Raw genomic sequence first — 144179 nt, forward strand, 5'->3', positions numbered from 1 at the left:
AGAGTACTGGGGATTATTTTAGTAATAAACACATATATTTTTATAGTATATACTTGTGTGGTGTCCTTTCATTTGATATTACAGGATTGTGATTGGTAAAACAGCTCGCTTAACACGACCTCTTGAGTTTAGCCTTTAAGGCTGCTTAGTCCATGCTACCACTAAGATAGCTTGTCTATAAGGTTGACTTACAACCAGACACCATAAGGGATTATTTGGACTGATACAAGGTGGTTCCAGAATTGGAATCATCATATATCAAGCCAACTTCTCACATTGATGTGCAGCGTTGCGGATTTGAGCTTGCTGTTGTTTTACCATTGCAATCTTTTTATCAAATTGAAAAATCACATCAAGCACCTTAGGTACATATAAATCAAAAGCTTAGCATATTTAAGTTCTACTGAACTTTTAGTTGTAGATTAAAGGGATTAGCACACCCTGACTACAACTCACTAGCAAGGTAAAGTAGGAAAACACTTAGTGTAGGTAAGTGCACCACTTGCACCTCACTAGCAGTCATGTCTGGCACAGGAGGAGCTTCAGGCTCTTCACCTGTGAGGGTTGACCTTACCAAGGCACCCTCCAGCTATGACAAACTTAGCTATAAAGACTTGGTTGCCTTATGCATTGCAAGAGGGCTAAAAAGGGGTAGAAACCCAACCCTGCCTTCCCTGATAGTCATCCTGGAAAAGGATGACTTAGATAAGGCGAGTGCAGCTCCCTTAGATACAGGAGATGGAGTGAACACCCCTGAGAATGAGAACACTCCAGAGGAGGAAGAAGAAGAGGAGGAAGAGGAGGAGGAAGGCTCAGAAGTAGATGAGCCTGATCAAGATCAGAGGGGTAACCAGGTTGTAGTTGGCAGGCTTAACCAGACCAACTTAGACCTACATGGGAATGGAGAGGGCCAGCACCTCCCCAGATCCTATAACATAATTCCCACAGGCAACAGAAGGGTGAGATCTCCCTCAGGGGACTCTCATATTTCTAGTGTCTCAAGGGAATCTCAAAGGGGAATGACTTCCCCCCAGAGGAAAGAGCATAGGGCCAGGATGAGGGCTGTCCAACTCCAGATAGAGAGGGAAGAGATAGCCTTGGCTCAAGCTAAAGCAAGAGAACAGAAGTTGTGTGGCTTAGATGCCCCTGGTGGCCGCAATATTCCTAGAGAGAAAGACAGGGGCTATGACAATAGAAACCTGACAAAAATTGTGCCCCCCTACAAGGAAGGGGATGACATCCACAAATGGATGACTGCTCTTGAGAGAGCCTGCATGGTACAGCAGGTTCCTCAGGATCAGTGGGCTGCAATTTTATGGTACTCCTTTTCTGAGAAAGGGAGAGATAGGCTCCTCACAGTTAGACCTGAGGATGCCAAAAACTACTCTGTCCTGAAGAGTGCTCTTATTGAAGGGTTTGGCCTAACCACTGAGCAATACAGGTTGTTGTTCAGAGACACCCAAAAAGCACAGACACAGGACTGGACTGATTTTGTAGATTGTGCTACTAAGGCTCTGGAGGGTTGGCTACATGGCAGCAAAGTACATGACTTCACAGGATTGTATAATTTGATTATGAGGGAGCAGATCCTAAGTAATTGTCAGAACCAGCTCTTAGACCAGCACCTGGTGGACTCAGATTTGACCCCTCCCCAAGAATTGGGAAAGAGGGCAGATAAATGGGTCAGAACCAGGATTAGGCCTAAGAATCAGGACCATAACCAGAAGAAAGAGTCTACCAAGCCTCAAGATAAGGGTGGGGATAAAAGTAAAGAAAAGACTTCCCCAGGGCCCCAAAACTCCAAGGATGGGGGTGGGTCCCAAGACACTTAATCTACCCAGAAAAAGCCATACTGTCATGTCTGTAAACAGACTGCCCATTGGAAATCAGACAGCTGTTGTCCAAAGAATGGCAATAAAGAAAATATACCTCCAAAGCCAGCTCCAACACCTCCTGTTACTGTCAGCAGTAATCTCTCAGGAAGTGGGAGCACACACAGGAATCTGGGTGGGTTTACTTTTGGAGCACAGGTGGACCCTGGCCTATCCAGGTCCCCATCACCAAATGATCTTGTTTATGAGACTGGCATGGGGTTTGCCAACTTCTCTGATTGCCCAAATACCTTGAGCAAATATAGACAAGAACCCATCATCAATGGTTTGAAAGTTGAAGCCTTTAGAGACACAGGGGCTAGCATCACCATGGTGGCTGACTGTATAGTCCCCTCTAAGCAACCTTTACCTGGTGCCACATACCAGGTAACAAACATTGATGGAATACAAACCAATCATCCCATGGCAGTAGTAAGTCTCAGCTGGGGAGGTGTCACTGGCCCAAAGAGAGTGGCAGTGTCACCAAACTTGCCTGTAGACTGCCTACTAGGAAATGATTTGGAAATCTCAGCCTGGGCTGAGGTTGAACAGGAAACCCATTCTAGAATGGTAAATGCCAATGGAAAGGTTAGTGGGGCTGTACTGGCTACAGCCACAACCCAAGATGTCCTTCCTGAAAAGGTTGGTAGGGCTGTGCAAGACTCAGCCCCATCTTTAGCAGAAGCTCTTCCTAAACAGAATAGCAAAGCTGTTATGATAACAGCAGAAACCCAAACTGAGTCTCCTCCTGAAAAGGTTGGTGGGGCTGTGATGGCAACAGCCCAAACTCAAACAGATATGTGTGTTGTGAAGCCTGAAATGATGGATCACTCCACCAAACCGAGAGCATAGAGGAGGAAGAGAAATCTCCCACTCACCAGACATTAGGACAGGATCAGCCTGCTCAGGGAACTGATATTACCCCTGATGAAGGAACTGTCCCAGAGGTTGTTAGGCCTGGCCTGACAGAGCCTCTGATGGCAGTGGACCCTTCTCAGGTGGGACCCAGTCTGGAGCAGGTAACCTGCCCCTCTCTACCTTGCCTTAGTCAGCCCAGGGCTGCAGAGGACAAGAAGGACAGTGAGACCCCACAGGGCCCCTGTCAAATAAAGCACCCCCATCAACAGATTAGGGGCACCAAAACTAGTAGCCCTAGTAAGGTGAAAACTTTAAAAACTCCTGAGGGAGCCCCCTTAAAAGTAGTTAGGGACCTCTCACAGGTGGATTCTGTTGGGCACAGCCAAACCTGGGACCCAAAGGGCCAAAACCTGAACTGTCCCTCCAGCAAGCCAAACAGAGGGACCCAGCCTCCAGCCCAGCTTTAGGTAGCCAGAGGTTGACCCTGAGAGCACAGTGCAACTCAGTTGAAGAAAGAAAGGCACACATGGTGGAAGATAATTGGAGGAAGCTGAGCCCTAAATTAGTGGAGCCTCACTTCAATACTCCATATCCAAACCAGCCTTTAACTTTGCATAAACACTCCCAAGGTAGTGATTCCCTATGGTGGAGACCCTCTAATACCCCAAGGGTGAGGGACTGCTTAGTGGACCATGAGACAGGGGGTACCCATGCTAGTGCAGGTACTTCCTTATATGACCACTCAGGCAATATAGGCTTACCTGGACATGGATAGCCTTATCTCCTATCGTTTGGGGGGGGGGGGGGTGTTATGTAGGAAGGTGGCTACCTGACTATGGTTACCCCAGATTTTTTGCCTTGTGTTTAGCTGGTTTTCGACTTAGTTGGCCGGGTTCCCTGCTAATCAGGGCCCCAGGCTATCTGCTCTCTCTGTAAAATGGATTCCATGTACCCTAGGTGCATAACTAGATTGGCTTGGGTCACCTTATCAGCCCCTGTACAGAGCACTATAGGTGCCCAGGGCATAGGTGCATCCAAGGCCTACCAGGGGCTGCAGCATAACTTTTGCCACCCCTGGCTGGCTATCTAAAATTGACACAACTGGATGATCACTCAGCTGGGGCAAGGTGGTGTAATCACCCCTTGCTTAGGTATAGTATGCATATATCTAAACCTATCTGGACACATATATACCTATCCGTCATTCCTATGGCAGGCCTTAACTATCCTGGTGGCAGAGTGCTTGGTTTTATGTGAGATGGTGCTCTAGCATGAGCTGAGCCTGTCTGCAGCTGTCGGGACCAATTCCCTAAGCTGTTCCGGGATAATGCCATACCATATACTCTTAAGTGCATTATAATCCTCGCGGTTATATGTTAACTTTGGTTTGGCTTTATCAAAACATGTCGTGTAAGGTGTCATAGGATTTGGAATACTACCCCCTCGCCAGTCCTGGCGACGGGGTAGCATTCCACCCCTCTAGAGGGAGACGACATGTTACTTTGCTAAAACGCGGTTGATTTTAAATGAGCCTCAGATCCACAAAATGGATGCTTCTGCCACAGACACAAGTCTGACCTCCTGCTGCTGACCGAAACTCAGCACAGGAGGCCTGGACAAAGGTTTTCCTGTCACAGGGAGGTGTCACACCACCACCGACAGGAGATAGTGGATTGTAGCAGGGAGGTTTGTATGAAACCAGACACTGCCTGGGGCGCACAAGGCTGCCCCTTGCATAATCTGGCCAAACAGGTTCTGGGGCACACCAGCCCCAGTCCCAGCACGGCCTAGATCAAAGGAAAGGGGTGTATCCACCCCCTTCCTGGGTCCCACCCATAGGAGGGGATCTAGCAGGTAATCCAGCCCCCTAGATTGGTATAAGAATGGGAGCAGTGCCAACGCACTCAGATTATCCTGACGAAACATTTGAAACAAAACTCTGGACCCTTCGACATCCTACTCGACGTAGAAGACTGAAGAATCTCCCTTGTGGTCAAGGAGTGACCACCCTGTGCAAAAAGGCACCACACAGCACCTCGACGTCTGCTTTGTTGCAGTTCCCGCTGGAACTCGAGCAACAGAGATCAAAGAGATCAAGCTTGCCTGCCTTCTTACAGCCCGATCCACAGTCCCTGCAGAGCTGAGACCTGTGGAGGTGACCGGAAGCGTGGGGCACACCATCTTGAAAAGACCACGAGACGCTGACTGTGCAGCCCCCGGGTGACCCTCAAAGCTGTACACAGGGGTTTGAAAAGCCCCAGCCCTGGGCCACTTTTGCACTGAAGCTCACCTCTCCACACTTGACGAGTACTGCGTGGGTCCCTTCTGCTTTCTTTGGCTCAACGCGTTGGCTCGGTCACTTGCCAGCTGGCTTGTGGCCCCTGTGCCGGCGAAAACCTAAAAACGACTTGTGATTCTGATTGCTACAGACTTGCACCCACTCCTCTGAAAAGGAGCACCAGCTCTGACCCTCCTGGTCTGAGTGAGAAGCCATCTTCCAATCCCGCGTGGATTGCTCTTGCCAAGTGTTGTTTGCTCCGATCTTGAAGCCGACAGCGCCGACGGTGAGAGACTGCGTGGGACAGCTCGTGACCCACTCCAGGACGTCACAGATGCCGCAGAGCCCACGTGGCAGTGGACAGAAGCTCCTCAACAACCACCTGATTGCGCCCAACATTGCCTGGTTCCGTCCTGGTTCCATCCTGGTCACTGCTAAGTGACCCAGACTCTGTCCCCTCTGCTTTCAGGTACTTTACTACTCTGATCCACCCTTGGATCACACCGGACACTTCTCCTTCACATCGCCTGCAGCATCTTCAGCTTCAAGCACCAACAACCTTCGTAACGAAACCCGACGCCACTTCGACCCTATGCACCCGCTTCCTGTGGGTGAGGTAACGCAGCAACGCCAGTGTTCCCACACTGGTACACACCTCTAGGGCCTGTGTCTAAAGTTTTGTCCTTCTAGGTTCAGTGGAAGTATCCTTAAACTCTATTTTGTGTAACTTTTACGCACCATTCACTTTGCATTGGTGCGTGCGTGTACTTTAAGCACTGCACCCGAATCCCGCGGGCTTTTCCCGACTTCAGCATTGCTTGTCCCGACTGCTCCCAGCGATTCCCTAGGCCCTAGGACTAACCAATGTTCGATTGGTATCTCTTATACCACTTTCTCGATATATGGTTTGAGTGGCCACCCGCCTTATCCATAATTGTGCAACTTTCATATGTTATACTGTGCTTTTGATTTAACGCTTGTGCCCCTTTGCTCATAAAGAGTAATGGGATTAGTTTTGTAATAAACACATATATTTTTATAATATATACTTGTGTGGTGTCCTTTCATTTGATATTACAGGATTGTGATTGGTAAAACAGCTCGCTTAACACGACCTCTTGAGTTTAGCCTTTAAGGCTGCTTATTCCATGCTACCACTAGGATAGCTTGTCTATAAGGCTGACTTACAACCAGACACCATAAGGGATTGTTTGGACTGATACAAGGTGGTTCCAGAATTGGAAACATCATATATCAAGCCAACTTCTCACATTGGTGTGCAGCGTTGCGGATTTGAGCTTGCTGTTGTTTTACCATTGCAATCTTTTTATCAAATTTCTCACATTCCTGGTGGGCTAGTTGGCCCCCAGGGACCCCCAGTATGCAAGGGGACTTAATCCCCCAACTTAGAACACACTACAGGGTGAGTTTTCACAGTTGTGAAGGTAGGGGCGGGGCTTGAGGTCATGTGAGTGCAAACATGCCCTGTGGCGCGTTTTAAGTTGGGGAATAATTCCTCTTCAATCCAGAGGTCCCCTAGGGGGCAACTAGTCCAACAGGTATCTCCAGTAAGTGCCATGGAGCTGTGTTGCAGAGTGTTGTAAAAAGAGGGCGTGCCCTCTGAACACCTCTCTGCAACTGTGGTATTGAAAATTTTGGACCCTGCTATAATGTGGTACCGAAGCCCAACACTCGTGTCAGAAAATATCATCGTATCATGACGAATTTGGTATCGGCAGACTGGTAATGATTAGGACAATATACCTATGCATTTGCGTCATGATCGAGTGATGCAATCACCTTAAAATCGTAGTTTCTGACTCGAACCCTCGGGCTCCATTTTGTGAGCGGCATCCATCGTGTGGTTGCCCTTACATAGTCAATTGACCAAGGCCGAATTCGATCTGAAAGGACACGTTCACCTCTTAGCTGACTCCCCCATGACCTGGCCGAGCTGACTCCACTGCCTCAAGCCAAACCTGTTCGGGCAGTTCCTCGCCCAGTGGCCGAATGAGATAGCATCAAAGCACAACATGTCATAAACCGTTCATCGCATACAAGCTACTCTTATCACACACACACCTGTCCCTGTTTCTTCTTTATGATCTGTTTTACAAGGAGGAGGTGCCCGATTTTATTGGGGGTTCATCGATATCTGATGGAAGTTCTGGGCCTTGCTGGGTAATCTATCACGAACTGGACAAACCAAAATATGGGCTTGCCATCATGACTCTGCTTTTCCTTTGTAGTGAAAATATGTATATGGTTGTACCGTAAACCAAAGAATTCTTGCCTGAAGCTTATATTTTTGTATAAAAAGAGAAGGCTGGTTCTGTAAAAACGAACAGTCTCCTGAGAATATACACACTGTGCTGTTGTACTTCTAGGACGCTTGTTACTTGGTTGCAGCCAATAAAACTCGATCCTTGACATCACCTAGAAGACTCTGTGTTTCTGTGGTCCAGAACAGGAAGAACTCAAGAGGTCTTTGGGTGTTCCCCTGGCACCGCCGGGTCCCTAAAAACCTGGTACCTCAGTTGGCGCCCAACTCGGGCGGTATCAAGCGGTGTCGGTCCAAGCCAGATGTTCGTGAGGAGCTTCGTGTGAAAATTCCAGAGGACGGGTAGCCACTTCAGCGACCCCTGTATGTCGACGTGGTTCCGAAGGTCTTTGCTGCGAGGTTCCCCGCGTCCCGACGGCTACGAAGGACTGCTGCCCTGACTATCGCCCTGTTTTGGACCCATTGATGCTTGGTATAGCGAAACGATAGACGAGTCTTCTAGTGACGTCATCGATCTTCAATATTTCAGTTAAGTATAAGTGGAGCGTCTCCCAGTCCTTAGTTTGATTCTTAGTTTTGGTATCCTTGAGATACGCTTTGATTTGGAACTTGCAAGCGCCAAAGCCGAGGGACTCGTGTATTCACGAGAATATCGTATTCGATAATCCTTTGAAGTTTGAAGCTAGACTAGTGAGCGAAGATGCCTGGTCTTAGCAGACTTGGAAACTTGTTTTGTCTTGGTTGTAGTAGGGACTCCCGATTAGAGGATTCGTGTCCGGTTCCTCCGATTGGAACTCCAACATATGAGCTCTATGTGAAGCATGGCGTAGGCCCTATCACATATAATGAAGTGTGGATCCGATACACCAGAAACGACGGTGTTCTAAAATGGCCACAATATGGTAGCTTTGATACAGAGATTTTAGATAATCTAGAGGTGAAACTGTTCAAGAAGAAAGCCCGGCCGGCGATGTCTGACTCCTTTCGCCTATGGTGCAAAGAAGCCAAACAGAAAGAAATGAAATTATCAAAGAAAAATAAACGAGGTATGTCAATGGTGCAAGCTGCTGTTGCATTCAGAGATAATGAAGAAGAACAAGAAAATGAACAAATGCTTAGAAGTAGGAAGTTAGCAGTAGATAAATGCTACCCAGTGAAGGACAAGGATCAAAAGAGACACCTGAGAAGGATCCTTTAATGTCCCACTTACTGAGTTCACCACCCCCCTATGCACAAAATGCTACTGCACCCCCGCAACGCTTTGTTATACCGCGCCCCGCCGCACAGACACCAGTTCTTCCACAAGCACCAGCTCCTCTTCAGCTGGTTTCTACTCCTCCGGCGCAGCCCTCTCAAGGGCCGCCGCCTTTGCTACATACTCCATCTTCTTTTTCTACGACTTTGCCTACTGCTCTGACTGCTTATCCTAATACTCCTTCTGCTACTGCCTCGACTTCTGCTTTACATCAGCCTGTCTTTTCAGGCGTATCTGCCTTTCCACCAGTTTCTCCTTCTGTTCGACAGAGAGTGACAAATACTGTCACTGGTCTTTTCTCACCTTTCTTTGGGTCGCCTTAGACGACCCCTAACACGGTACGAAGACAGTTGCAGAGTCGACTGCCTGACTATCACGAGAGAGAAGTACTGAATGAGTTAGCACGAAAATGGGTTACTGATACTGTGAAGTATGACGTTCAGTCCGTTATGGAAGTCTTCCGTCAGTGGGAAGCATCTACACAGAGATATGTTTTTGAACAAATATGTATATTCCTCCCTGAAGATTTGGAGGGAAATGATCGAGAGTACAACATGAATGAATTATTCTGTGTACGGTTCAAGTTCGCAGAAGGCATGATTGTGGGTGCCGATGTTGAACAAGCAATTGAGTTGTTGTTTTATAGGAGTAAGGGAAGCAATTCTCGATCACTGTCTGAGCATGACATGCCAGGTAGGAAAAAGGCGTGAAAGTGTCCCATGAGAGAGGTTCCTCCAGTTTGGAGGGAAGGTGACGCAAATGCGAATCCAGGCATTCCCCCGCATTTTCAGCGTGTATGGGTATATGTCCCTTGGAAAAGATCTGAGGTTTTAGCGCTCAAACAGACGTTGCCTGATCCCCGTAAAAATCCTGCAGGGTATTATAAGGAATTATCACAAACTGCCAGCTCATGTATCATGAATTTAGCCGATATAAACATGCTGTTTGGAAATGTTGTTACACAGCCTTTATGGGGAAAGATTTGTCATGCAGATCATGATCAGGAGTTAGGTGATACATGGGTTAATATTGCTGCTGCTGATGCTAGACAAATTGGTGGCTCTAAGCCCGAGCCTTTAGTAGCAGAACTTCCTGGTAGAATTATCACATATATGAAGACTTTAATGCCTGAATTGCGTGTGAATTGGGACAAGTTGTCTGCATGCAAGCAGAAGAACGATGAGAATGTGTCTGACTTTTTCACGAGGTTTGAAGAGACTTTCGTCGATCATAGTGGTCAGGATATGGCTACCGAGGGTGGCCAAAGATTGTTTGTAGACAAATTTGTGCATAATTTGCTTCCTGAACTATGTAATAAACTGAAGGATTCAGAGAGTGCTTGGGCTGTTTCCACGTCAGCGCAAATTCTAGCCACAGCCCAGTACTACGAGAATAGACGCAAAGATGAGCTAGAGAAGGCAGATAAAAAGACTAAAGATTTGAAAACTAAAGTCCTTCTACAGCAAGCTTATCCACCCCGTACTGCTAGTCAGCACGATTATCAGCAACCCCAGCAGTATTCGAGAAACTCGCAAAGAAATGAGTCTTCTCAACAGCGTTTACCGTATGGTCCGAATCAGTGTGCGTATTACAATTGAGGGTCATTTCATAAATAATTGTCCAGCTTTGTTACGGCGTATGAATGGTGTCTCTGGTGCAAGAGGGCGAGGTGTTCAACAGGCTCCTAGAGGTAGGGGCCGTGGAAATTTCCCCCAGAATGCTCCTTCTTTTCCGCCTCAGAAATCCATGAATAGTTTTGACCAACAGAATAATGCGTCTTCTAGGACAGCTCAGTACTATGCTGATGACTACTATGCAGGAAACGAGAATGAGGGTAAGGATTGCTAGGACAGCCATGGACAAAGAGAGGGAGTTGTTTCAGTTCCAGTAGATCAGAATGGACCTTATGTTGAGGTGATTACATCAGGTGTGTCAGAGCCTTTTCTGTTGGATACTTGTGCTACAAAGAGTTCTATTATGCACTCAAAGCTCCCTGGCGCACCTTTGTCTGGCGAAATGAATGTTTCAGTAGGTTTTTCTGGCGCCCCGGTTAGGAACCCGATCTCTAGTCCTATGTCCCTTTCTGTTGGACCATGTGAATTAGAAGCACCCCTCATTCTTACAACAGGTTGTGGCGAAAACTTGTTGGGATTGGATAAAGAGATTATATGCGACTTTGTACTGTTCTCCCTCGGGAGTACAACTTACACTGGGCAAGAAAGTGGTTTCTCCAATGTATTTGTCAAGGGAAAAACTTCCAACAGAATTGTCTTCTCTTCCAGATATACTCTGGGCTACTGGCTCTAATGATGTGGGTCTTTTGGAAATAGCGCCATATGTTATAACATTGAAAGCCAATGTTAGATTGCCACGTATTCCCCAATACAAGATCTCTAGCGAAGGTGAAAAGGCGTTGTTAGCAATCATTTACGATCTGATTGAAAAAGATGTCATTGAAGAGACAACAGGGAACATCTGTAACAGTCCTGTTCTGCCGGTTTTGAAGCGTACTGATCCTTCCCAACCACCTGTCTATAGGTTTGTGATTGATCTTAGAGAAGTGAACAAGATCGTTGTGCCACAGTTTCCAGTTGTTCCTGTTATTACAGCCCTATTGACTATGGTTCCAGCTTCAGCCACTTGGTTCTCGGTGATTGACTTGAAGAATGCTTTCTTCAGCATCCCGATTGCCGAGGAGAGCAGAGATATTTTTGGTTTCAATTTAGGAGGCCGAAGCTTCCGCTTCAAACGCGCTCCTCAGGGCTACTGTGAAAGCCCATCGATATTCAGTCAGGCTCTGAAATCACAGCTTGACACGATTGTTCTACCTGATGGCGCGAATCTTATTCAGTACGTAGATGATTTGCTGGTCGCTGCAGACACTGAGGAGATTTGCAAACAAGCCACATTGTCATTGTTGCGTCATTTGTGTGATATGAAGCACAAAGTCTCTCTTTCAAAACTGCAATTTTGTCGACAAGAAGTGACCTACTTAGGTCACATCTTATCGAAGGAGGGAAGGAAACTGACCTCAGAAAGAATTCAGGCAATTGCAAAATTGAGTGTCCCGAGGACACAGAGAGAAGTGAGTGCTTTCTTGGGCATTACATCATATTGCAGACAATGGAAACCGAATTTCTCCTTGGTGGCCAAACCTTTGGTGGCATTAACTTGCAAGGATAAACCGAAACCCATTCCGTGGTCTGAAGATTGTCAGAAAAGCTTTTACGAATTGCGCAATGCGTTGTGTTCGGCTCCTGTGTTGGGTAACCCCGACTACAGTAAGCCTTTTACGTTGTATGTCCATGAGAAAGAAGGTTGCGCATTATGAGTCCTGACACAGTCTTTTGGTGGCAAACAGCGTCCATGCGCGTACTTTTCAGCGACTTTAGATCCCGTAGCTAAGGCATTGCCAAGTTGCTTGAGGGCCACTGCGGCAGCAGCTGTCTGTATTCGACAGTCTGCTGGGTTAGTAATGAATAATACACTAATAGTTATGGTCCCACATGCAGTAGACATTTTGCTAAACAGAACAAGGACGCAGCACTTAACTAGTGCTCGACTGTCAAGTTATGAGCTGACACTGTTAGCGAGTCACATACACATAAAGAGGTGTGATACATTGAACCCAGCCACGTTATTGCCCATTCCAGTAGAGACAGATGAGGTCGAACAACATGACTACTGCTTTAGGATAGAAGAAGAGACAAAAGGGAGAGTAGACTTACAGGATACTCCTCTCCCTGAATGTAACGATACTTTATGGGTTGATGGTTCGTGCTTTAAGTTGCCGAATGGTGATACGACTGCAGCATATGCTGTAACAACGTTGCATACGATTGTTGAAGCTGCACGTATCCCACACAATTCTGAACAAGCAGCAGAATTAATTGCACTTACAAGAGCATGTGTGTTGGCAAAAGGAAAACGAGTGAATGTGTACACAGACAGCCAATACGCCTTTGGCGTGGCTCACAGTTTTGGACGATTGTGGCATGAACGTGGGTTCCTGACGTCGCATGGTACAAAGATTCAACATGGTCAGTTATTAAATGAGCTTCTCGAGTCACTGACCTTGCCACTACAAGTTGCGATTGTGAAATGCAGTGCACACAAAAAGGTGACGGATGATGTTGGTCGTGGAAATGCGTTTGCAGATGAAGTTGCGAAAGAGACTGCAAGGAATGTGATGAGCCGAATGTATGTTGCAGGCCCTGCTAGATGGATTGGTGATGTTGGCATGTGTGAAGACACGATTGAGAGTGTGAAATCCATCCAATCCGAAGCCACTGAGAAAGAGGTGAATGAATGGAGAGAAAGCAAGGGTAAATTGGATGCGAATGGTTGTTGGGTCGAATTGTCAGAGCATCAGAGATGGCTGCTACCCGATGCGTATGTGCTTGCAGTGGTGACAATGGCTCATGGAATGGCTCACATCAGTGTGAAAGGGATCTGTAAGTTGTTGGCTCCAGTATGGCAGAATAGTGGAATCCCTAAAATGTGCAGAGAATGTGGTCAAGAACTGTATGGTGTGTTTGAAGTACAATCCTGGTAAGGGAACCCCAACTCCAGCTGGTCATTTTGCGCCTCCAACGTATCCGTTTGAGGTTTTGCAGCTAGATTTCATCCACATGGAAAGGTGCAACAATCTGAAATACGTACTCGTTGTTGTTTGTGCCTTTTCCAGGTGGGTGGAAGCGTATCCCCTTAAGGACAATACTGCCTTGTCCACAGCCAAAGTCCTTGTCAAAGAATTCTTCCCTAGGTTTGGAATGCCTAGAATGGTCCGGAGTGATAATGGGAGTGAATTCGTGGGACTCGTGATGAAGAGAGTGTGTGAAGGGCTAGGCATACATCAGAAGTTCCACGCTGCAAATCACCCCCAATCGGCTGGATTAGTAGAATGCTATAATGGCACTCTAAAATTGAAACTGGCCAAGATCCAAGCCAGCACAGGTCTTAAATGGCCTGACGCCCTGCCTTTGGCACTCCTATCGACAAAAATGACCGTTCACTCTAGAATGGGACTTAGTCCACATGAAATTGTGTTCGGCCGCCCAGCCAACATATGGGGAGTGCCAAGGCCCACAAAGTTCAGTGAAATTGAGCATCCTGTACTGCTTGACTATTTGCACGAATTGACGACTAAATTGCGTGTTTTACACCAACAGGTCCACAGTTCCTCCCCGCCAGCGTCTGATGATCCAGGCCACACAATTGAACCTGGCACCTGGGTCCTGGTGCGAAACTTCCAGCGAACCAAGAACGAGCAGCCTCGCTGGTCTGGACCCTTCCAAGTATTACTGGCTACCCGCTCTGCAGTACGTGTCCAAGGCAAGAAGAACTGGGTGCACGGTGCCCATTGTAAAAGGGTCCCGTTACCCCTGCCTTATGGCCGGTGGGTCCAGGAGGGAATTGCTGACTCTGAGACCGAGACTTTGCCTTGCTTCTTACCCTTCAGTGATGCACGTTTGAAAGGAACTACTACAGAAAAGGAAAGCGATAACATTCTGCAAAGATCTGTGCCACCGTCAATGCAGGTGGACACTACTGAGCCTGAACTCCTGTTTATAGACCACACAGCACCTGGTCGAAACCGTTATAACTTGAGGCCAAGACCTATGACTAAGGACAAATACAAAAAAAATTCTTTTTGATTGTGCAGCTCTCCCATCCACGAAACTTGCTCATTTTTGATTTTCGAACCACCATCCGGTTCTGCTGCTAGGGTCGCGGTTTCCACAGTCTTTGGAGTGCAGCTGGAGACGGTTAGGTCGACAGTTCTGTTGGTTCAAGGGAGTTACCCTGGATTGACAGAAGCACTCCTTAGCAGAATCAATCTCACTCCGCGGGCAGCAACTTAGAGGATGGAGTTTCCCAAGATGGAGAGACCTGCCAGATCTACGAACTTTGAAAAGAGAATATGCGCTGTGATGGCGAAAAAACGATTTTTAATTATATGCATTCTTACGTTGTGCAGTATAATGATGTTTTTGAATGGCTATGCTCTATTCACCTTTCGAGTTTCATTTGTACACACCAAGCAGTCCACACCTCCTCCTACTGTTTCCCCGCACTCTTTTCACCCTCTACCTGAACACAAGTCTGCCAGAAGATTAGAATTTGTAAATAATTATTTCGTCCAGCTCCTACACCAGCACCAGGTTGTAATGAACACAACAAATTGTTGGGTATGTGGACTTATGCCACACACAACAGATAAGGGTATCCCGTATTTTGTCCTGCCATTTAGCTACTATGGTTCTCTGTGGGCTTTTCAAACCATGTTCCTACTTGCCATAGAACCATATCCCCTGCGTCCCACAGGAAGAAATTCAAGCAACAAGTTACTAGTGGCAGGAATCAGAAATATGAGCAGGGATATTGACACATATCGAACAATCCCCAAAGATGAATTTAAGGCATATAGTAGATGGAACATAACTAAATATGGAATTTCTTTGAGTGAGAGCCAGCGAGCAAAGAAATCCTCCCCAATCTGGATAGTACCCCATCAAGGTCACCTATGTCTGCAGGGAAAGGGCAAAAACCCTAGAGCTCAGTTAGGGAAGAGTGTCTGTACTGAAACTTACGTTTTCTCGTCTCAGACTTCCCCTTCATTCCTAGCAGCTAAGGGTACCTACTTCGTCTGCCTTGATAGAGCATATACATGGTTGCCCCCTGACTTTTCGGGCACATGTTTTATCTCGATCCTGTTGCCACCCACCTACACGGCCGAGGCAGATTACCATCGGACAAGGACAGTTAGGGGTGTTGTGAGTAAAGACGACACTGCGGAACAGGAGTTTGGAGATTTCGCAAAGGGTTTTCTGCCGTTTTGGGGGCCTATGGTGAACAGCAGGAACATTCGCCAATTGATGAGGGTAGTTGAATCCGCCGTGATTGAAACGGCTGGTGCCCTTAGTAACTTGACTGCGGAGCTCCAGTCGGACCGTCTTATGACTCTTCAGAACAGGGTTGCCTTAGATGTCATACTTGCAGACCGTGGTGGGGTATGTAAAGTGATCCAATCCAGTTGCTGCATTTTTATCCCTGACAACGCTCCAACAGTATACCAGGCCATCTCCAAACTGCATAAGATCTCTGAATCCATTCACGTGGATAAAGGGGACTGGTCCTTAATGGGGTGGTTCTGGGAACTGATATCTGCCTGGGGATGGAAAATTCTGATATTCGTTGGAATAATCTTAGCCATTCTGTTCCTGTTCTGCCTGTGTGTACAGTGCGCTCCTGCAATATGTGGCCTCTGTGCTACATCATGTGTAAAGAAGCCTGTATCTAGGGATGAACTAAGTAATAGGATGATGCTACAGCAGCATCTCAATGATTTTATGAATACAGATTTGGACTCAGATTAGCATGAGTTATTGCCTATATAAGGGCAAAAGGGGGGTCTGTAGTACTGAAAATTCTGGACCCTGCTATAATGTGGTACCGAAGCCCAACACTCGTGTCAGAAAATATCATCGTATCATGACGAATTTGGTATCAGCAGACCGGTAATGATTGGGACATTATACCTATGCATTTGCGTCATGATCGAGTGATGCAATCACCTTAAAATCGTAGTTTCTGACTCGAACCCTCGGGTTCCATTTTCCTTACATAGTCAATTGACCAAGGCCGAATTCGATCTTAAAGGACACGTTCACCTCTTAGCTGACTCCCCCATGACCTGGCCGGGCTGACTCCACTGCCGCAAGGCAAACCTGTTCGGGCAGTTCCTCGCCCAGTGGCCGAATGAGATAGCATCAAAGCACAACATGTCATAAACCGTTAATCGCATACAAGCTACTCTTATCACACACACACCTGTCCCTGTTTCTTCTTTATGATCTGCTTTACAAGGAGGAGGAGCCCGATTTTATTGGGGGTTCATCAATATCTGATGGAAGTTCTGGGCCTTGCTGGGTAATCTATCACGAACTGGACAAACCAAAATATGGGCTTGCCATCATGACTCTGCTTTTCCTTTGTTGTGAAAATATGTATATGGTTGTACCGTAAAACAAAGAATTCTTGCCTGAAGCTTATATTTTTGTATAAAAAGAGAAGGCTGGTTCTGTAAAAACGAACAGTCTCCTGAGAATATACACACTGTGCTGTTGTACTTCTAGGACGCTTGTTACTTGGTTGCAGCCAATAAAACTCGATCCTTGACATCACCTAGAAGACTCTGTGTTTCTGTGGTCCAGAACAGGAAGAACTCAAGAGGTCTTTGGGTGTTCCCCTGGCACCGCCGGGTCCCTAAAAACCCGGTACCTAACAACACAGCTGCCTGCCGCATACTGGCGGTACCTGGTGGGCTAGTTGGCTCACAGGTGGCCTCAGGATTGAAGAGGAATTAATTCCCCAATCTAAAACGCTCCACAGGGCGTGTTTGCACACATGCTACCTCAGGCCCCGCCCCCTTCCTTCATTTTTGAGCAAAATATGCCTGTAAAATCAGCCGAACTACGAATTCCGATTTACTCACCTGTTATCACAAGAAACGTCAGTGCTGCATCTTTGAGTGCACTACTGATCCTGAAAAGTAATTCTAACCATACTTACAGTAACTTGAATTTCCTTCCATAGGCTAACATTGACTGGTTTCACTTGGAAATTTTTCTAAGTGTGGAGTTTTGGAACTTAAAAAAAATTCCTCAAAAATCAGTTGAACTACGGATTCCAATTTACTCACCTGTGATGTCATCAGTGATGTCATTTGAGATGTCATCAGTGATGTCAGTGACCATGTCATGAGTGATGTAATATGTGACGCCATCAGCAGTGCAATGCGGGCAAGCGAGTTATAGTTAGCTGAACTAACTATAACAGGGGAATTTCAATGGTGTTGTATGTGTGAAATGTCCAGCTAACTATAACATGTGTGAAACCTATATTTTCTTTTAGTGAATTTGCAAGGTTTTTTGAATGCTAATTCTTAACTATAACGTGGAGTAAACCTATGTTTTTTCAGTGAATATATATATATATATATATATATATATATATATATATATATATATATATATATATATATATATATATAAATTTAATTGTAGTAGACCTTATATTTTTACATAATTTTCACTTTAACCATACCCAGTCCCGATTGAAAACATATGCATTCTTCTTTTCTCTGCAGATTTACCCTTTGTAGAGTTTTATTGAAAAATGCATGCAGAATTATATTTAACAAGTTATATTTTGCTACAGATGTCATAAAGTCACATTTTCACACAAATTTATGGGAAAATACAAAAGTCACCCATACCTCCTCTAACTCTACCCACCCAAGCCCTCAAGTCATCCTTTCCTCCCTTTACCTCTACCCACCACCCGCCCTCAAGTCACTCTCACCTCCCATTACCCCTACTCACCTGAGCCCTCTAGTTACCCTCACCTCCCTTTACCTATCGATGCCCACCCCAGGTCGCCGTCACCAGTCACCCTTGCCTTCCTTTATCTCTGCCCACACCTGAACCCTCAAGTCACCCTTACCTCCCTTTATCTCCACTGATCATTTAACCCTCAAGTCACCTTCACCTCCCTTTGCTTCTACCCACCCCTGAACAATCAAGTCAACCTCACCTCCCTTTACCTCTATCCATCCCTGAATCCTAAAGTCACAATTACCTCCCTTTACGTCTACCCATTGCTAAACCTAAAATCACTTTTTAAAATAACTTTTAAAGTATGTTATTTAAAAAACAATTATTTGGGTGGTAAAGGTACAAATCCTTACCTGCGTGGGTCTCACTTGTATGATAAAGGTTGTGTGGTAATGGTCCTGCATGGTAAAGGCTGCATGATTAAGGCTGTTTCCCCTCAGAAACAACACATCACATTCCTTAAACACTCTCCAGCCTTTACCCTAGCACCCCTAAATGTTTTGGGGCACTGTTTGTTGTTTTATGCCCTTCTCTATGTACTTTTGATCCGCTTTTTTCTTGCACAACATTTTCCCTTACAGAATTGATGCTTGTCGTTCCTCTCCACCCCATTCTCCTCCTGCGTTGTTACTTGTCTGGTCTGCCATTGTGTCCCCCCCCCCCCCCCCTTTGTTGCTTGACCCGTTCACCGCCCACACCCTCCCAGTCCATTGCTTACCTCCTCCCGCAGGCTAGAAAAAAGCCCTCAAAAGTTGTGGCAACTGGTTTCAAGATGCTACAAAGATGCAGATGGCACTGTGTTCTCTTCTCTGCAGGCCTTATCGGTGGTCTAAATGCAAGGCCGCCACAGAGAACTTCAGCTCGGACTTAAGATCATTAAACTTTTTTCTTTTTTTTTGAAGGCAGAGAATAATCCAGTACTAAGAACATTGATCACTGCCCTTCATGGTCAGCGCTGACTGCATCACAGTGCTTTTTTCAGCAATAGCTCTGTCATAGGCCAGATCTATCAGCTTTTAAAATGTTTGTTAAGGCGGGAGGCGCTGCTGGTACCTCTGTCATTTCTCCAGCTTCTCCAGATAAATACAGCAGTTATGGGGGGGGGGGCTTCAGGGATGAGAGAGGGAGAAAGAGAGATGAAAGATGAAGAAGGGAGAAGGATTGGTTCAACTATTTTTGCCGGTGCTGCTTTTGGTTTGCAGTTCAGCCCAGTGAAAATATGCCCAATACTAGAAATCAATATGTTGAACTTAAATCTGTTTTGAATTAAATATGCCCTATTATTTCTATACATAAAATGCCAAAGGTGTTTGCAAGCAACACAGTGGAAAGTTTAATGCACAGTATAATAGAGATAGTAATATGACACATATCACATGAGATCATGATATTGGAGTTGATTAGAAAATCGAATCTATGTGCCACCTAGCTGGAAAACAACAGAGACACATTGTTTTGATCTGTTTATCGTTTTTGCATCGTTAATTATGATTGGAATGCATTAATTGATCATTCTTACATTATAAAAAGTGCAAAGAACGCTTGAATAATTTAAAGAAAATACAGTTTCAACAAAGTGGCTGGATCATCTCTCCTGGAAGAGCAGGACAAAGCTTTTATGAACAGACACATTATCAGTCATTGGTCGACCATGGAAACCACTCCTCTCACAACGATGCCAATGTGTATGACAATACTTGCATGAATACGAGGCCCAAATCCCCCACAGTGTTGTACTGGCACTTCCGTGACACAAGAGGCTGAAGGGATTGTGTCTATTCTCTCATCAATGCAAAGGCCCAAATTGCACAGTAATGAATTGCTTTGCACTCCGGAAGTACAAACATTAGTAAGTGTGAGCCTCTTATAAATGTGTATAATTTAAAAATGCTCCTAATTGAGAAATAGTCAATTTTGTAAATGCTTAACCTTTGAAAAAAGCAAGGAATCGTTGATTGAAATCATAAGAAATATATGCAGTGCAAAATGTTATCAGTTGCCCACATCTAAAATGACCAGAGCTCTGCAACGGCAGCAATTGGAATGTGTTCATTTTGGGTGGCATGCAGGAAAGGTAATACTTCCCAAATGTGGTAGCATCTATATTTTATGCTGCTAACATTGCAATAGTATGGTGAAATTAATTTTGATATCTCCGTTATTTGAAAACGAATTTTAGTCTTGGAGACCCTTTTTAACAGGGGTGTGAATACCCTGTTGCATGCTTGTGACTTGCAATATACACAAGAGGAGTATAAGAAAGCTCATTCCATGCATTCTAAAAGGAAGAGAGACTACAGTGTAGTACGCCTAGCAGATGCTGTATTGTAGAGCTGGTAACGCTGTGTTTACTTTCATATTGTCCATGTGCTCTGGTGGTAGTATAATGAATGTGCATCCAGGGCTGTTGTGCATTGCAATGTAATCTGTAAAGTCAGTAAAATGTCCACTCACCATGTGATAGCTAGGTGTATGCTCGCTCGTACCCTCCTCATGTTTGTGTGAGTGTTAGACGGCATGTTCCAGCCTGTATAAACTACAGGGATTTGCACTTTTCCAGGGGCCATTTGCACAGCATATCCACGGCGCAGCTGAACCCAGGGAACAGGGAGGAGGTTCCTGTGTGGCTCCTGGATTTATTGGACCAACTGGAGCATTGACTGGGCTACTGGAGAAAGCTCGAACCAAGTAGCTACAGAATAAGATGTATTTTGTTATGTTATGTTATGTTAAAAATGCTTATAAAGCGCACGTACACCAAGCGGTTTCATGGCGCTGAGACCAAGAGAGGAAGCGGCATTAACAACACAGTTGACTTTACTGAAATGACTGATAAAATAAGAAAGTCTTTAGCAATTTCCTGAACTGCACATAGGGGTTTGCCAACCTCACTTCCACACCAAGAGAGCCCAACGCTGATCTGGAAAAAATCTTGCACTCTCCATTTGTTTCAGAAAATGTCAATTATGTGTGGCAGCGTGATACCCTCTTACGCCTAGAGACAACACAGCACTAAAAGAATGAAAACATAAGACAAACCCGCTATGTGACTGGAGATATAAGAGCCCAAGTTACCAACCTCTTACTCAGTACCAGCAACCCGGACTTCTCGTTATTTGTGCTCCGCCTAGTTTCCCACATACATAGGCCCAGTGCAGCTACACTGCGTACGGATAACAAGAATGTGCAAAGCGAATAGGCATGTTCTAATATGTCAATACATGCAAACACTGTTACCGCATTAAGGCCAGATAAATATAAAAACTGAAGATTGGACTATATTGGAGGCTCACTTTCCTTAATCGCACTCCTGTTTTTAATTCCATGTAAAATGAAGGTTGTAGCTAGGGGAGCCTTTATTATATTCCTTCTTTAATTTCCATGATATAGAAAGAAAAAACGAACGGGTCATTTCTATGATATAGAAAGAAAAAATAAAGGGTTCCTTGCCTCCCGATTTCCATTTCACATAGAAACAGAAAAAGGACACAATGAAGGCAAGGCAAGGCAATTACATTCGCGTGATCTTTCTATGACGCAGAAAGAAGTGCAGGGCCATAATGAAAGCTCCTTTGCAATGCATTGAAAAAAAATATCTAGGGGCAGATTTACAAGTCCCTTGCGCCACTGTTGCGTCACTTTTCCCATGTTAAAAGCGACACAAAAGTGGCACAAGGGACTTGTAAATCTGTCCCCTAGAGTCCAGGTGCTTCAATTGAAACACATGGGGAAAGAGGAGGAAGGGGTGGGGAGTAAGGTAAATCTGCAACCTCATTTCTAAGCAAAAAATACAATGCTACTATGCATGATAAGCATCTTCTGCAAAGATAAAAACAGAATGTATAGCTTGATGAATTATGAAGGATCTGGGAAGAGCAGGAACCCAGAGAAAATGCTGTCGGCACCTTCAGTCACCATTAAAGAATTCTTTTCAGTTGTTTCAAGCCATACCGACTCATCTTTTTTCAACTGAAGTACCACCCCGCCTGTGGTAACCTGGAACATATTGTACACGTAATCACAGAAAGTAAGGACTTTCTCTCCTTTCCCAACGCCCTTCATAATGTTCACACACAAGTTGTATCTTTGTGTGGCATGGTAGGTGAAGTAATAGAGTCCAGCTATCTTGCAAGTGAACTTTCCTGTCTTCGGATCATAATGGTTATTTTTGTTGGTGATCACGTTTTCAAAGCGAATGGGCTGCTCCTTTCTTGGAAGAACGAGGGACGTCCTGGCTGCTGAAAAGGCTGATTTCAAGGCAGTCTTGTAGTCACCGGATTCGCCTTTTGTTCCCTTGGGACCAAACGGACCAGGAGGCCCCGGTGGACCCCCAGGACCCTTGGGACCAACTTTTCCAGGATTCCCAGGAAGTCCTGGCTCCCCTTTCTCACCTTGCTCAGTCAGATCATCAGGTTGTCCGGGAGGACCTTGTTAAATAAAAATCAAAAATTAGTTATAGTGGATAATGCATCTTTGAATATCGTAGAATTTCATACAATTATCAAGCAGTTTATCCAAAGAAAAGTACAAAAAATACTGGCGGTACCTACACTCAATATATTTATGTTTGAACTAAAGTCTGGCATGCATATTGAGTGATATAGTGTCCGAATATCTACTGTTTATTTTGGCAGAAAAAGGAGGTCAGGTTATTCTTTTAATGGGGAAAATGCATTTTTGATCACCAAACCACAAAGTGTAGCCTTCTTCAATATTGGGTTGGTCCCATCTGGAACTCAAGTGGATTTCTATACAAAGTTGTTTATCAAGTTTAATGGATGATGAATGACACCTGCGAATGTGGGTTAGTTGACAGGTGTGTTATAGTAAGCCTGACAATTGACCCAAAAGCGAGGACAATGTGCAGACATTCAGTAAAAGAACACTGAGTGCGATTATTGCAGTAAAACAAAAAAAATCATTTGTCTCTCATAAACCCCTTTAAATAGAACAGCCCCATCCCCTCCTCCCACCACTGATGCCTATAGGGAATCTCCCTTCCAGGTATGATAGCAGCTCTAATTATTCCTAAATCCCATTGGTCACCAGCGGCGCAAATTAAAATTGCATGAGAGTGGACTACAAGAGTTAGTATTCAGGCCGCACGGCCACAAGTCAAAAACTTGACAGGTCTAAGTCTGAAACCTTCATGACTCTGTGTCGCCATGTTTCTGTGCATACAATGTGTCCATAAGGGTTCAGGTGCATTTGCAGGCCATGGACGCTGCTCGAGTTTTTTTTATATTCAAATAACCCTTTGCCTTACCTAGATCCTGCTGCTGAGCATGTGCTACTTAAAAGATGTATGATAGATAAACGAAAAACAAAAATCTGCTTTATTAGCTCTGTGTGTGATCCTATTGAAATTCTGTATATTGTCCTCACTCTGTCAAGCACCCAGCATGCCACGGTCCAGCCATTTCATTTCTGTAGTCTTCAGCCCCCATATTTGCCCATTACACTAAACAGTGCATTCGAATTAGCTGCTCTTTGTATGTAGGCGCACAGGCGCTTGTCCGTGTTGGTGTCTCTGTAAGTTGTGCCTAAAGCCCATGATGTAAATGTAAATGTATAGGCATTTATATAGCGCACTACTTACCCGTAGGGTCCCAAGGCGCTTCGACCGCTGCGAAACCCTTCCTGGCTTCCCTGAGAGATGGTCCCTTAATGGGTATCTCCAGGGTGAGACCAGGCATCCCCGGCGGTCTGGTGGGGCCGTTAGTGAAGATGAGGCAAGCTAATGCCCAGAGTTGCCGAGTGTGATCGCTGATCAGAGTGGGCACCGAGGCGAGAGAATTATCGAGTCCGCTGACCCTGGTCCAGAAACCTGCCGCGCCGGGTATCGAACCCTGGTCCCGGGCCGTCCTCTGCTCTCGGGTCTGCCGCCTCTAACCAGTGAGCCACACTACTTCACTGATGGATATCAACCAGCACGTGTCTACGCGGTGTGTCTTGAATGGCTAATTTGACAATGCCATGTAGCTGTCACGCACTTCAATTTAGATTAACTACACATACCTGTATTACCCAGGTGTTTAGTAGGGCTGATGTACAAACGCAACAAAAATTATTATGTTCGGGCTATTGAAGGTATGCCCGCTGAAGTACAAAGGATATCATTTGGCAATTTTTAAAGGCTGTTTATCTATTTCCAAACAATGGGTCAAAAAGATCCATCCCAGTTTTGTCACTGGTAGACCAGGCTTCTGGACTCTTGTGGCATGAAGGTTACCATGATAGAAAGGGGGATAAGAGAGGTAGGATGGGGAAAAATATGGGGCTCACTCTGCCTAGAGTGGATTAGGCTGTGGGATGACGCGATCTGAATAAGAATTGAACTTGTGTCACTGTAATGCCCATTTTCTTGCTGTACATTTTTAAAATGTTTGTACTTTACTGTATATGATGGTATCTGTTTGTATGGATTGACATGTTAATAACTGTATTCACTAAATGTTTATGCTGCTCTTTCCAATAAAATCAGATTTAGATGCAATGAATGTAATTGGCGATTATTTGCATATGTGTTGGTCACTGTGAAAACCTGACAGGAAATTACCTGTTGTGTCTCAACATGATCATCTCTAGTTTGTTGACATTGAATATTATCAATATAAGAACTCAGTATCTTTCTTACCCACATCGCCTTTAACTCCATCAGTACCATCAATGCCATTGGATCCATGGGTGCCGGGTACACCAGGAGTTCCAGGGATAGCGGAACGACCTCTGCAGCTTTCAGGACTGACCATTGGTACCACAGTCAAAAGTGCTAGCATCAGACGGAATGGCATGTTCATGGTCTTTCGCTACATTGACAGAGACAAGAAAAAAGGATTAGAAGTCTTGCTGCTTAATAATACTTACATTGCATGCTGCATTTTACACCAGGAGAGGATGTAACATTATTTGTAATAATAGAGGTCTATCTCTCACAATTGCCAGATCTAATAGACTTATCAACTAATTCTTTCTTAAGAATTTAAATGGACCTTGTTCTCATTTTGCTGACTTGTGTCATGGAACTGTACGCAGCCTCTTGCCTATACAGTAACTACATGTGTTGCATGTAGCAGTCATTTCTCCATCTATGCAGAGTGCAAAGCAGAAGAAGCTAAAAAACAGGGCAAAAGGTGGACCCTCATGACATACTATTTCTCTGAGATCCTGATTCCAGTGCACATATTTCTCAATCCATACTGATGGAAGTCTCAGGAAAGTACTTCTGGCGGGAGGCAGTGGAAAGTAAAATGTACCGAGTGACAACCATTTTTTTTCCTTCAGGGTGAGGGCTAGAGCTCACTGACACATGGGGAGCAAATCCGTCACTGGTGCAACACTTGCTTGAAAATATTATGGCACTTGAGGAAATCGTCACTACAAAATCAGAAAAATGTGTCCATAACGAAATGCCTAGATTCCCAATGTCAATTGACTTCAGGGGGAGAACTTTAAATCCGTCCCTCACGCAACATATGTAAAAACATTTTGAGGAATTTGAGTGGCAGTGCCATTCTTACTTTTGTTACATCACCCCAACTCAGACATCACCAGTGGAAGATGTTTTTTTTAAACTCTACCTGACTGGCAAAAAGTTCGAAAAATGTGTTTCAACTTCATGATCTTATCAAGAAATACCACCTGCTTGGCTGCTGCCTTTCAGGTTTGCATGGATCAAACATAAGAAACAATGGTCAGCAGTCCATCTCCAAGGCCATCCCAACAATTATCGAAGTTGACCACGAAACCTTTTTAAATGTGGCTGTTCCTCTATACCTAATTACCACACTGTGTTCTTCGACTATATGGACCGAATTATGAGTCTGGCAGTCCAAGGTCTGGCAGACTAGCGGGCGTGGCAGTCTAGCCACCACTGCACCAGAGGTCCGAGTGCCCAATTACAACTTAGGTGGTCGGACTGCCATTGCACCACTGCAAACGCAGTTCCCTGGAAGTGGCGCGGCTGTCAGGGAATCAGTAATATGCTGGTGGCACCACCATGCATAATATTATTATTATGAGTTTCAGTACCGCAAGCGGCAGCAGTGTCATGGATGTCTTTACTCCATGATAAGGCTGGCAGTCCTGAAACAAAGGGAGTCCTACAGGCCCCACTGTTGACCATGTGCAAGGTGTGCATGCACCCCAGTTTCTTCAAGGCATGGACTTTAACCCCTTCACTGCGGGGCTAATTTCCCCGCGGTGCGGGGGGAGGGGGGCCGCGCACGGCGCCGCTGTGCTCATGACGAGCCCAGGCTCGTCATGCAGCACGGTGCTCGTGTGCTCATGACGAGCCTGGGCTCGTCATGAACCCGCCCGCGCAATGGAACGCTCAGCACAGCGGGGAAATTAGCCCCGCGTGTGAGCGTTCAGCACACGAGCACCGTGCTGCATGATGAGCCTGGGCTCGTCATGAGCACTGAAGGGCTTAAAGTCCAGTGTTGCCGGAACTGGTTTTGGCATTCTCACTGCAGTGCCCATTTTCAGAGGCAACACTGTGGGACTGGCAAAAAAAGCAGGCAGTGCAAACACGAGTTTGGCGATGCGCGAGCGGGCCTCCGGCGTAGCTGTCTTTTCCCGCAGCGCCAAACTCGCAGTCAGGCCCTATATGTCATCAGTGGATGAGCATCATTTGAGACCGGGGGCTTTTTGTATTATTTCGCATGAGGGCATTTGCAAAAGACGAGTATAATTGGGTTTATGCTTAGTTCACTTCTCATTACATGTGTGGTGCATCAATGCATTGGTAACATTTTTTTTGAATCATAGGTTAATTGCCCTAATCATGTTGTTTGTTGACAAGTTCCTTTAATACCTAAGCAGTTGAAGATGTTTTGCATGGGATTTGCTTCGGTGCTCATTGTCTGTGGCCTTCAAAAATGCCTAGATATTTACCCATCATAATGGAAATCCATTGTACTCTGAACTTCTAAGATTCAGTTTTTTGTTTTTTCGGCGTTGTTGTTTTAATATTTTGAGGATGCAATGCCACTGTGAGCTTCATTCGGTTAGTTGACCTTGTTTGCCAAGCTTGGGTAAAATATGCATAACTAACCTAGATCTACTGACAGCACGACTTGTTGTTCTATTGATGAATAATAATGCCCCGTCAGTGCCATTGAAATATTTATTGTATTATATTCTGTCTGTGTCGCCTGGGGATGTAGTCAACATTGTCTACATCTGCTTTGTTGTGGTGCAATTTCCTTGAGATTGTCTATGAGTGGCAGAAAGTGTGAGATGGTGGAAGAACATTGTTTCCTTCCTAAAACTCTGGGGGCACTTATGTATGTCTACAAAATCCTCTCTCTTAATTCAAATTTAGTGGAGGTCACTAGGCGTTGTCCAATGGGCAACCGTCTTTCTTGTTTTTACATTTCGTTGCTTCCGAAAACACAACTCAAGGCAGCCTTCTCCTAGACAATGTGTGGTTAGGCCCAAAATATGCACAATTACTTGCTTTGGTGTGATTGGACAGCCAGGAAATCTCAAGATTATATTGAAAATCCTATTTCTTTGGAAAATGTGTCATCGTTTCTGGGATTTGTATCAAAAAGGGGAAGCACGGAGTTAGGACAATTGTTAACGGGGTCCAATGTATATGTCCCAGACAGACTAACCAACAACTAATAATACAGAGTTCCCCGGGCAAAGTCAACTAAATGACTGGCATGAGCCTCTCTCTCATCGAGTCAGGCAGAAAGGGTGAGTGTTGTGAACCCTTTTCGGAATTTTTAGGGATACCTCACACAGGTCACCGGTTGGACTACACTTGTAATCCCACCCGGTGATCGTCCAGCGTCATCATCGGTATCCTGCCCCTGCGACAGACTGGCGGTGCAATGCCTGTCGGGCGACAACAGATGTCGCACTTTGGCGGGGATCTTCTATTCCTTCGCCAAAGGGTGTGTGGGTGTGAGGGGCCTAAAAAAAGGAGAAGGGGTTTATGGTTGTGCAAAAGTGAGCGTGGGTGAAATTAAAAAAAGTCAGTAGAGTCCAAAAAATAGATTTTTAATGGCATGGCTCACTGCTTTATTAAAACAATAAGGGGTATTGAGGCAGGACAATCAAGGTAGTGGAGCCTCATTCAACCCTTAGTGAACAAATGGTCAACATGTTTCTCGCCACGAAGGCAATTCGTCAGGACCAAAAAGTATATAAACATAAACAGTGCTCATATAATTGCAGGGGATCCCTCAGTGATCAGAGGGATCCAGTATACGACCTGGTGTGTGTCGTATGGTAATCCTTCGTCAGGACCCTTCCCAGAACTGAAATCGGAGAGAGGAGAAGAAGGGTGTCATCAGAAGATTCTATATATCTCTCCAAGTCCCTCGGTAGACCTTACATGCACTTTTGACATGCTAGCATAGTGTAGCGAGGTGTAGATGGGTCTCTAGAGGCCCCATCGTGAAGAGATATAAGAGTGAGAGAGAGACAGAAGGCTATTATGAAGAACGTGGAATTCTCGCGTCCTGTGACTTTCAGGAGTATACATTTACTGGGCATGCCTTAGGTCTGCCCTGGGATGTGGCATGCACAATAGTATATATCAGACTCATTTTGCTGAAACACGTCATGCGTTAAAAAATCTTGTGATCTAGACGGCTGTGAATTAGCCTTTGGCATACGTGATTACAAGCAATGTTTAAGACAACATTTACGGAGAAAAACATATTTAGACATTTCCTTGAAAAATTCAAAGACGAGCACTAGATGGCGTCAGTGTGCTAGAAAGGGGGACTAAACCTTATTGTGAACCAAGAAACATTCCGGGATATTGTAGCGAAAACGAGCTAAGTTAGAACCTTACCCGTATTCTTTACTAGGGAAGCTCCCTCGCGCTGACCTGGTGGGGCCAGAACTTGGTGTGAGACACCTGAAAGGAGTAAGTATTGCCGCCGGGTTAGGGGTTGGTCGGACAGCGCGTCTTACCGTTTAACCCGCTTCAAGTTCGGACCCTGCCACGGTGATCAGAAGGACACGCTCGCGGAGGTCGTAGAACGGAGCAGAGCGCCTTACCTGATTGTTCTTGGCAGAGGGCGTCTAGGCACCTACCCCTCCCACTTCGGATGATACCGCAGGACAGCCGGTGGAGCTGTAACGTCCCGGAGACTCTGGTTAAGACCGGGAAGTGCGGGAATTAGGTGGGCGTGTTCAGGGCGTGTTGCCAGGCAACGGAATGCCGTGAATGGACAGCGAAGATGCCCTCGTTGTATGTCGAGGAGGGGCGAAAGGCTGGGTGCCATCTTGGAAGGGGGAAGTAGTACTGTTGATATTGCTAGGGAGGTAGTCGTAGGTTCATCTACAGATCCCTCTGTGCTAACAACAGAGACAGGGGTAATTCTATTTCTTGGTTCAAAAGGTTTCTGGCATAATAAGGACAAAGTAGTCCCAGCATTCAGCTATCTGGTGAGCATTGTCCAGGGCACCGCATCGTTTAGACCATTTTCATCGGTATGTAGACGGTGTACCCATCTCTGCTCCAGTCTGAACAGGGCTTGTTGGTTCATTCCAGGTTGGCATTCTAGGACAGTCCACTGTATATCTTCAGTGGTGTGTTTGTGTTCCTTACAATGGTCATAAAGCCTGGTGTGTGTTTTGGTACATCGGATATTGCTATTGTGCTCCATTATGCGTTGTTTGACAGGACGCATCGTCATCCCGATGTACAGCATCTTGCAGGGGCACACCAAGATGTATATACATCTCGAGCTGTTACAGTTGGTGTGTTTGTTTATAGTCCAGATGAAATCCCCTGGGAGTTCGATAGTTTTGCCTTGGATTGTTTGGGGGCATACTACACAGGAACCACACCTGTAGTGTCCAGTGACAGGGGGTAGATCCCATAGAGTTCTGACTGGTCGAGTGCACGATTTCTTTGGGCGGGTGTGGATCAGTGTGTCCTTCAGGTTCGCGGTCCTCTTGAAAGCAAACCGTGGTCGCGCCAGCTCCATCCCTGCAGAGTTCAGGATCCCCCAATGTGTGGTCACGGCTTTTTTAATGAACGAAGAATGCCTGGTGTATGAAGTGACACAGGTGATGATGTCATCTGGTTCTTTTGGGTGGACCTCGAGAAGGGCATCTCTGTTATTGTTCAATGCTCGTTTTAACGATTTCTTCAACAACCGTGTTGGGTATCCTCTGTCCTGGAGTTTATGTTGCAGGGTCTGGGCCTCTTGTTTGAAGTTTTGGACAGAGCTACAGTTTCTCCGTATTCGAAGGAATTGCCCAAAAGGCAAATTGTCTCGCAGAGCTTTTGTATGGTGGCTTTGGTAGAGGAGTAAACTGTTTCTGTCAGTGTCTTTCTTGTATAACGAGGTAGTGATAGCTTCCGATTCTAGCCTGATGGTTAGATCGAGAAAAGGTATTGATGTTTCTGAGATGGTGCCAGTAAATTTCAGGAAGGGGTCTTGTAGATTGATCCATTCGCAGAAGGCTGCACAGCTTGAGCGGTCCCCTTTCCAGAAAATCAAGATGTCGTCAATATAGCGACGCCAGAGAGTCAGGTTCTCTCGGTATGGGTTATGCTCTGGGGGGTAGATGTACTTCTTTTCGAACGAGGCCATGTAGATGCACGCCAGGCTCGGCGCGAAGGTAGAACCCATAGAGGTCCCCCGGACCTGATGGTATAATTGGGACTCGTACCTGAAGAAATTTTCGGTCAGGGCAATATGGGCAAGTTCCATGATGAAGGCTATCGGTGTTGGGGACAGCCATTCTTCTTCTCGCATCAATGAATCGACTGCTTCCAGGGTCGCTTGTTGCGGAATATTCGTATATAGTGCCTCCACGTCGAGGGTGAGCAGCAGGTCAGTGTCTTCTCTGCCATCGATATCTGCGATCAGACGAAGGACGTCCCTGGTATCTTGCAGGTAAGATGGTATCTGTTTGACAAAAGGTTGAAAAAAAGCATCGCAGAATTGCGAAAGCGGTTCTAACAGTGACCCAATACCTGAAACAATCGGTCTCCCCGGGACCGGAGAGGTGCCCTTGTGTATTTTGGGGAGAGTATAGAAGTAAGGGGTGACAGGATCTAGTGTCACCAAGAAGTCTGCCTCCTTCTTACTAATCCACTCATTAGTCTCCCCCTCAATGACAAGGCCCATGATGGTAGTGGAAAGTCGTTTGGTTGGGTCCTCCTGGAGTGGTCTGTAATGGGTAGTGTTTGCCAGTTGTCTCCTGCATTCACGATCATAATCCTCGTAATTCTGTATGACCGTGGCGCCCCCCTTGTCTGCCTGCTTAATGACGATTGATTCGTCTCGGCCTAGATCATTAGATGCTAGTCGTTCTGCAGTGGACAGATTATGAAAAGTTTTGGTCGGGGGTATGTTCCGCATGTTCCTCAGGACCGCCCGTTCGAAAGTTAGAACTTCGGGTGGTACCATCCCGTCAGTGGGGGTAAAGGTGGAAGGTTTTCTCAGGCCCGTGTCGAGATCCGGAAGTTCAGGTTGGTTTTCGAAGAAAGCCCGAAGGCGAATCTTCCTGAAAAATTGTTTAAGCTCGATCATCTCTTGGAATGTATCAGGGGTTGGTGTAGGGACAAATCCTAGACCTTTCTCTAAGACTTGCGTCTCGGTTGGTGTCAGGGTTCTGTTTGATAAATTGACAATTAGGCTCGTCTCCCCCTGGATGACGTGCTCCTGGTCTCCATTGCCGTTGGTGCTGGTGTTTGGTCCTGCCACTGTACTCCCTTTTGCCCGCCTCGCTTTCGCCCTCTTCCTCTGCCCCAACCTCTGCCTTGAAAAGGTGGCGGATTAAGGGGGTAGAATTGTGGGGGGCCTTGTGGGTAAAAGGGGTACTGCCATGGGGGTGCCATATGTGGTGGTCCGTGGAAGACTGGGCCTTGATGATAGCCTTGTTGCCATGCACGGGGTGGACGAGGATTCTTGGGTGGGTACCCGCCACTGGAGTCACTGCTCGTCGATCCGCGTCTGGTATCACTCCCTGAGTTATCATCAGAAGAATAGGTTTTCTTCTTTCCTTTGAAATCATCCTTCAGGTAGGGGTATACTTTCTCTTTCGCAAATTTTGCAATATCTTTCTCGAGTTTAGTTGTTTTTTGTTTCAGTAAAAACTCGTGGTGATCTGCCATTTCTTGGTTTATTTCCAAGAGTTTGGTCGTGAATGCTGTCTTATTATTCTTGGATATTGCATTTTTCATGGTGGCTTCCATGGCAGAGATTTTCTCTTGTAGTGCATCCGATAGGCGTTTCGCTGTTTGGCTGATCAGAAAGAGAAGGTCCTTGGTGCACTTCCACGATACTTGACACCAATCCACTTTGAACCGTTTGTCGTCCAGGAAAAGTCTTGGAATTATGTTCACAATTAGACCTTGCGGTGCTATATTGCTCCTCAAATATTCTGTCATCATGATTCCATGAATGGTAATCCTGATGAGTTCCTTCTTCATCTCCGTCAATGTGGTCCATTCATCGGAGGAAGCACCAGAGGTTGCGATTGGCGGATTGGTAAGGATTGATGGCGTCGTTCTTAATGCCTCGGCTATAGTGTCCTCATTGAAGCTAAGCCCTGGGACGTCCTCCATGATCGTGTTGAGGTCCAGATGCGGTGCTAAGGATGTCTGCTGACCAGAGTCAGGTTTTAGTCAAAATCAATGTAATTCTCTCACTGGAAATGTTGTCTTAAGGTGGTCCAAAGCGGCGGATAGTTTATTCGCCGAGTGGTAACCTTTACAAGAAGTTCCCGTGCACGAGGCACGCAAAGAGTTGTATCAAAAAGGGGAAGCACGGAGTTAGGACAATTGTTAACGGGGTCCAATGTATATGTCCCAGACAGACTAACCAACAACTAATAATACAGAGTTCCCCGGGCAAAGTCAACTAAATGACTGGCATGAGCCTCTCTCTCATCGAGTCAGGCAGAAAGGGTGAGTGTTGTGAACCCTTTTCGGAATTTTTAGGGATACCTCACACAGGTCACCGGTTGGACTACACTTGTAATCCCACCCGGTGATCGTCCAGCGTCATCATCGGTATCCTGCCCCTGCGACAGACTGGCGGTGCAATGCCTGTCGGGCGACAACAGATGTCGCACTTTGGCGGGGATCTTCTATTCCTTCGCCAAAGGGTGTGTGGGTGTGAGGGGCCTAAAAAAAGGAGAAGGGGTTTATGGTTGTGCAAAAGTGAGCGTGGGTGAAATTAAAAAAAGTCAGTAGAGTTTAAAAAATAGATTTTTAATGGCATGGCTCACTGCTTTATTAAAACAATAAGGGGTATTGAGGCAGGACAATCAAGGTAGTGGAGCCTCATTCAACCCTTAGTGAACAAATGGTCAACATGTTTCTCACCACGAAGGCAATTCGTCAGGACCAAAAAGTATATAAACATAAACAGTGCTCATATAATTGCAGGGGATCCCTCAGTGATCAGAGGGATCCAGTATACGACCTGGTGTGTGTCGTATGGTAATCCTTCGTCAGGACCCTTCCCAGAACTGAAATCGGAGAGAGGAGAAGAAGGGTGTCATCAGAAGATTCTATATATCTCTCCAAGTCCCTCGGTAGACCTTACATGCACTTTTGACATGCTAGCATAGTGTAGCGAGGTGTAGATGGGTCTCTAGAGGCCCCATCGTGAAGAGATATAAGAGTGAGAGAGAGGCAGAAGGCTATTATGAAGAACGTGGAATTCTCGCGTCCTGTGACTTTCAGGAGTATACATTTACTGGGCATGCCTTAGGTCTGCCCTGGGATGTGGCATGCACAATAGTATATATCAGACTCATTTTGCTGAAACACGTCATGCGTTAAAAAATCTTGTGATCTAGACGGCTGTGAATTAGCCTTTGGCATACGTGATTACAAGCAATGTTTAAGACAACATTTACGGAGAAAAACATATTTAGACATTTCCTTGAAAAATTCAAAGACGAGCACTAGATGGCGTCAGTGTGCTAGAAAGGGGGACTAAACCTTATTGTGAACCAAGAAACATGCCGGGATATTGTAGCGAAAACGAGCTAAGTTAGAACCTTACCCGTATTCTTTACTAGGGAAGCTCCCTCGCGCTGACCTGGTGGGGCCAGAACTTGGTGTGAGACACCTGAAAGGAGTAAGTATTGCCGCCGGGTTAGGGGTTGGTCGGACAGCGCGTCTTACCGTTTAACCCGCTTCAAGTTCGGACCCTGCCACGGCGATCAGAAGGACACGCTCGCGGAGGTCGTAGAACGGAGCAGAGCGCCTTACCTGATTGTTCTTGGCAGAGGGCGTCTAGGCACCTACCCCTCCCACTTCGGATGATACCGCAGGACAGCCGGTGGAGCTGTAACGTCCCGGAGACTCTGGTTAAGACCGGGAAGTGCGGGAATTAGGTGGGCGTGTTCAGGGCGTGTTGCCAGGCAACGGAATGCCGTGAATGGACAGCGAAGATGCCCTCGTTGTATGTCGAGGAGGGACGAAAGGCTGGGTGCCATCTTGGAAGGGGGAAGTAGTACTGTTGATATTGCTAGGGAGGTAGTCGTAGGTTCATCTACAGATCCCTCTGTGCTAACAACAGAGACAGGGGTAATTCTATTTCTTGGTTCAAAAGGTTTCTGGCATAATAAGGACAAAGTAGTCCCAGCATTCAGCTATCTGGTGAGCATTGTCCAGGGCACCGCATCGTTTAGACCATTTTCATCGGTATGTAGACGGTGTACCCATCTCTGCTCCAGTCTGAACAGGGCTTGTTGGTTCATTCCAGGTTGGCATTCTAGGACAGTCCACTGTATATCTTCAGTGGTGTGTTTGTGTTCCTTACAATGGTCATAAAGCCTGGTGTGTGTTTTGGTACATCGGATATTGCTATTGTGCTCCATTATGCGTTGTTTGACAGGACGCATCGTCATCCCGATGTACAGCATCTTGCAGGGGCACACCAAGATGTATATACATCTCGAGCTGTTACAGTTGGTGTGTTTGTTTATAGTCCAGATGAAATCCCCTGGGAGTTCGATAGTTTTGCCTTGGATTGTTTGGGGGCATACTACACAGGAACCACACCTGTAGTGTCCAGTGACAGGGGGTAGATCCCATAGAGTTCTGACTGGTCGAGTGCACGATTTCTTTGGGCGGGTGTGGATCAGTGTGTCCTTCAGGTTCGCGGTCCTCTTGAAAGCAAACCGTGGTCGCGCCAGTTCCATCCCTGCAGAGTTCAGGATCCCCCAATGTGTGGTCACGGCTTTTTTAATGAACGAAGAATGCCTGGTGTATGAAGTGACACAGGTGATGATGTCATCTGGTTCTTTTGGGTGGACCTCGAGAAGGGCATCTCTGTTATTGTTCAATGCTCGTTTTAACGATTTCTTCAACAACCGTGTTGGGTATCCTCTGTCCTGGAGTTTATGTTGCAGGGTCTGGGCCTCTTGTTTGAAGTTTTGGACAGAGCTACAGTTTCTCCGTATTCGAAGGAATTGCCCAAAAGGCAAATTGTCTCGCAGAGCTTTTGTATGGTGGCTTTGGTAGAGGAGTAAACTGTTTCTGTCAGTGTCTTTCTTGTATAACGAGGTAGTGATAGCTTCCGATTCTAGCCTGATGGTTAGATCGAGAAAAGGTATTGATGTTTCTGAGATGGTGCCAGTAAATTTCAGGAAGGGGTCTTGTAGATTGATCCATTCGCAGAAGGCTGCACAGCTTGAGCGGTCCCCTTTCCAGAAAATCAAGATGTCGTCAATATAGCGACGCCAGAGAGTCAGGTTCTCTCGGTATGGGTTATGCTCTGGGGGGTAGATGTACTTCTTTTCGAACGAGGCCATGTAGATGCACGCCAGGCTCGGCGCGAAGGTAGAACCCATAGAGGTCCCCCGGACCTGATGGTATAATTGGGACTCGTACCTGAAGAAATTTTCGGTCAGGGCAATATGGGCAAGTTCCATGATGAAGGCTATCGGTGTTGGGGACAGCCATTCTTCTTCTCGCATCAATGAATCGACTGCTTCCAGGGTCGCTTGTTGCGGAATATTCGTATATAGTGCCTCCACGTCGAGGGTGAGCAGCAGGTCAGTGTCTTCTCTCCCATCGATATCTGCGATCAGACGAAGGACGTCCCTGGTATCTTGCAGGTAAGATGGTATCTGTTTGACAAAAGGTTGAAAAAAAGCATCGCAGAATTGCGAAAGCGGTTCTAACAGTGACCCAATACCTGAAACAATCGGTCTCCCCGGGACCGGAGAGGTGCCCTTGTGTATTTTGGGGAGAGTATAGAAGTAAGGGGTGACAGGATCTAGTGTCACCAAGAAGTCTGCCTCCTTCTTACTAATCCACTCATTAGTCTCCCCCTCAATGACAAGGCCCATGATGGTAGTGGAAAGTCGTTTGGTTGGGTCCTCCTGGAGTGGTCTGTAATGGGTAGTGTTTGCCAGTTGTCTCCTGCATTCACGATCATAATCCTCGTAATTCTGTATGACCGTGGCGCCCCCCTTCTCTGCCTGCTTAATGACGATTGATTCGTCTCGGCCTAGATCATTAGATGCTAGTCGTTCTGCAGTGGACAGATTATGAAAAGTTTTGGTCGGGGGTATGTTCCGCATGTTCCTCAGGACCGCCCGTTCGAAAGTTAGAACTTCGGGTGGTACCATCCCGTCAGTGGGGGTAAAGGTGGAAGGTTTTTTCAGGCCCGTGTCGAGATCCGGAAGTTCAGGTTGGTTTTCGAAGAAAGCCCGAAGGCGAATCTTCCTGAAAAATTGTTTAAGCTCGATCATCTCTTGGAATGTATCAGGGGTTGGTGTAGGGACAAATCCTAGACCTTTCTCTAAGACTTGCGTCTCGGTTGGTGTCAGGGTTCTGTTTGATAAATTGACAATTAGGCTCGTCTCCCCCTGGATGACGTGCTCCTGGTCTCCATTGCCGTTGGTGCTGGTGTTTGGTCCTGCCACTGTACTCCCTTTTGCCCGCCTCGCTTTCGCCCTCTTCCTCTGCCCCAACCTCTGCCTTGAAAAGGTGGCGGATTAAGGGGGTAGAATTGTGGGGGGCCTTGTGGGTAAAAGGGGTACTGCCATGGGGGTGCCATATGTGGTGGTCCGTGGAAGACTGGGCCTTGATGATAGCCTTGTTGCCATGCACGGGGTGGACGAGGATTCTTGGGTGGGTACCCGCCACTGGAGTCACTGCTCGTCGATCCGCGTCTGGTATCACTCCCTGAGTTATCATCAGAAGAATAGGTTTTCTTCTTTCCTTTGAAATCATCCTTCAGGTAGGGGTATACTTTCTCTTTCGCAAATTTTGCAATATCTTTCTCGATTCCTTGAAGCTAATAGCTAGGAAGACAATCTGCAAGACTCAACAGAAAAGACTAGCTACCACCGATCACAGAGTCAGGACTGCCTGAAACAAGATCCAACCGAGACTGTCGTAGAAGTGATAGCAAAGAAATATTCTATGAAGTTTTTGTACTGAGCTTGTGATTCGAGTACTAGCCTAATTAAATATTACTGCAGAATGAAATGCAAAATAAACATAGAATTAGTATTTGTAATTTCCATATTGAGTAACTGTCATAAAAATGTTGATCATAATTAAATGCTAAAATGAAAGTGTGTTTGATACAAAGAACCATTACTCACAGCTGATGCAAGTCAGTTGTCAGATTGATCGGGCTAAATCTATGTTTCTGAAGTACTGGGCGGGGAGGGTTACATCCCCTTCGGGGCTTTAACTCACATAGAGTTACAGTGGTCGGCTATGCTAGAGACTGACATCCCTACCCTAGCCATTTCCTGGTGAGTCCATTGTCTGAGACAAAAGGTTTTTGGCAGGGCGCATCATGCTGCTCAGTGAGGAGGGGTGCAGATGCTTCTGGAGCAGAGCCCAAAAGAACAGTGAGTGGAGCGATGACCGCCTGCGCTCACCCCCAAGAACAAGAGGTTGGGTCTAGCGATCACCAACAACCGCATCCAAACTCTTGAGGAATACCATGGGTGCCCACGAAGCTGATGAGAGTCCTACCTGCTGGATTGCTGAGTACGAAAGATGTCAGGGTCCAGTAACTCTAACACGCCCTGCACAGGAACATTGCACAAGCATTTGAAGCAGGGCAGGCAAAATTAAAGAGGGATTACTTAAAGATCATAAGCACAAGGGGGGCTCACTCAGGAAGATTAGGCAACATTATATTCATACCATAAGATACACAGTCAAAAACACAGAAAACTCAGCACTATAGATTAGCATACAAGCGCATTAAAAAGCCACAGTACCTAGAAAATGCTCTGATAATGCAGTAGAACTAAGACAGAAGAGTATAAACTAACATTCTATGCACTCATCACTAGTAAATAAGCATTGTGACATCCAGAAAAAATCACCTATACAGGAAAAAAGCAGAAGCCGAGATATTAAGCTGGGCTACACCTGGCAATGATATAAATTCTTCACTAGTAGCACAAAACATGTTTTTCACCCACAGACATATATATATATATATATATATATATATATATATATATATATATATATATATATATATATATATATATATATATATATATAGTGTGTGTGTGTGTGCGCGGGTGTGTGTGTTTGTGTGTATGTAATTTCGCGCTAACATGGAACATTTAAAAAAGCGGCCGATGTCAGCTACCGGCGTAATGGCATTTGAAAAAGGCAATCCTAGCCGAAAAGCGTCATACCTCCTGCTGAAATACAGGTGATCTACCAGTTTTCACGTGTGTCCCTCTGGTTCCTTTCATGCTGGCGAGGGATCTTGTTATTCATATATATATATTGTCAACAAAGGCAGCTTGACTGCTGAAACACGTCCCTGCTCATGTGTATGCTGTAACCAACGTAATAAACGAGAGAACCCCCAAAAGAACGAGTGCTGGCTCCTCAATCAGATACGGGTGGGGAATATTCTAAATATATATATGAAAAAAACTGACATGCAACACACCTTACAGTGTGTATATTTTGATCTGTCCGTGTAACAAGTGGTATATTGGGAGCACCAAACACGAGGCAAAAAAACGTGTGTTGAAACATTTACGTGCAATACAGAATTATAACAAACAATAGCCCATAGCTCGACATTATTTTGAACATCATATGCAGGATGACACTTTAGTTCAGATGGTTGTATTTGACTGTGTAGATCTAGGTACAAGAGGAGGTAATCGGGAATTATCGTTAAGAAAACTAGAATCCCGGTACATTATAGATCTAGAATGCTTTGCTCCTAAGGGATTGAACTTAAGTGAAGAATTGGCAATACACTTACATGAATAATCATTGAGATGTTTGTGATGGACTTACAAATTCTGCAATCTGTCTGTTTTTAAGATGTTTTTATCGATATTACTTTTCAGGATGTGGGCACTTCTTCTTTCCATTTTTCAACTGACGGCCACAAAGAACAAGGATATGGACGATGTAATATCATGAACTTGGACTGTTTACATGGAATAAGCCCACTGGGGCAGTGATCTAAGAATGTATTGGTTTGACATGCACTTTTCGATAATTTCCAACATGTGCATACCAATCGACCACTTGGGCTTGGCTTTTATTACACTACCTGATGATGCTACTGAGCGATGAGTTTAGTTAACATCTGACCATAGCGGGTGGGTGCGAATCAAATAAATTGTAAGATCAGGAGCTCTGTGTCTAACCAATGACCAGAGAGCTTTCACACTTGGCGTAGCACGTGACACAGAAGTTTTGAGCATGTAAACAGACCGTGATACGAATACTTTAATGTTACTTTTTTGTATAAAGGCACATTTGTTAGTAACTACATTTGTGTTACAGATCGTGAAATTATTCTCACATGAATTTTAATATATATTATCTTCATATCAACATAGATTGTTTGTGCGTAAAAGGGCACATATATATATATTGAAGGAAGGGTAATGATATATACCTTTTGTAATGTGCTACATACGAGAAAACATACAGGAACATCAAGACATTATGTATTTGTGTCCATGTTAAGATGTCCGCCAGTGTTTACATTATTATGGACTTTTGCACTAGGGGTGTTTTTACTATTGTATGTAAGAAGTGTATTTAAGATGGCAACTCTGAATGTGTGACGAGCGTGACCAAGCCGTAATGGCGAAACGCGTCGTTTTTCCACTGGGCGAATAAATTCTTTGCAGGGAGCTCTGGGTGTCCAAGTCTATTCCTTATCAGGAATGTTCTGGAGCTAAAATTAAGGTTTACCGGTAACCTCACTTGGACCACCCACAACAGCTTGGGATCTCTCTACCGGAACTTGTGAAGGATATATATACGTACCTCCCCATTGTGGTCTTCTATTCTTTTCAACAAAAGAAGTGTGCTGATATCAATTCACCGTGCTTTGCCAGTGACACGGTTTAGAAGTCCCTCGCAGCGCAAGCCACACCGGAACCATTGGCAGCGGCAGCTCCAGCTGGTGCATGATTTCTCCTGCGGTAGCAGATTTTCCGGTGTGCACCCGGTGACCCCAGAAGGAAGAGAAGCGATGTAGAGGCATTTCCGCCTCTCTGTGGATCGAGTGCATTTTCATTCGGACCTGCGCGGATACGAAACCTGGGCGTTTAAGGTAGCTGCGGCTTGGGGACGCGAGGGAGCACAATTAACTCATTTAGACTTTTGGAATGGAGGCACGCTCTGCTCCTGGACTTACCTGCCAGTCACTCGTTTGCATGGGATGTCTTCCCTAACCTAAGAATCCCTTCACTGGAAGATTGCATTCTGGGACGTGTAGTCCGGTGATCTGGCGATGACTGCACGTTGGGCTACCCACTCAGGCTGGAGTGGGAGGAATTGTGAAACATCCAATCAAGACTGAGCCGGACATTCATAGCAGTCTAGGGGGAGGAGGCGTGTTCATTTCAACATCTGATGGCATTGAGAAAGGCTTCACAGCCGAAATGCATTTGCCGGATGAAACGAGAATAAAGGCTGCTCCCTCGTACCTCCCCATTGTGGTCTTCTATTCTTTTCAACAAAAGAAGTGTGCTGATATCAATTCACCGTGCTTTGCCAGTGACACGGTTTAGAAGTCCCTCGCAGCGCAAGCCACACCGGAACCATTGGCAGCGGCAGCTCCAGCTGGTGCATGATTTCTCCTGCGGTAGCAGATTTTCCGGTGTGCACCCGGTGACCCCAGAAGGAAGAGAAGCGATGTAGAGGCATTTCCGCCTCTCTGTGGATTGAGTGCATTTTCATTCGGACCTGCGCGGATACGAAACCTGGGCGTTTAAGGTAGCTGCGGCTTGGGGACGCGAGGGAGCACAATTAACTCATTTAGACTTTTGGAATGGAGGCACGCTCTGCTCCTGGACTTACCTGCCAGTCACTCGTTTGCATGGGATGTCTTCCCTAACCTAAGAATCCCTTCACTGGAAGATCGCATTCTGGGACGTGTAGTCCGGTGATCTGGCGATGACTGCACGTTGGGCTACCCACTCAGGCTGGAGTGGGAGGAATTGTGAAACATCCAATCAAGACTGAGCCGGACATTCATAGCAGTCTAGGGGGAGGAGGCGTGTTCATTTCAACATCTGATGGCATTGAGAAAGGCTTCACAGCCGAAATGCATTTGCCGGATGAAACGAGAATAAAGGCTGCTCCCTCGTACCTCCCCATTGTGGTCTTCTATTCTTTTCAACAAAAGAAGTGTGCTGATATATATATATATATATATATATATATATATATATATATATATATATATATATATATATATATATATATATAAAATCCATCTTGCCCATAGCGTGCATGCAGCACAGACAGGTACGCCGACACCAATTATCGCCAGAGTCAGACTTCCTTCACAAATGCTTTTATTTTTTCATATTCGTGAAGTGGTGCAAGCCTTCAGACGCGTTTCGGACACGTATGTCCTTGCTCACTATATATATATATATGTATATATATATATATATATATATATATATATATATATATATATATATATATCACCTACTGGCGGTCGCCAGTAGGTAGTTATAGTTAGGATTTTTTTCAATGTTAAATCTAAAAATTCTATTTGGAATAACTTTGGCGCCGGTTGACGAATCTGCCTGAAAATTTCCTCAAAATGGCCTCGTCGAGCTCCTGTCCTTCCCTGAACGTTTGGGGTGGATGCATCAAGCGGGGGCCAATATAAAAGGGGGGTCCCAAAACGCGTTTTCCCCATGTTAATTTCCATAGGGCGGTCGACCTCACTTTTAGCCCGAACGGCTGAATGGATTTACACCAAATGTGGCAAAATTGTAGGGACTGGTAGCCCGATGTGCCTTTGCTATGTCTCAAGATACGTGCTACAGTGGATTTTGAGTAATTTAGGTTCAAAAAAATATATATATCTATAAGCGCGCCCCGGTACGCGCTCCGGGGAGCGCTCCGGGCGCGCCACGCGACTTGCGCGCAGAAAACTGATTGGTTCTTGGGTGTCTGTAAACATTCGAAACAGTCCGGAGCGGCCGCCATCTTGTGTCTCGGTAGGATCGAGACACAAGAGGTGGCCAAAACAAAGGGGGAATTGACCATAAGGGGGCAGGTTAGACCCCCCCTGACCCCCTAGGTTTGATGTGGGGGCTATAAAAGGGTCCCGCTGGGCAAAAATAAAAAAATAAAAATTCGATTTGCGCGGGGAAGCGCCCGATACGTGCACCGGGGAGCGCACCGGGGAGTGCACCGGGGAGAAAAGAGAATGGCAGAGTTTAAAAATGTAAGTCATTTTATATAAATGGGAGGTAGTTCTGAAAAGAACTGTTTTTTTTCTTTTTGTTGTTTTACATTTTTTTGTTGTTTTTGGAACATTTTTTGGGGGGGGATTTTCAGAACAATTTTATATTTTTTTTGAAGTTTTTCTGGGGTGAAACAAAAGACAGGGAATTGCAAACAGCTCAACTGGAGCAAAAAAAGTAGAACAAAATTAAGGTTGCTTGCTGCAGTGATGGTTGTCTGCAGCTCGATTAAGTAAAGTGATGCTCTGCTCACCATATGATATAGTTTTGTTGCAATATATGCAAACAAATTTAAATTTTGAAAATTTGGTTTGGACATTAGGGACCATCTCCCTAGCCTCTGCACCCGATGGAGTGGGTTGGTTGGAGGTGCCTGAAGTTGAAGGATGGGGAGGGTTCTTGGTCAGTTGCCTGACTTCTGCTCTTGAATAATTGTTTGGGTGCTTCCTCTGCATATGCCTTATCATCGTGTGGTTCCCAAACGAATATTTCCTGTTTGGGTTCCCTCTTGACAGTTCTTGGTCACAGATGAGGCAAGTCACCTTTGCTGCATTTACATTTTTGGCACCCCTTGGCATTTTGAAAAACTCCCAAATAAAATGTTCTTTGGGTTTGTATGGGGGAGTGTCCTCAGGCAGATATTGCCTCTCCTCCTGCGCCTCTTCGTCCTCCTCTTCTTCATGACCACCAATGTGGTCTTGTGGTGGTCTTTGTGGTGGTGGTGGAGGTGGTGGTGGTGCAGATGCACCTGCAGCTGCTACCAGTGAAGCCATTTCTTACACAATGCAGGTCTTCTTCACTCAAACAACAAAGTGAAAATGAGGAAAAAAGGTGGGGTATTTCATCATTTGGAAAACAAAACTGTTGTGAACCAATCAAAAGTGTTATTTTCAGGTCACATGACCCGACGCGCTTACGCTACGCGCCCCGGGGCACGTCGCGTAAGCGCGTCGAATGCTTCCGGGTGCGTTTATGCCGTGCGTATCACGCGGACGCGGCTACGTGATACGTCACAATCATGTTTTCGTTCGCGACATTGGCGCTAACGGGACGCTTTCATGAGTGACGGGACGCTTTCATGAGTGATGTCACTGACCATGTCAAGAGTGATATAATATGTGACGTCATCAGCAGTGCATTACACGCGCAGGTTATAGTGAGTCCAACTAACTATAACGTGGAATTTCAATGGTTTTATGTCAGTAAAATTTCCAGGTAACTATAACTGGTGTAAAACCTATGGTTTTTTCAGTGAATATATATATAGTTTACAAACTTCGCGACAAGACATGTTTCTTTTAAAAAAAGAATTTCATTTATGAATTTAAAATTGTCTTGATAAGTTATATATATATGTATCTAACTTATTTTGCGTATTTGCACAAGGAATATCTCAAAACATATAATGTTTTCTATGTCTATGGTCATGTGACGACATTGAAGGTGGGGCTTAAACAAGTCACTAAGCATTACAAAAACAAAAAAGTTTGACTAGATCTTTGCATGTAAACAAGGGCTCGTGGAGCCCGAAACGCGTATTGCCCTCCTGTTTTGCCAGCTGACAGTGCAATAAAGGATCTGTGAATTTCAGTGGTCTGTCTCCTACCTTGCTTCGCCGGTCCTGGGTGGATTTGGAAGTGGCGTTTGTTTGGAGTACAAAAGCATTTAATTACGAGAGCCGGCTTGCTTTCGTCAACGGACCCCCTCTCTTAAAGTGGCATCCATCTTCAGGCCACCCACTTTTGAAGTCCTTCATCGGAATTGCTAAACGGATGCCCCCTCACGCAGCCAAAGAAGAAAAGACTCGAGAACCGTAAAATAACGGTGACAGCTTTCAGCGGTGGAGTCGGACGATTTCACCAACGCTCGGTGTCATCCTAAATGCGGTGAGTCTTGCAATCAGTAGGCAGCGCGGAGGTTTCCACTAAGTGGAATTATCACTGAGAAACAACAAACGCCTTAACACTGCATTTCACGGCGCTTTGTTTATCTAAAGTGCAACAGAGACGATAAGCTGGAAGGGAGGAATGTCTGCGGAAGCGTTCCGTGTCAGAGAGCAGGAAGCTGAGGAGCTGTTCAATCAGGTTTCCACTCCTAGCGGCACAATCAATAAAGCTTTAATAAATGTGGAAGTACGGGAAGATGCCAACATTAAAACTCTTTACAAGACGCTAGAAAAACAGAGACGGATAGAAGTGACGAAATGGTGGGAGCATTACTCACTTTCTAAATATGCTGATGCCCAGCGCGTGCCCCGAGGCTTAAGAATAATGCTCGCTCCGAGCTTTGAAAACCCCAACCCACTAATGTTGAAAGAGTGGGGTCAAAGCAATTTGGCAGCCTCTATGAATTTAGTCCACATACTGATTAAATATGCTGCTATTGACAGAGAGGAAATCCTGAAAACCATCGATAATATTCAAGAACAGATTGACAAAATAGAAGAAACAGATGCAATAAAAAAATTAAAAGATGAAATGATTGACAGACTAAAGAAACACGAAATGAAAATAAAGACAAGAAAAGTAAGCAAATTTGCACGTGATGCTGCAGACTATGCAAATGGTCAGATTTTTACCTTTGCGCGAAAATATAATGCCACCAAAAGACAACAATACAGTGACAAAGGCAGTAAAATTCAACCATCTGCTCCAATTTCAAGAATGGCAGAGAATCAGGTGAATGAAAGCCCTAGTTCTGATTCAGTTTCCATTTCTAGTATATCAAGTGGGTCAAGCAGTGACTTATCATCTAATGCCCAAGCAGCACCTATCCTCAATCTAGAAGAGGAACTTGATTTTTTAGTGGCGGAAAGGCTCCAAACATTGAGACCACGACAAAGAAATGGGGCAACATTCGCAGGAACAAAAAAAGACGCGAAAGGAGAAGAAAACAAAAACAACGTTGCGCAAAAGAAGAAGACAAACCAACAATGGCAGAAGAGGAAGTAACCAATGAGAGATCAGTTATAAACCTCTCCAGTGTCACATTATCCAAAGCAGAACAGCAACTCCTCACATTAGGCCTCAATTTTTGCCCTGAACAAAGCTTCAAGTATGCCTCAACAAGAGTGGATGTGTATTGTTACATTCGCAAATTAAAACTTAAAAAATTCTTTGCATTACAGCGCCTCAAATCAAGTACAGATATTGCAAATCCAGCCAAGGCCAAAACTACTGCCAATGTCCCTCAATTAACTGCGGCTGACATTCCATTGCTTTTGGATTTGCATGATCTGAACCAGGCAACCGATTCTCAACCTATGGGTCCTGACCATGATCTGAATACGCAAAGAAGACTAGAAAAAATCAACGTCATCAAGAAAGGAGCTGGTATCACCCCCTTTAAAGGCAAATCTGACTTTGTCCCGCTAATGACCAAAGATGCGGTAGACGTGTTTCAAGACTGTATAATCACTGATATCAAAGATCTATACAGGAAAATCAACAATCGAAAGAGACAATCTTTTAACCAAAAACAGGCCAAATATTATGAACTGATTAAAAAACTCAAAAACAACCCCGATATTGTGGTGAAAACCGCCGATAAGGGTGGTAATCTTGTTATTTGGCCTAAAGCAGACTATATTCTGGAAGCACAAAGACAGCTACATGATACTGCGTGCTATGCAAAATCCAATATTAAAGACTATAAGAAAGCCAATGAAAACTTGAGTAAACTGCTACAGAAATGGCGTAGGGAAGGTCTCATTTCTACTGATGAACTTAAATTTATGCTCAACGAATTCCCTGTCTTGCCGGTTTTTTATTTAATACCAAAGGTCCATAAAGGAATCCTGCCAACTCCTGGCAGGCCAATCATCTCCGCGATTAACAGCAGCGGGGAAAATGTGGGACGTTTCATTGACTTTTTCTTGCAGACTTTGGTAAGCGAATTGCCTAGCTATGTTCGCGACACTAGCGATTTCTTGAAAAAAATAGAAAACCTGGAATGGCAAGATGATATGTTCCTCATAACCTTAGATGTTGAGCAATTGTACACCAGCATAGCCCACAGTTGTGGTTTAAATGCAGCAGCTCATTTTTTAGGGCGAAGGCCATTGGATTTTCATGAGCACAATAAAATGGTTATTAGCTTAATGGAATGGTGCTTACAAAACAATTACTTTTCTTTTGGTAAAGAGGTATGGAGACAACTTAGAGGTGTGGCAATGGGAGCCTGCTTCTCCCCCAGCTATGCGTGTTTACACGTGGGCTGGTGGGAGGAGCAGGTTCTTAATGTCACACACCAGGTATGGGTCAGAGAAAAAATTGTCAAATATTTACGCTACATAGATGACATCTTTATAGTATGGCAAGGTGATGAAAAGGAAGCATGTCAATTCATCAATGAAATTAATAACAATGCCCTTAATCTTAAATTTACGTCTCACATCAGTGCCAAACAAATTGAATTTTTAGATGTCTGCGTTTATATAGATAAACATAATAGGTTACAGACGACCCTTCACAGAAAAGCCACTGCAGGAAACACGACCTTGCATGCTTCTAGTCTCCACCCTATGCACACCATTGAAAGCATACCATTAGGAGAAATCCTACGAATTAAAAGAATATGTAGCTCTCCAGATGAGTATCTCAAATGTATCAGGGAATTGAGAACACGATTGAAAGCTCGAGGGTACTCTGGTCCAGTGTTCGATCGGGCTTTGGCTAAAGCCGATAAACGATCTAGATCTAGCTTATTCCCAGAACAGACCAGTAATGATCAGGAAGCAGTCATTTCAATAGATGCAGTAGCGAATGAGTGCCCCAGATTCATAACAGCATTCAGTAGCCAAGACAAAAAGATCAGACAAATTATCAACCGTAACTGGCCTACTGTCCTGACGGATACTGTTTTGGGATGCATGTTACCAAAAAAAACACTGGTAACCTTTCGCAGAGCACAGAGTATGGGAACTGCTCTGGACCAAAGCAGTCCAGAGCTAAAGCAGAAAGCTAGTTGGTTACAACCGGTATCGGGGTTCCGCAAATGCTCCAATTGTAGAGCATGTCAATTTGGCATCAATAAAACTCATTACAGTACCCCATTCAAGCTAGTTGATACCCCCATTGTGGGCTACCATACCTGTAAAACTGAATATGCTGTTTATGTCCTGACGTGCACCTGTGGCCTGAATTATATTGGCAGCACTAAACAACAGGTGCACGTCAGGATCTTGCAGCATATCAGGGCTATTTTGCACTGTGATCAAACGTACCCGGTGGCTCGGCACTTCCAAAGTACACATAATAAAGATGTTAATTGTTTAACTTATTATGTTGTAGCCTCCGTCCCTATACTTAGGCGGGGAGGCAATAGAGAGCTGAAACTCAGACAGTTAGAGTCCAGTATGATCCTCGAATACGACAGTAAATGGCCGAATGGGCTAAACAATACTGAGGATCTACGCAATTTTCTCTGACTACTATATAGCTCTGTTGCTGGATTGTACAGTGCTGCCTTCAACATCTGTCTAGGTAGTCAGGCTCCCTGTTACCTAGACAACATTCCCATTGACATATTGTCAGTTGTATTGATCTTTATGATATCTGTTTCTACATATAACAGTTTCCGTGACTAGTCAAGTTCCTTGTTAGTCACGGCAACCAACTCAATGAATTCTTCACTTCCTTTTGTATATTCATATTTATCACATTTTACACATTTTAGCACTTTTTTAAGGGGTGTTTTTAGCACTTTTAACATGATAATATTTTTATACCTGTATGGAATGTTTTAATATTGCTTTTTATATGACAAAACTGTGATTTTATCCTAATTGTTGAAATAAGCATCATTGCATTTTTATACACAGGTCACTTTATCATGCTTCGTGCACATTACATATATTTGTTCTCTCTGAAGCACGGGTGTCACTGCTTTTTTCACAACTAGACTTTGATCTAGCAGCACTATTATTTGCACTTTGATATCTTGTTTTGCCTCTGTAAATGTTGAAGACCTTCACTATATACTCTATGATATAACATTCTATGGATTTATCCAGTCATATGTTTACAAACTTCGCGACAAGACATGTTTCTTTTAAAAAAAGAATTTCATTTATGAATTTAAAATTGTCTTGATAAGTTATATATATGTATCTAACTTATTTTGCGTATTTGCACAAGGAATATCTCAAAACATATAATGTTTTCTATGTCTATGGTCATGTGACGACATTGAAGGTGGGGCTTAAACAAGTCACTAAGCATTACAAAAACAAAAAAGTTTGACTAGATCTTTGCATGTGAACAAGGGCTCGTGGAGCCCGAAACGCGTATTGCCCTCCTGTTTTGCCAGCTGACAGTGCAATAAAGGATCTGTGAATTTCAGTGGTCCGTCTCCTACCTTGCTTCGCCGGTCCTGGGTGGATTTGGAAGTGGCGTTTGTTTGGAGTACAAAAGCATATATATATATATATATATATATATATATATATATATATATATATATATATATATATATATATATATATATATATATATATATATATATATATATATATATATATATATATATATATATATATATATATATATATATATATATATTCACTGAAAAAACCATAGGTTATAGACCATATATAGTTAGGAATTCGCATTTACAAAACCTTATTTTACTCACACAAAACCATTGAAATTCCATATATAGTTAGTTGCACTAACTATATATCGCGCACCCGCAATCCACTGCTGATGATGTCACATATTACATCATTCATGACATGGTCAGTGACATCACTGATGACATCACTGATGACATCTCAAATGACATCACTGATGACATCTCAAATGACATCACTGATGACATCACTGATGACATCTCATTTGACATTACTGATCACATCACTGATGATATCATTCATGTGATAATACGATGAACCTCTTCAGACTCTAATATAACCTTAGATACAATCAGTGTAAACAGACACTCACAGACTGTCACTCATCCATGGAGTTACTCACACACCTAGTCAGTCAATCAAAGAATCAATCACACCTCCATTTCCTCAACTATACAGTTATACAAACTTTACTTATTCAAACATATACTAACACATATTAACTCTCTTATACAATCCCTGATACAAGTTCACAATGATCCATACAGCCACTCACACATTCACTGGCTCTTATGCACAGTTATTTATATATGTCAACTCTCACATGTACTGTGTTTTACATATGTACTTACTTTGACATGTAGCACTGAGATATCCATTCACTCACCAATACACTCATGCACACAGTCAACCGCCCATACAGCTGTTTCCACATGCACTTTTGAAACCATACATCTAGTGAATCAACTGCTCACACATCTATGCACAGAGTCATACACCTCCCAGCCACCCACACACACACTCAGTCTCCCATACAAATACTTGGGCAACCAATCAATAACCCATATAGTTACTCATATAGCTACTTATCAACACATGCAACAGTTTACAGAACAACAGACATAATGATGCACAAATTAAGACAGTTTAGTCACTAACCCATGCACTCAGTGAGACACATTTAATCACTCACTCATACAGTCAGTCATGCACCTACTAAATCCTTCATCCAGACACTTATACATCCACTCATTCTTCAATATGTAAGACATATTTTAACTTTACAGAAACATACAGTCACTGGATGTTGTCATCAGTGATGTCATCAGTGATGTCATTTGAGATGTCATCAGTGATGTCATCAGTGATGTCACTGACCATGTCATGAATGATGTAATATGTGACATCATCAGCAGTGGATTGCGGGTGCGCGATATATAGTTAGTGCAACTAACTATATATGGAATTTCAATGGTTTTGTGTGAGTAAAATAAGGTTTTGTAAATGCGAATTCCTAACTATATATGGTCTATAACCTATGGTTTTTTCAGTGAATTTTCAAGGTTTTGTAAATGCTAATTCCTAACTATATATGGTCTATAACCTATGCTTTTTTCAGTGAATTTTCAAGGTTTTGTAAATGCTAATTCCTAACTATATATGGTCTATAGCCTATGGTTTTTTCAGTGAATATATATATATACATACATATATAAACATATATCATCTGTATATCTATATAAATACAAACATAAATGCATGCATACATATACTTATATGCATTTTAGGGTTGTTAGGGCGTTTTCGTGTGTATTATGTTGCTTTTTTAGGGCTTTGGGTCAATTAAGTAGGGTTCCCGGAGCCTAGGGCTGAGGGGCCGGTTCAGTTTCGTGCGTATTGGTGTTGGCAAGGTTTTGAGGGATTTTGGCGGTTTTTGGTCGAGATTTGGCCGTTTTATAGCTTTTTTTGTGTTTGCAGGGGGCACGTATTCGGGTTGAAATTCGTCCCCGTTCCAGTGGATGGATTGGGCTGATTTTTGGTGAGATCTTAGGGAATCGCTGGAACTAGTGTCCAGCCAAGTTTGAAGCGGATCGGAGCAGTGGAAGTGCTTTAAAGAGCAATTTTTGTGCGGAGTAGCGAATTGTCATGTTATTCAATGGGAGTTTTTGGTGCGCATGGAGAAGGTGAATTTGGGGTGTTCCAGTTGCGCTAGAGGGACGGGGCTTGGGTGAGCTGTAGGGAGAGTGGATCGGCAGGTGTGCCGAATTTTTGGGATTTGTTGGCCGAAGGGAAGGGTGTGATTGGGCAAAGTCGATTTGGTGAAAACGGTGCGTTATTTACATGAAAGTTGAAAAAACACTAATAAAAGCAAAGCTAAAAAGCCACCTCATTACAAACAGAATGGCTTTAACTTAAACGAGGGCGAGATCTATTGCATTTTCAATGCTTGTTTACTTTGGTTCCATCAAGAAGGCATTCAGATGTGTCACACATTTGCCATAAATTCTGAATGTTAGCACTCTAGTTGCACATTAGATCACTGTAGTAAAGCTACTGCTCACCAGGGACGCCTGCTGCTGGTATTCAAAGTGCATGTTTCAGTCTGCATGTCAGAATTTTTTTAATGAAATAGAAGAGGATTTGAGAAGTCACTCAAAATGATCCCTAATTTTTCTTTCTGAAGCACTAATCATACTTTCTATGGCAAAATTAACCCCCTCATGTTGTTCCTTTTTAAATTGAGTGTTTTCAGACTTACCACTTCATTCCAATCAAGATGGCTTCTGGTGTGCCATACTTTTGTCATAAGTAAGACTGTTAGCGCTCTAGTTGTTCTTTAGAACACTCTGGGACATTCTGTCATTGGGCTATACTTGGGGTACATCTGGGTGATATTTGGGCTACATTTAGGCTCTTTTGTCTCTGGTGGCCATCTTGCGAGACTATGTCAGAATTTTTTAATGAAATTGAAGAGGGTTTGAGAAGTCACTCAAAATGTGCCCTAATTTTTCTTTCTGCAGCACTAATCATAATTCATATGGCAAAATATACCCCCTCATTTTGTTCCTTTTTAAATTAAATGTTTTAAGAGTTACCACTTTATTCCAATCAAGATGGCTTCAGGTGTGCCATACCTTTGTAATAAGTAGGACTGTTAGCGCTCTAGTTGTTCTTTAGAACACTCTGGGACATTCTGTCATTGGGCTATACTTGGGCTACATCTGGGTGATATTTGGGCTACATTTGGGCTCTTTTGTCTCTGGTGGCCATTTTGGGAGACTGCATGTCAGAATTTTTTAATGAAATAGAAGAGGATTTGAAAAGTCACTCAAAATGTGCCCTAATTTTTCTTTCTGCAGCACTAATAATACCTTCTATTGCATAATATACCCCCTCATTTTGTTCCTTTTTAAATTAAATGTCTTAAGAGTTACCACTTTATTCCCATCACGATGGCTCCAGGTGTGCTATACCTTTGTAATAAGTAGGACTGTTAGCGCTCTAGTTGTTCTTTAGAACACTCTGGGACATTCTGTCATTGGGCTATACTTGGGCTACATCTGGGTGATATTTGGGCTACATTTGGGCTCTTTTGTCTCTGGTGGCCATTTTGGGAGACTGCATGTCAGAATGTTTTAATGAAATAGAAAAGGATTTGAGAAGTCACTCAAAATGTGCCCTAATTTTTCATTCTGCAGCACTAATCATACTTTCTATGGCAAAATATACCCCCTCATGTTGTTTCTTTTTAAATTAAATGTTTTAAGAGTTACCACTTTATTCCAATCAAGATGGCTTCAGGTGTGCCATACCTTTGTAATAAGTAGGACTGTTAGCGCTCTAGTTGTTCTTTAGAACACTCTGGGACATTCTGTCATTGGGCTATACTTGGGCTACATCTGGGTGATATTTGGGCTACATTTGGGCTCTTTTGTCTCTGGTGGCCATTTTGGGAGACTGCATGTCAGAATGTTTTAATGAAATAGAAAAGGATTTGAGAAGTCACTCAAAATGTGCCCTAATTTTTCATTCTGCAGCACTAATCATACTTTCTATGGCAAAATATACCCCCTCATGTTGTTTCTTTTTAAATTAAATGTTTTAAGAGTTACCACTTTATTCCAATCAAGATGGCTTCAGGTGTGCCATACCTTTGTAATAAGTAGGACTGTTAGCGCTCTAGTTGTTCTTTAGAACACTCTAGGAGGCTGCAGTAGAACACAAAGGAATCAACTGACAGTCTCTGTCCTTGTTGGATGTACATGTTTTACTGAGAATGTCAGACTTCATTTTCACATGACTGAGAAAGATAATGTGAATTTACAGAAAATATGCTTTCAGTTTAGCTTATAGATCCCCTTCCAAACCACTGTGGGAAAATCATGAGATATTAGTTTTCTTTCAAACAATATTCATGATATCACAGCAGAAGGTTTTTTCACATGGTAAAATCACCTTAGAACCCACCACAATTCCTAAAACGAGTATGGTACCATCAACAAATGATTTATAATGTAACTAAAGTCCTAAAACCCTCTATTAACTACAATGCTTTTTAATGAGGTGCTATCATGTATATTGGTCCCAAGATGGCTGCCAACACTTCTTGGATGAAGTGCTGATAGCCAATCAGATCAGATGTGTGGTTAGGCTCCGCCCAGATATATATATTTTTTTGAACCTAAATTACTCAAAATCCACTGGAGCACATATATTGAGACCTAGCAAAGGCACATCAGGCTAACAGTCCCTACAATTTTGCCAAGTTTCGTGCAAATCCATTCAGCCGTTCGAGCTAAAAGTGAGGCCAACCGCCCTATGGAAATTAACATGGGAAAAATGCGTTTTGGGACCCCCCTTTTTTCTCGGCCCCCCCTTGATGAAACCCCCCCAAATTGTCAGGGGCTGCTCAGAAACAAAATGTTCCATTTTCCTGAAAATTTCAGCCAATTCCGTCCACAAACGCCAAAGTTATTAGACATAGAATTTTCAAAAATCCCATAGAGAAAAAATCCTAACTATATATACCTACTGGCGACCGCCAGTAGGTAATATATATATATATATATATATATATATATATATATATATATATATATATATATATTTATTTCAGAACCTCACTTCACCAGGCAGCTTTTGGAAGTGGCGTTTGTTTGGAGTACAAAAGCATATATATATATATATATATATATATATATATATATATATATATATATATATATATATATATATATATATATATATATATATATATATATATATATATATATATATATATATATATATATATATATATATTTATTTCAGAACCTCACTTCACCAGGCAGCTGAACACAACGGCGGGTGCATCCGTAGACAACAGGTAAGTTCATCTTGTCCACAACAATTCCAACAACTCGGAGCACACACGGGGGTCTTTAAAACAATTTATTTTGCAGATGAATTTCGGTCATTACCTTCTTCAGTGCTATAAATCATTTAGAAAATCTGCACAGCTCAGTCTTTTCAAAATATACACCCATTGGTGGGGCTGCAACCAATCATGAAATCATGAAACGGTAGGCCTTTCCCACGTCGGCATGAATAATTGATGTGCATATGTTATTACATGTTATGGAATATATATAGATATATATATTCCATAACAGGATCCCAGGGGTACCACCATCCAAAGAACGGCGCAACACCAGGAAACAGACTCCAAGGGCAAAGTTGAGAGTTGATGATGGTTTATTCAAGCATCAAGTGTCCAAATGACCCATTTGGGCCGCCAGACATGCAGCCTTGATCACATAGCGATGTACTGGTGAATGAGTGGTATATATATATGTGTAAGTGGCACTGTTTTTGCTATGTTCATTGTAGTGACTGAGCTGTTTTGCAACGTGTGGTGACTATAGGTAAGACGCAGTAAAGCACATGTGTGACATCACTTTTTACTACAGTTAGTAAAGCCAGTGTAAACGGATTATAAAAGTGCCAACTATCTGATGAAGCCGGTGATTGCCTCAGTCCTCCGGCAAATGTAACGTGGCAGCTGGTACGAGAACATACGGCGTCACCAGATGCAGCCAACTGCTCATGTGTGTACACACTTTCACTGAATAAATGCCCCTTGTAAGCAATCATGTAAGGTTTACTGACTGCTCACAACTAAAAGCGCACGTCTTGGCCCAACAGAGTGTGTGGTTAGCAAAACAGACCGTAACTCCCTGCTCTCAGCGCGGCTCATGAAACACAATGTGAAAACGCAACATATACACACAGGCTAGTGATAAACTGTGCCCGTCAAACCCTGGTACAGTTCAATTGAGAACAGACTGTATAACTGCATAAATGCAAACAATGCTGCCACTTAATACAACAAAAGTTGAGAGTGTGAGTGAGGGTGAAATGTGCCCATGGGCTTGTATATACATGTTGAGGAAGGCGTGAGTGCGCATATGAGTAAATATATATAAGTGTGGTGTTTGTACCTCCTCAAGAGCATTTAAGTAACATAAAAATGCAAAAAATGTACTAAGAAAAAATGTGAAAGCGCAGAAAATATTACATAGTCTACCAGTGCTATATGAAGTATGCCTTACAATGAAGCAATGGGTATATAGCACAGCATATTGAGAAAAAAGTGACATCCTAATTCATAGTCATACAAGAACATGGTCTAAATACATGTGTTGCTACTCCTGCCGCAGCATTAGTTAAATGCCAATTGTGCCTATGCTTAAAGACCGACTGTAGACGAACAAAATTACACTATGAATACTGGGTGTTATCTTCGTGGTCGCACATAGCCTGATGACAGGAAACTAAACTCCATGTGGATATTGAAAGTGCACAGGTAGAGCTGTGTATTGACAGTGAAATATATACAGGTGATGACATTAATATATAGTTACAATACAATGGCATGTTCACTAAGGGTGTGAGTGCAATGCTGTGTTACAGGAAATGGTGCAAATCTTCTGTAGTGTTTAGACCAACGGGCGCCTTGGTGTTGAATTGCAGGAGATATCTGCTCTCCAGTTGCCTAAAAAGCATCTCCCTATCACCACCCCATCTAAGTGGTGGACGCAATCAATGACTGAATATCGGTGGTGTTCTAGATTGTTATTGTGCACCTCCTTGAAATGCCTGGCTACGGGGTAGGCTGGGTCATTTTTGACTATTGCTCTGAGATGCTGGAGAGTTTGTAGGTGCACTTGCAATTTAGTGCTCCCCATGTAACGCAGCCCATAGTTACATTCGAGCATGTACACCGCAAATTCCGTTTGGCAAGTGAGTCTATGTCTGATGGTAAGTGGCGAGTTTCTAAAGGCTGAGTCTACCTTCGTGATGTTCTTACCAAACTTCCATGCCCTGCAACTCTGGCATTTGACAAAACCCTTTCTGTCTGCTAGCCAATTCTGTGATGTGGCGATCTAAGGACTATTTCTGACTAATGCATCCCTCTTGGAAAAAGCTCTTCTGTATGTACTGTGTGGTTTGTGGGCTACTGCAAGTCCTAGTGTAGGGTCAGAACTGATGATACCCCAATGCTTGTTGATTACTGCTCTGATAGCTCTTTCTTCAGTGTTGTGCGTTATAATCAATCTCGGGGTGAATAGGCTATTTGGCTCAGTTAGTATGTTGGTCGCGCTGATGACCTCAGGGGTTGAAGGGAACACTAACAATTCCTCCCTAGGGATGGAATTTGCTCTGTCAATGGCTTAACGTATGACAGCCGCCGCGTGCCTTGAATCTTTTGGCTGCTTCCCCCTGGCACTCAAGGAGTTCATCATGGGTACTACAAATTCTGGCCAATCGTAACATTTCACCATAAGGAATGCTGGTTATGAGGTGCCCAGGGTGAAAGCTGGAGACGTGTAGCGTGGAGGTGCCTGCCGTACGTTTACGATGGAGCTTGGAATGCAGAGTGCCATTGGCGATGGACAAATTGACGTCCAAGAATTCTATAGAGGTGGCACTAATGTTAGCACTGAATTCCAAATTAAGATCATTGACATTGATCTCATTAATGAAAATTCTAGCACTGTTAACATCACCTCGCCAGATTAAAAAGACGTCGTCTATATAGCACAGCCAAGACACAATGTTGTTATTGAAAGCTGTCTGGTGCTTGACCATGAGAACCCGCTCCTCCCACCAGCCTACATGTAAACATGCATAGCTGGGTGAGAAGCAGGCTCCCATGGCCACACCAAAGTTGCTCGTGTACCTTCCAATTAAACATGAAAAAAATATGTGTAAGACACCAGTCAATTAAAAACAAAATGAGTTTGTTATGTTTGTGACAATTGATGGCTCTTTTACCCAAGAAGTATTTCATGCAGCAAGACCATCATGGTGACGTATGCTGGTATAAAGCAATGTAATGTCCAGGGAAATTAGCAAATAGCCCTTCTGCCATGGTATGTATTTTACTTTGAACAAGAAATCACTGGTGTCTCTGAGGTAGGTTGTCTGGCTGGATACAAGATCTTGGAGAAAAAAATCCACATACTTGGAAACATTTTCGCAGATGCATTTTCTGGTCGAGATGATGGGCCGACCAGGAATGGGGGGTCACGTTTTGTGCACTTTCGGCAGAAAGTATGGGATAGGGAGGACTGGAGTCTCAATGTTAAGGAATGCACATTCTTCTTTAGTCAGCTGGCCCTGTGATCTGAACTTGTTGAGGTGTTTCCTGAGTTCCTTATTGGTGCTAGCCATTTCATTGTGGTTTGAGAGCCTGTAGCAAAGGTTGTCGCTCAGATGTCTGTTACCTTCTTCCAGATACAAATTGTGTTGGTCAAAGCATAATGTTCCCTCCTTTATCCACCTTGTTGATGATAACTTCATTATTACTTTGTAGTTTTTTTATACGTTCTTTGTATTAGAGACTCTGCATGCCTTTTTGCGGGTGCCTGCCTCCTAGTTTTGAGGCGTAGCCCCTTGAGCTCATCAATGATGACATCACTGTAGATGTCAATTGCATCCCTCGGCATCATGGGGGTAAAGGTGGAGTGTGGCTTGAAAGGGCTAGGGATTCGGCATGAACTCTCAATACCCTCATCATGTAGAAGTTGTTGAGTAGGCCTCGGTGTACAAGCCACTGCTAGTTCACCCAGGATGCGCAGTGTCGGGATGTCTGCCACCGTGAGTGGTTGCTCAACTGTTTGACCAGCGGGTGCAGTGTCGGTAGTGGTTGCATTGCTTTGATTAAGTTTGAAAAATGTAATCAATTTCAATTTCCTAATAAATTTGAAGACGTCAATCCGGGTGTTACTGTAATCAAATGATCTTTCAGGGCAAGAGGTGAGGCCCAGCGTGAGGAGCTGTTTTTCAGCTTCAGTTAGATCCATTGTGCTCAAGTTTATAATAGTCTTGCTATCATTCTTCATTTCTTTCTCCAATTGCCTGTTCTTTTGTTCATTTGCTTTGGTTTTTCTGAGTTTCCCCCTTTCTCGCCTCCTTCGGTTGCTTCGGTGTTTGTTTTCCTCAGCGGCCGTGGCCTGAGGGTCTGACGCCTGTCGTAGACTAAAAATTCCATCTCTTCTCCTGGGCTGGGGTTTACTCTGCCGGACATCTTGCTCGTTCTCCATCTGCCCCATCATCTGAATCGGCTCCACTCTCTGCCAAAGAACTCATATCAGATATGTATGCAGAATCAACACCCTCAGTATTGCCTGCTGGTGGCTTAGGATGCCCCTGTTGACTTTGTTTATTCATGCGCTGTCTTCTGATAGAGTCGTATTTTCTGGCGAACGTGAAAATTTGCCCGCATTCATAGTCTGTTTTGTCCTGGGCAAATTTGAACACTTTGCGTGCTTTGATAGTGTCCTCATGCTTCTTTAGGCATATCTTGATCTCATCTTTGCCTTTGGAGATGGCATCCTTTTGATCCATGGCATCCAACTCACCATTCAGAACGTCAATCTCTCTTTGTAAGTTGGCCCTGTCAATTTCTGCATACTTGATTAGTAAGATGACTAAACGCATTGAGGCCTCCAGATTGCTTGTGGCCCATTCTTTCAGCATATCTGGGTTAGGTTGCTCAAAGCTGGGCACCAGCATTATTCTCAGTCCTCGTGGGACCCGATCTGCCGGTATTTTTGCAAAGATTTTGCCTCCCACCACTTGGTGATTTCTGTGCGCATAAGTTTTTCAAGTGTTTTGAGTTTTGCCTTGTAACTGTCAACAATTGTACCTGTATTTGCTTCTGCACTTCTGGCAAGACACTGTACAATCGGTAAATTATCAAAAAGTGCTTCCGCAGCTGCTTCCCTCTCTCGCATCGCTTCGTTGGACATGATGATATAAAATAGTCTATATGTATCAATCCTCTAGATATAACAAACGTGTTCTAGTATATCTGGGTGCTATAACTTGCTCCTCTTTTTAACTGACTTAAGCTGTGCTGCTGCTCGTACTCACCACCGGGTGTGTGGAGACGTCTGGCCGGGTCCTCCGACTCATCCTTCACCTCCGACTCGATGGGCATTCAAGGCATGCAAAAATATAGCTGTCAGGGGGCGGTGGTTAGTTGCTTCTCCTCCCGGAGCTCATGTCGAATTCAGCTTGTGGAAACCACACTGGTCCAGTAGTTCTTTGCGAAGAGGGGGGTCTGTGAAGCAGAGACAGCCGTACTCTGCGTGATATTCCACAACAGGATCGCAGGGGTACCACCATCCAAAGAACGGCGCAACACCAGGAAACAGACTCCAAGGGCAAAGTTGAGAGTTAATGATGGTTTATTCAAGCATTAAGTGTCCAAATGACGCGTTTCGGCCGCCAGACATGTGGCCTTGATCACATAGCGCTGTACTGGTAAATGAGTGGTATATATACATATGTAATTGGCAGTGTTTTTACTATGTTCATTGTAGTGACCTAGCTGTTTTGCAACATGTGGTGACTATGGGTAAGACACAGTAAAGCACATGTGTGACATCACTTTTTACTACAGTTAGTAAAGCCAGTGTAAACAAACTATAAAAGTGGCAACTATCTGATGAAGCCGGTGATTGCCTCAGTACTCCCACAAATGTAACGTGGCAGCTGGTACGAGAACATACGGCAATGTCGGAAATGTTAATGCCCTGTATGTATTAAACTATGTCCCTTTAATCAATAAGATAAACGGGTTGTTTTCAAAATGGTTTAATTTGCTCCTGTCAATAATGGGCGGGGCTTCAATTTTACTTCTAAGCAATTTTTTATTTTCTGCCATCCCTAATGTAATACAAATTACATTCTTTAAACAAGTGCTAGGTATGTTTTCAGCTTTTCTATGGGCAAACAAATCTTATCTTTATATGTCCTATATAGATCAGTAAATGAAGGAGGTCTAGGCCTTTCTGACTTGAAAGTATATTATTTTGCAAATTCTGCACATACCACATGTAGATCAACTAAGCTTTTAAATATTAATTGGTATGACCATTTTTTTTAGATGTATTTTATCAAGAATATGATATTATTGACTTGATGAATTAATGAAAACCTTTAAAAAAGTCAGGCACAAGAGGTTACAGTGGAATATTACACCTAAGTAGCAACTGTTTTGGCACTACGAGTTTCTCATAATTAATGGAGTAACCCTCTTATAAAATGTATATGGGGAGGATTCTTTGATAGATAAGAATGCTGCATCTAAGTGGATGAGCAATGGTTACGGAAAAATGTGGGACTTTCTGGAGGGGAATTGGAAAAGTTGCATTAAGTATTTCAAATAAATGATGCAATGGTCCTATAATAAAATCATGCATTTTTTACAGGACCTAAATCCCTTCCCCATAACTGAAACTGTAGAACTTATTGAGGATATGATAGAATCTAAAACACTGAAGACAATCAGTAGCTGGACTTTTCTCTTTCACAGCCATGGGGCAGATAAACTCCATGGAAAAGCCCAAACAAAATGGCAGTCGAAAGAGGTTCTCCAGATATCGATTGCAGCGTTGGATAAGATTAATGAGTTTAACTTTACTTTGTTGAAAGGAGCCTACTTACGACGTATGCAACTTTATAGTAAGTGGCTCCGATGTAGAACCCCCAATTCGGTGCAATATGGAAGAAGGAGAGAACTGGATATATATCATATGGGGCTACCCAAGGTTGAGCAGGGTTTGGGACAAACTCAATCAGTATTGTACAGATAAACTGAAAGTGCAACAATCACTGGATGCTCAGAGAGCAGTTTTAGGATACTCATCTGATTTAAAACTGATTTGCAACAAAAAACAATTATATATTGTGGTCCTATTAGCTAGTTCCTTAATCCTTCAAAAGTGGCGCTCTGACGAAATTCCAACTTTTCAACATCTACAGTGCAAACTTAATAGGATTAAGGGGTCAGAAAAAAAAATACGCATTAAGATCTAGGTCATAAAAGATTTTTTTGAAATTATGGAAAGCACTGGTCTAAGAGGTGTTTTCTACGTGAAATCATAAATATGAATTAAGCATTGTTTATTTGAAAGAAATTCCAATTTTTCAACATCTACAGTGTAAACTTAATAGGATTAAGGAGTTGGAAAAAAGATACACATTAAGATCTGGGTCATATAGGAAATCTTTTAAATTATGGGTAACACTGGGCTAAGAGGTTTTCTCTACATGAAATCACAAATATGGATTAAGTGTTTTTTCTATATGTATTTGATTGTTTATAATAATCATGCTCTATAATCACTTTATAATATTGGAAAGGATGGTAATGATGTTAAGTTTGATCCTGCTTTTTATTTATTCACGTACTTATGTAATTATGTATTTATGAATTATTTAATTAATGAATCCAATAAAAAATATTACATTTAAAAAAAAATGTGTCAACCACACAAGAGGCCAGTTGGAAAGCAATCACAGCAGAGAGGGGAGCCTACAACATACCACTTCAACAACACCACAGGTGCAAATTGGATAAAACAGAGCTACCCTTCCACAATCGCAAACATGACCAAGTACTACTGAAGATTACATTTGACTGAAAGAGACTAATGTGCCCGACAGAATGAGATTAAAAACTGTGAAAGCACAAAAAGCCAGCAAAACAAAACTAGAAGCATCGGCACAGAAGTTTTCTACATCAAGATACTGCTCCACAACATGAACAAAAGCTTATCCACAAAAGATGTCACTTCAAACGGAGGAAATGAGGGAGGGCCTAGACATGCAGGAACCCTGCAGGAACCTGGCAGGGCAAACAATATCTGGCATCGAGGATGATGCTACAACGAGACACAATAACAATTAAGAATGGGGAAACTATTCAACTAATTAAAGCCAGGAATGAAGATCTGGATGCCTGATCACGAAGAAATAATGTCAGAAAAAAAGGATGGCCAGAGTCCACTACAAAGTGACGCATAGTGATCTTTGTTGAGAATATCCTTATGGGGTTGTTTGATACAGCTAACTTTTTTTACATTGGATGTAGAGCATACACACCCACTGCTGGCTCTAAACCTATTCTCAGAGCAATGTCGAGCCCTACCATTGCAAGACCGATGAATTTAGGAGAATGGGACATAGTTTTAAAACAGATGAGAAAGAACAAAGATATAAGATGCAATGGTGCCAAAATCTCATTCTTCTCAGATATTACCCAAGCAGTACAAAAAGCAAGGATAGCCTTTGCTACAGTCAAGAAATAACTGCAATAGAAGAACACACTGTACATAATATTATACTGTGCACACTATGCACACATCACATTTGCACTACAAGACAAATCTATGATTAAAGAGACAGAAGTAGGCAGCATTTAAGGGGCATTGAATGATGGAATTTAAAGGAACACACACCACTAAATGAACATTTGATCTTCATTAGATGGGACTCTATTGTAGATAATGGTTGTAACATTATTGAATGGTAACAAGCAAAATGGAATGGTTAGAGTATAACATTTAACATGTTGTTTATGTTAAAGTTCTAAGCTATGCATGCTAATATCAGATTGACTAGCCATAACTATCCTAAATCCTTAGAAAACACAATTGGTGGATGGTTCAAATCCTACTGGAGCAAAATGTACTGGCATGTTAAGTAGAAACTAGTTAAGATGGCTAGACAAAAATAAATATCAAAGGAAATAGCTCCTATCTTGGAGCTATGGTCCACATATTGGTACTTAGCTCATAGCTCTTACCAAGGCTCATAAAACACCTCGTCAATGAGATACACATTGTTAAAAGTTTAAAAGGGTGGGAAATTGGCTTGCATGTTGGGGTAAGTGTGGAATAAGGGAAGCAATGGGGATTACTGTTAAGGTTGACATACAAGATTTACAAAAACAGAAGGCAAAAGTGTAGGCTTCAATGTAGGCTGAGATAATAGAGGGAACGTAAAGTGTTACTCAAGAGCACAATAGTGTAGGAAGATTCAACTAAGGAATCATATGACTAATGACATGAAATGTCAGAGTGTTGAAAAACCTCTGGTAGGCCAAACAGGTAATAGCATATCTAGACAGACTCAAAGTAGATATTGCAGTTTTTCCGGCAATGAAGCTGACCAAGGAAAGTGAAGGCAATTTTTCTAGATGGTGTAGCACCAAGAAAAAATTTGACTTGTACTCAACTTATTCTAGAGTAGGTACCCTAATCCAAAAAAGAAACATGTTTTGACAGATTAAAACAGAACAAGACCAAGAAGGCAGATTGTAATAGTACAAGGACTCCTAAATAAAACATGCATAATGTTGAATAATATATATATCGGTCAAATACTGACGATTCAGATTTTTTTCATAAAGCAGTGTTTAAATGTACAAATCTATTTCCACCGGCTATTTTGTGGGGCAAAGATTTAAATGTGGCCCTAGATAATCTATTAGATCACAACACGGAAATATACATTCCCCCGGAGCTGACGAGACTCTACCAAATCGTTCATAACAGCAGGGACTGGTTGTCTTATGTAGAACCAGAAACCACACCTTAAGGGAACATCACTCAAATGTATATGATACAGCTTCCAGAATTGATTAATGGTTGATCACAAAGACTTTGTAAATGGATAAGAAAGATAGCACACAGTCAGAACCTCTTCAGACCACTCCCCAGTATCCATTGAGATAACACTCCCTGTGTGACATCCATATCTGGCTCAGAGACTTTAACTCGAGTTCCTACTGTACCCCATATGCAGTGAAGATATTAAAAAGCAATAATGGAGTACGTCCAACATAACCTACGCTCAGTTGAGACATAGTCAAACCTTTGGGAAGCATTCGAAGTTGTAATCTGAGGTGAATGTTTTTACAAGGCAAGGTATCAAGGACACTAAATTCTATAGAGACCAGGTTAACAAAACTAGAAAAGACAATAAAAAATTGAAAAGAAATATGATATGACAGTAGGTAATGCACAAATACCGCAGAAAATGCATGAATCAGAGACATAATTTGCAAACAGAAGTTTGGAGATTGAGCTCTGAGCCAAATACACCACTGTGCGGGCATCCAGAGAGGTTCAAAGTTCAGGGTGTACCCTAGTCAGTCTAATCAGGCTTCAATTGGAAGCCACAAACATTAAGATGATCAGAAATGACAGCAGGGATGTAAAATATGATACAACAGAAATATGAAACACAATTGTGACATGTTATTACAGGTTAAAAAAGGTCACAAAAATCTGGACTCATTCCCTGCCATCTCCAGTTGGTGGGATCCTGCTCACCTCTTAAATGTGGGCATCGCAGGCTAGACCAGAACATGGCAGTCTGTGGATTTGGCCAGGTGACAATCATTAAGGCTGTTGAACTGTCTGTTGTTTTGCTGCCTACAGGATGTCAGCATCCATTGAAGCCTAGATAAGAAAGTCAGTTCCTTGGAGAATGGTTTATCACACCTATAGGACTCATTGGAGTGATTGCAGGAGCATGCTGTGACGCAGGAAGAGAACATTGCTGCAAAAATGCAGGTATGGGCTGAACCTTGGACCCTAGGGGAAAGCAGTCCTATACCCCAGCTGATAAACACATCACACATGGCTAGTTGCCCCTGTTCAGTCAGTCAGTCAATACCACTTTATTCGATTATTTAAAATCATACAAAGTACACACAAACATACAAAAATTCCATTCATTATACTCTGTAAAAACATCATAAAAAGTTTTAAAAATCGTCATTAACAGTGTATTTAAAAATTTATCAAAAGGCATACTTTAAAAACATGAGGTAGGTGGAATTGTGGAGAAGCAGTAACTTGTCCTCAATAAAAATTCAGTAGAAGTGATCATGAGCACAAAATATCCATACCAACAACATTATTTATACATCTTAACTTCTTTGCACGAATAGCAGCAACCAGAAAACTAGCCACATTAAAAATTACCCAGGGAGTATCAAGCAACTGTAAGTATAATAAAGCAGGCCTCACCTGGGCAATCCCCGAACGTCTTAACAAGGGTTTTAAAAATTTTGACCTGCTCTCGTTTTAATATCCGCAAAAGAAAGTAAAGTGCATTGTATCCTGTATAGACATATCATCGCATTTACAAAGTGCCGTATCCTCAGGCTTACTCCACCCATCAAACACCCCCAAGGCATAATGCATTAAGTTAAACCTAAACTTTGTCAATAAAATGCGGAGGAAAGGCCTTGTAACTATCTGTAAATACGGCTCTATCGATGGTGTCTTGGACTGTAAAAAATGTGCTCTAACAAGAGGTTTTGTAAGCTCACTCGCCTCCCTCTCCATGGCTCTACGGGCCATAACATTTTTCCTCACCCAGACGATGTCCCCTTTAACAATAGAAGCCGGGCGCTCAAATAGTTCAGGTCGGCCCAGTTGCCACAGCTCATGGCAAACGTGGGATAACCACTGGATATCCTTAGCTTTATCAAGTTTAAGACAGTCTTTCATTATCAAATGATTTAGGTGTAGGTCTGAATTAATCCATACTTTCAGCCAACATATAAGGGGGGCCACACTAATGGAATCTGCCACAAACCCCATCCCTAGCTCCTGATGTACTGAAAAGGTAGGGGAGGATTGAGGGACTGCGAGGATAGAACGGAAGAATTTGTCCTCAACTTTTTGTAATTCCTCCGCTTGCTTATACCCCCAGATTGCTGAACCATACATTGCTGCTGAAAAGCATTTAGCCTTATAGATGGAAAGTACAGCTTTGCATGGCCTGCCTCCTAGTCTTTAGGCAAAACTTTTGACGGCCGAAGTTGCCCTGGTATGTGAGGTTTTTTTGCCAGAAGTTGGGGGGACCAAGAGCATTGTTCATCGAACAATATGCCCAAATATGTGAAGGATTTTACCCTTTTTACTTCTGCATCCTTGCAGAAAAATGTTCTAGCCTTCTTTCTTCCAGGCTCCATTACCATAGTGTGGGATTTGGCACTATTTACGACCAGATCCAGGGAATCCATAAAAACCCCAAACTCACTCAGAAGTCTTTGTAGACCGAGTGGGGTACGGGCTATTAGGACCGCGTCATCCGCGTATTAGAGAACTGAGATGGAAGTTTCTCCTATACGCGGGATGTCCAGTGTAGATGTTAACAAATATTTATCTAGAGAGTTAACATATAGAGTAAAAAGGAGAGGGGCCAGAATGCACCCTTGTCTGACCCTTCTACCTGATTTAAAGGACCGTGAGCAAGCTCCTTCCTGGTTTAGCCTTACACTTGCCATTAAATCCCTATGTAGGTCTGCCAGAAAATATACCAGGCCAGGCTCAAAACCCAGGTCCAGTAACATCCTCCACAGCTTTGATCTATTAACTAGATCAAACGCTGTGGAGAGGTCCATAAAACCAAGATAAATCGACCCTTAGGCCGCTCTAGTGTACTTCTGTGATAACAGATAAAGATTCAGGCACTGATCCTCTGTGCTTCTGCCTGCTCTGAAGCTATACTGGCAATCTGACAAGATTTTATTATCCGTGGACCATTTTCCATATCACCCCATAGCCTAGCAGAGATAAAAAACACCAAATAAGGAATTACACCAATATGCTACATGATAGGAGTACTTATTTATCACACTTTCAAGGTGTGGTAGAAGTATTCGAACATACGTAATGTAATGCTCCAGAAGATTACAAGGTTTGCTTTCTGAACAGCCTTATTTGGATCTAATTGTTATGTCATATCATGTCATGTTATGTTATGTGTGTTTGTAAAGTGCAATATCACCCACAAGAATATCCTGGCACTGTGTGCCTAGCCCTGCCTATGGTAGGTTGGTTAATTAAAAAAACAGGTTTTCAGCTTCCTGGGGTATTCAAAGAAGTGAGGGGTATGCTCTGATGTAGAGTGTAGTTAGTAATATATGAGTTACATTTAATAATAAAGAGGCTGACTCAATATTCTTAGCAATCTGGGTATTGAATAAGAAAAGTGAACAGTGTTTCTTCTGGAACGTTCAACACAATCTATGCTTTATATCACAGCCATCATTGCTTTAAGTGCCTTAAAGTGTCTAAAACGATTCTTGAACTTTTTTTATTCACCCTCACTACACTTTTGCACATGTAGCATCCATATTTGAATCCTGGGAAGACTGTCTCTGCCTTTTGTCCTGATATCAGTAAGTTCATGGCCATTCAGTTGGGTAATAGTAAGATCTGTAATGTACCACAATTAGAATCTCAGTAGTGTAATTAGAAGCACTATAAAATGCTTTATTAGTATTATCATTGTCGGCATCATTTGACAATTTTGATAATAGTCACCTCCTCCACGAATCCAAAGGACAGTTCCTGATGTGTGGCTTAACCAAACTGAGTCAGTCACCAGTCTGTACCTTGAACTGCCCCTGAAGCTGGGAACCTGGAGATTATCTCTGGGGTCAACTATCACTTTGTTTCTGGCCATGTATAGCCCACAAGGCGGCCTTGTGTCACTGCCTGCACAAAGTACACACAAGTTTTGACATTTTCTCAAGGTAATAGGAAAGCCACAATTAACTATCTGGTATCCACACTAGATAAGGGTAGAGAGAAAGTCAGGGATGAGGTAGAAGAGATAAATGTAGTAAGGAGAGTGACTTGAGACAGGAGATGTAATTTCACAGCCAACTGGCTGGCAGCGCAAGTGTTAAGGTTGGGCAGGCTGTGCATTTGCACTTAGCTTCTGTGAAGTGTGCATGTCCATCTGTCAGATTAAGAAATAATGTGTTTTTGATGCACACCATTATTATGCTACTGCAGGAGGACTTCTGGCTGTTCCAATTACTTTACCAGTGAGGCCCTTCTATGTTGGGGCCTTGGGTAATTGCCCATGCATTAAAATGTATCTCCCAAGTTCCATCTAACTCCTCATGTCACCTCATTACCCCAATACATCCCTCACCATCTCTCCACTCACCTTACTCCCGAACTCTGATACGAACCAGAGCATGGATAACATATACTAACACAGTTTCTCACTCCCTCAATTCTGTGTGCATGCTACATTTGGCTAACTCTACAACAATTTTGAGTTACATTTGTCTTTATATGGAAAACTTCAGTTAAAAAGTGCTTAAATATTAATGCTACCACTTAAGGCAGGGATGTCTGGGATGGTGTGCCAGAATCCCCCACCAAGGAGCGGCCATGCTCTGTCTGTCCAGGATCCGACTGTATGTTGGGATGCTACTACCAGCTCATGGTTTTTGCCTTGCTTTACAGAAATGGAAAGGTTGTGGATTCAAGAATGTGGGCCTCCAGCGGCCATAGTGAGAAAGAAAGAAAGAAAGAAAGAAAGAAAGAAAGAAAGAAAGAAAGAAAGAAAGAAAGAAAGAAAGAAAGAAAGAAAGAAAGAAAACGGGAAGAAAGCTAGGAAGGCAAAAAAGAAGAAATAAAGAAAGAAAGAAGGGGTGGAAGGAAAGAAAGGATGCAAAAAAGAAAGAAAAAGAAAAAAGAAGGAATGAAAGGATAAAAAGAAAGAGGAACAAAACAAAGAAGGAAGAAATGACAGACAGACGCGCAGTTAGGGTTGCATAGATAGAGTAAGCTCATGGACTTATATTAAGAGTTCATGTGAGTTACTAGTATGGTATGAAAGAGCAGCACTCAGAAAAAGAAACAAAGGCCACGTAAAAAAATTAAATTACAACAGCGTTGGTAGGAGATAGGAGCTGGTAAAGCTGGAATGTGACCTGCGATCTTATTTGGTAGCTCTACAAACAAGGGCAACACTAAAGTAATAATAAGAAATTAAATTAAAAAAACACAGGCACTGTTAACTACCTTGTGCAAGGGTGTACTGGTTATGAAAGGGCTAAATGCTGTCACTGAAAATGAAGGTAGCCAGAGTCGGAAGTAGGCTGACCCATTACTCCAGGCTTTATGGTGTAGTGGGGTGAAGCAAAATATGAATGACACTAAAACCGAACAATGTATGAAGATAAATGGCTGAAGGACCCTTTCTGTAAGTATATTGTGCGTACATTCTTGTAAAATCGAAAGGTCTTGGTTAACGCAAGACCTACAGAAGCACACTTTCTGGACAAAGATCGAGCATCCTGCAAAAGACGGTATAATTCCATTAAGCAGTTTTTGCAGTAGCGCTGCACCAAAAAGACCTTAAGGGGTGGTAATTGATATAGGGGCAAAAGCATTTACCGGACCGGCAGCCGTGAGGGAAACGGCTTTTCCGCCACCTGCCACGCCGTGAGGGGAACGGCCGCAGCAACCACGAACTACCTCTCCCAGCTGCCCCGGGGAGACGTGCAGCACTCACGCCACCAGCGCGCCCGGAGGCGCTTAACCGACGGAACGCCTCTCGCACCGCGAGTCGCACGCGGGAGAAGCCCGGGAGAAGGGCGGGACAGTCTGTGGCAGTCAAGGGCAGAACGAGGCTGGGCTGGGCCACCCCCCTTGACTGCAGTGACTAAGACCACTGAGTAAGTCAAAAGTGAATTTAATACTTGACTTTCTTTCTTTTTATATATTGTGTTCATACGCCTCTGTTGCCACCGTGTACTTAAATATATTTTTTCTTGAGCCCAACTGCCTGTCCCGTCCATACCATAACCAGCTTTTAAAATGTCCAAACATAAATCTACTATGAACAACTATTTAGTAAAGGTTGTGAACAAGATTAACAACGACCGAAGAAAGTCGTTAGGTTGGGAGAACTCTCCAGACTCACTTTCTGCATTACCTATAGCTGGTAATGAACTGCTTGCGGACTCTAATGGTGATCCTGATGTTATTCCAATAGAAATACCAGCTGACCCAGTTCCAGCCCAGGATTCCCCCGAATCATCTGAAACACCTGATGTCATCACGCCACGGCGTTCCCCGGCCTTGCGAACAGTGAGGGCCTGTAGGAAAGTACTAACCAAGCGTGTGGGGAAACTATAACAAGAGGAAAGCCGAACCTACGTCTATTAGCAATGCCAGTGACAAAGAGACTTTGACTGAGAACTATACGGTTAACTCTAATTCTGAGCAATTTGATAAATTAGTTAGCATCATAGAGGGGAAGTTCGAAACAATTGTTAAACCACTTGTAGACAAACTAGACCTTCTCACAGCTGAGATGTCTAGATTGGGCAGACTACTGGATGTACACATTGGCAAGAATGACAGCTCTAGGCCCAAAGAGAAGGGTGTACTACCTAATGACAATGCCCCGAACCCAGTCGATGAGAGGTCCAGCTTAAATAAAGTAGCTATAGCTGGTCTGCCAGTGGGCTGTAGGTCTGCGAATTACAATACCCCGAAGCCACTCGATGGGAGGTCTAGCTTAAATAAAGTAGTTACAGCTGGTCTTCCAGTGGGTTGTAGGACCGCGCAGGTAACAGCAGCGCCAGTAAGCACGATTGGAGGAGCTGCGCCCAAGAAAAGTAGTTTCATCAATCTCCCACCAGATTGTGCACCTTATGTAGTTGTTCTATCCAATATTCCGTCCCTTGAGATTAGTCAGTCTCACATTCCACAACCCCCTCAGGAATCACATGATTCGCTTAAGAATAAAACGGTTTCATGGTTGCACAGGCAATGCGGGTTCCCAACCAATTACTCGGACCAAATACTAACAACGAGAAGGGTTAATTGGATCGGTAACTCAAGAAAGTCCTGTAGGGGGGACTGTGTTATTGTTAATTTTAAATACCCTCAACATGTCGCAACTGTCCTCAGAGCAGCCTCTCTAACCCCGGAAGAGAATGATATACTTGTACGCCCTTTGGGATACTTTTATAATCATCTTAGTAAGATGCCCCATGTCACCAATAGAGGTAGACCCTTTACCCTCAATCATGGTCCAAATGTTTAAGGTACCATTACAGAATAGATACCAAGCTCTGAGTTCTCTGGACCAGAATGATTGCCATCCAAAGGGTATTACACCTTAGCTCAGTTTACCCCTTAATGTTCAAGGAATATACTTATGTGGGCCTAGTATAGATCTGGGGCAAACTAAGGATATCACTCTTACAGTGTTTGACAGTGATCTGGAATCTGACCCTGCTATAGAGAAGGAGACGACTAATCAACAAACGACACATGCTGAGGCCCCTACTGTTGGTCTAACTGAGATTGATGTTAATCCCATTATTGTCCAAGATGATCTCAACAATTGTACCATAGGGGAAACCTCTATTGTAAGTTGGAATATAGCTGGTTAGGCTTCGAAAAGGAATAATTTGGGATGGGAGGACATGATCAGGTCTTACGACATTTTATGCCTTCAAGAAACGTGGTGTGTTACAAAACCCAGTTTTGAAGGGTATGCCTGTTACAGTCTTCTAGAAGATATAGAGTCAAGACACGGGAGAGCTAAGGGAGGTTTACTTTTCCTCCTATCTGTGGACCTGTCGTTGACAGTTGTAAAACATGTAACAGTTGGAACCCATTCTCAAATTTTATGGGTGCAATTGAAGGAAGGTTCAGAGGTGCTCTTAATTAACTTCTATAACAATATTTTTAATAATTTGCGGCATAATGTTATAGAAGAATTGGAAAGTGCCCTCGTGAAGCTTGTAGCAGAAGCAAAATGTATTTTTACCTATATTTGGTTAGGCGATTTTAATTCTCCAATTTGTCCCTTATCACTTTCTAGGGCTTGTGGGGTGCAAAACAATAGTGCCAAAAATACACCCCACTTCCCACATAATACCTATGGGGAGGCAATTAATGGTATCATGACATCTTATGATTTAGAGTTAGTGCAGCCTGTTAAAGATGCTAGTGGCCAAACCATTCCCACCTACATCAGGAGAAACACTAATTCCTACATTGATCATATCATGGTCTCAGCTAGCATAGCACCCTACAGTTTGATAGCGGTTATTGAAGTATCTACTCTAAGTGATCATAACTGCTTAGCTATGAGAATAGAAAATTGTAATTGTAGGAATCAGCGGGCATTGAGAACCCTAGATAATATCGAGCCCCATAGGTCAAATGGGACTAGGATAAGGTGGAAAGGGGAAAAATCTGCAACAGTTGTGCCTAGAATTATATCTAGAACTTTGGCAGATATTAATGTCATTTTGGCATCAGGAAGTGGGTCTGTCTCAATTGTAAATAATTTTGTTAATATTAATAAAATTATTGATAATATATTTATGGGTAAAAGGCCAGGTTCGACCGGCCATGATAAGGGTTGGTTTGATCACGCGTGCACAGCCCTCCTTTCCCAATTGAAGCTAGCTCTAGCCCTTAGACCAAGGGATAGGAATCAAGTCATACTCTTGAGATACGATTACAAAATGGCACTCTCTAAAAGGAAGGGGGAGTTACAGCAAGAAGCATGGGATAGCTTAATGCAGGCAGCAGAAACTTCTGATAGCTGCCTGTTCTGGTCCACAGTTAACTCCCCCTTCCTTAAAGATGACAAAATTCCCCAACTTTCATCTAATGTCATTAGTGAGGCATGGGTCTCCCACTGTTCGGCCATATTTCAAGCTAATGGTGCGAATGAAGCAGTGCAAAGGCATTGGCCTATAGCCCCTTTGAACATAACCTTGGGAGAGGTTGAAAGCAGTATTAAAGGTAGTAAGGGGGGAAAGGCACAGGGCCCAGATGGAGTCCCCATTGATGTTTATAGGGCTCTTCCTCTATTGTGGGGACCAATACTTACTTTGGTCCTGAATGCAGCAGTTACAGCCTTGATTCCACCTACTTAGGGAGATTCGATTATTGTCCCTATCTATAAGAAGGGGGACAAGACAGCTGCATGTAACTATCGACCTATTAGACTACTCGACTCATCGGTGAAAATCATGATTAGAGTGCTGCTGTCTAGGTTGGAAAATTGGGCAGAGGAGAAGGGGATTCTTGCCAATTCCCAATATGGCTTTAGAAGGGCCGTGGGACCCTAGATCAATGCCTGAATTTAGAACTGTTAATTGGCAAGTACACTAAGGCCAAGCCTGGTAATTTATATCTTTGCTTTGCTGATTTAAGCAGCGCATTTGATCTGGTCAACCACTCGCTACTATGGCAAGTTTTGCTAGAGCTTGGTGCACCAGAAGAAATCATCCACTTCTTAGCTAGATTATATAATAAGATGCAAGCCTGTGTGGGGTATGGGGCTAGTGGGGAGTGCACCCCAAACTTTGGTGTAAAGTGCGGGATAAGACAGGGTTGTGTCCTCGCCCCCCTGTTGTTTACTCTATTTATTAACGGCGTAGACTCCGTCTTGAAAACAGTTAAGGCCGATGCCCCTCAGGTAGCTGGTTCCAGCATGCCAGTTCTGCTTTAAGCAGACGACGTACTTCTATCACGGACTCCCATTGGCTTACAGCGCCTGATGGATCGGTTTTCTGATTTTATTAAGGAGAGGAAGCTGTTGATCAATAAGAGTAAAACCCATACTATGATCTGTGGGGCAAGAACCAATAAAAACCATGCCTTTTTTATTGAAGGGGTGAAAGTGCAGCAGGTGGAAACATTTTGTTATCTGGGTGTCACTTTTTCTTGTGACGGAAGTTGGTCCCAGGATTTACTAAACGTTAGATCGAAGATGGTAAAATGCTCCTATGGCATTTTTAAATTCGCCTCTAAACTAGGGGATAGGCGAATTAGAGATATGATGCAGATTTACAAGGCAAGGAGTGTCTCTATTGCATTATATGGAGCAGGGTTGTGGGGTTACACAAATACAGCTGCAACTGATTTGATTCATAGGGAAGTAGGGACAGCCTATGTAGGTGACCTTATCCTGTTAAGGCCTTTGATGCTTTTCCAAGCGATTTGGTGCAAGGAAGAGACAGTGTTTAACCAGCTTGTTATCAGGGATTGTCCCAACCTGGAAAATTGTACTAAGATACCCTGGCTTAAATATGTAATGGACAGTTTTCAAACTATTTATGGGATCAACATTTTGTTAGATTCATGTTCCGCTGGAATTATTTCTAAACAAGAAATGAAAGATATTTTTATGTTGCATAGAACCCAAAATCGTCTAGCAGCAAATGGTTGCCTTACTACAGTTCAGCTTTATAATAAATATATTGAAAGCGAAGGCTACCAGCTTTACTTGAGCATGGTGACTAGACCAACCCATAGATATGTCTTAACAAGACTCAGATTTGGAACGGTCCACGTCTTGGTGGCCTTCCCTCAACCAAAGAAGTACCATGTTGGATGGGATGCTTGGATGTAGAGAGTCTCTACACAAGCATTAAACACACTAATGGTCTTAATGCCTGTAAATACTTCCTAGGGGCCAGAAGCATTAACTATTTGGAACACACACACACATGGTTTTGAAAATGATTGTGATATGTTTGTCTGAAAACATTTTTATGTTTGAAGAAGATTTGTTCAAACAGATAAAGGAAACTGCATTGGGCACCTGCTACAACCCCCCCCCCCCCCCCAACTATGCAAATTTGACGGTGAGCTGGTGGCAGGAGCAGGTGCTCTGGGGCCGCGTTATGACACATTGATAGGAGGGGAAATAATACTTTGTTGATGTAGGTCGATTATGTATTTTTTATATGGGATTGTGATGCAAATTAGTTGAATGCGTTTGGACTCACTTTAAATGAGAATAATATGAATCTGAATATCACAATTCTGTACAGCCAGAACACCATAGATTTCTTAGACTTTAAAATAACTATAGTAGGTGGGATCTCCTGATAGCCAAAAGAGAGATCACTAGAATTTGGAAGGCCCAGCGGGGCCCAGGGGTGCAACTGTGGATGAAGGAATTTATGAGATGGGTGACATACGAGGTCGAGGTAAGATTGGGAGTAGCCAGACGGGGCAGGGGATCTCTAGAAACAGCCAGAGCATGGGAAGCATTGGTGACACTACTGAAGCACCCACCCAACGAAGCTGACGACAACGAGCAGGAAGGGGCTTTGTGAAAAGGAAGTCAAGTGTGAGCATGAATATACTACCCCAACACAACCAACATTAGACAATTATGTACGACTTCAACGAAAAAACCTACATAGGGCAAGAACTATAGAGACACATCACGCTAAGGCACACCTAGGGGACTTCTCCTGGCACTCTAATTCCTACTCACTGGGTCACTCTCATGGACTTCTTTACGTTTTTTCCTTTGCCCTGCCTGCCATTTTGCTGCTGTTCTCGGCCGCTTTTCTCTGGACCCTGACCCACCATCTTGTCCATCCCCTCGTCCTTTCCCCTTTTCCCTCATTTCCCCCTTGACGATCCTTAAGTGTTTCTTCCTTTTTCTGACTTGCCTTTTCTCCATACCCTCGTATCCCTCCCACCCTCCCTTGGTGTTGTGTCTGCCAGGGCCGGACTGAGATCAGCAACCAGCCCTGGCAGGTTGCTTCTCCACCGGCCCTGGTAACGGGAGGGGAGGGGGTTGTTACCCGCTAGGCAAGGCTCCCGCTTTTCTTACAGAGGGCCTGCTACAAAACCGGCACCTTGTAAGATAGGCGGCCCCCTGGGGCCACAAAACCGGCCCCCACCCCTCCAGCCAACCGGGGAAATGCCCGGTGCCCGCAACGGCCAGTCCGGCCCTGGTGTCTGCATCCCCCCTCCGACCCCACTTAATGGAACTCTGCTCTCCTGGTTTTCTGGTTCTTGACCTTAGAAAATCTACTATTTGTATATATAAGTATATAGAGATAACTCTAAACACTAGTATATGCAGTATACCTTTGTACTCTCTACCATTCCTATGAGACTCTTTGAGTATATCCAGTAATTTCCCTTCCCTATGCATATAGAGATAACTCTAATCACTAGTTTATGCAGTAGACCTTTGTACTCTCTACCATTCCTGTGTGACTCTTAGAGTATATCCATTCGTATCCCTTCCTTATGTATATAGAAATAACTCTAATCACTAGTATATGCAGTAGACCTTTGTACTCTACCATTCCTATGCGACTCTTAGAGTATATCCATTCATTTCCCTTCCCTATGTATATAGAGATAACTCTAATTACTAGTATCACAGTAGACCTTTGTACTATCTACAATTCTTAAGTGACTCTTAGAGTATATCCATTCGTATCTCTTCCTTGAATATCTCTTCCTTGTGTGACTTTATAACTTGTACATATGCAATTTTTTTCTGTTTGTATCTTTTATGTAACGCATTTAATCCTAAATCCTCATATATCGCAACTGGTTCCTATGTAAAGCGCTCTGACACCTTCGGGTAATGTTCGCGCTATATAAAATCGCGCTATATAAAATCGCGCTATATAAAATCGCAATAAATAAGGGAGGGTGGCAGGGATGGGATTGGTTAGTTGATTGACTTTACGGGAACAAGAAGTTATGACTTAGCTGGACGATACTAGCCAGGCTAATGAATAAATAGGGAAAATAGACAGGTCATCAATGCAAGTTATCCCAGAGGATGTAATAATACAATAATATACTGATATTTATATATGACAAATTGTATAATACTATAACCGGCCAAAGCTATTGAAACCCTGTATACACTGTAATTATGAGAGGCTTGCAAGACTCCGGCCCGGGACCAGGGTTCGATTCCCGACGCGGCAGGTTTCTGGACCAGGGTCAGCGGACTCGATAATTCTCTCGCCTCGGTGCCCACTCTGATCAGCGATCACACTCGGCAACTCTGGGCATAAGCTTGCCTCATCTGCACTAACGGCCCCACCAGACCGCCGGGGATGCCTGGTCTCACCCTTGAGATACCCATTAAGGGACCATCTCTCAGGGAAGCCAGGAAGGGTTTCGCAGCGGTCGAAGCGTGGAGATACTCCTCCGGGAGTCGATCCTAGCGCTATCTAAACTTGCAATTAATTAATTAATTAATATAAGAAGATATGGAAGTAGAGCTTCATAAAAATGTGTTTAAAAAAACTATAGTAGATGGAACCTTGAACTCAGAACTGTTTAGGAAACAGACAGAGGGGTTCTCCATTTTACATGCCTCAAGAAGCCACCCACCCAGTTTTAGATGACGTATCCCTTTTAGCGAATACCTCAGAGCATAAAGAAATTGCAGTTCTGAACACAGCTATCGGAATATAAAACAGGAGATGATGACAAGATTTTTAGCCAGAGACTGCCCACGTAGGCCTTTGAAACAAGCAAGTGTATGGACTGATAGCATCCATTGAGAAGAAGCATTGTTTCTCACCCCCCCCCCCCCCCCCTCCTTCTGTTAAATGTCGACCTGGCTAAGAACCCATCTGATTCCTCACCAAATACACTAGCAACGCAGAGAAACTAAAGAGGATTTTGAAAAACAGGTGGGTCCCCCACACTAACTAAAAATGTGTCTTTGAAGGACATATTAGTGCACAGTCATTTAATGCCTAAAACAACTAATTGGCTTCAACATGCAAGGGCTTTTCTCGCTGTGGCCAGTGTAAAGCTTGTAAACATGGAACAAGCGTGGAAGAGATTACCTTTCAAAGACTTAATAAGAAGTGGCGAATTCCCAAAATGATTACATGCAAAATGGATTTTGTGGTATATGCTATTACATGTCCTTGTGACAAATGGCACATTGATTCGACGAGCTTCCCAGTTACAAACCGCATATTGGAGCATTGGAAAGCCAGCACCAATAACAACCAAAGTTACAGCACAGTCAAACATTTCAATGAGGTAAACAATGGAGACGGAATGATAGCCACATTTTTTGGCATTGATTCGGTGCCCAAACACTCGAGAGGTGGGAACAGAGTGACTGCATTATGCAGACTTGAATCAAAGTTAATTTTTTCAGGCTGGTTGCCCCACCCCAGTGGGGATGAATGTCAATGAGAAATTGCATTCTCGTCTATGAGATAGGTAATTGAGTAGGCCTTCCGCAATTTATACTTTTTTGATGTTGCTATTTATTGTTTTATTCTTATTTTTGGGTTTTGTTCAAATATAGGTTAATACGATGTCGGAAAACACAAAAGTGTGCGAAGTATGTGGCTCCCTTAAAGCTTTGATGTATTATGTCACAGAGATATTTTCTTACACCCTTTACGAATCTTTCTAAACAGGGTATGTGGGCATAACCAGTAGAAGACTTGAAAATAGCCACAATCAAGGCAGTTAACTGCTCCAAAGAATATATACCTCGTAGTAGTGGAACTCTTTCTCCCTTTTGGTGAGGTCATCAGATGTGCTACTGTTTATACCTCAACTCTGCTGGAACATATATATTGGAATATTAGGCTACTTGTTTTCTTATTTGACTCATCAATGAGAGGACGTCTTCATGTGAACATGATATACTGTGGTTTTTGTTTGAATTTACTGAAGTGTATACATCAGTATGGGAGGCTACTGTCAGCCTCAGAAAAAAATGTATTATTCTTATACTTAATTTTTATATCTGTTGACTAAGATAGTGATAGCAACAAAATCATGATATCATTATTATGCTCACACTCACAGTTGAAACATGCTACTTTTAGCCTCATAAAAGAATGCCTATTTACTTTCATTGATTGGGACAGGTATTAGAACAATAGGCTACCTCTAGCCTTACTAACATTTATTTATTGATTGAATATCAGTGCAATGTGAATAACACTGCGATTCCCTAGGAAAGCAGGAGTCGATCAATAGATGTTGATTTCTTCCGTTTATTTTCCTTTTCAATGCATGTTTTCTGACAGATAGTGTTTATGGGTGTCCATCTTGCATGAAGTGGTTAAAAAGGCACAGAGGTGGACCAGAGGTCTTGTGATCAAGACCTCGATTTAGTGGAAATTCGTTACTGTTTTCTTTTGCAATATTAAAGTTATATGAAGTAACTCTGATCCGGAGGGAGCTGAGAAGGGTATCTGTGTATACACACACACACACACACTTTAATACCATCCAAGCTAACCTGGAATGAATAAAAGTAACTCCTGACATAGTTTCTCTGTCCTTGCAGCTCATCAGACAGGTTTAGCTTTTTCTAGGTACAAGGGACCACCCAGTAAAGAGTCAATAAATACCCTTTCAGGCTTAGAGTGCTGCATACATTGTGCAAAAAGGAAGCAGAGAACTCTGGTTAGTTCCCAAGTTTAGGTGGATAGCAGTTCCTATATAGAGCATCCTACAACACGAGCAACACTCTAAATGTACTCACCTCAAATGTCTGTTTTTCTAGCAAGGTTTTTAAGTCAGGATTAGCACAGTCCCATCCACGCCGAGCTAGAAATGGACAAAGTCTTTTGATTGAGATATATATATGCTTGATTTGTACCTAGAAATATACTTACCATGTGTGGTGGTAAAGGCATGTGTGATAAAGACATCTGCATTGTAAAGGCATGTGTGGTAAAGGCTGCGTTGTAAATGCATGTATGGTAAAGGCATGCATGGTAATGCCATACACCCCCCACCAGCAGGGCAGAAAGAACATTAGACGACTAGGGAACTATAAACATTTTGTCTGGGGAGCGGCTCCCCTGGTCATGGGTCTGTTTTCCTCCACCACCCATAGGCACAACAGTCTTTCTGCACCTTCCAGGGCGGATTGGGGGATTAACCCATTTTGCCTGCTGGAAGGCAAAAGACCCACTAGACACCAGAGGAAAAATGGTCCTCCAGGAATCGGACTGTGCCCTCTCCCCAGAACTGGTCCCCCAGTCCTCCTGTCACTCTGGGGTCTGTTTGAGGGGCATTGCAGTAACAGACAGAAAGACCAATAGACATCAGGGATAAGGGACATCAGGGAAAAAATGGTTACAAAAAAGTAGGGTTGAGGGAGGGGCTGTGCTCCTAACCCGGAACAAGCCCAACAGTCTTTCTGACCCATCTGGGTCTGCCATCAGGGGGCAGAATGCCCACTAGATACCAGGGATATATTTTTTGTTATCACTGCTCACTTGAGGCCTGGAGCATACCCATCCCCAAGACAACCAAAAGGAAATTTGGATTATTTTGGACAGCGATTTGACATGTAGGAAGGCAGAGGGAGGAGAAATAAAAATCTCCTCTCACTTGCCATGCTGAATGGCTGTACTATTCAGGCTCGGCCGCCACTAAGTGAACCCTACCAAACCCAGAAATTGCTGATAACTTGACACTCATGAGGCAACAGGGTAATGTGACATGCATAGATCCAAATAGTTATCTTACCCACAATGTCCTGCAAACCCCTAACTTTGGCTAAAATAATGCACTTGTATCTCATATTATGAGGAAAACTTCCAGAATATGCGGGGATCCAGAAAATTCCTACCACCCAGCGCTCGCACACTTCCCCCAATAAAAATGATACACCAATGTGTGGCTCTGCATCGAGTCTGTGACAGGAACACAGTACGATTCATGAAATCCACACCACCCGGGTGCCGTATTAGACAAGTGCCCCGGGGGTGAAATGGGCCTTTTCACCAACTTGGCGCACTACCGGGGCCCCTTGGTATTACAGAAGGGGCTGCAGATGCTTGTGCGGCCCCTTCAGTAATACAGATAGAGTTGGTGCACATAAAGCGCCTGCTCAATCTTCAGGGGAGTTCCCTCATTTGCATTGGGGCATGCCCCATTCAAATAATGTAATCCCTTTTCCTCTGCTCTCACTCCGTATTACAGACATAGGCACAGAGGCAAAGAAGCTCTCAGGAGGCACACTGACAGCGCGCCACTTAAAAGGTGGTGCACTGTCAGTGCGCCCCCCTGAGAGCAGCCCTCTGGAGGGGGGAAACATCCTCTTGCAGGCGGGTGCAGTCACTGACGGCACCTGCTTGGAAGGGGATCTCTAATCAAACTTAAAAGTGCAGGGGGTTGCCGCCTGCATTGTGAAAACACAGAGTTGCTTCAAAGCAGGCCCTCCATTTTTCACATGAATGCGCTGCCCCAGGGCAGCGTGTGTTCGTGGCTACCCTGAGGTCAGTGTATTCATCACAATACGGAGCATTTTCCTTCATTGCGCTGGGCGCACCTATTAAAAGGTGCGCCCACCACAAAGTAGGAAAATGAGCCACATATATGTTGTGGTCCCTGGGTGCCCTGGGTGTCTAGTTTTCAGAAATGGCTCGGCTTGGCAGTGCAAGGATGTTTGATGCTGCATATATGATATGACAGTTTGTTGCTACTGAAGGACTCACTTTCCATTAAACAAATGTTTATTTTTCTGGCTTATCCTTGTTGATTTGTTCAACCTAGTGTTGCTGATCCTACCTTACCTCACAATATGGAGCGATGGCACTCTAGATCTGTTTATTTAGCACCTTTTTTACTCTTTGTTTCTTTAGGGAACGGCACTATATTTCACAAAGTACACAAACTATAATTTGGCATACTTTAACCTAAATAACACTTTGGGTCTTATTACAATGTCGGGCAGACTTATGTCTGCCCAACACCATTTTGATGTTGGAACCGACCGACTGTAGGTTAGCGGTTCCAACCACCAAGTTACAATGCGACCGCATATGGTGCAGTAGCAAACTCCCGTTTCTCTATGGTAGCTTGTGCTGACTGAGGTTTCCACACACAGCACAAAGATCCAATAGAGAAATGGGAGCTTGTGTAAATCCCTGCACCATGCGGCAGGCACCTCACAGTGCCTGCCACACAGTGCAGGAAGTTACAGGGCCCCTTCGGCCCCCAACCAGAGGCCACAGGGAGAAGGGGGCCCTGCTAGTGGCCCCCAAAGTTGCTTTCCAACAGGCTATTTGTATCCGAAATACCAACATGAAAAGCCTGTGGGAAACTGACATCATAATCCAGACGGTGGAAATGCCGTCCTTGAGGGATTATGTGCAGGTTCCAATTGGCCGATGGGCTCCATGAGCCCATCGGAAGGCAGACGGAATGCCGGACGATTTCACTGCGGATCACTGTCATCGGAATATGGCAGTCGAAAGTGATACTGAAGATGTCAGTCGGAAAGCCTCCGCCGCAGGTCGAAGGCTTTCCGACCAACATCAAAATGAGACCCTAACTCTGTCTACCGCTAGTTTAACTTTGATTGCTAAGTCTTTTTTTATATTTTTCAAACTATTTTGTTGATCATTCATTCTCAATGCATAAGCAGAAGATTGTGCAAAGCCAGGACTTATTTTGAATCCCCATATTATCTGAACATTGGACTGAAATCAACAAATTACCTTTAGTAGAGATGAATATCTTTAGCAGCAGAAGTCCAGAAAGTATAAATAACTAGATAAAAACAGAACATTAAGTCCTGCATACTCACTAACATTCTGTGTGGTAAGTGGCTGCCTCTACATTACTGAACGTTCTTGAGGTAATCTCGGTATTTTACGATCACAGTATTTTTTGTGAAATGCCATACGTCATTGGAATACTGTGTTTTACTTAAGCTCGCACCTCTCCTATTTTATGTGAATAATTATATTGATTTCATTGACATTTATATTACCTTCTTAGTCCTAATTATATGATTTGCACAAATTAATTTTACAAAAACAAAGTTGTTTTGCATCCTGCTACACAGATGTGTTAAGCTGCTTTAGTTGCGGTGCATTGGCCCATGGCACCCACAATGTACTCTTCAATACATACTAGCTCAATCTGCATAGGTATAGAAAATGCTTCAATCATGAATCACCCTCCATTGTATTGCACACAAATAAGTGCAGGGCCCAAGAGTTTTTCCTATGAAATCACAGTCAACGCTGCCAACTAACGTGTTTACCTAATTCCACTACTGCTTGGTCTTGATTTCACTTCATGCCTCTTTCTTTCACTGCAGTAAACTTCCTGTCTCTTTATCTCACTCTTTTAGATTAATTGTAATCTCTAATGTCTCCCTTTGTCTCTATTTTCCTATCTTTCTCTTCCTCCTTCTTTCTCCTGTATCCCCCTTTCTCTCTCTTGCTTGGGTGTCAGAGTCTAGTGGAGAAGAATAAGCCCAGTCCCGCAAAAATGTGGGCCGGTGCCCACCACCTGCTACCACCGACACAAATTATGCACTACAACAGGGGTGCTTGCAAACATTTACCCAGGCTCCACAAAGTGTGCGATGTGATGCGACCGAGGGCCGCATTGATGCCTGCAGGATGGCAGTCCGGGGGAAAGGGGGCGGTAAGGTGCGTATAGGGGAAGCAAAGCTTACATCGACTGGATGAATTTGACAATGTCAAACCAGAAAACCTGGGGTTAAACCATCATCCTCACCTTACCCAATAGTGTGATCCTAGGCAAATGTTTTATCTCACTTTTCCTCCTCCTTTTTCTTCATTATCACATTTAAGAGGTTCTCAAAATACATGACGTCAGGATAGGTGTTTTGCTAAACCTTCTCCTGTTTTTGATTTTAACAACCTGTAGTGTTGTTCATGTGTAATAGGAACCCAGGCCACCCAAAGAAGGCACATAAAAACTGACTTGCCTCCTAGTTCACTATTGGCATTGTTGTCAGTGTGGAGGGGGGGGGGGGGGGGGGGAGGGAATAAATGGTTCTAAATTCATATTTGAAAACTATCACTTAAAAATACCTCTCAATGCACTTTTGTATGCATGTTAAGAAAATCCATATTGTTTGAATTTAGAGAGGCCTTATATTTTTACACTTTTGATGACTTTGAAAATTGAAGTGTTCCTAAAGTTAAGTGGTGCAACCAACCTTGTTACTTTATTTCTTTAACTTAAATTAACCTTTAAATATAGGCGTGCCTGTGTATTCAACATATTTTTAGTGTTAGTGCTGATTCAAGTGAAGAGCAGCCCAGTGCTGCTCTTGACCAGGGGGCTGCTTGTAAAGGTCAAGAGAGCGGCACTTTGAGTATCACTGGACTACATGCATACATTACCATCACTGAAGCTTAGTATAAAGAGGGGCTTATGGATGATGATAAAAAGTGAGTGAACAACCTTGCTGTAGATAAAGATAATGTCCTTTTATTCTCTTACCTTGCACATAAGTGTGACACAAGTTAAAACTGAAAAGACAGTGACACTAATTATGGTACACCCTAGGATGACCTACCAATTGTTTACTCAGAGTAAGGGTGGTAGAAAAATGGACGGGTATCTTGCTTGATACATATTTTTATGTTATTAAAATTTGAGATGATTAAAAAGAGAATGAACTAATGCCTCTACAGACTATACCATATTGTGCTGCATAGTTCATTTTCTTGTATTATAAAGCAGTCAACCCTGGAACATAATATCCTCCATTACCACACAATGTGAGTGTCCCTGTCCACACATAGTAAATGCAATGAAAAGCATATAACCTAAAATAAGTCTATCTTGAAAGCATGCAGTTTTGCTAATAGTTAACATTTTGGTAAAGTTTCATAAAAATGGCACTCTTACCTTTGCTGGCTGGGCTCTGTGAATTTAACAACGCAGCAGGAGCCAAAGCCTCTAATATGTTCAAGGGGTGAAGTCAGAGACAGAGTGGAAGCAAATATAATGATTTAGAGAACATTAGACCAGGGGCAGAAACTTTCGCTTAAACCATGACCCATTTTCGTGATATTTGCCAACCATTGAAATGTGTTTGCACAGCAAGCAGCAGTTTCATATCCTGATTTACTTTCCTGTCCCACAGTTGGATTTCGTGAAAATGTGTTTATTTCTGAATTTTGTCAACTCAGTCATTTGGACTTCCATGTTGTGCAATGTGATTTTGTCTCATGCCTGATCTTCCCTGTTCTGCTGTGAAACTCTCTCATCAGATGAAATACCGACATCTCTGTGACTCTGAGTAGCAATACTTTTTCAGATCCGGCGTTAGCCATGACCTTTTGCTTTTGCTAATACCAGTATCAATAATTAACGTATATGTAGTGCTTGTCAGACAGCCCCCTTCATGCATTGGTCTGTTTAGCTGTCATTCACATGTTGTTCCACCCATCAAAGAACACAACATGGGCAATGGGCCAGCCCACTTGAGCTATTGTATCCTTTCCATGTGAGTGACAACAATCTGTACAAGCACAATGCTGTCACCCACAAAGAAGGAAGTAGTTTTTAGCAATATGTGGGTATTGTGTTCTTTAAAAAGAAAAAAATATATATATATATGTATTGACTAAAAAAACATAGGTTTCAGGGACGTTATAGTTAGTTGAACATTTGGCTCATATAAAACCAGAGAAATCCGCCAGTTATAGTTAGTTGAGCTAACTATAACTCGAGCGCCCACAATGTACTGCTGATGATGTTATGTATTACATCACTCATGATTAAGTTGTTTTGGGCGTGCGTCGGGAAAAAGAAGTTGATTAGATCACCAGATTTGATTCTTAAATTCTTTTATTCTTTTATTTCATATGAATGGGTGAAAAGTTCTTTAGAGTCCAACCAACGCGTTTCGTTCTCTTACCGAGAACTTCATCAGGGCTTTAATGTATGTAGAGACTCCAGAGTTTCTTTCTAGCTGCCTTCTGTGCAAGGAGAATTGTAAAGCGGGATTCAGACGTGTCCCAAGTAACTGTCCTAAGGCAACGTCTGGTATATCAAATATTTTAGAGGTCGAACGTCCACGGTAGAATATCAAGTAGTTTACTGGGGAAATTTCTTTTATAAGTAAAGATAACTTCAAATTGTGCGTCAACGAAGGTTAATAAGCCTTCTTGAGTTAAACAATGATTCTCAGTGCCTCAACTAGACCTCATCGTGGTCAAATTTAGTTCAACAGATAAAAACACTGTTAATCAGTACTCCTTGTTTTATCAGTGCATGTATCCCAGGAAACGTTCCCATGAGGCAGTGTAATGCCTATGCAATGATCCGAATTTCGTGCTCCGTGGTCGAACCACGGAGCACGAAATTCGGATCATTGCATTGACTTCTTTTTCCCGACGCACGCCCAAAACAACTTAATTTTGAAGGATCTGGTGCACAGTGGCAACACAGGACGGTTGTTGCCAGGGCTGTTGGCGAGGGACTATTTGATTTTGGAACTGGCCCGAGGTGCAGAACATTATAGTCAAACGTCTTCTTTTCATTTTTGTTATTACATCACTCATGACCTGGTCAGTGACATCTCAAATGACATCACTCATGACATCATCCAGTGAATGTGCGTTTCTATAAAATGTAAATATGTTTTAAATATATATATATATATGCCAAGGTGTATTGAAGAATGAATGCATTTACAAGTGCCTAAAGGAAATATTTTGTATGTGCATGACTGACTGTATAAGCGAGTGATTGAGCGTGTCTTACTGAATGCATGGGTTAGTGACTAAACTGTGTGTGGTAGAGTGGGTGTAGCGGGCCGGAAAAGCAGGCGAGGAGGCCGTATGTAGTGGGAAATAGCTGGCTTTTTATTACGGTTGTACAGTACAAATAATTCCAACAGGCGGAAGGTGTGGTTCCAGGCGATGGACTCTGGGTTGATGCTTCTCTCGTACTCGGCATCCACCGATGGTCTGGGGAAGATTCCGATGACGGGGAGGCTCCCAGGAGGACCGGAAGAGAGAGGAAAAACAAGGGACCGTTAGTTCTGTCCAGCAAGTAACGAGAGTCAACTGTATACCGTCACCCGGGTAGTGAGGGAGGGGGCGGAAAGCGACAGTGTGGGAAGGAGGGTACCGGGAGGTCGGAAGGTAGGACGGGAAGATAGAGAGGGTGCAGGGGTCGGGCGTGAGAGTAGCGGAAGGGTTCTTGAAGTGAAGTGCTATATACGTATTATACAGTGCAGAGGGCGGTGAGACTATGTAGAGAGGGAGTATGTACAGGGACTTTAACACGGACTCCTAATGAGTAGGGCTAAAGGAGGCAAAAAGGCACTCACGCGGTCCGCCGTAACTCTCCAGTGAGTTACGGCCGCTCTCCAGCCACCTCCAAGGGACTCCACCACTCCTCTGTCCACACTTCGTCCTCGCACGTCTGTTCTCCTTCTCCGTCTCCAGCCAGAGGGTCCTGCCACGAAACTCCGACGACAGGTTGTGTTGAATCCCTGGTTTTATCCTGTGCTGGCTCTGCCTTTGGGGCGGGACTTCCGGGGTCATCGTGATGAGGTTCCTCCGGCCCTGTCGTTCTGGTTGGCTCCTGTGGAAGAGAGAAGGGCGGGGTTTCGTTGGTGATGGCCGGTGTTCGGCTTCCTGCCATGGTGGCGGCGTTTCCATGACAGGTAGTCAGTCCCGGGGGTGCCGGACAAGGTATGCGAGGGAGAGGGCGGCCTCCTGGTAGGGGTTCGCGGGTCATCGCCTCACATCCCCTTCCCCTAGCTGTCCTTCTTGTAGCGGAGGGCGAATGTGGGTACCGGGACAAGAAATCCGCATTACCTTGGTCGGAGCCCTTTCTATGTTTGGTTTGAAAATGAAAGGGTTGGAGAGACAAAAACCACCGTAGGACCCGGTCATTTTGCCCTTTGTTTCGAGCCATCCACTCCAGAGGGGCGTGGTCTGTGTAGAGGATAAAATCTCTACCCTCTAGGTAGTACCGCAGGCTTTCCACTGCCCATTTGATGGCTAAGGCTTCTTTTTCCACAACTGCATATTGTTTTTCTCGGGGAAATAGTTTGCGGCTCACATAGAGAATGGGACGCTCGTTCCCCAGGGCATCTTTTTGGGATAACACGGCCCCTAACCCATAGTCTGACGCATCAGTTTGTAGGATGAAAGGGACCGAATAATTTGGGGGTACCAACACCGGACCGGAGGTCAAGGCGTTTTTAAGGTCGGTAAACGCCCGCCAGGCTTCAGAGGAGGGATTCCGGAGCATCTCATCAGAGCGGTTTGATTTTTTAAGCAGGTCCGTAAGGGCTGCTGCTCGTTGGGAAAAATTGGGCACAAAGCGCCTATAATACCCCAGGAGACCCAGGAAGGCTCGGAGATCCTTCTTTGTTTGGGGAAACGGAAGGGATCGGATGGCCGCAGTTTTGCTGTCTTGGGGTATTATCAGGCCGTCCCCCAGAAGATATCCCAGGTATTTCACCGTTTTCGCCGCCAATGTAGTTTTGGCTGGATTGATGGCGAATCCGTATGACCCTAAGGAGGTGATGACACTGGAAAGGTGTCTTAAGTGTTGGGGCCAGCTGTCGCTAAAGATGACGATGTCATCTAGATAGGCGCCTGCGTAAGGGCCATGGGGTCTCAAGACGTGGTTCATAGCCCGTTGGAAAGTGGCGGGGGCGCCATGAAGTCCAAAGGGCATGACGAGGAATTGGTACAACCCATCAGGGGTAGAAAAGGCAGTTTTCTTTCTGTCTTGTTCGCGGAGGGGTATCTGCCAGTACCCCTTGCAGAGATCGAGAGTGGAGATGAATTTGGCCTGGCCTATTCTTTCGATCATTTCATCGACCCGGGGCAAGGGGTAGGTGTCGAAAGTTAGAGACCTTATTAACCTCCCGGAAGTCGATGCAAAAACGGACCGAGCCGTCGGGCTTCGGTATCAAAACAATAGGAGAGTTCCACTCGCTGACGGAGGGCTCAATTATACCCATTTGTTGCATGGCTTCTACTTCCTGTCGGATAACACTCCTACGGGCCTCTGGTACTCTATAAGGTCTCAGGCGGACCACTTTCCCCGGTTCTGTTTCTATCTTGTGTTCAGTGACCGTGGTTCGACCGGGGAAGGAGGAGAAGACGTCTTTCAGGGGTTCCAAGGTATGTCGTAGTTCCTGGATTTGTACGGAGTTTAGTTCGGGGTCAAGACAAGGATCGAAAGAGAACTGGAGATTTCTATTGGTTCCTGACAACACCGGACGGGGTCCTTCCCATTTTTTCAGCAGGTTGAAGTGGAAGATTTGGGAGGTGCCCCGTGTGGGATCCAACTCCACCTCGTATGTGACTGGTGTCACCTGCCGAAGGATGGGATAGGGTCCTTGCCATTGTCCTATTAACTTATGATCTGACGAGGGCATCATAAGGAGAACCAGGTCATTAACAGAAAAGACCCGACTGCGAGTGCCCTTGTCATACTGTCTCTTTTGGTTATCCTGGGCGGTCTCTAGATTTTGCCTGACGATATCCCGTATCATAGACAGGTGGGTCTTTAGGTTTTCCATATATTCTGGGAGCGGACGGGTCCGGTCTGGTTCAGTTTCCCATGCTTCCTGGGCCATGTCCAGCAAGGTACGAGGGGGTCGTCCGTACAGCAATCCATAAGGGGAGTATCCGGTGCTGCTCTGGGTTTTGCAACGGATCGCAAATAAGGCCAAAGGGAGCATATCTTCCCATCTCTTTGCTTCTAGGCCTATGAGTTTTTTTAGCGTCTGTTTTAATGTCGCGTTGTATCGTTCTACCAGCCCGTCTGTTTGCGGGTGATAAGCGGACGTCCGGATTTGTTTAATTCCCAACTCCGCACATACCCGCTTCATAAGGGCTGAAACAAACGGTGTGCCTTGGTCGGTGAGTATTTCTCGGGGAAATCCAACCCGAGAAAACAAGGAGATCAGGGCTTTTGCTATAGCTTGGGTAGTAGGTTGGCGGAGAGGTATGGCCTCCGGAAAGCGGGTGGCATAATCGACTATGACCAACGCATAGCGACACCCGCTACGGGAGGGCAAGAGGGGACCGATTATATCCATCCCTATGCGGCTGAAGGGCACATCTATGACAGGGAGGGGCTGTAAAGGGACCCGGGGTGGCCTGTGTCGACTGTTCTTTTGGCATACTATGCATTCGCGACAGTAGGTCTTGATCCTTTGATACACCCCGGGCCAATAAAACTTCTCCAAGATGGCTTGGCTGGTTTTTTCGTCCCCGAAATGACCTCCCAGGAGATGACTGTGTGCCAGGAAAAGGACTTTGTCTTGGAAGGGGCCGGGGATAAGCAACTGTGCATTCTGTTGGGGCCCCCCTTTTCGGTATAGCAAACCATTTTTTTTAAAGAAGTAAGGACCTACTTGTAAGGGGTCTTCGTGATCAAGTGCTTTTCCCCAGGCCTCCTGTAGGAGAGGATCTTCCTGCTGAGCGGCCCTGAACTCGCGGTCGGTCTGCCAGGGGTGCTCTTCAACGATAACGGGATAAGCGCTGACGTGCTCCTTCTTTTCTCTCCTTTTCTGACTCCTAGGTTTGTGGGGTTTGGGTTCGGGTACTTGATCGGGATATTCAGGATAGGGAGCTTCTTTCCACCACTGGGTTAGAGAGTCGGAAGTCTTTTGCAAGAGGGATGGTAGTCCCGGATAATCGCTCCCTAGGATAGCTTGTTCTGGCAGGGCAGGTACCAGACCCACGGTGAGAGAGGTGCCGGGATCTTGGGAGTGCTGGACTCGTACCTGAGTCTTGGGGTATTGTTTTGTATCGCCATGTACACATTGGATGGCAACGACCCCCGTGGGATTGTTAAGGGGTTGTGCGAGGTCTTGTGGTCGAAGGACGCTCTGCCGGCATCCGGTATCGGCGAGGGCCCTCAGTGGCTGTCCGTTGATGGACACTGGACAGTAGAACGGCGGCGGGGAATACCCAGGAGGGGTACACAGATAGTTCCTGACAAAGCCGACCTCCATCGGTTCCTCTTTCTGCGGGCACATCCGGGCAATGTGTCCGAATCCTCCACAGGAATAGCACTGGGGACCAGGAGAGGGTGTTCGGAACACTACCGGAGAAGGAAATAGGGGGGTTGGTTCAGGTCGGCGTCCCTGGGGAGGTCGGACCAGGCGAGTAGTCGCAGTAGGCAAGGGTCTGTGCGGGTGGTCGTCCTTACCCCGCTGAAGTTCCTGGGCCCGGCTATAGGCAGACGCTATCTCTATAGCTGACTCTAGCGTGAGTCTGGAGTGCTGCCTCACCCAGCGCTGGGTGGCCGGGTGTAATGAGTTAAGGAATTGTTCCAGATATATCTTTTCTAGAATATTGTCCTTGGTAGAGGTGTCCGGGCGCAACCACCGGTTTGCGAGGTCCCGGATCCGGAAAGAGAGAGCTCTGGGGTTCTCTTGGGGTTTTTCCTTGGCCTGGCGTAGTTTCACCCTGTAGGTATCATCGTCAATGCCAAGGCGTTCTAATATACATCTCTTAATGTCAGCATAGGGCGTATTACCCTGGATATTGGCCTGTTGGTAGGCTGCTTGGAGGTCACCGGTGAGGAGCGGACCTAGATACTGTCCCCAACGATCAGCAGGCCAGTTAGCGGCTTGGGCTATCCGCTCGAAGTTTGTGAAAAAGTAGTCCGGGTCTTCTCGGGGGACATACTTTTGAAGAACTACAGAGGGGAGAGAGGTCATCGGTCTTTGTTGACCCAGAGCGTCTGTTAGCTTTGTCATAGTCTGTTCATGGGTCACCCCCTGACCCTTCAGGACATCGTGGAGCTGCCCTCTGTCGTCTTCGGCAGTTTTCAGGAACTGCTCCATAAGTTTCCCGAATTGTTCTTGGGACTCCGCCATTTTCTTCACTACGGCCTCCATACCTCCAGCAGATCCCACTTCTGACACCAGATGTGGTAGAGTGGGTGTAGCGGGCCGGAAAAGCAGGCGAGGAGGCCGTATGTAGTGGGCAATAGCTGGCTTTTTATTACGGTTGTACAGTACAAATAATTCCAACAGGCGGAAGGTGTGGCTCCAGGCGATGGACTCTGGGTTGATGCTTCTCTCGTACTCGGCGTCCACCGATGGTCCGGGGAAGATTCCGATGACGGGGAGGCTCCCAGGAGGACCGGAAGAGAGAGGAAAAACAAGGGACCGTTAGTTCTGTCCAGCAAGTAACGAGAGTCAACTGTATACCGTCACCCGGGTAGTGAGGGAGGGGGCGGAAAGCGACAGTGTGGGAAGGAGGGTACCGGGAGGTCGGAAGGTAGGACGGGAAGATAGAGAGGGTGCAGGGGTCGGGCGTGAGAGTAGCGGAAGGGTTCTTGAAGTGAAGTGCTATATACGTATTATACAGTGCAGGGGGCGGTGAGACTATGTAGAGAGGGAGTATGTACAGGGACTTTAACACGGACTCCTAATGAGTAGGGCTAAAGGAGGCAAAAAGGCACTCACGCGGTCCGCCGTAACTCTCCAGTGAGTTACGGCCGCTCTCCAGCCACCTCCAAGGGACTCCACCACTCCTCTGTCCACACTTCGTCCTCGCACGTCTGTTCTCCTTCTCCGTCTCCAGCCAGAGGGTCCTGCCACGAAACTCCGACGACAGGTTGTGTTGAATCCCTGGTTTTATCCTGTGCTGGCTCTGCCTTTGGGGCGGGACTTCCGGGGTCATCGTGATGAGGTTCCTCCGGCCCTGTCGTTCTGGTTGGCTCCTGTGGAAGAGAGAAGGGCGGGGTTTCGTTGGTGATGGCCGGTGTTCGGCTTCCTGCCGTGGTGGCGGCGTTTCCATGACAGGTAGTCAGTCCCGGGGGTGCCGGACAAGGTATGCGAGGGAGAGGGCGGCCTCCTGGTAGGGGTTCGCGGGTCGTCGCCTCACACTGTGTAAAAGTCTGTATTAGTCTCTCCATTGGTGTGTAAGCAACTGTATGGGTTGCTGAATAGCTACACAAGTGTCTATATAGGTTATTGATTTGTTGTCTGAGTATCTGTATGGCTCCCTGAGTGTCTGTGTGGGTGGGTGTATGAGTCTGTGCAAAGATGTCTGAGTGGGTGATTCAGTGGTTGTATGGATTAAAAAGTACATCTGGAAAGGGCTGTGTGGGTGAGGTAATGTGTCTATGGGTGTATTGGTGAGTGAATAAATGTCTTAGTGGTATATCTGTGACTAACTACATTTGTTTTAAGCCACTATATGTGAGTGTTGGAGTATATGAATGACTATACGTGAGACTATGTTATTTAAAGAGTGGGTGTATAAATAAGTGTCTGCTTTTATCAGTGATTGTATAAGACAGTAATATGTGTTAGTATCTGTATAAATAAGTGATGTGGTATGTCTAAAAATAACGAAGTTGGTGTGTATAACTGTATACATGATTAAATGGGTATGTGACTCATTCTTCATTATTGACTAGGCGTGTGAGTAACTCAATGGATGAGTGGCAGCGTGTGACTGCATGTATAGATGTATGAGTGCATATTATAGTCCTTTATTGATGAGTAAATACATGTATAAGTGACTGTATGTGTGTGTAGACCTAGGAAATAGTGAGTGCTATGAAGTATATGGCATTCTTCTGTGTATGGTTTCAAAAATAGTAGTCAGCATTTTAGAATGGGTGTATCAAAGTTTATATTAGAGAATCAGTATGTGCATTCGATTGTCATGTGGATGATGTCATGAGTGATGTCATCAGTGATGTCATTTGAGATGTCATCAAAGATGTCATCAGTGATGTCACTGACCATGTCATGAGTGATGTAATATGTGACATCATCAGCAGTGCATTGCGGGCCCGCGAGTTATAGTTAGCTCAACTAACTATAACAGGCAAATTTCTCTGGTTTTATGAGTCAAATGTTCAACTAACTATAACGTCCCTGAAACCTATGTTTTTTTAATGAAATTCTAAGGTTTTTTAAATGCTAATTCCTAACTATAATGTCTGTAAAACCTATGTTTTTTTTAGTGAATTTCGAAGGTTTTTTAAATGTTAATTTCATAATTTAATATTTATAAAACCTATATTTTTCTATTATACTTTTAACTATTTTAGAACTCTATTATACTTCTTTTTTTTTACTTTAAAAATCCTGTAATGTTTTATATCGTCCCCAAAAAATATGTATATATTTTTTGAGGGGGTGGGGGGAAACTGCACTCCCATACCGGTACAGTACCAAGCTTCATCACCACACGAATCCTATCCGCCATATTGCTAAACTCGTAAATGATGCCCATTTCCTATCTGACGATCTTGTGACACTGCGTCCCGCGTAACATCATATAGACATGAAGTCACCCCAAGTACTACTTTGGTATTCAACGTGTTCGCAGTACCAAGCCGCGCGTTACGTCATGTACGTATGGGGTCGTGCCTGCTACGTGTTGCGTATTCGAAGAGTACACGCTGCCAGGCCCTGTGTTACATCACAGATGTACGGTATCGCGCCGGGTACGCCATTCCCTTTTTTTGTCTCAAAAATATATCTAAAGAACTTTAAGCAGTATATGAGAGCACACGAAAATCTAAATTATTTTAAACATTTATATATTTCTAACTATAATAAACATATATTATGATGAATATATTTTTGCAAAATCGCGTTGGGTGCAGCCTCCTTGCGCGTTCGGTGCGCAATTGCCATGTGACCTTAAAAAAAGTATTTGATTGGTTCATAACATTTCCCATTGTAACAGTTGTACGACCCCACCTATTTTACTCATTCTCTCTACAGCGTTTAATGAGAGACACCTCTTCTGCTTAAAAAGCTTTTTTTTAAAGTGTTTTCCTGTATACACATATCTTATACTACACACAACATGCAACGATCATCTTGATCAATATTCATGCTCTGTACATTAGAATTCCATAGGGGATTGCATTGCCTCTCAAACATTCCATCAAAAAACAAATATGTGTTACACCATGCCCCTGGTGTGTGTGTGTGTGTGTGCATATTATTGTGCTGCCTTTCGGCCTGGCTATTGGTTACTCTAAGGAGTATCATCAGCCACGGACTGCACATCCTAGATCACATGTCATCTTATTAACGATAGCTTCCACCCTCCAGACACATGCTACACTAATCTAAATTGCAAACTCTGCGAGGTTAAAACTACAAAAGAAACACACTTAAGTAGACTTCTTGGCCAGGCAGGAACTAAACGCCCAAGTCGACGGAATAATTATTCACACCCCTACGCTGCCCTGGCGTACAAAAGCCCAGTCCACTTTGGGTACGTATAAATAGGATAACCACGATACCACACGTCCCTCTTCTTCCACACTACCTCAAATGATATGCCGCATCCACCTCGCATATCACAATGCGCAATAAAAAAAAGAAATGGATCTATGAGGTGTTCACCATCCTGGCAATCAACACAGGCCCTAAATTGTGAGCCCTACTGCCTGTCGTCCACGAAAGGGATCCATGAGGTGTACACTCTCCTGCAATCAACAATCCATCTGAATTGTGAGCACTGCTGTCCGTAGTGTTTGCTCACACAACAATGACAGCAGGTAAGCAGAGCGACCTGGGTGCACAGGGCCTCCAATTGAGCTCGGTGCGGCGAGAGAGGTGGGGTGCTTCAGCCTGGCTGCGTAAGTGCGAACAAACGATATTGCCTGGTGTAATGATGTGATATCTGACCTCATTCAGTCTCATTTCTGTCTCATTTTAAAGACCTGCTGGACCATACTGTAGGCCTTAGCCAGCGGGCAGCGCTGCCCTACAGACACCTCTTGTGCGCGGCTGCGGGAGTAGTGGGATGCATCAGCCAGACTGCGCATGTGCGAATAAGCAATATTGCCATATTTTATGATGTGATCTTTGACCTCATTCAGTCACATCTCTGTCTCATTTTAAAGACCTGTACCGTAAGGTAGGCCTGAGCCTTCAGGCAGCGCTGCCCTACAGACACCTGTTGAGGGTGGTTCTGCAGGAGGGGTGCGATGCATCACCCTGAGTGCGCACATGCAAAAAAACAATGTTGCTGTGCGTAATGATGTTATCTCTGACCTCATTCAGTCACTTCAGTCTCATTTTAGGGACCTGCTGGACGTACTGTAAGCCTGAGCCAGCGGGAAGCGCTGCCCGCAAGACACGCGTGTTGGCTTTTAGGACACTGTAGTGAGCTCCTTACTAAGTGTACATGCACACAGGCTCCCGCCACTGCATTGCACACGCACATTATGCTTCTAGCATGCGCTCTGCTCCTTTCTATGTGAACGTTGGCCTAACATATTATTATTTAACCTTGTGTATTCTCCTGCACTCCAACTCCTATTTGAACCACGATTACCACTAACAGTTGGTAGATCGTACTTCAAAAATGAAGGATGCACTCAACTCCTATTTTCTATCAAGCTTGAAATAAACCTTCATTTACCTCCAGACGTTTCCACCATTAAAATATTTTTCCCTTTTCAGACATTCCATTGATTGCCACAAGAAGGGCGGAGCGGGAGCTGACCCCGCAATGATGCCCCTGCATTCTGACACCTTCCATCGTGGTATCAAGACACCGTCCCCGACCAGAGACCTGGCCTACCGTACAAAGGTACCCCGGACTAGGAGCTTCTACCAACACGTCGTGGGACACACCAGTGGTAGCAGGTGAGCAGCGAAGCCTCGGTGTGCAAGACCTACAATTGAGCACAGTAGGAGGGAAGGTGTAGGGATGCAGCACCCTGGGTGCACAGGTGCATGCAAGCGATTTTTCCGTAGCTAATAATGTTGGACTATATTATTAAAGAACGACAAGAACATTATCACCACATTAGCGACAGGAAACTGCAGCTAAAGCGACAATAAGGGGTTGATAACATGCCCTTGTGAATTTCCATAGAAGCCCAGGTTCACACCAGAACCTGGGCCTCTAAGGGAATTCACAAGGGCATATTATCAACCCCTTATTGCCACTTTAGAAGCAGTTTCCTGCTGCTAACGCGGCAATTATATTATTGCCTTTCCTTCGTAATATGGCCCATAATCTCTGGCATCATGTATTTAATTTTATGGACTTGCTGAACCACACTCTTTCTCACAGACCCCAGTGTACTAGAAAAGCAGGTTACGGAGGGTAAACACTAAGGGCTGGGTGCAATAGGCCAACGCTCTGTCTCCTCCTCCTTCTCTTCTGTTGACTCTTCCTCCCCTTCTCCCTTCCACCCACTCCCCCTCCCTTCCATTCTCACTATGGTCCTTTCATTCGCACTACCTTTCTTTACCCCTTCCACATAGCACACATACTTATGTTTCATTTTTGTCTTGCAGGTTTCCTACGCTGCTTCCACTGGAGTCCAAACCACATTTTTTTATTATACGGGTGTATTAAAGTTACATTTCTATTTATTTCTGTTTTAATAAAGGTTACTTTTTTTCAAATAAATAACTGAGTGTACAGGTCTTCTTTTCCTGACAACACTTGTCTATTATTTATTGTGAAAATCATCTGTTTATAGGAGATTTTATGGACAACATTATTTAACATTACAGTGCACCTACCAAACATAATCTAACTGACGATTAGACAAATGAAGCCTGGGTAATTGTACAACTGCAATATTTCTATGAATGTATCACTTTATAACACCATAAGTACTGCCTGAGTGATTGCAGAACAAATAAGGCACTGCCCAGGACCACCAAGGCTTTAGGGACTGCCGAGGCCCACACTGCATGTTTAAATAAAGGCCCGGAGTGTGGCGATCTCCAGACTTCAATTGACCTCGAACCCCCGAACAATTGGTAAACAATACCCGGGAAGGTGGCGCTCCCTTAGGCTGCAAAACATCTCTGTGCACTTCCACGCCTAATTTACATATGAAATTAAGATCCCCAGTCCTACAGACAACCTGCAATATAATAATTGGATTGGCCATGGAACATTACCCACCCACCAAGGGCCTCATTTAAAAGAACGGATGAGACCCCGCTTTTTTTTGTTTGTTCTTTTCTTTCCATTTTTACCATCCACATCCCCTCTATTACAGCGATACGAGGTTTTCCTCCTCTTGCTTCAAGTAGTTAAACAAGTATTTGCTATCACAGGGTGGAAGCCTTGTACCACCCTCTAATAGCAAACACAAATGCCCAGCGAATGCACACCCCGGCAAATTGTATGAGCTGTGCCTCAGAGGTAGCCCTCCCTAGGACCATGATGTGTTTGTTAGTATAAATGCATACTAACACTACTTACACACATGTAGTACAGCGACCAGAATGTAGTGAAGAAGCAGAAGAAGCGCAAACTCTAAAAATATAAATCCTACCAGAAGTCTGATGACATAGTTCAATGAGCCGACGACCCTGGCATGAGTAGAAACAGCTACACAAACAAAATGGGTCTTCAGCACAACGCAATCAATTTTGAAATATTGGTGAGTGGTGCCTTCTTTTTGCCTTCTTCCGCGTGTCGCCAAATTTATGTAGTGAAGAGGCAGACAGCAGTGGATCCAATAAGTAGATTTATTACAAGAAAACAAGACACCTGAAACAACCACCAACAGGAGCAGACAGCAAAGCAATTGTCTAATCCAGCACTGTGTACAAACTCCGCAATGTTCCCCCCATGACAGCTCTACCTTCTAACATTACATACTGAGGGCCATGTTATCAAGGAACGGTGATAATGGGCTTGATAATATGCCATAGAGAATTCCAATAGAAGCCCATGTTCTGGTGCTAAAGCGGCGATAATTTTAACGCTGTTCCTTGATAATATGCCCCCTAGATTCTAGTAAAATTACATACTAACATTATACTATGACTTACAATGGAATACTACACAGAGCCATGACTTTACAGCAATGAGCTCATGGTTTCATCCATGAGTCTTGAGACCGGTAGGGGTAAGACTTTCGCTTCCCACTCACTATATTGTATAAACATAAACTAACTCTACTTCCACAGGTATGCTACAGCAACCAGAGGACATCACTTTACAACAATGAGCTCACAATTTAGGCTCACGGTTTAATCCCTGGGTCTTCACACCAGTAGGGATGAGTAGTTCGCTTCCCACTCCCTATATACTAAAAATGCATACTAACACTACTTACACACTTATACTACAGCGCCTAGTATCCTACAGCGCCCAGAGCCCATCACTTTACAGCAATCAGCTTGGTTTCATCCCCAAGTCTTCACACCGGTAGGTGTAACTACTTCGGTTCTCACTTCTGGTATAGTATAAACGCACGGTAGTGGTCAGCAGTTCACTTCGTACTCCCTCTATGGTATAAATGCCTACTAACACTACTTGCACATGTATACTACAAACACCAGACCACATCACCTTACAGCAATGACCTCACGGTTTAGACTCTCGTTTTCATACCCGAGTGTAGCACCATATCATATCACCACCATGCCACTCTGAGCAACACTGCACTTTCAGACCGTTAACAGTGATAACTACCTACTGGCGACCAGCAGTAGGTAATCAAGAACAAATTACAATAGTCCCTTGATTCTTTTAGCTTTAAAAAATTCTCTCTATTACTATCTTTCTACTTTCCATATAAATAGTGTTAGACCTGGCATCTTTGGTGTGTTTTCCCCTGTCTTTTTGCCTCTTCCTCCTGTATTTTTGACGCTGTCCTGGATTTCGTTTTTGCTAGTTTAGATGCTTTGGGCACTTTGTCAATACTGATCAGTGTCAAAGTGCAAGTGCTCCCTGTGTAAATTCGTATTGTAAATGGTTATTCATGATTGGCATGTTTGTATGAAGTCCCAAGTAAAGTGTACTGAGAGTGCCAGGGCAAATGCTACTAGTGGGCCTGCAGCATTGATTGTGCCACCCACATGAGTAGCCCTAAGATGGTGTCTCAGGCCTGCAACCGCAGTACCTGTGTCCAGTCTGTGAACTGCCATGTCCTTCTGGTCAGTGTCCCCACTGACCAGGCCTAACCCTTCCCTTTCTGTACACATTGGTCACCCCTATGGAAGGCCCAAGGCACTCCCCTGGGCAGGGCACAGTATATGTGAAAGGTAGAGCATGTACTAGTACAGGTGACATGCTCTGGTAGTGAATTACAGTCATTTTCGTTTTTCACTATTGTAAGGCTATCTTGCCCAGAGGCTATCATGGGGAATGCTGGCTACAGTGGCTACCTGCATATCTTCCCATAGGAGCAAGATAGGATATAAAAGTCTAGTATCCCTGAACTCAGAATTTAATAACACATCTATTAGGAAAGAGAACAGCACTTTTAGAAAGTTGCTGTTCTCTGGTCTGACATTTCTGTGTGCCTTGGCCTGTTTGTGAATTGACTGTCTGGTTGGTGAGTGGCAGGGGCTGGGTGTCTCCTACAGGCTGAGTGGGCCATCCCTGGGCTGAATAGCTCCATCTGCATCTAGAGTGGTGGGAGGGGGTAGCACCTGGGCCTGAATAGGGCTGTGCCTGCCTTCCACAATGCTGGCTCCACCTCCTGCTGGGGGGCGGCTGACGATCCTGCCCCTCTCTCTGAAAGGAAAGGAGAGGCCAGGAAAACAAAGTGCTCCAGGAACACCCAGAACTGGTTCAGACTGGGCTCTGAGCCCTCCTGCACAAAGGGAACAAAGACTTTTAGGGGTATAAGTACAGGACCCCAGACTACAGAAAATTAGATCATCCTGGAATCAAGAAGGAACCTCTGCCAAGGAGAAAGCTGGAAGACTGAAGAAGGAAGACTGTCCTGTTGTTGCTTTGCTGGACTGACCGCCAGTTGCTTTGCTGCCAAGGAGAGGGGAAGGACTTTGCTTTTTGCTGTGTCCCCTTGCTTGAAGGAATCTCCAAGGGCCTGAAGAAGATCTGGCTCCCTGTTAAGAAGTCCCAGGAACAAAAGGACTTCACCCCCAGCTTCCCTGAACTCTGCTGAGAGAGTTCTGTCCTTCCTAGTGTGCTTGGGCCAGTTGTGGTGCCTCTGGAAGTTGTACCTGTGTTGGGAAGCTGGAAACCAAGATTTTAGGAACTTTCTGCAAGTTTAACTCATCGCTCGTTTGCGGAGCGCATCCCCTCCAGTGTGAGGAAATTCCCGCTGCTATGAAGGTCGAGATCGTCGCAGCGCCTGTTGCCGCTGCCAAAGTCGTCGCATCTTTCGTTTGAGGGACGCACCAGTCCGGTGCGGGAAGATTACCATCGCTGCGAGTATCGTCGCGAAAGCCTGATGCCATTGGGTGAGATCGTCGCACCACTTGCTTGCGGACCGCATCACGTCGCTGCGAGAGTGGTCGCAGAGCCATCGCATCGAGGGGCCGCGAGAGGAGAAGATCGATGCTGCGCCGAGCATCACCGCCGCACCTGAGATCGTCGCCATCCCGAAGATCATCACATCAAACCTTTTGCAAGCCGCTTCCACCGAAACCTGTGCACCGGAATCCACCCAAGGTATCGCATCCCTCCCCATACAGACCGGAGTCACTGCAACACGCCAGCTACATCCAGCGGGGTAGTCGCATCGCCTACCCAGGGTCTCAGGAGTGATGCATCGCTTGCTTTTCAACGCTACAGCTTTCCCTTTTAACTTTTGTCACCTCTAAAGGTACTGTTGGCTAAAACGTGATGCAACTGTGGATTATTTTAACGCAACTTTAAGAACTCATTTCAGACCATATTCTTGAACTGTGTATGTTGAATTTTTATCTTTTTTGTCTTGTGTAGTTTAGATTAAATACCGTTATTTTTCTAAACTGTTGAGGAGTCAGTTTGTGGGGCTTCCACTGTGTTACTGTGAGTTTTGGTACAAATACTTAGCACATTGCCTTTGCGATGAGCCTGACTGCTCGTGCCAAGCTACCAAGGGGGTGAGCAGGGGTTATCTAAAGAGTGTATCCTTCTTACCCTGACTAGAAGCACGGGTCCCTATTTGGACAGTGGTACCTACCTCTGCCAACTAGAGATCCCCAGTTCTAACAAATAGTTTTTTTGGGGAACACCCGTTACAACGCATGTATTGCTTTGAAGTGCTATCGCAACGCGACTTTTACATCGCGGCCGGCTTCACAACGCATGCTATTGGGACGCATGCTAGAACGTCGCAATGACATATACATCGCTAGTGATTACATTGATAGAGATGACAACGCATGGACCATCTTACATTTTGTGGTGCATTTACGCTTATGGCCATATGGTGATGTGAGTGCGCAGCATGGATGGATCCATGATGGATGCTTGATGGGTGGATGGGTGGTGGATGGATGGCTGGATGGATGGCTGGTGGATGCATGATGGATGGGTGTCTGGGTGGTGGATGCATGATGGATGTATGGATGTATGGATGGATGGGTGGGTGGGTGAGTGGATGGATGCATGATGGATGGGTGGATGGATGGATGGATGGGTGGGTGGATGGATGGATGGCTGGGTGGGTGGATGAATGGGTGGCTGGGTGGTGGGTACATGATGGATTGGTGGGTGGATGGAAAACTGGATGGATGGATGGATGGGTTGGTGGCTGGGTGGTGGGTGCATGATGGATGGGTGGCTAGGTGGTGGTTGCATGATGGATGGGTGGCTGGCTGGTGGATGCATGACGGATGGATGGATGGATGGGTGGGTGGATGCATGCATGCATGATGGATGGGTGGATGGATGGATGGATGGATGGATGGGTGGCTGTGTGGTAAATAATAAAACCAACTGGGTAGAGAGTCGGGTGGTTCCAAAAGCTAAATACTTGGGAGTGACTGTGGCTGCACTCAGCGATATAGAAACAAAAAGGCAAAGCATGCGTTGTCATGACGTACGATCTAAGCGCCTGCGATGTATCAGGCTTGCCAATAGGAATCAACGCATTGCCGTTGTAAATGCGTGCGATGTGAAAGATGGCGAAATGTTGCACTTTGCGATGTATTCACCGCAGGGTTAAAGTCGGCGATGTGATGGTGCGCGATGTAGGATCATACATCCGTTTTTTTAATATTCAAGTACACATTGAAGTCAGAAATGCAACATATTCTATCAACACACTTTCTAGAACATTCTACAACACATGGAGGTAAAAAGTTCATCAATTTTTTTTAAACCAAACGATATTTTTTTGCAACATTTCCTCGAACATTTAACGGCACATGCGAGTTAAAGGTTTACAATTGTTTTAAGTTCGAACAGTGCCTTCTAAACGCAAGTAGCAGGTGTGATTGAGTTGAGCAAATTTTATCCTATAATATGTACTCCACGTGCAAACTGCTTTTTCTTAACCAATCACAAAGATACTTTTCCACAAAACAAATGTGCACCCTACTTTTAAAAAACAATGCTTTTCATCTCCCAATCAGGTCCCGTTTTGTATGCCAAAAGAAACTAATACCCCATCTTTAAACATATCTCTTATTCTACGAAGGAACTGCATGATCTACAGACATCTTTGCATACCTTTCAGCCATACCTTTAAAATGCTAGTGTGGATCGTTTTCTGATGCAAGAGGTATGCACAACAGAGACGTATTGACTTAGACCTAGGTTTACAAAATGTGGACATTAAATGGTTTGGACAGAGAGGATTGAAGTGGCACCAATTGTTGCCTTTGGTTAAAACCTGTTTGCATCTCCAACACCCTGACCTCATGATTGTGCACTGTGGTGGAAACGACCTAGGCACATTGACTGGGATAGGTTTGGAAATGTTTATGAAGGACACCTTTGGACAACTGATGTTACTTTTGCCTCAAACTGTCTTTGTATATTCCAATATATGCTAGACAGAAGTGGAAATGATCCAAACAATTTTGTCCTCAGATTGAAAAATCTCAGAAAAAAGTCAACAAAGCTGTCTTCGCTTACCTCAGAGACCACAAAATGGAGTCCATATACAACAACAACAAATGTTTTGATATTGCGGATATCTACAGAAGTAATGGAGTACACTTCACAGATCAGGGAAACCATGTTTTCCTGAATAACTTGAAGCTGTGCATCCGCACTTATATGTAGCTCCAACTAATGAAAACAAGGGCTCTTTTTAGACCCACCCCATAACTTACAACTTAGGCCCGCTAGTTTAGGGCCATGTAATGCCAACTCCCGCACCCTCGCCAAGATTTATTCTCCACACAGCTGTGGCGCAGCGGTCAAACCATCTCACTTTGATGCACAGACCTCTCACTTTGATCCCCAGCTCTACTCCCCCATAGGAGTGAGTAGTTTGCGCTTTACAAATACCACATTGATTTACCTTCCCACTCCCTATACAACACCACCTAAGCACAATACACAAGCTGCAATATTCTAAACAAAGTTTCGTTCAAGTAACTATAACTACATGATTACACTACTTGCACAGATGTGGCACAGCGGCCAGAGCACATGACTTCACAGCTTATGACACACAGTTTGGGCTCATGATTTAATCCCTGACTCCAGCAGCAGCTCAGCTTAGCAGCATGAAACTCTAGACAATACCTCACATATATGTTGTACACCAGGACTTTCATACCAGTATGGGTCAGAAGTTTGTCCTAGTAGTTATAAACAAATCCGGACACTACTTCCACAACTGTAGTGCAGCGGCCACGGCATATGACTTCACAGTATAAGACACACAATGTGGGCTCACGCTTTAATACCCGAGTCCCGCACCAGCTCAACTCTAGGCAATTCTTCACTTAATTTCCGTAGCCCACCTCTTACATACTGGTAGGGGTAAATACTTTGCTTCGTACCCCCTCTATAGCACACCCTAAACACCCCACAGAGGTTACAGTGCACCTACCCTCTTATTTCCCCTTTTTTTACCTTACTCGCTTGAACAGAATCACAAAATGGCAGCCAACATTTCCTAGTTGCAACCGCTCGCACAGCTCGCAGCCTATCAGCAACAAGCTTGGTGCTCGTAACACCTCAGCCAATCAGATGTCAAAATTCCCAAATATCGATATCTGTAAATTTAGATATTTCTCAAAAACTACTGAATGAATTTACATCAAATAAACAAAAGCGTGCTTTCTAGACAAAGACCCTTCTCCCTGTCAAATTTGGGGTAATTCCGTTCACCCGTTCAACCTGCAGCCTTGTCTGAAGTTTCCTATGGAAATTAACATGGAGAAAACACGTTTTGGGACCCCCCTTTTTTTCTCGGCCCTCCTTGACGAATCACCCCCAAACTTTCAACATAGGAGCTGATCTCAATATAGAATTTGTTTTCAAAATGTTGAGAAGATTTGTCAATCGGCTCCAAAGTTATTGGGAATAGAATGTTGCAATTTTCCTATGGTAACTAGGTCCTAACTATAACTACCTACTGGCGACCGCCAGTAGGTTATATTCATTTTTTCTGGGATTAGTACCAGTATATCATCTATGCACAGCCAAAATATTAGTCAAATAATATTGAAGTTAGAAGCTGATTATCGCTTGTGAATTGCCGTTTGAAGTGGTATGGTTGATTGAAATTAGCCCACTTGGGCTGTATTAATTTTACCAAAAACTGTGTGAAAATGTCCTGAATTCGGGTAGAGGAATGATGAATTTTAAGAGAAATAAGTATTTGTTTCTTATTCATTCTTTCACGGTTTTGTTCCACTTTGATCAGTTGCTTTATTTATATAAACTGCATTTCTTTTAAAGCTTCTTTGAAAATGAAATCGGAAAATCTTTGACTAGATTGCTGTGCACGATGATAACATGTGTAAATAACTTTTCCATTTCTATGAATTTGTTTGTCACGTGATGTATCACGTCAGCACTGAGCACTTTAAATGTATGTATGTTTAAGCACAAAAACTATCGTGACCAAGCCTGCTGGGTCAGGCGAAACGCGTCGTAAGCGACTTTGAAAAATAAAGAAAGTTCCATCACCACGCTGTGTCGTCTCCTTCGGAAATTGTTTCGGAGTTTGGAGCGCTTTATGTGAATCCTGCCTTGCTCATGAGGCCGGAAAGACGACACGCCCTCTGGTTTGGAGACAGCAGCCGTTCGTGAGCATTCGGAGGTGTTTTGTTTGCTGCCGTCCCCCTCCCACGGAAGAAGAAAGAGAAGCTACAGAGTACTCTTCGCTGTGCCCTGAACCCGCTCGCCGAAGAAAACGCCGTTTCAGGTTTCAAGGGTGAGTGCGCAAAAACGCGAGCACCTGGGATTTATCTGACGGCGGGAAGGGCGTAGTGTGTGGTTCGAGGCATAGAGTATCCGTGGTATCGAGGAAGAGGGAAAGCTACGCTGGGGTTTTGAAATTGGATTCATCCCCACGCTAGCGGTTGGTGATAGAACGCGTAGACGAGGAAGTACGGAAAAGTCCTCGAAATGTCGCTAGAAGAGGAAATGAACGAGCGTGAGCGGGAAGCGCTACTGATTTTTGACGAGGTAACCACTGGTGTGGCGGCTAAACAGCAAACAACTAAAGCGCGCAATGAGAAGATGCCTGATGTTCTGATCCGCTTAAAGCGTCTTGAGAAATTGTCCAGAGGGGAACTCTCTAAATGGTGGGAGTCGAGATCCCTACAAAAATATCTTGAAGTAGGGCGAATCCCAAGGGGGTTAAGAATACTTGTGGCCCCAACCTATGAGGACCCTGACCCGCTGATGTTGCAGGAGTGGGCGGACAACAATCAAGAATCCTCATTCCGCATGCTTAGGATCCTAATTAAATATGCAGAGAAAGACCGTGCTAAGATGCTGGAGGAAATAAGTCAGATCAATGACATGTTGGCAAAAGAAGAAAACCAAGAGCCGATAACCGTTTACAAAAAGGAGATGGGGGAACGCATAAAAAAACTGGCAACCTCCATTAAGGAACGAAAGGCTCAGAAATTCATAAGGGACAAGAAAGATTATGATCGTGGGCAGATCTATACTTTTGCCAAGAAATTCGAGAATGTGAGGAGACTAAAAATGAGCAGTGCTACCCAAAAACAACAAGTTTCTCAATCTGGGGCGAGCAGTGTACCTAGCTCGGATATACCAACCTCGGCGGATGAAGGTCCTAGTGGTGAAATGGGAGAAAAAATTCCCACTGTAATAGATGAGCTTACTTTTTTTCAAGAGGACCGGCGCTTCAACCTCCGCCCAAGAACCAAGGTAGACTACGCCAAACCTCCAAGGGCAAAAGGCAGAGGCAAAGGCGCAAAAGGCGCCAAGGGGCAAAACAAAGAGTAGATGCACAACTGCCAACAATCATTGTCCCAACTGTGTGCCAACAACAATCATCAATAATTAACCTGACAGATCTGGAACTTTCCACAGAAGAGGAACAAACACTCGACTTAGGCCTGTCATTTTGCCCTGAAGCCGAGTTCAATTATGTTCAAACACGCATCGACATCTTCAAGTTTGCCAGATTGCTGAAATTAAAAAAACACTTCACTATGAACCCAAGCTCTAGCAGCGGAGTTTTGAACCCTAGTAATAGTGGGAGTATTCCTGGTGAATTGAATGTACAAGATATGGACCTCATGTTAGATTTTCATCCACCTTTCAGGACAGATGGCAATGATGAAAACTTTGAGGAAGAGGAAACAGTAGGACCTTCGGAACTTATGGGCCACGCAGATGAGGTGGCAAGAGCTGAAGGACTAACCATCAATGCTAGCGACCCAACTGGTTTTCGCCCGAGGTCGCGCTTCACTCCTTATACTGCACGGGACAATATTGATATCTTCAATGATTTGGTGGTAAATGATCTAAAGAATCTGGAAAAGTGTACCAGTGTGTGCAATAAAAAATTTAACAAGCAGGAAAAAGCTCAGGCAACCCTTATTGAAAAAATCAAGCAAAATGAAAACTGTATTGTTCGAAATGCGGATAAGGGTGGGAACGTGGTTCTCTGGGACAGGCAGAAATATATATCTGAAGCCTATAAACAACTTAATAATAGAGCTTGTTATGTCAGGATTAAACAAGAATTGATGTTTAATAGCCATGCTGAGTATAATTCAGATTTGGAGAAGTGGTATAGCCAAGCCCTAATCACCCATGATGAATTGAAATTTTTGAAGATATCTAATCCAGTTACCCCTGTGTTTTATTTGCTCCCGAAGGTGCATAAGGACATATACAACCCCCCTGGTAGACCAATTATTTCCGCCATCGGTAGTGGGTTGGAGAACACCTCCAAATTTATTGATTCCTTTCTTAATCCCCTGGCATCACAATTACCATCATATATTCTTGATACAGGGGATTTTCTGAAGTCCATCTATGACATACCTTGGGAGGATGACTTGATTTTGGTAACTATTGATGTTACCACACTGTACACAAGCATTAAACACAGTGATGGCTTAAATGCCATTAGACATTTTTTAGGAACCAGACCAATCAAACTATGGGCCCACACGCAAATGTTGTTGTCTATGGTCTCTACCTGTTTGAAAAATAATTTCTTCATTTTTAATAATGAACTGTTCCATCAAACCTGTGGTACTGCGATGGGCACCTGCTTCGCCCCCAGCTATGCGAATTTGCATATGGGCTGGTGGGAGGAGCAGGTGATCCGGAAGCAGTACCAACATGAATGTGAGAATAACATCCTCCATTGGAGTCGTTTTATTGATGACTTATTTGTTGTCTGGAAAGGCTCCATGATAGACCTCAACCTCTTTCTGGCAAAGATACAGCAGAACAGTTTGAATCTTAAATTCACTAGTACTGCCAGCACTGAATCTGTCAATTTTTTAGATCTTACTGTTTATGTAAAGGATGGTAGAATACAAACTAAGATTTATAGGAAGGAGACCTCCGGAAACACTGTGCTACATGCCAGTAGCTTCCATCCCACTTGCTTGGTGAACAGTATCCCTTATGGGGAGGGTCTAAGAGTGTTGAGGAACTGCAGCGACTCACAAGACAGAGAGAATGCTTTAAATGATCTGCATCAGCGTTTTAAGCAAAGAGGGTACAGTAACAACTGTCTTGAGACATCCTTCAATAAAGTCAGACAAAAGACAAGAGAGGAGGTTCTTTTCAGGGACAGGAGAATGAAGAAACAGGAAGGGAATGAGTGCAGAATAATCACGAACTATAACAAATTGCATGGTTCGGTAAGGAAAATAATAAGCAGGCATTGGCATGTCATAAAAAATGACCCAATCATTGGTCCAGCTTTAAGCACCAGACCCCTGATTACTTTTAGAAAGGCGAAATCCTTTAAACAGTTGTTAGTTAAGACCATACTGACTAAGACAAAAAAGAAGCCTAAGAAGAGCGATTGGTTGGCCAGAAAGGATGGGTTTCTTAAATGTAAAAAATGTAAGGCATGTGAGCATGGGAGAAACACCAGTACATATAAACCAGGCCTCTCAAACAGGATGAAAAAAATCAAAGGACAGTTTGATTGCAAAACGGAATTTTCGATTTATGTTTTGAGCTGTGGATGTAATTTACAGTATGTTGGTAGTACAATCAAACCCGTTCACCAACGGATACTACAACATTTGAGGGCGATAAAAAATGCTGATAGAACATACCCAGTCGCCCGACACTTCGAGAAATTCCATGATAAAAATGTAAACAGTCTGTCCTACTATGTGATTGATTGCGTGCCCTTGAATGAAAGAGGGGGAGATAGGGTAAAAAAACTGCGCAAACTAGAGTCATGGTACATAGTTGAATTAAATACAAAAAGCCCGTATGGATTAAACATTGAAGAGGATCTATACACCCACCTATGATTCATTTTATGACTTTAAAATAGTTAAATCTTTGTGGTATATTTGACTTCCTGCAATAACAAAAGTTCATTTCCTCTAGGAGTTAAAGTAACTGATTGTTTTAATTAAGTGCTCTTACTAAGAATAAGTAGAATAGATTGGGTTTGCCCACTGGGGCTTCATTTTTTCTGGAATTAGTACCAGTATATCATCTATGCACAGCCAAAATATTAGTCAAATAATATTGAAGTTAGAAGCTGATTATCGCTTGTGAATTGCCGTTTGAAGTGGTATGGTTGATTGAAATTAGCCCACTTGGGCTGTATTAATTTTACCAAAAACTGTGTGAAAATGTCCTGAATTCGGGTAGAGGAATGATGAATTTTAAGAGAAATAAGTATTTGTTTCTTATTCATTCTTTCACGGTTTTGTTCCACTTTGATCAGTTGCTTTATTTATATAAACTGCATTTCTTTTAAAGCTTCTTTGAAAATGAAATCGGAAAATCTTTGACTAGATTGCTGTGCACGATGATAACATGTGTAAATAACTTTTCCATTTCTATGAATTTGTTTGTCACGTGATGTATCACGTCAGCACTGAGCACTTTAAATGTATGTATGTTTAAGCACAAAAACTATCGTGACCAAGCCTGCTGGGTCAGGCGAAACGCGTCGTAAGCGACTTTGAAAAATAAAGAAAGTTCCATCACCACGCTGTGTCGTCTCCTTCGGAAATTGTTTCGGAGTTTGGAGCGCTTTATATATATATATATATATATGTATATATATATATATATATTCACTAAAAAAACATAGGATTCAGGGACGTTATAGTTAGTTGGACATTTCATGTACCTATTCACCAACCCATGCAGCTGCTTATACACCAACTGACAGACTGATATTGACATTTACACAGTTTACTCACTAACCCATGCATTAGTAAGATATGCTTAATCAGTAACTTCTACAATCATTCACACACCTCCTAAATCATCTATTCAGACACTTATACACCCACTCATTCTTCAATACACCTTGGCATAAATATATATAAAACATATTCACTGGATGATGTTATCAGTGATGTCATCAGTTATGTCATTTGAGATGTCATCAGTGATGTCATCAGTGATGTCACTGACCATCTCATGAGTGATGTAGTATGTGACGTCATCAGCAGTGCATTGCGGGGGCGCGAGTTATAGTTAGTTCTGCTAACTATGGGGGTCATTGGGATTGCGGTTTTTCCGCATCCTCTGGGCAGGCGGAAGTGTCCGCCGGCCAGGAGGATGTGGAAAACCGCTGCGGAGCCTTCAAAGACCCCCCGCCAGATTAGGATGGATGGGGGGTCAGGAAGACCGTCCGCCGCTTTTCCGCCGCGGTCGCCTTACGTCCGCGGCGGAAAAGCTCTAATATGGAGGCGGGGTCTAACAGACACCGCCAGCCATATTAGGATGGGGCAGAACAAATGCCTTTCCGCGGCGGCTTCTCCGTCGTGGAAAGGCATACGGTGTTGTCTTTGGGGACCCGTTGCGGGCCCCCAGGGAGACGGGGGGTGTGGGGTGCACATAGGGGGTACCTATGGTACCCCCCTGCATTTGCATGCACGAAGCGGTAGGCACCGCGCGGTGCCTGCCGCTTTGTGCATGCAAAAGCGAAGCATGCATATTTAACCCCTTCCACGCTGATGACGAGCCCAGCTCGTCACGTAACATGCGTTTTCGCAAATCTCAGCGTGCCAGCGGACTTAGGCTAGCGCGCATGAGGTTAACCTTGCGGCGGGTGCTGCTTCAAACAGCACCTGCCGCAATGTTAAATATTGAGGATGTGACCGCCAGGGTGGCGGTCACATCCTAATTGCACTGGAGGGAACGCCGCAGCCCCTGCGGACGTTCCCTCCACCTCGGGGGTCGCGGACGGACGTAATCCTAATCGGCCCCCAAAACGGCTGAATTTCTCTGGTTTTGTACGAGTGAAATGTCCAACTAACTATAACATCCCTGAAACCTATGGTTTCTTCAGTGAATTTCTAAGGTTTTTTAAATGCTAATTCCTAACTATAACGTCCCTGAAATCTATGTTTTTTTCACTGAATTTCAAAGGTTTTTTAAATGCTAATTTCTAACTATAACGTCTCTGAAACGTATGTTTTTTTGTGAATTTCAAAGGTTTTTTAAATTCTATTTTCTAATTATAATGTTCATTAAACCTATGGTTTTTTCAGTAATTTAGATATTTTTGGTGATATTTTGTAACTTTAATATCCTAAAAAGAGTTTTTGTAATTTTTTGTGTTTGGGATTAAAAGTATATAATGTCTTCTTTTTTATTAAATAAATAAAAAAAAATGTTTGGGAGAAAACAGTAGAGTTGTGCACCCATGGTGTAACTATCTCGGTGGGTGCGCGGATTCAAACCACCATATTGGTGAAGTCGTGCAGGACTTGCATTTTAGCCTGCCCACTTCGCTTACGCTTACAGGGAAGGAACGACAACGCTACATGTCCCAGGTTTTTCCTGTAGTGATCTGCTGATCACAGGCCTAGTTGTCAGCATGCCACAGCCACTCCCTCACGGCTGGTTTACACCCACACCACACCCATGCAGCATAGGCATCACAGGACATGTCACACTGCCAATAAAATGGGTCGGGCGCACGTGCTCGACACCATTTTCATTCTCTCCCAAGACTTGAAGTAAACATAGTTGGTGGCAACCGAGGCACTTTGCCCGACACGGGCCTCCCGCCAGGTGGCGATGACTTAAGTTCCACTGAGTTAGTAACACCTGACCTGAGCAGGTGTGCAGCCTGCGATCATGCGTAGGCCTCGATACACCATCCTGTCAATCAAGATCAGATTTGAATTGTGAGCAAGTCTTCCATCAAGAACAACGCACACAATGCCAAGTGTAGCGGTGATGTGCTGGACGGACATCCCTATGCACAGCACAGACCTCTCCATATGTACATATACTGCTGGTGCTTGTAGTTTTGTAGACAGTGGACGCAACCATGTTACGTAAGGCAGTGGCGAAGATCTCGGTCATGTAGCTGTGTCGTCCCCCCCTGTAAGCAGAATTGGAAGCGGAGTGGGCTGGTCCAAAGTACGCCACTCCAGCGTAGGAATGTGAATAAATAGGCCGGGGCTTTTGGTGTGGTTCACTTCTGGGAAGTCCAACATGTCTGCCAGAGCAGCTGCCCTCACCCTGCCATGAGGACGCCTTGGTGACTGCCGTCCTCCTCGACACCGGACCGCTGCGAACCCAGAGCCACAGCACCTCAGAGTTATGTCTGTACAGACTCCTGCCTTCAATATACACTGCAGACACCAGGGCGACTGCAGAAACCAGGGCAATTGCAGATGACGCAGTCCGGTAGGCAACAGACATTTCTACCAGTGTGGTTCTCCCGGAGCACGCATCACCGCAGGCTGCCCACACGTTGAATGCTTCCGGTGCCACTAACTGTGCAGCTCATCTTAACGCCACATGGCTGTGGGACCTTGGTGAATGCTGCCTCCAGCCTACACTGTGGACAGCAGGGCTCACAATTCAGATTGAGTCGCAATTGCAGATGACGCAGTCCAGTAGGTAACAGACATTGCTCCCAGTGTGGCCCGTCCGGACCACGCATCATCGCAGGCTGCGCACACGCTGAGGGCTTCAGGTGCCACTAATTCAGTGCACCACAAGTCATCGCCACGTAGCCTTAAAAAGGCAGAATTAATTAGGCAAAAGATATTGCTACCAGTGCGGCTGCCTGGACTATGCATCATCACAGGCTGAGCATACGCCGAATGCTTCAGGGGCCACTAACTGTACAGCTCAACTCAATGCCACGTGGCTGTGGGCCCTTGCTGACCACTGCCTCTGGCCTACACTGTGGATAGCAGGGCTCACAATTCAGATCGAGTCGCGATTGCAGATGACGCAGTTCAGTAGGCAACAGACATTGCTACCAGTGCAATCAGCCCAGACCATGCATCATCGCAGATTGCGCACTACCTGAGTGCTTCAGGTGCCACTAACTTAGTGCACCACAAGTCATCGCCACACAGCATTATTAAGGCAGAATTCATTAGACACAAGACATGGCTACCAGTGCGGCCCACCCTGACCACGTATCATCGCAGGCTGTGCACAGGCTGAATGCTTCTGGTACCACTAACTGTGCAGCTCAACCCAACCCCATGTGGCTGTTGGCCCTTGCAGACCACTGCCTCCGGCCTACACTGCGGACAGCAGGGCTCACAATTCAGATTGAGTCGCAAATCCAAATGACGCAGTCCAGTAGGCAACAGACATTGCTCCCAGTGCGGCCCACCCGCACCACGCATCATCGCAGGCTGTGCACACGCTCAGTGCTTCATGTGCCACTAATTCAGTGCACCACAAGTCATTGCCACGTACCCTTATTAAGGCAGAATTAATTAGACAAAAGACATTGCTACCAGTGCGGCTCGCCCAGATCACGCACCCTCACAGGTTGTGCACATGCTGAGTGCTTCTGGTGCTACTAACAGTACAGCTCAAATCAACGCAACATGGCTGTGGGCCCCTGCTGACCGCTACTGCCTCCAGCCTACACTGCGGGCAGCAGGGCTCACAATTCAGATCGAGTTGCGATTGCAGATGAAGCAGTCCAGTAGGCAACAGACATTGCTACCAGTGCAGCCCTCCCAGAACAATCGCTGGCTGCGCACACGCTGAGTCCTTCAGGTGCCACTATCTCAGTGCACTACAAGTCAATGCCACGTAGCCTTTCCGAGGCAGAATTCATTAGGCAAAAGACTTTGCCAGAAAGTGCTGTAGATCGTGGTAAAGCAAATAAGCGTATGAATAATGAGTCAACTTACTCAGAGATGTGTAAAATGACCCTTCCACAAAGTGTCATACGCTGTGAAAATAGATGAACACAGGTAACAAAATTAGAAAGTGGAACCCACTCTGCCTGAACAGAGTTTCAGGGTCAACAAAGCAAATGAGGCTTACCCGTGTTAGAAAAGGTTTTGGCGTGGACGGCCGATCCTCGTAAATGCTAGTGAAAGCCGAGAGTCATGTGTGTGATTTTAAAAATGCTCAAAGACCCGAAAGGGTCGGAAAACCTGAACTACTGCAACAGTGAAAATAGAAAACAGACGTCTGGTGTATGATACTACGAGTGTTATGCGAAGCACATATAAACACGTGACTATGTAAATTCACAAAATAACCAATATAACAAGCATTTTGAAAGTACAATTGTGAAAGTGTATGAAAGCAAGTGGCTGTAAAAAACTTAGAAACCAGATTTAACAGGGTCCTCACCAATATCAGATACCCAACATGTATGGACAAGAATGTCCTGGCAACATAAACACGTAGCTCAAAATGTACTTCAGGTTAGAGAAAGCAGCTGAAATCAATCAACTGTTGGAATCCTTTAGGATTAACAGAATCCAAAAAATGGATCCAGTGTGTTTCCCTTTGTAAAAGAAATTGAGTATTATCACGTCCTTGTTGTGTATGGACTTGTTCAAGAATCAGGAATCTTACTTCACTGCTTTTGTGTTTCATAGAATGAAAATGTGCAGCAACCGTGGATTTTACATTTTTTGTACGTATGGTGCTCTTGTGCTCATTCAGACGAACTCCGATTTTCCGCTCAGTCTTACCAACGTAAGCTAAACCACATGGGCATTTTAACATGTATATAACATTCTGGCTGTTACAAGTAGCTGTCACCCTTAGTTTGATTAATGTTCCTCAATTTGGATGCCTAATGGCATGTCTTTGATTATAGAGTTGCCACTCCCACAATTTAAACAGTCAAGGTAAAGGAATGGGACTCTAATTAATTGAACTGAAATGTTATTGGAATATGAATTAATTTTCCCATGAAATCAGAGAAAGGCACATAGGCATCAAAGACACAGAATAAAAGAAACTCACAGAGATTTGTATTCATTTGCTTTATTACAACTATTTTAAGAAATAAGACACTGAATAAACAGATACATTTTGTTATATCTATTGTGTTTTATTGATTGATCATTTCACAGTTCCGCTTTAATATCCATTTTCCAGAAAGGGGATGTGGATCCACTATTGAGGTTTCAGAACTTGTTTGGGGTGTTTCTCATTCAAATACTAATTTTGGCTGTCGCTCAGACACATTCTTGTGCTAAGTGACGGCTCTCACAGCAGCAGAAATAGTTCTGGCTCCAAACAGAAGTATCCAAAAGAAGGATGCAATGAAGCATGCGAGCTCAGCACCTGGCTGTCATCTGCCTTTGCAAGTAGTCATTAGTCACAGACCAAAGGGCAGCAATGCTTAGAAACATTGATTACTATAGCAAGAGAAGCCTATTACCTACCCCCCCTTACTTCTACCATCTACCTTATGTCCTCCTACAGGAAGAAACAATCAGCTACCCTTTGCTAAAAAGGACATCATAGAATTTTTTTGGGCAGCCTTTTCTACATTCTCCCTTACTTCAGTTCTGGGTCTCCACTCTCTATCCACAGGGATGAAGTCACTACACTGACACTGTGTAGGGAAGCTGTATCTACACTCCATCCCTTTCATCGCACAAGGAGTTCTACTACTATGCACTTAGGGGAAGATTTACTAAGGATTTGCATTGCCATTAGTCAAGCAATGCAACGCAAAGCAACACAAGTCCTTAAATGGGATTTACTAGATTAAGTAAGGCGTAATGAGGAGAAATATCTGTATTGATCATTGTTACCTTCTCTTTCTAGGCACGCTGCATTCTGCAGCACACATAGAAAAAGGAAAATGCCTCAAAAGATTGTATTACTGCAGGAAGGTTCCCATACCTGCACAAAAACAATCCTACTCATAATGCGGGCACCCTTGCACCATGTCGGTAGCACACATTGAGTCAACACAGGGAGAGAGCAGAAATACGTTATATCCTAGTCGACATGGCACATATCTGCTCTCTCCCTGCCATGCATTACAGTGCAGACAGTTGTGTTGGTGCCTTGTGTTGCATGATGCCTTAGTAAATCTGCCCCTTACTATATACCCACCTTACACACACACACATGGAACGCCAGCACAAAGATCTGGGGGTCACACAGAATCCCTATTTGGGCCATCTGAGATGATCCATCAGGTGCCTCTGTCACCTCCTTTTCTACTCGTCAGAGTCTTCTTATGATTTTGAGCTTCCTGTTTCTGATTTACATTTCCCTTTGACCCATTTGTTAGCCATTAACCATTTTTTTCCTGACTTCAGACATCTGATTTTCTCAACCCTTCCAGCCATCTTTCCCAGACCACACTTATTTTCACCCATTCACCTTTAAACTCTACTGACACATTTCAGTCCTTATGCCCTCAGATGCACCCCTGACTAAATTGAAAGCTTCAGACCATGTATTTTACCCTCAGATGTCAGTGTGTAACTGTCAAGTTTGTTTCCACTTTGCATGCCCTGATCTTTCAGCAAATAATTGCTAATTCTATATGTGGGCGGAAGAAATGGGGAATTCTAGAGTTGGCAGTGTAAGAATCATAAATACATACCATTTACAAAAGGGATATCCTAATGCATGTGGCCTAGACTTACATAGGAGTCCTCCTGCTCCTCGTCTTCTTATGCCACTTCCAGGTCCTTCTGTGCATTTAGGTCTTGGTCCTCCTCCTGGTCCTGTTCCAAGTCCTCGCTTTATGCATTTGAAAATTCTTCTGATCCTCATCCTCACCTTGGTCTTGATAGTTCTGGTCACCTTGGTACTGGTTTTCTCAATCCTGGTTGTAATACTTCCTAAATAGGTGTCTTATTCTTTCTTTTCCACTTGTCTGTTGTCCACTATGGCATTTGTGTTGTTCCAGCATGCAAAGAGCACGATTTATCACATAAATTGGTGGTGGCAACTCTTCTATTTTCATTACTTCAGAATAAAACACGGCACCCTTACCACAATCTCTTTGCATTTAAACAATGGTGGCTTATAATCTTGGTAGCGATGTAACAATTGAATTAATGAATATTTTGACAATTCTAGCACATGTATTAGTAGCATTCATTTGCATATTTTTTGTATTGCAGTGGCCACTGAAGAAGAGACACAGGGTCCCGAAATGCATTGGGCTACCCATAATTGTTTGTGAATTACAAGCATTGTAATCCTATATATTTTTGGACCATGTACTGAAGAGGAATTGATCTGTGTATAGGCTAAAGAAGAAACAAGCAATTTGATGTATTACCTTTGTTCTGTTTTTGATTTATATTGATTCATATAGAATCGACATTACACAATAAAAAACATTTTGAAACAGAATTTATTTTTTGGCCGAAGCTTTATTTTGAACAGTTCTTCAGGTACGCTGTTAACCATGTTGAAATTTTACTAAGCTTCTAGAACACACATTCGTAGTGCATGCAGTTTTTCAAGTGAGTGTTCGCTTGATTTAGTTGCATCAATTTACATGTGGGACAGGCAGCCCACAAATACTGGTGGCACACTGAAACCTAGTTTTTCAGACCAGACAAACATTTCAAACATATTCCAAACTCATTGGTTTAAACCACACATTCATTCAAATTCTTTATTTGGCATTTTACATTTAACGCCATAAAAGTACAGTTTAAAAAAGACAACATATACCATTTAAAAAAAATAAAAAGGATACAGGAACTGTTACTCCTACAATTCATTCATTGGGGCCGTCTCTCCCCCCACCTGTTAGTTAAATTTTTATTTTTATTTTTTTATTTTTTATTGAAGCCAAGGTTTGTCAACATAAACATTTACATAAAACATCATTATATCATAGCAAACAGCCGAACAACACAGAAAATCGATTTGGACCACAAAAGTCACTATCTCCGCTTACATACTTCATATACACTTCATAAAAATAGTAGATCAAGTATAAAAGCACCATAGTCCCATGGAAAAAGCCCCCTGTAAACATTCACACAATAAATAGATAGATAAGTAAATAACCAGTTGACGAAGTCTTAAATCGCATTTCCGCCCACCACCAAACAAACTAACCACTTCATCCTTTCCTTCCATTTTAATCAAATCTCGTACCCCATATTTTATTAAATTTAATAAGTCCCCCATTTCTTGCAGCGAAGGTATATTCACTTTTCTTAACCCTTCTCATCTTACACCCCCATTCCAAGACGGACGGAATTGAGTCGGATCACCAATTTTGGAGAATCAGTGATCTCGCAATCGCCATAGCTATGTAGAGGAATCTAATAACTGAATCTACAAACTGGAGGTCCGGATCAAAGCCAAATAGAATTAACCTGTCATTAACTTCCAACTGTAAGTTACATTCTTTTTCGAGATACACAAAAACCTCTGCCCAGAATTCATTAATCTTTGGACAGCGGAAAATAATATGTGACCAATTCGCAGAAGGAAAATTCAGACATCTAAAACATTGGGAAGACTGATTGGGGTACATTTTGGCCAGGGCAGCTGGGGTTCGATTCAGCAGCCATTGACTAAAAAATAGCATCCTGCACCAGTTTGCCCCTCTTAAGGAGCTAAATTTCAGCCTGTTAATAGTGGTCCAGATATGGGTATAGATTTCACAGTTTTCCTGCTCTGACCATTTCCTTAAAGATTTAGATTCTACATCCACCCCACTTACCGAAGTCAAATATTTCTTCCAGGCACCAGGCTTCCTGTCTGAAGCCTTGACTAACAGATCCTCCACCAACTGATTCTGAACCAAAAAAGAAATAGTACGGATTTCAGCTAGATATTTAAATAGGGTACTATAGCAATTTATTAAGATAAAATCACTGGTTAATAATTGACGCATATCTGCTATAGACACCCAGTTACCATCACGTATAAAGTCAGATATTTTAACAAATCCTGCTTCCGCCCATTTTACGGCCAGATATCTGGGTTGTCTAACACCTATAAGGGGGAGAATCTCTTCTAACAAGGTAGCAGAGTTGACTGCAGGTATGGAATATTTTTTTTAAATGCCTGCCTTCTTTTGAAAAGCCATTGCAAGCTCTTATAGCGGACCAGCTTTGGAGATCTATACATTAACAGGGGAGAATGAATTTGGCTATCTTGACACATAAGAATAATAAAAAAGTTTATAAAGAAATGAACTTGTGGTGCGGGCTTAAACCTCGATAAATATTGTGCAAAATACGCATCATAGTAGGCTTTAAGATTGGGAAGTGCTAATCCGCCCTGATCCAAGTCTTTATATAAAGTGCTAAGTGCAAGGCGTGGGACTTTCTTTGCCCATATAAAAGTTGTAAACATTGACGCAACCTGAGAAAAGAAGGAATTTGATAAAGTGCATGGAATTGAGGCAAACAAAAATTAAATAGCGGTAAAATAGACATCTTTATCAGAGCCACTCGTCCCATGATAGATAAGGGAAGTAAATTCCATAGGGAGAACAGCCCTTTAACTTTCTTTATCAGGGGAACAAAGTTTAATTTATAAAGATCATCAATTAGGTTTGAGAAAAATATTCCTAAAGATCTCTTTGGATTAGAATTAGCAGATCCTCGAAGAAGAGGGTGTAGATTTAGAGCATCACTCCCACACTGAATAATTTCCGTCTTGCCCTTATTGATACGTTACCCTCCTAGAGCTTCAAAGTCCGATAACAACTCGAAGACCTTGGATTGCACCTCGACTGTGGGCTTAATTAGGAGCATGATGTCATCGGCATACAGCTTTATTTTGGGCATTGCTGTAATTGGAGGACAAATATCAACACAATTACGAATAGCTGTTGCTAAGGGTTCAATAAGAAACGCAAATAGCACCGTAGATAAAGGGCAACCTTGCCTCGTACCTCGCTTAATTTTAATAGATCCTACCACTTCCGAATTAATAATTATATTGGCCATTGCATTCTCATATAGGCTCTGAATTACAATTATCAATGACCTTGGGATATTAAAAGAGTGTAAAATTAAGAATAATGTCACCCAGACCACAAGGTCAAAGGCCTTTTCGGCATCTAATAATAAGATGAGAGCCGGAATCTTCCGACCCTCAAAGTAATCTAGGGCTTCTGCAAGAAAGTGGGTGTTAGTGGCCAGTTGTCTTCCAGCTAAAAACCCTTTCTGGTCGGGGTGGATTAAATGTGCTGCGAATGTATTGAACCTACAAGATAAAAGTTTTGTGACGATTTTATAGTCCGAGTTCAGCAGCCTGATTGGACGATAGGAGCTAGGATCCATCGTATCCTTACCTTTCCTCGGGAAACTTACAATATTCCCTTGCCTAAAAGATTCCGGGACAGGCCCTCCTTCTAATAAAGAATTAATCAGGACTAAAAAAAAATCTGAAAGTGCTCCAAAAAAAACCTTAACAAATTCTGCAGGTAATCCGTCTGGGCCACAGGCCTTGCCATTCGCCAAACTCTTTACAACTTCCTCTAGTTCAGTCAAAGAAAAAGGGCTCGCCATAGATTGATTATCTATTTCAGAGAGGGTTAAGGATGGATTTTCTTAAAGGAATTTAGCAAGCAATTGGTCGTCGACCCTATGTGATTTACCATAAATAGCATCATAGTGGGCCCTCATGATGTCCCCTATTATCCCTGGATCTTCTGTGGGAACTGCTGTCAGGGGGCATTTTAATGCTTTAATTTGATTTGCTGTGGGCTGCTCTTTGGCCTGCCACGCTAATAGCCTACCAGTGAAATTACTTTCTTCATAGACCTTCTGTTGAAAGCGTTGAAAAAAGATCTCACTTTGGATGTTGTAAGCAGTGCAGAGCTCACGTTTGGCCTGATCAAGAAGTTTTTTATTAGAAATAGTAGGGGCTTTCAGGAATATCTCATTAAGGGCATGGATCTTATCTTCAAGCTGCAACTTTTCCAACCTAGCCTTCTTGGACATGGCTGCATCTTTGCCTATTAATAACCCCCGCACAAATGCTTTCAGTGAGTCCCAAACTATGGGGCCGATTAGGATTGCGGTGAATCCTCATCCTCCAGCCCACCGCCGGACCGGAGGATGCGTATTCAGATGCGGATTCACCGCTGCAGTGATTGCAAAGACCCCCTGCCAGATTAGGATGGCAGGGGGGTCATCTGCGGACATGAAGACCGTCCGCCGCTTTTCCGCCGCGGTCCCACGGCGGAAAGCTCTAATATGGTGGCGGTGTCTATCAGACACCGCCAGCCATATTAGGATTTATGCGGAAACATGCTTTTCCACGGCCGGTTTTCTGCCGTAGAAAAGCATGTGGTCTTTGGTGTTAGGGGGCCCGTTGCGGGCCCCAAGGGTGTCGGGGGTGGGGGGTGCACATGGGGGTACCTATGGTACCCCCCAGCATTTACATGCACAAAGCGGCTGGCACCGCGCTGTGCCTGCCGCTTTGTGCATGTAAATGTTAAACATACATTTTTAACCTCGCGGCGGGTGCTGCTTCAAGCAGCACCCGCCGCAAGGTTAAAGGAACAGGATGTGACCGCCAGGGTGGCTGTCACATCCTAATTTGCATGGAGGGACCGCCGCTGCCCATGCGGACGGTCCCTCTTCCTCGGGGGTGGCGGACGGACGCATGTCCGTCCGCCATCCTAATAACCCCCTATATGTGGTACAGCAGAGGTTGTGTTTTGATTGAAAAATTGCCTAAGCTCCAAATCCATGGACTTTACCCAGTCTTTATCATTAAAGTATTGCTTATTAAAAACCCACCGTTTGGGAAGTCTCAACCCTTCCCCCAGATGAATTTCCAAAGTCAGCATTGCGTGGTCCGAGAATGCATTAAAAACAATTTTTGTTGCAAAAACTCTAACCCCTGGGAGATCAAAAAAAAAACAATACGAGAGGAGGAAAAGAATCGACCAGATCCACATGTATATCTCCTTTGAGATGGAAATGCTGAACGCCATGGATCATGTAAGTTCAGTACAGATTCATAGTTTTCAAAACATTCGAAGATCTGGGCTTTGTCTGCCTTCTCCCCTGTACTGCGGAATCTAACCGTGGATCCATCAAAATATTGAAATCCCCTCCTAAAATTAAATCCCCTGGAATCCTGATCAGTGCTAGAAAGAGTTCTTCATAAGGTTTCATATTGTCCTCTACAGGTGCATAAAAACTCACAAATGTGAGAGGGTGAGATTTTGATCTAAACGAAAAGGAGGCCCAACACCATCTCCCAGATGGATCGCTCCCGGAATTAATATACTCTGCTTGTAAATTCTTATCAACAAAAATGGCGGTCCCTCTATGGGATGCCGAAGAGGATGAGAGCCCCCTATAACCTGCCCATGATCTGAACATAGAAAATTCAGAAGTCTTAACGGTTGCAATATGAGTTTCCTGTAGAAGAATAACCCTTGGATTTTCTGTTCTTATCCATGCTTCAATAGCCCGCATCTTTCTTTTATTATTGATCCCATTAACATTAAACAAAACAACCTTTAAAATTGACGTTTTAGCCATGCATAAGCAGTAGTGACTTTTCTAACGAAATTAATGGAACAAAATAGACAAAAAACATTTGAATATGGACAAACAGCCGACTTCATTTTTTCCCCTTTGCAAACCCGACTCCACCCAAAAAAGTGGACTTCCCCCCTCCACCACACCCACCACTTTCCCCTACCCCTACTCAATTTGGGTGTCATGTTTTTACACCCTGGTAATCTCAGACCCCACCCTCCCGGGACAGTGTACTACCTGTTTCCCTTAACACATGGCCTCCAATACTAGCCAGCATTCTAGCTGCTGGTCTCTCTTTGATAACAAATGCTAAAAAAAAAAGGATTCTTTCTAAACCAGGGAATTTAAACCGATTTACTGTCATCCCAAAAAATCCTGACAATAGGGTAAATGACAATTTAATCCTAACACTCAACTATTCTAACCCTAAACGTTCTGAGAGATCTGATCTAGAAGCCCCTGGGCTTCCTCAACATCAGTAAACATAAAAAACTTCCCCTTCAACAGGACTCTTAGTTTTCATTGCTGAGCTATAGATGCCTGTGCCCCCTTTACCTTGAATAATTACAGCATGTTTACGAAGTCTTTCCTGCGGCGAGCCGCAGAAGCAGACATGTCTGAAAAGATACGGCATTTTGTAGTCTCATTCACGGGGAATTGTCTTTGTTGAAAAGCTTTTGTTAGAACTGCCTCTTGGATGCGAAAGTCTGCAAAATTGATCAAGATCGTACGAGGAAATGTTGAGTTGGGAAAAGGTTGAGGTGGAACACGATGAGCTCTCGTAATCGTGAGGCCCCCTTGAAAGTCAGGCATGAACTTTTGTTTGATGAATTTGTTGACCCAACTCAGGGGTTGGGACCCTTCCAGACCCTCGGGCACCCCAATCAAACGGAGATTCGGTCTACGAGAATGGTTTTCCAACTCTTCCAGTTTCATTTTCATTATCTGCTTACTTTAAGCCGCAACTTTATCCTCTTTCAAAACGGAGACGATTTGATATTCTAAGAGAGAAATTCTTTCCTCTGCCTCTTGGAGCTTGATTGGAAAGCTCCTCATTGTATTCTCTATTTTTTCCAAACGTAAGCTGAGGGAGGCCAATTCTGCTTTATGAACCCTTTTCAAATCCCGCACCTCGTCTAGGATTAAATTCAGCATATCATTGACACTCATCTGGAATTCTCCCGTGGAATCCACCAGTATATTAGAGTCGGTGTCGATATTGACATTGACATTGGCGTTGGTGTTGGCGTGAGGAGGAGGGATAGGTAAAAATGAAGATTGTGGTACAGGCATGACAAGAGGGGGAGCTCTCAGATCTACTGCTGCTATGTCCTCTTGGTGGCCAGAAGATATTAGGACTGTTAATGCTGATGAAACAAGCTCAGTATTTTCCACAGAGTCTAGCTGTTGCCCTCTTGATTGATCCTTCCCAAAATTCGGTAGATTGAGCATTGGCCTCGTAGTCTGGTTAACAGAGCTAGAGCTGGTGTCATCATGCATATTGCAGGAAGCAGGTAGGTTAGAAAAAGAGGTTTGAGCGACACAGTCCACCCTGTTAAGTTTATCTTGCGTGCTTAGGTCTGAGCCCAAACCCGGACCCGGGTTCTCTAATCTGGCTGACGTGTCGCCATTATCTGTATGATAAATGTCCTTAGTATTCTGGGTACCTGGTGAGGGGCTAGAAAAGGAGACCTGCGGCGTAGGTTTTTAAAAAAATAATGGGAATTGCTTAATCCCATTAGTACTCCTCTTCTTCTGCGCATCCAGTTCCTTATCCAGATTACATTCTTCTTGCTCCATTCTTGGTAGACAGACAGCGGTTACAGTGGTTATGGCTGTTACAGCACTCGGGTCTTTACTGGAGTTTTCTACAGGGAGTACTGGCTGCTGAATGGCTATATCCGAGTTCTCTTCCTCCACTTCACCCTCGGAGCTCTTGGCTGTTGAGTCTACGATACAGGGCGGAGGGGTGCTTCCCAACCCTGCAAGCCCTGCTAACCGCGTCGCTTTCTTAGCCTCCCTTGCTTCCTTAGCCAACCGCCGCGCCTTGGCCTTTGCGAGGCGGGTGCTCAGCTGTTTCCCCATCTCTGGAGTGACTGGCATATAGGCGGCTTGAAATGCTTATAGTGCCTCTGACTCTGTCTTCCGTGGCTCTATCTGCGCAAAACAATAAGCTTTAAATGTGCCTTGCGTTGCCTGAGCCAGAATTGCCAGGTTTGCTAAGCTTGCAAACTCAGCTTTTGACTCCAAAACTCCCCCTCCGCCTCTGCCTCTGAGTTTTACCCCCTGCCACTCAGAAATATGGGTCAAAAACTCCAGTTGAGCCAAAGTTGAATTAGCCACTGCCCAAAAGTCTCCTCACCTCTCCCGCCTTCTTTCCACATCTTTACCGGACACCAGAGCACCTTGTAGCCGTTTTTTTATGCAGGTCTCGGCAGGGCTCCGCTGTCAATATCACTGCTTACTCTGTTTTCAAGCCCCGACATTCCATATGCTGCCCTCTTTAATTACCGCATACATCAGCGGGAAAAACAGGAAATGTCAAGAACAAATCTGCCCTGTGAAAAATCGGCAGCAGCGTCAATCCATGCAGACGCCGTCATGTAAAATCCACCATTCCCGGAGGTGTGGTTCTCCGTAGCAGCCATCCTCCGTTCCTTCCCTCTGCTTGCTCGTCAACGCCAGACTATCTTTGACTATCAACCTGTTAGTTAAAATTAAAGTGGAATTTTACTCAACATGCCCCTCTGGTATCTCTCAGTTTGACTGCTAATCTTAAAAAATGTATCACAGAAAGTAGGATTAGGGGGTCTGGACCATTTGTAAATATAAAAGGGCTTCCTTCACATGTCTAAATTTGGCCTTTTTTCTGCAAACTAACTAAAAAACGATGCCTGGGCATTGAAAACAATTGACATAATAATACAAAAGGAAGTGTGTCCTGCAGAGATCGTTGATCGCAGCCGCAGGGACCCTTTGACTCAACTGAATTCGTAAAACCTGTCGGATCGGCTAATAAATGATGTAAAAGGTTGAGCCTAAAACGTGTAATTAAAAATCTGTCCTGGGCATTGTGTATGAGGGCGAGGTAAGGCTCTATTCTTTCGCAGGACCTCATTAGAGCATGTGCCTTAACTGATTGTTTATCCCCATCCTTAACTTCTCAGGCTATGGCTTTGTGTTTGAAAAACATCACCTTTGCCCTAGCCTGATCCCGTCTTGTTATACAAGACGCGTCAGAAAAAGGTCCTCACAGCCAATGCTTTCCAAAACACCCTTTACATACTTAAGCCATGGGATATTCATTCCCCTGTCCCTCCCCAAACAGTCCATAATTATTTGTTTAGTCAGACTAGCTTCTGGGTTAACCCAAACCCTGTCCTCTATGAACGCTCCGCCCAGTTCTTCATGTATGATGTAGGAGGATTGCACACTGTGGGACTTTGAGGAGCCTTCTCAAATATTTATTCTCCTATATCTACAATTTGGCCACATTAGCGATCCCCCACCGTTCTGCCCCATACGCCACTTTTGAGTAGCAAATTGAATTGTATAAGGTCATCATTTGCTCAGGCGACCATCGCCCCAATCTGCGAGCAAAATTCACTATTGCCCCTGAGCTAGATATTAATTTATTGCATCGTTCCTCAATCAATGATTTAAAATTTAAGCCCCTATGAAATAAAATTCCCAGGTATGAAAAAGACTGTACCTTCGCTAAGCTGAATGCGCCTATTTTATAGTTGAAGTTTTTACTGGGTTTAGGCCCCACCCCCATAACATACGATTTAGTCAGGTTGGCAGATAAATCTAGACTGGTCGTAAAATCCACAAAACTGTCTATCAGACGCTGCAGTCCCAGTGGAGTGCGTGCCAGCAGGACAGCATTGTCTGCATAGAACAAGATGGGGATCACTCTACTGCCTACTCTAGGTGAGTCCACTTTTAAACTACTTAGCGATTGTTCTAAGCCATTAATATACAGGGAGAACAGGAACGGGGCTAAGATACATCCCTGTCTTTCCCCACTGGTGCAAATAAAAGGCTCAGTATTACCTCCTTCCAGATTGTACCTAACTTAGGCTGATGTATTCCAACGTAAAGCTCTCAAGATCTTAATGAGATCAGTATCCGCCCCTAAGTTAGACTTTATGGCCCACAACTTCTCCCTGTTCACACAGTCAAAAGCTACGGCCAAATCCATGAAGGCTAAATAAACCGCTTCATTATTGGCAACTGTATATTTTGTCACCAGTAAATATAGGTTTTGGCATTGGTCTGTCGTTGACCTATTGGCCCTAAATCCGTACTGCACATCAGTAAGGATGTGATGTTCTTCTTCTCAGCTCATCAAACGATTTAAAACTACTCGGCCCAGCACCTTAACAGTCACTTCTATCAGAGAAATAGGGCGGTAGCATTGGGGGCTATCTCTATTCCCCTTTTTGAAGATTGGAACTATTATGGCTGTTGACCATGAGCGGGGGAGCCCTGAGGCTATGGCAGCATTTATCACTCTTGTTAGGACTGAACCCCATAGGTCCACCTTACTTAGGAAGAGATCCGGAGGGATCCCATCTGGCCCCTGGGCCATATTTCGGGTTAGGCCCCTAATACCCGCAGTGATCTCCTCTAGAGTGAATTCTAGTCCACCTTCCACTCCCCCCCACTCTCCTCGTTCTCCTGTGTCTCGGTGTTCCCCCGGTTATATAGCCCTCTCTAGTGCTTACACCCACTGTTCAGGGAGCTCGTTAGACGCTATCTGCGGGCTATTTCTGTCTTGGAAACAGGGGTTATCAACTATCATCCAGAAGGTGGGCAGGTCTTTCCGTTCAGCCGCTCCTCTCAAGTCCTCCCACGTTTGAGTTTGGAGTGCGTACTTCTGTCGCTTTACTGCCTGCTTGTAAATTAATCTGCAGCACATAACCCTCTGTTTATCCCTTGGGCTGAAGAGCACCCTGTGTCGAACCACTTGGGCTCATTTCTGCTCTTACCCTGCCCCGTCGTGTGCATAAGGCCATCTATCAGCCGCCCTATATCTTCAAATGCCTCCACTAACGGTGGTCCTTCCACTGTTAAATCTAGACACACCTCCAAGAGTTGTTTACCCTCTTCCGCATAGGACTTATAAAAACTTTCTCCATTATGCCTAGACTATTCAGGCTCCTGCCTTGGTCCGTAACCTTCTCCCTATTTGTCCCCACCCCACTCCTTATAGCCTTACTGGCATTTGTCACTGCCACCAACAGTCTTAGTGGGTTGTGGTCACTAAAACCACTCCACTCTATAGCAAAACCCAAATGCCGCTTCTTGAACAACTGGGACACTAGTAGGATATCGATGTATGAGCTGCATCCCCTTCCTTTAAAGGTGGGGTTGACCTGCTTATTAGGTTTGATGGTTAATAGGTCCATTGAATGTTCCATTATATGTCTTTTCATTGCCCTACTCAGTTCCCTACCTTCTATCGTATGCTTAAAATGAAAATGTACTCCCTCTTCTAAATTGCATGAGGACCAGTCTTCTGTGAACGGTATCAACTTCGGACACAGATGGCAATTAAAATCCCTAGCTTTTAGAAACAGCGGAGCCGTTGCACCCTGATCCTGCTCTCTCAAGTCTTTCATCCAACTCTCCTGCTCTGCATCCTCCCGCATTATAAAAATTGGCCAGAATTAAATGAAGATCCCTATTCTTAAACCGTAAGCCTATAATACATTGCGAGTTCCAATTCAGGTCAGTCCAGACCCCTTCCAGACAAAAATCTACCAGTATTAAAAGACCGCCCCTTGCTCTACCCGCCGTGGACCTTCTTGCGGGGGCCCCAAAAGATTTATATCGAACTAAATGGAAGTTAGTGTAATCTACTTCCCATGTTTCCTGCAAACAGATTATATTAAATCTGTTAATGTATTCCAGACACTCTGTATTTTGAATTTTGGCAGATAAACCGGCCACATTCCAGGATACTAGTTCAAAGGAGCTCCCTTGACAATTATTGAGGGGGCGAATGGCCATAATAGACCATTACTGGTTTGGACACCCTTTGATCTAACTGGATGTGGATTACACAATATCAACTGGCTCTCATTCAGAGGTACGCATTCCAGATGCTCCCCTGCTTGTGATATTGGGTTTAGCTCCCTTTCTTTTCCGATCTCTTCGTCCTGTAGTCAGTCCACTTCGCTGAGGTGTCTTCCCTAACCAAGTGGCGCATATTTGTTAAATAACGGGAGTGCGGGCCCTCCTCCTTCCCTCAGTGGGGCTACCTGGCTATCATGTGTGTGTCCACCCACTGTAACTATTTCCGGGAACTCGCTCCTCACACTATCGGCCCCTCCTCTCAATCTGTCAGGCTGCGCCATCCTCCCCCTAAAGGTTTTCCAATGCCCACAATTGGGCCTATAGTGTTCTGGCCTAAAAAAATAACTTAAATCCTGCACCTGGATTTTAGATTGTGAGCCAATCTGGGGGCCTTGGGTGACATAGTGCACTGCTTTTGGATCTTTAAAATTCACAACAATACAATCCCCTGGTGCATTTGTTTCCCTGTGTCCCACCCAGCTCACTCTCCTCACGAAGAGAATCTTAAAATGGACATCTTGGGGCAGAGTTCTGTTATGATTTAACCAATATGTTGTTTTATTTTTAAGTTGGTCATATGATTCCTCTGCACCCAATTTTAATTCGGGGACCCCTGTCAGGACAGCAACATATGGTGAGCAGTCTGGGGGTAAGTCTAAATGGGGATACAGTTTCTTTGCCTTATTTCCTTCCTTATCATCATTACTTAGTACCCCGTGTGACCTTGCACAATCTGCAGTGCCTTTACTTGCAGTTTCCCCCCCTGATCTATCAATAGCCATTGATTGCACATTGTGGTCTACCGTAGGTGGGACAGTAAAATTTGTGCCAGATGCGCACTCCATTTCACCCTCCCTTCCTGACTTCTTGGGATGGCCACACTTCGATATTTTGTCATCAATGCTACCCAGTGTATGCATTATTAGTCCTTCTGCCTTCCGAAGTCTGTTCTCAATTGCAGAGAGTCTTTCCATTAGGGGCTCCAAATGAGATGTTAGAAGGGCCCCATTTCCCTCCAATACATTTCATCGTTCTGCAATGGTCCCGTTATGATTACAGGGTTGACCATATTTGGGTCATTTTCCCCTGGCTGAACTCCTTGTGAGGCTTTGGTAATTGAGGGGTCAGAGTTAGCAATTTCCCTCTGTGTACTTGGATTAGAGGTCTTAGACTTCTTCCCTTTCTGCTGTGTGCCACCTCGTGTTACTCCTCGCTTTCTTTTTCGGGGTAGCCCCCTTCAGATGATCAGCTGGTTGGCGGGGCTCTTTATGAACTGCTACCACACCCGTTACTAAGTTCATTGGCGAGTTCAACCCTGTGCTACCCGGTGTTAAGGAAGCTGAGATTTCCTGTGTACTAATATTCTCAGCCTGTAACGCGATTGCCGGAGCGTTCTGGCCGTGTTTTTCTGGCCTGGACGCGTTCACAATGGCCCCCAAAGATGATCTTTTAGAAAATACTGGGTCCATTGAGAGGCGACATTCCGTGAGGGCAATCTCATGTGCCAGTACTGAGGTGGCCCTCATTATAAATTGATCGAGAGTCCCTGCGACATACCCAGTTCCCGCTCCTTTCCTCCCTCTTCCTTCACAGGCTGACATTGCGTATCAAGAACAGATAACTTTAACACACGAATAATAGTTAATAATGCTTAATACCACTTACGATATCTTATTTGGATCAGGGACCTTAGAGGGCTGGCCCAGCCCAGCCTCTACCTGGCTCTAATGGGCCCGCCCTTGGCCCGGGCTTCGCCCGGCGCGCGCATGCGCGCGTCCCGCGAAGCGGGGGCTGCGAGACGTATTATAGGAGGTCACAAGTGGCACCAGGTGAGCTGTGTGGTGGGGCTGCTGGTCCTGGTAGTCCCCCCGCTTGTGTGACGGCAAGAGTCTCGGCTGCGAGCGGTTCCCGCGAAGTGGGGGCTGCGAGCCGTATTATAGGAGGTCACAAGTGGCACCAGGTAAACTGTGCGTTGGGGCTGCTGGTCCTGGTAGTCCCCCGGCTTGTGTGACGGCAAGAGTCTCGGCTACGAGCTGCACCCACGAAACACGCAATTTGATGTATTACCTTTGTTCTGTTTTTGATTTATATTGATTCATATACAATCGACATTACGCAATAAGAACAATTGTGAAACAGAATTTATTTTTTGGCTGAAGCTTTATTTTGAACAGTTCTTCAGGTACACTGTTAACCATGTTGAAATTTTACTAAGCTTCTAGAACACACATTTGTAGTACATGCAGTTTTTCAAGTGATTGTTCGCTTGATTTAGTTGCATCAATTTACATGTGGGACAGGCAGCCCACAAATACTGCGTGGCACACTGAAACCTAGTTTTTCAGACCAGACAAACATTTCAAACATATTCCAAACTCATTGGTTTAAACCACACATTAACAGGTGTGCACTGCATACACATTCTGTAATACTTCCTTAGCTTGGTCTTCCTGGCCCTGCTCCAGGCTTATAATTGTATTAGCCCTTTCTGGGTCTCCTGATCCTGGTGCTACAGATCCTCACTCTGATCCAGCTGGTTTGCTTGGTCCTTATACTTCTAGCCCTGTTGTTATGGTTCTCCTAGGGCTGGCAATTCCATTCTTTCTGGTTTGGGTCATCCTGATTCTCCTGACCCTGGTTCTTATCCTTGTAGTCTACCTGGTACCCTCTACTAGTCCTCCTTATTAGGTCCTCTTGGACTGGGCCTGGTCATTTTGGCCCTGGTCTGGTCCTATTGATCCTCGTGGCTCTGGTTGTCATGGTTCACCTAATCCTCGCCAGTCCAGTCCTAATACCCCAGTTCCTAGTCTTCCTTCCCCACTTTTAACTTCAGGTTCTGACACATTGGTTCTGATCTCCCTGGTCCTCCTAGCTCTGGTCCTGGTGCTGCTTATTCTGATCCATCTCGTCCACCTAATCCCCCCATCTGCTTGCTGATCCTAATTGCCCTGGTCATTTTATTCTTAACCTGACTAGTTCTCCAGGTCCTCCTCCAACAGGTCATGATACTCTTGGCCCGGGTCCTTCTGCTTGTTGTTATGTTGGTCTAACTTGTCCACTTTATCCTTTTCCTTCTTGTTCAGGTCATCCTGTTCTTAGCTGTTCTTAATCACCCACCATGGTCATTATGGCTCCTGTCATCCTGGCCTTCCTTATACTGGGCATCCTTTGCCTCCTCTTCCTGGTCCTGCTTGCCCTGGTATGCCATGTTATGATACTCTGGGCCTCCGAGAATTGAGCTTCCTTTTCCCCTTGGTAGACTGGATCCTTATGTATCTGGTCCTCCTTGGTAGTGTTTTTGTATGTCTAATCCTCTTGGTTCTGGTTCTTTGGGCCATCCTGGTCCTTTCACGTCCCCTTCTCCTAGTTCTTTCTTTTCTTTCCTGATACTCACTCCCCTCATCCATTTAACCTGGCCTTTCTCATCCTTCTCACCCTGCTCATCTGAATGCCAGTACTTTACTTTTTGGGCCCTGCTGCTCCAATTGAACTACCAGGCCTCTTAGGCCTTGGTCTCCGAGCTGTTTTCTTTCTGCTTTGGATCATCCTTATCCTCTTTCTGAAAATACGCCAAACTGCTTGGTACTTAAAAAATGCAAATAAATATATATGTGGGAAAAGCACTGTCATGTCGTGGCAGCAATAACGACTGACAAAGTGTGGGTATATTCATAAGAGCTTTATTCTGCTTCTGCTCATGACCCTGTCCCTACTCTACCTGCCCCTTTCCTATTCCCGCTCCTCCTCTTCCTCCAGCCCCGAAACTCCTCCCATCCCAACTGCTAGACTGCATACAACACTACATCTCTCCCTTTGTTAACAAAGAAACAACAAACTGGGGTCAGTATTAATCCATTTCTTCAATTAGTCTCTTTGGCTTGAGTATGTCTCGTCGTGGTCTGAGACACGGTCCAGAGTCTATAGGCGCACTCTCCGGTGCCCTCTCACATCTCAGAATGGGAATGGGTTGGTTTGGTTCACTACCATCACGTGGTGCTGTGTCCTTTTCAAGTGCTTCTTTCAGGCCTGGTGTGCACTTCTGAAAATGAGACACATTTTGAGTAATCCTTCTTTGCCCGGACTCGGCCGTGATCATGGTGCCCTTCTGCTGAGTGATAAGTAAAGGCTCATCCTTGAATCGACAGTCTGTCTTCTTGTTCTGTTCTTGTTTCACGAGTACCCAATCTCCGGTCTGGAAAGAGGGAGACTTGGCGCGTCTTTTAGCGTCCGCATATGTCTTCATCCTGTTTTTCTCCGCTTGATCAGCAACGGTCGCGATTATGTTGTTTCTACGTCTGGTTCATCATCACAGGTTCCCAGCACCCTCTGTTTCACCCCTGCCACCCTCTGTTTCACCCATGCCACCCTCTGGTACATCAATGCCACCCTCTGGTTCATCATCGCTGTAGATTATGGGGGGAAAAAGCAAGCACACCTGCCCTGCTTCAACTAACATGAATTAATTTGGGGTTGATTTATTAATGTGTCACTGTTTTAAAATTCCAGTCTGGCACCTGCTTCCTTATCTGTAATTTGCTTTCTGTTGCAGTGCAATTTTTTTTTCCAGGACCTTTCTGGCCTACTTGTAGCTATTCTATGAGTCTGTGAGGGTCAGAGCAGGGTCATACAATTGTTGCAACTAGCAACTGAACTCTGGAGGGGCCCCAGTCAGGAAGCACTACAGGAAATGGTTACTAATGATGAGTTGAACTTTTGCACCTGCTGAATGCTTTCACTTTTGCAAAACTCGTTTTTCTGCAGAACAGCATTACAGCAACTGTAATGCCCCAAACAAGCTTACTTGTAAAAGTTGATTTCTAATCCAAAAGTGATCCAAAGAAAGTCAAAAGGCCTCAAATCCATAAAAGTGCAGGCAAATGTCAACCTGAGGAGTTATTCTGATAAAAATCATCATTTTCAGAAGGTCTATGCTGCTTGCTAGTGGATTTCTTGTGCAGAATTGCAATTTTTGTAATTTCCCGAGTGCGAGATTGTTGCCGCCCGCTGCACCTACATGTTCGCAATTGCGAACTTACACCGCATGCCGCAAAATTGTATCACCAAGAAAAAAAAATCCGCTGCGTGCGAATTTGCAGATTTTCGGTAAATTCGCGAGCGTTTGCGGATTGCGGATTTACCGAAAATCCGCAAAATCCGCGAGCGGAACGGATTTTCCGCCCATGCTTAGGCAGGACATTTTCCAGTGGTGGCATGTGGAGTGGTCCTGTATGCTCTTAGCACTTCATTTAGAGCTGTCTGTAAGTCATTTCTCTCTAGTGTGGCCTGCTGGGAACTTTTCTTGAGTGTGGCCATAAATCTTTCAATGGTGCCATTGGCTTGCGGCCACAGCAGCGTAACCTTCCGATGTCGAAAGTTTAGGTGTTTCGCAAAATCATGAAACTCATGACTGTTGAACGACGGACCATTGTCTGTTTTAAGTTCTTTGGGAACACCCCATGCAGCAAACACCTCGTCCAGCACGGCAATTGTGCTGGACACGTTTGTGTAGGGCACGACCCGCGTTATCGGGAATCTTGAATACTCGTCGATGATGCCCACCATATACCGGCCTGATTGGAGGGGCCCGTAGAAGTCCATGGCCAGTTCCTGCCAGACCCCTTCCTGCAATGGAGTCATTTGAAGAGGGGCTGGAGGTTCTCCGGATCTTACCAGCTGGCATTGAGGACAGTCTTTCAAGGTGAGCTCAACCATTTGATCTATTTGCGGGAACCAGACCCTCTCCCTCAAAGCTCTCTTGGTGGCAACTACTCCACGATGGCCTTCATGTGCGAGGTTAACTACTCCTTGCCATAGCTGCCTCGGGATTACAATCCGATGGTCCCTCAGTAGGAGCCCCTCTGAGGTGATTGACAGCTCGTCAATGACGTGTATGAAGGCCTGCATTTCTTGGCGTTTTTCAGGATCGCTGGCTTCATCCTCACTCTCATGTCTCCAACGGTGCGTGCGCAATCGGCGCATCACTTTTGCAGGATGTTGTCTTGCACTGTGGCATCTTTGATGGCATCTATTGGGACTGCCGGTGGTCGGGCTACGTCTACCACAAAATGAATATATTCCTCGGCTATCAATGGGCGTGACTCATGAGATGCTTGCGGGTGTCTTGACATATAGTCCGCTGGATTCTCACCCTTCCCGGGTTTGTGAATGATGGTAAATGTGTACTCTTGCAATCTCAGACCCCATCTTTCAATACGGGGCGGCATCTTGGCTTTGGGGTTGCCGAAAATGGTGACCAGGGCCTGATGATCGGTGATCATGGTGAAGTGCTTGCCGAAGATAAACACATGAAAATGTTCACAGGCCCACACTACCGCTAGGCTCTCTTTCTCGGTTGGGAGTAGGCTTTTTCGGTGTCAGATAGGCTGCGGCTGGCACAGGCCACGAAGTGGCGCTGCTCCATGTCATTGTCATATTGAGCTAAGATGGCTCCCAGACCCACGGGACTGGCATCCACCGTTATTTCTGTTTTCCGCTTGGTGTTGAAGTAGGCCAAATTGTCCGCTGATTCCACTGCTTGTTTGATCTCTTGAAAAGCTCTCTCACACTCAGGGCTCAACACGAACGGTTGTCCTTGTTTCGTGAGGGCGCGAAGTGGATGGCTAATGGTTGCGTAGTCCTTGATGTACCTGGAGCAGTAACTGGCCATTCCTAGAAACGACCGAACGTCACTGACGTCTTGAGGACTTTTGGTGGTGTTGAGGGCGGTGACTTTCTCGGGGCCGGGCTTCATCCCTGCCCCTAAAAATACATGGCCAAAAAACTTGAGAGTGGACTGGTGAAATTCACACTTGTCTTTGTTCAACGTTAAGTTCGCCTCCAGGAGAGCATGGCACACTCGATCCAGGGCTTGGTCGTGTTCTTGGGTGTTTGATCCATAGACCAGTATGTCTTCACTGTAATTTAGTGAGTTTGGGATGTGCCGGATGGTTTGGCGTATTACCTCCTGAAATATTTCGGCTGCTGAGGAAATTCCGAAATTTAGTCTTTTGTAACGAAATAGGACCAGATGAGTTGTGAACGTTGTGATGTATCTTAATTTCTCGTGCAACTCAAGCTGATGGTAACCCTTTTTGAGGTCTAGCTTCGAGAATACCCGGGCCCCATTTAGTGCCGCTATCATGTCACTCAGGTGTGGCCCTGGATGTCTCTCTCGTTCTATGGCTGTGTTGGGAAGCCTCATGTCCACGCATAACCTTACTTTCTCAGGGGTACCTTTTTTGGGAACAATCACAACTGGTGATGCCCATGGTGTGGGGCCATCCGTTTTCTCAATGATATCTGCCTGGAGCAGTTCCTGAATCTCGTCCTCCACCGCCTGCTGAAGGTGGAAGGGTACTCTCCTTGGGTGTTAAGCAATGGGGCGTACCTGATCATTTATGTGTAATCGAATTAAGCACTTATTCATCTTGCCAAGTCCGCTGAACAGTTTTGGGAATTTTCGGACAATGTGTGGATTATCATGCACTCGGTATAGTATTTCCACTAGTCTGAGTCTCTCTGCTGTGGGCAAGCTGAGGAGACAGTCAGCTTATGGTCCTTCAATGACATGGATGTATGCCTGTACTGCCGTGGATTCATGTTTGAGCATTGTCGCGAACTTGCCCAGACAGGGAAGTGGTTTTCTCGCCATCCAGGTGAACACCCTGACATGTGCGGGGCTCAAAGCCAGCGGCGGCCTCATCTTCTTGTATTCAGTCACGGGCATGTAGTTTAATGATGCCCCACTATCAAGTACAAATTTGGTGGAATGAGTCCCCACTTCAATGTCCAGCGGAGGATACTTCTTTAATTGGTCTGGGTCGGCTACCATGCATATGTATTAATCTGTGTATGTCGTTTCTCTCGAGTTTGACCTCGACTCCCTCGACGATGACCTTCTGGTCCATTGGGATCTGTGTGATTCTTTGCTGGAGTGTGACGATCCGGACGACGACGGTGCTCGGTCTTGCACAGCTTTCGCGTAGTGTTGCTTTCCTTCTGGTCGGGATCTGGTTGTCTCACCCCTTCTCTCCTTATTGAATCCTCCACACATTACTTCGAAATGGTTCATGCGCCCGCATTTTCGACACTGTTGGCCCATCGCGGGACAGGAGTCTGTGTGTGGGACATCATACCCACATCTGTAACATTTCCGTGGACGTTCCTGCTTTTTGTTGTAGTTCGCTTTCTTTTCTCTTCTTCTGGATTCATGTCATCAATGACTTTGATGACCATGACGGGACACTGGACGAGACCTTCTTTGATGGTCACCCGATCTTCTCCGACTGCTGGAACTTTGTGTCCAGTATGCCTGTTCCTTCCTGTCTCCCCGTCCTGTCTCCATGTTCTTGGCGTTTTCTTCCGCCTGGTCATATACTCTCGTCATCTCCTCAATTTCATCTAGATCATGACTTTTTCGTAGTAGGCGCCTGCGAAGGGTCTCTGAATGACAGCCCTCAATGACTCTCAGTCAGATGGCATATTCTGTTGAAAAGACATCAAAATTGCAATATTGCGACAGGCGGCGCAGGCGTGCAATGAAAGTGCTCATCATTTCATCTTCGTCCTGACGTGCTTGATGAAACACATATCTTTCATTTCTTTTATGCACAAACTTTCTGTTGAGTGCATCACGCACCTTATCGTAAGTTCCTTTATCGTCCGTTGGTAGTTCTTTGATGACCTTTCCGATCTCTTTGCCGACCAAATTGCGGAGTGCTATCAGTTTGTCTCGGTCTCCCGTGACCTTCGACCCTTCTAGGTAATCTTCAAAATCTTCTAGTCACTCCTGCCACCGGGGACCCATGCTTCCGCCTGCTACCAGAGTCAACGGTACTGGGGGGGCGTAGATGAGAGACTATGGACACAGCCGGGGCAGTTGCGGCTGCCGCTGCGCCACCTCCATTCCAGTGGGGTGAGTTCGACATGGCTGTTCAGACATGTCGCTAGCGTGCTTGCGTTCCAGTTGACCCGCACCGTTGCACTGTCCACTGCTTGTCTATATCTTCGATGTTTGTCTTGTGCTTTCAATGCTTGTTTTGTATTTTCAATGCTTGTTATATACTTTCAATGATTGTTGGTATTTTCAATGCTTGTTTTGTATTTTCAATGTTTGTTTGTATGTCCAATGCTTGTATTATTGTCTTGCACTGGGGACGCCTAAATTCAAAATGGCCGCCCATTCACTTCATAGGGGTGTCCTTTACAATCGCCTGACTTCAAGATAGCCGCCACCAGTCACCCACAAGGTTTGAATTCCCATGCAGCATCGATCACACTCGGTCTCTTTAAGCACTCACCAAGGGTCTCTTCTTCCAGCAGCAGGGATTTGGCAGCTCCGCTTCCACTTCTAGGCCACTTTCTACCGTTCAGGTAGGCCAGGGGCAAGCTCCAGCATCTCGCGTTTGCCGCGTGCCGTTCCTCACGCATCGGGGGTGAGACCCGATGCCGACGAAACCGGCGCTTTTATTCTGGCGCCTCCGCAGGCTTCACTCGCCTCCTGCTACGCTCCTCACTCGGGCAGGGCACTTCAGGAAGGCTGGGGTGGGCTCCCAGTTCCTTCCTTCTGGGTTCAGTCTTCGGGACATACTCCCGACTTTGGCACGAAAATCGCGTCGGACACCGGAGGGGCAGCGCTTCACTTTCCACTGCTCCGGAGTGGTTTCACGCGATCTCCTGGTCGTGGGACGACTCCTCTACCGCTGGCCTCGAGCTGTAGGCGGCGGCGATTTCGGGGCACAGACGTCGCAACAGCGATCACGTCTTGCTGGTGCCCGGGACAGGGCAGTTCTTGCTCTTGCTCTTCAGCAGGCCTGGCAGGTCACTTGCATCCCACCCTTGTCGCCAGTTGTCATGTCGTGGCAGCAATAACGACTGACAAAGTATGGGTATATTCATAAGAGCTTTATTCTGCTTCTGCTCATGACCCTGTCCCTACTCTAACTGCCCCTTTCCTATTCCCGCTCCTCCTCTTCCTCCAACCCCGAAACTCCTCCCATCCCAACTACTAGACTGCATACAACACTACAAGCACCACATCATGTTTAAAAGGAATATGGAAAGTTTGCTTTCAAGATGCGTGGGGCAGTTGATTCTGGAGCCTGGTCCCTGATGGTCGCAATTGTAAACTCCAAATAAAAGACGATGAGTGTCCTCAGCTTTTCAGTGATCAAATCTATTGTTTTAAATGTAGGACATACATGTCAGTGGTGCTTCCAAGCCAGAGTCCATGGACAGTTGTTATGATGTGACTTGCTTAATTAAGGACATTACTTTCCAAAGGATTTGGGTTTTAACATATCCACCAGATATGAAACTTGTCACCCCTTGCATTACAACTCCTCCAGCAAACATTGCTAACATCCGGCTAAATGGCATGTAACCTCGACAGATCATGTACCAACATCAGTGTATCCACATTTACTCTATGTTGTAAGACAGTGCGTCTTTTGTTTGTGTTTGTGTGGGTGGCATTAAGAATTTGTACTTGCTTCACTCGAAAAGTAGTAGGGTAGGAAAAATGCCTATGCCTTCTAATATAAATATTTTTAGATAATAAATCTTCCCTAAAGCCTGCCTTGAAATTCAGTAGCCATGATGTTTACTATATAAAAAGTGGGACCATCTATATGTCAAGTAGATGAACTCACAGTTCCTTGAGGCCTGAAAGCAAGTTTCACTGCGCAGATAATAAATAGGCAGTCCTACGTATGATTAAAATATGTATTTCATAGTGCTGCTTGAAAAAATGATAAAATAATTCAAAGTTATTTAGATCCCAGCATTACCTCAGTGAGAATTAGTCCTCTATTGATTATTCACGCCAATATCCTCTCCAGCCTCGACCTTTCCTAGATCCAAAAATGCATAATAATGTCTCAACCATTTCCAGATTTTCAGGAACTTCGAGAGATAGACCCTACTTTCTGCAGTGAATATATAGGGAGGCTTGTTCACCATTCAGGTAAGGTTGGCAGGGTTTGCAGGGCCCATTTTCGCAGAACATAAGCTTAATTCTGGTAGGTCAACATTGCTTGGTATCCCTAGGATAACGAATTGAGGCAGAGCTGGAACTCATCAATATTCGACAAAGCTCCCTCAAAATTAACAGCCAATATTTCTACACCTTGCAGCATCCCCACCCCATAGAAATAAATGTGGTTTCTTCTTCATATTCCAGGCAATCAGATGATGGGGCCATCCCATCAGGTGTAATCTACGTCTATTATGGTACATTCAGTGTAGAGATTTTAAATGAAGCAGGTGCAGGAATTAATTAATTGCTAACTGCCTCGAATGCATTAGAGCCGCCTTCCAGTGAACATCTTAAATTATGTCTAGTTCTGTCTCCCATCTGAACCTCAGTTTCTGCAACATGTCCGGCATATTATAAATAAGGGAACTGAAGGTAATAGATACAGCTCCCATCCCGACCTCTCCCAACATCACTCTATCCGCCAGTGGGGTGTATTCCAGAATGTCCCCCATTACAGATATTTCACCTGGAGTGCAACTCATCTGGATGCATTTATGCATATGAGATCGATTTAGTTAGTATTTTATCCCATTTTGAGCCCCATTTCCTATAAGCTAGGTAACAGTCTCATGTTATTGCGTCCGTCAGACCTCCCAGCTTGGTGATCCTGATATTGTCACGTTTTAGAACATCTCCTTTCCAAAGCAGTGTCTCCTTTGTTGTTTTGCATTTCTACCCAAGACAGCTGGTTGCACCCTCCCAGGATGAAAAATTAGATTTTTTAATACTCAAGTAGAAAAGTAACTTTACAAAATGTACTTTGGGATCCCCAAGCCAGAACTGACTTAAGATCAGTTTTGCCATTCATCACATCTCCAGTGGCCAATTTGTATTATTTGCTGCAGTTAATGACTCTGCCTGCCAGAGGGCAATAGCCTGGCCTCTAGGTCCAGAATGCCAGGGGTATTGTTTAACAACTGGGCACTTAGTAGGGATAAGCCATCTTGGAGGGGTACAGGGCAGTTGGCAGATGAATGATAGCCTCAGCACATCTTCCTTTGACTTGCTGAATACAAATAAGGCAGACATGATCTGCTCCCATTTATCTACAGAGCCCTTCTAGACTTTTAGTTTCAACCCCTGTATAAGGGAGAACTAGTTTGGACCCTGAGGGGTTAACCTTATCTACAGAGATGAAACCCTATTTGCCTTTCTGCATGTTTTTTTCAGTTTCTGAGTGCAGACGGGATCAGTCATCTTGAATTTCGAGCTACTGGGACTTAATATAAAAAAGCAAAGAGGAAGTGCCCCAAAGGGAGGTGAGCACAAGCCAAAAAGAAAGACATGATTGTGTAGGGAAAATTCTACAATCACTGACACAGCTTACCACCACGACCTCAGATCACTCCTGCAATGGGAAGATAACATCTGAAGGAAGAAGACTTTGGAATAAAAGGAATCAAGGACTCCTGACACTTGCTAGCACCTAGCAATAGAAACTAAATGGTCTGCTAACTGGTTGTTTGCTCCAGTGATAGAAAAAAACAGAAGGTCACCTGTCAACAATTCCCAACTGATCATAAACAACGAGACCCTCCAGGACCACTGGCTGGAGAGACAGCTAGTACCTAAAAGCCTGCAATGAGGGCTTGGGCTGCAATGCTGAACAAAAAAACTGTTCATAACGGTTGAAAACATTTTCAGAGGACTGAGACGAGTTGCTGAGTTTTGACCAAGGAGGTTGCACCTTAGGTGAGCAAGTCAGCAAATCCATGCCAGTAAGAAAGCAACCTCAGCAACCGCAGCTTTTTCCCACTCAGATCTTTAGACGCAAAAGCCAATGGTCTTAGCGGAAGCCAACTTCGAGACCCTCGCCAGCTTCAGCTTTGAACATTGCCAACTGAAGGGTTTTGACTTCCATTTCAGAGACCTAAGGTAAAATCTTTGACTGGGAAAGCCTGTTTGGCTCCACCCATTCGGCCTGAAATAATTCCTAGGATCCGGCCAAATGCAAAAAGATGTATTTCAATGGTGCTTTACTTTTGCTAGGCACTTTTTGCCTCAAAGCTTTAAAAAGTTATATCTTCAGTTTCCATTGTCCAATTTTTGAGATTAAAATGATTTTCCTCATTAAATTGTTATTTATTTTTCTATATGGGTTTGGGACTAATATTGTGTTGTGTTATGGGTTCAAAGATATACACAACAGAGTTGGAACAGAGGGTTTATTCCATACATTTTTATTTAGAACTCTTTTAATGATGAATAGGTCTAAAGTTTAGGTTATGGTGTGGTGGCCAAGATGGCAACCAAGTGAGACGCCTTCTTTCTGTCTCTCTGGCTCCGCCACAGATCTCTGCTGCCACACACACCGCACAACTGCCCTATTACAGCCACCTGGAGTTGCAGGAGTTCGGGGTTTGCTGTGCTGGGTTTTTGCCAGGGAACACCTTTTGACCGGTGCTGCGGTGATCCCACTGACTATGCCTCGTGACAAAACGAGCATGGCTCGGAGACCCGCTCCTTCATTGAATATCCTCTTCACATCACAAAGAGAGGATCAGCAAGCGGTCAAGAAGGACCTTCCTGGCGACAGGAGCTCAGGTGATACATGAACTCTCTGGGGGACCATGTTGCTAACTTGGAGGAGAAGAGAAACTGCCATGTGGAAGATGCTGAAGCTCTGCAGCAGGAAATCCTACACCTCAGTGATCAGCAGTTAGATAATCAGGAGCATGCTGAGGATCTTCAGAACAGGGCCTGCCAGAATAACATCCAGATCAAAGGTGTATCTTCAAAAGCAGATGGCAAGGGCCGTGTTGGCTTCTTCATGGATTAATTTCGGATGGTCCTCGATGCTCCACCAACTCAGGAGATAAAGGTAGACCTGCCACACAAATCACCCCCCTCGAGCAGAGACTCTACCACCTGGGGACATTCTGGTCTGCAGTCACGACTTTCAGGTGAAAGAAGACATCTTACGCATGGCCTGAGAGAAACATCCTGTCACCTTCAGGGATCAAACACCAACTCTCTGACAAAATCTGTCAGCGACTACACTGCAAAATGTGTGCCTTCAGGCCAGCAATTTCCCACCTTTGGAACATGGAGTTTCCTACTCATGAGGTCACCCATTCTGTCTTATCTTCCGCTTAGACGGGAAGTCCTCCAACTACGGTCACTAGAAAAAACATGGAGTGGGCTGGGCATTGATCCATCACGGATAGCGCTGTGTCCCGGGCGTCCCCATCCCTCTTGGCAGATGGACGCCCTTGGTGGCATTCCCGTGGGCCGCGGAAATGACCTGCCCGGCCGGACTCAGCCACGGTTGCCAAGGGGCAGCGGGCAGCAGGGGAGTAGATCCCAGAGGCACTGGCTAAGACTGATTCAACATAAAACAGCTGGGAAGATATTTTCGCTGATGTGGACCTCAAGCTTTTCACCAGAATTTTGGTAGGCAAAATGGGCTCATACATGCCATCTATTATAGACCCAGACCAAGCGGGCTTTTTAACCAGCGCCAGACCAGTGACAATACTGAGCACGTCTTGCACATCATAGGGAAGGCCGTGAGCTGAGAAGGCCTTCAACAGTGTAGACTGGCCCTTTTTAGAACAAGTTTTGGCCCATTTTGGAAAGCCAGGAGATTTTGGTCTTGGGTGCTAAACTGCTACCATTCCCCCACAGCGTCTGTCAGGGTGAATAGCTGTGTCTCCACCCCCTTCGCCATCAGTAGGGGAAAATGACAGGGGTGCTCACTGTGACCCTTGTTGCTTGGTCTTTACATGGAGTCTTTGGTTCAAAGGGTTTGCAGAAACCCTGTAGTGTAGTTTCTATATCCCCGATAGGCTATGCGTATTGGAATAATATACACTATAGTTTTAACATAGGACTGAGGTCGGTATGTCTCTATCGAGTACATTAAACTTAATTACTTCTGTTTGCCAGCAAACTCAGAGGTCACTAGAAACTTTCTCGAATGAACAAGAAGGGATTAGTTTCTAACAACCGCATAAACATGACAACTTTGTTTCCCTTAGAGTCAGAGCAATATCTTCAGAGTCGTGGAAACAATAGATTACAGTTTCACTCAGGCAATCGTGCATGCTTCGTTTCTACAGAGTTGCACAGAAATAGAGACGGGCGTTTCAATAAAAAGTTTTTATTGAACAGTTTTCTTTCTCATGCAAGAGATATGAATTGTTACAATTGTAAGACAGAATGCGAAGCATAATACGTACAGCGTTAGCAGTAAGATAAATTAATACTGCAATAGCATGGTCTGTAGCTATGAAATATATAAAAATACATACATAAATAACACAGGCTAAAATACTCATCTGGTGCTTCTAAAATAACCCTACCCCAGTGTACCTAACCTAAGTGTATTACGAGGGAAGAAATAGGTGCTGTTTTAGCTATAGTCTAGTTTAGTTTAG

General features: G+C 44.3%; 1 protein-coding gene across 1 annotated transcript; it reads right to left on the bottom strand.

Moving 5' to 3' along the window:
* Positions 1–19248: 19248 nt before the first annotated feature.
* Positions 19249–84811, bottom strand: LOC147711524 (complement C1q subcomponent subunit B-like). The gene is made up of 3 exons (XM_086922223.1): positions 84578–84811; positions 24579–24750; positions 19249–22368 (listed from the first exon to the last, which is right to left on the bottom strand). Exons 2-3 carry the CDS (start codon positions 24739–24741, stop codon positions 21797–21799), a joined length of 735 nt encoding a protein of 244 aa, XP_086778349.1. The 5' UTR covers positions 24742–24750; positions 84578–84811; the 3' UTR covers positions 19249–21796.
* Positions 84812–144179: the final 59368 nt, after the last annotated feature.

Source organism: Lissotriton vulgaris, chromosome 5 (assembly GCF_964263255.1).
Source record: "Lissotriton vulgaris chromosome 5, aLisVul1.2, whole genome shotgun sequence".
In the NCBI taxonomy this organism is placed as follows: domain Eukaryota; kingdom Metazoa; phylum Chordata; class Amphibia; order Caudata; family Salamandridae; genus Lissotriton; species Lissotriton vulgaris.

Bases quoted from the DNA above. Each gene is read 5' to 3' on its own strand.
- LOC147711524 (XM_086922223.1), bottom strand. From the start codon at position 24,741: ATGAACATGCCATTCCGTCTGATGCTAGCACTTTTGACTGTGGTACCA. The intron at 22,369-24,578 runs GTAAGAAAGATA...TTATTTAACAAG, and splicing joins TGGAGTTAAAGGCGATGTGG to GTCCTCCCGGACAACCTGAT.